Source organism: Sarcophilus harrisii, chromosome 1 (assembly GCF_902635505.1).
Source record: "Sarcophilus harrisii chromosome 1, mSarHar1.11, whole genome shotgun sequence".
Taxonomy (NCBI): domain Eukaryota; kingdom Metazoa; phylum Chordata; class Mammalia; order Dasyuromorphia; family Dasyuridae; genus Sarcophilus; species Sarcophilus harrisii.
Window position 1 is genome coordinate 305,999,595 of NC_045426.1, and position 144,179 is coordinate 306,143,773.

General features: G+C 34.2%; 1 pseudogene; it reads left to right on the top strand.

Annotated features, from left to right (window-relative positions):
- Nucleotides 1–10,496: 10,496 nt before the first annotated feature.
- LOC100920271 lies at nt 10,497–11,333 on the top strand (annotated as a pseudogene).
- Nucleotides 11,334–144,179: the final 132,846 nt, after the last annotated feature.

The window sequence follows — 144,179 nt, forward strand, 5'->3', positions numbered from 1 at the left end:
TTATCAGAGTCTCTTTGCAGTCCCAAACCATGGTATTTATCATGTCTTTTGTTGGGGGAGGGTCACCTTGCTCTCCTCTATCATGACTTTCCAAAATATTAAATCATCATTTTATACAAGGTCAATCTTCCTTTCTTTAGGTTTGAGGTAAAGGAAGTCAAAGTGAGGGTTATCAAAACTATTAAAATTACAGTAAATTCAGAAAGGATGCAAGTATAAATGTTTTAAAAATTCTGAAATGAAATGTATATTTTAAGGATCTTGAAAAATGGTGATTGTTTTCTTTTTGTCTTTGGGTCCTAAATTGGTCCTAAACATCTGATAACTTTTTGTTTTCTGTTTCAGATATGTGACTACATTGGAGACTGAGAGCAGCCAGTGAGAAAACTACCTTTAACTGTTTCAGATTATAACTTATTTTAGCATTTTGTCTAAAGAATTCCTTGGGTTTATTAGTGGTTAGAAGACTTCTCTTGTGCTATTTAATCAGTATTTGCCAGAAATGAGATTGAAATTAGAGCTTTCTAATTCTGAAAACAATCTTGCATCCACTATTCACTGCTCTTAACTCTTTTGGTAATAAGAGTTTCTTGAATTGAAGTTTGCTGGATTATATATTGGACTATATTGAAATAGACTGGTTGGATTGAATTGGACTGAAAATATTTTTTAAAAAGGAAATGACATTTCAATTAATTTTAAGTACATATAATAATCTGAATTAGTCCAATCGAGAAAATATTTGCTAGTAGTTTCTTTTTAAGGGATCTCTTTTTATGAAGTGATTAGAATAATTTGTGATATGTATGTATATGATCAGATGATAAGGTCATTTACTAGAGCTAAACTTTTGTTGAATTATTAAACAAATGACCAAACAAATGGAATAATGTGACAACAGTGTTTCCCAAATGCTTAGAAATTATTTCCTTAAGCAGTTCTAGCATCTTTTCTTCTTGTTTAAACTATTAATTTGCTTAATATGACCTTTTTCATAGATAGTAAAAATGCGCATTTCAGTGCAGCCCCCATCATCACAAATGTTGATTCAGTAGGGACTAGAATTAATTAGGTTTTACTGAAGACAGTTTTCAACTCATATCACAATTAATATCACTTGTCAAATATATTAGACACCATGACATTTACATATTCTTGATTGGATGGAACCCTTGATGGGTATTTATTTACATATTTTTTTTTTTAGCATTTCAGCTCCCTCTTATCCCCAAGCTTTTTCCCAGAGATAAAAGTTTTCTCTTTGTATTGGGTTCAGACTATCTTCCAGAGGGGAGAATATGAGTTGGTTTTCCCTTGATCAGGCTAGAATATTGTCCTTATTTACAGACTCTTCTTCTTCTAGGACATTTAATCATATTCTATTAAAGAAAAAAAAATCTTTGCGAAATTTAAATGATGGGAGAGGAGCCAAGAAGGTGGAGAAGGCACACATGACTTTCTAAGTTCTTCTCTTACCCTCTTTATCAATATTATATCGAGCCTCAAAAATAGTCTTGACTGCTACAATTCATAAAGATAAAAAGTATAACAACTCACCAGCCAAAGAAAATCTGCAGTCTCGCCAAAAAAGGTTTGTTCCGGGGCAAGGGGGGTCGATCAGCATAGACTGGGAGAGAAATTAGTTTCCAAGGACAGCCTCAAACCGGAAGTGAGAGCACAGATCTCAGCACAAGCTTGCAGCCCCAACCTGCAGTACAGGGCTTTTCCTTGGGGCAGTTGTGATCCTGCACAGCACGAGGACACAGCCCAGGTTAGCTTCTAATCTACGCAGTGGGGGGCTCTGGCTTGGAACCATGGAGTTTCCCAGGGCCGATTTGCATCGGGCAGAGACTTGGAGCAGAGACTTCTGGGCAGACTTCTGGTAGAATCGGCTATCAAAGGTCAGCTGCTAATACCCACAGCCCCACAAGAGGCCCTGGCCTGGGGCAGTGACACTTTCACCCCTTAGTCTCTAGCTTAGGGCAATCGCTAACCCACACAGCCCAACTGGGCACTTCAATACCTCGGTCAGTGCTGAATCCACTTCTGGTTGAGGGAAGGGAAAACTTTCACTCAGAGCACTACCATACCTCGGAGCTAGAAACCGGTTTACATCTCTCCTGTTCTGCAGAGGAAGTTGGTAACCCCCTTGCCTAGGAGGCATACCCTAAAGTCTTTAAAACATAAATAAAAAGAAGAAAAGAATGATCCCACAGCTTCTATGCAGAAAAAGAGCATCAGCAAACCTGAAGAGACTAATAGCAAACAGGCACCAGACATTACCCCAAAGGGGAGGGTCACCTGTTCCCTTTTATATGATGCTCTCATAGAAGAGACCATTAAAAGTCTCAAAAGAGAGTTAGAAGATAAATAGGGAAAGGAAAGAGAAGCCATACAAGAGAGCAACAACTTCGTGAAATACGAATTGGAAAAGATAAAAAATTCCCAGGAAGAGCAGGGAAACAAAATTTGTAATCGGGAAAAGTAAAAAATCCTCATGAAAGTAAGAATTGTGAATTGGAAAAAATAAAGAATTCACTAGAAAGTAGGATTTGTGAATTGGAAAAGGCAAAGAACTCACAAGAAAGTAGGATCTGTGAATTGGAAAAAGAAAATGATTCACTAAAAAAAAACATTAGTGAAATAGACAAAAATTCCATAGAGCAAAATAATTCATTTAAAAACTCAATTGGACATATACAGAAAGAAGTAAAAAAAGCTAATGAAGAAAATAATTCTTTAAAAATTAGAACTGAACAAATAGAAACTAATGATTCATTGAGACAGCAAGAATCAGTAAAGCAAAAACCAAAAAAAGAAAAAACGAAAAACCATGAATTATCTACTTGCAAAATGACAGACTTGAAAAATAGATCTAGGAGAGATAATCTGAGGATTATTGGACTTTCCGAAAACTATGATGAAAGAGCCTAGATACTATTTTTATAAGAAATCATCAAAAGAAAGTGCCAGATGTAATAGAATCAGAAGGTAAAATAGGCATTGAAAGAATTCTTCAACACCTTCTGAAAAGAGACCCTAAAATAAAACCCCCAAGAATATTGTGCCCAAATTTCAGAACTATCAGATTAAGGAAAAAATTTTACAAGTAGCCAAAAAAAAAAAAAAAAAAATTTAAATACCGAGGTGCCACAATAAGGATCACCCAAGATCTGGCTGCCTCCACATTAAAGGGCCAAAGGGCCTGGAATCTGATATTCTGAAAGGCAAAAGAACTTGGGATGCAGCCAAGAATAAACTATCCAGCTAAGCTGAGCATTTTCTTCCAGGGAAGAAGATGGACATTTAATGAAACAAATGAATTCCATTTGTTTCTAGGGAAAAAACCAGAACTAAACAAAATATTTGATGTCCAACTACAGGACTCAAGACATGCAGAAACGGTAAAAATAACTCTTGAGAATTGTATTTCTGTTGTGGATATACAAAAAGAATACATGTATAATTTGATTTTACTGATATAATATAAAAAAGGGAAGTAGATATGGAAAAGGGATGATGGAGAATAAGGTGGAAGGAGGGATAAAGGGGAAACCACATCCCATGAAGAGGCAAAGGAAACTTATTCATCTCAGGGGAATTTAGAGAGGGGAGGAACATTGTGTGAATCTTCCTCCCCATCAGAGTTGGCTCAAAGAGAAAATAATTGACATTTGTTTTGAGAAAATTCTCTCCACCATTAAAAGGGGAGAGGAAAGGGAAAGAAAAGAGAATAGGGAAAGAAGGGGAAAGATTCAAGGGAGAGGAGGATAAGAGGGTACATTGGATACAAGTGGCAATTAAGTTCCAAAAAGGAAAAGAGGGTTGGGGAGTCTGAAAAACTAAAGCATAATATGGGGTTATTAGGATGGAGGAAATACAGAATTAAAATTCTAACTCAATGTGAATGGATGAGCTCCCCCATAAAGAGGAGCAGATAGCAGACTGATAAAAGTCAGAACCCTACAATATGTTGTTTACAAAACCACATTAAAGCAGGAAGATACATACCAGAGTAAAGGTAAAAAAGACTGGAGCAAAAATCTACTATGCTAGGGTGAAGTCAAAAAGCAGGGTAGCATCAATTATCTCAAGACAGCAAAAGCAAAAATTGATCCAATTAAAAGAGATAAGGAAGGAAACTACATCCTGCTAAAGGGTAGTATAAACAATGAAGCAATATCAATATTAAACAATATACCAAGTGTGGAATCAACTTCTAAAGGAGAAGTTAAAAAGAGTTACAGAAGAAATAGACAAACAAAAACTGTATAGTGAGAGATCCTCAACTTGCACCTCAGGGAATTAGACAATCAAACCATAAAACAAATGAAAAGAAATTAAAGAAGTAAATAGAATATTAGAAAAATTAGGTATGTTGTATCTTTGGAGAAAATTGAATGGAGACAGAAAGGAATATACTTTCTTCTCAGCAGGTCATGGAACCTATTCAAAATTGACCATATATTGAACAAGACCTCAAAATTAAATGCAAAGAAAGCAGAAATAGTAAATGCTTTCTTCCAGATCATGATCAAAAAACTACATTCAACAAAAAAAGTTAGGGGTAAATAGACCAAAAAGTAATTGGAAACTAAACAGTCTCATCTTAAAGAATGATTGGGTGAAGCAGCAAATTACAGATACAATTAATAATTTCACTCAAGATAATGACAATGATGAGACATCATACCAAAATTTGTGGGATGCAGCCAAAGCGGTAATAAGAGGAAATTTTATATCCTTAGAGGCTTACTTGAATAAAACAAGAAAAGAAAAGATTAATGGAATTGGGCTTGCAACTAAAAAAACTAAAAAAAGACCAAATTAAAAACCCCCAATCAAATAGTAAATTTGAAATTCTAAAATTGAAAGGAGAAATTAAAAATATTGAAAGTAAAATACTATTGAACTAATTAATAAAACTAAGACTTGGTTCTATGAAAAAGCCAATAAAATAGATAAGCCTTTGGTAAATCTGATTAGAAAAAGGAGGGAGGAAAATGAAATTAGTAGTCTTAAAAATGAAAAGGGAGAACTTTCCACCAATGAAGAGGAAATTAGAGAAATAATAGGAGTTATTTTGCACAACTTTATGCCAATAAATTTGATAATCTAAGTGAAATGGATGACTACCCCAAAAATATAGACTTCCAGACTAACAGAGGAGAAGTAAATTCCTTGAATAGTCCATTTCAGAAAAGAAATAGAACAGGCAATTTGAAAACTCCTAAGAAAAATCCCAGGACCAGATGGTTACATGTGAATTTTACCAAACATTTAAAGAACAATTGCCCTATGCTATATAAATTATTTGATAAAATAGGGAATGAAGGAGTCCTACCAAATTCCTTCTATGACACAGACATGGTCTGATACCTAAACCAGGTAGGTTGAAAACAGAGAAAGAAAATTATAGACCAATTCTCCCTAATGAATATTGATGCTAAAATCTTAAATAAGATATTAGCAAAAAGACTACAGAAAATCATCCCCAGTATAATACACTATGATCAAGTAGGATTTATACCAGGAATGCAGGATTGGTTCAATATTAGTAAAACTATCAATATAATTGGCCATATTAATAACCAAATTAACAAAAACCTCATGATCATCTCAATAGATGCAGAAAAAGCATTTGACAAAATTCAACATCCATTCCTATTAAAAACACTTGAGCGTATAGGAATAAATGGACTTTTCCTTAAAATAATCAGCACCATCTATTTAAAACCATCAGTAAGCATCATATGTAATGGGGATAAACTGCAACCATTCCCAATAAGATCTGGAGTGAAACGAGGCTGCCCACTATCATCGTTACTATTGAATATTGTATTAGAAACACTAGCTTTGGCAATAGGAGCTGAGAAAGAGATTAAAGGAATAAGAATAGGCAATGAGGAAACCAAATTATCACTCTTTGCTGATGATATGATGGTATACTTAGAGAACCCCAGATATTCTACTAAAAAGTTATTAGAAATAATCCACTACTCTAGCAAAGTTGCTGGTTATAAAATAAACCCACATAAGTCATCAGCATTCTTATATATCACTAACAAAATCCAACAGTCAGAGTTACAAAAAGAAATTCCATTTAAAGTAACTACTGATGATATAAAATATTTAGGAATCTTATCTGCCAAGGGAAAATCAGAAACTTTATCAGCAAAATTACAGACCTCTTTTCACACAAATTAAGTCTGATCTAACCAATTGGGAAAATATTAAATGCTCTTGGATAGGGCGATCAAATATAATAAAGATGACAATATTACCTAAACTAATCTATTTATTTAGCGCTATACCAATCAGACTCCCCAAAAACTATTTTAATGACCTAGAAAAAATAACAACAAAATTCATGTGGAAAAACAAAAGTCAAGAATTTCAAGGAATTAATGAAAAAAAAAATCAAATGAAGGTGCCTTAGCTGTACCAGATCTAAAATTATATTATAGAGCAGCAGTTACCAAAACTATTTGGTATTGGCTAAGGAATAGATTAGTTCATCAGTGGAATAGGTTAGGTTCAAGGGACAAAACAGTCAACAACTATAGTCACCTAGTCTTTGACAAACCCAAAGACCCCAGCTTTTGGGATAAGAACTTACTGTTTGATAAAAATTGCTGGGAAAAGTGGAAACTAATATGGCAGAAACTAGGCATTGATCCACACTTAACACCGTACACCAAGATAAGGTCAAAATGGGTTCATGACCTAGGCATAAAGAATGAGATCATAAATAAATTGGACGAGCATAGGATAGTTTACCTCTCAGACCTGTGGAAGGGGAAGGAATTTATGACCAAAGAAGAACTAGAGATCATTACTGATCACAAAATAGAAAATTTTGACTATACCAAACTGAAAAGTTTTTGTACAAACAAAAGTAATGCAGACAAGTTTAGAAGGAAAGCAATAAACTGGGAAAATATTTTTACAGTCAAAGGTTCTGATGAAGGCCTCATTTCCAAAATAAATAGAGAATTAACTCTAATTTATAAACAATCAAGCCATTCTCCAATTGAAAAATGGTCAAAGGATATGAACAGACAATTCTCAGATGAAGAAATTGAAACTAGTCATATGAAAAGATGCTCCAAGTCATTATTAATCAGAGAAATGCAAATTAAGACAATTCTAAGATACCACTACACACCTGTCAGATTGGCTAAGATGACAGGAAAAAATAATGATGATTGTTGGAGGGGATGTGAGAAAACTGGGACATTGATGCATTGTTGGTGGAGTTGTGAACGAATCCAACCATTCTGGAGAGCAGTTTGGAACTATGCTCAAAAAGTTATCGAACTGTGCATACCCTTTGATCCAGCAGTGTTACTACTGGGATTATATCCCAAAGAGATCATAAAGAAGGGAAAGGGACCTGTATGTGCACGAATGTTTGTGGCAGCCCTCTTTGTAGTGGCTAGAAACTGGAAACTGAGTGGATGCCCATCATTTGGAGAATGGCTGAATAAGTTGTAGTATATGAATATTATGTATTATTGTTTTGTAAGAAATGACCAACAGGATGATTTCAGAAAGGCCTGGAGAGACTTGCATGAACTGATGCTGAGTGAAATGAGCAGGACCAGGAGATCATTATATACTTCAACAACAGTAATATAATGTGACCAGTTCTGATCGACCAGGCCATCCTCAGCAACGAGATCAACCAAATCATTTCCAATGGAGCAGTAATGAACTGAACCAGCTATGCCCAGACAAAGAACTCTGGGCGATGATTAAAAACCATTACATTGAATTCCCAATCCCTATATTTATGCACACCTGCATTTTGATTTCCTTCACAAGCTAATTGTACAATATTTCAGAGTCTGATTCTTTTTGTACAGCAAAATAATGTTTTGGTCATGTATACTTATTGTGTATCTAATTTATATTTTAATGTATTTAACATCTACTGGTCATCCTGCTATCTAGGGGAGGGGGTGGGGGTGTAAGAGGTGAAAAATTGGAACAAGAGGTTTGGCAATTGTTAATGCTGTAAAGTTACCCATGCATATATCCTGTAAATAAAAGGCTATTAAATTAAAAAAAAAAATAACCAGAAATGACCAACAGGATGATTTCAGAAAGCCCTGGAGAGACTTACACGAACTGATGCTGAGTGAAATGAGCAGGACCAGGAGATCATTATATACTTCAACATCAATACTATATGATGACCAGTTCTGATGGACCTGGCCATCCTCAGCAATGAGATCGACCAAATCATTTCCAATGGAGCAGTAATGAACTGAACCAGCTATGCTCAGAGAAAGAACTCTGGGAGATAACTAAAAACCATTACATTGAATTCCCAATCCCTATATTTTTGCCCACCTGCATTTTTTATTTCCTTCACAAGCTAATTGTACAATATTTCAGAGTCTGATTCTTTTTGTACAGCAAAATAACAGTTTGGTCATGTATACTTATTGTGTATCTAATTTATATTTTAATATATTTAACATCTACTGGTCATCCTGCCATCTGGGGGGTAAGAGGTGAAAAATTGGAATAAGAAGTTTGGCAGTTGTTAATGCTGTAAAGGTACCCATACATATAACCTGTAAATAAAAGGCTATTAAATAAAAAAAATTTAAATGATGGGACTAAATCATAAAATGGAGGGATTTTATTGCTGTAAAGTAAACGGAGGGTGTCATCAATTCTGCTGTGGGCCCCAGCTGGGAGGGGAGTGCCTCCACATCTGCCAACACTTTGCCAGCAATCAAGCGTTGCCTTAGGAGTTACCAAGGCATTACTAGACAAAGTGCTTTCCACTTCCACTTTGTGCCTGCCAGTTGCCTTTAGATTTCATGTACATGACTTTCCTCATTTCTAATTTTGAAAAAAAAAAATTTTCTCTCTTTTATTTTTATTATAGATTCTTACCTTGCACAAAAGTGATCATGACACAAGGGAGAAAATCATCCTTGAAGTTAATTCATCCTGAATTCAAGGTAGACTCTTTGACTCTCTGTCATTCTGGAGAAGTCACTTAACCTCTTAGTGTTCTAGGCCATTCTCCAGGGTTACACACTGTGGAGAAAATTCCTCTCTTTGCCACCACTATCCTCCCCCCTTCACCACCACTGCCCCGCCCCCCCACACTCATTGACAAAGGGCCTTATCTTACCTGAGAGTTACTCATGCTAAGGAAGTCATAAAAAAAAGTCTCTACCCTATCCTATACATGCATTACATATTACATACATATACACACACATATTTATATATATATATATATATATATATGCACACAGATACATGCATATATACCTTTATACATATTATCTGTTTCTATTTTAATTTGTGATGTTTTTGGTATAGCTGCTCAGTTGCCCAAAACATAACAAATGCTTAATAAATACATGTTGCCTTGTATAGGCCATCCCTTGTGAAGAATTTTCTCACTATCTCAGATGGGCATGTTCTCTGCAGTTACTAATATTAGAAAAGTTGCCTGTGACACTGATAAGTTAAGTAATATAACTGGAGTCCTGAGTTAGGATATGTTAAAAGGCAGAATTTGAATATAGATTACCCTGACTAAAAAACTAGTTTTCTATCCATTATACCATTCTAGTCTCTCATATAAAGACACACACACAGATATGTATATATTGTGTGTGCCTATATGTATACATGTAATATGTATATATTTATGTGTACATGTGTATGCATGAATGCTTAGTGCATATATACACTGCAGATGATCACCTATATATACATATATATATACATAAACTTATATAGGTATGTGTATAGGCATATGTATATACAGATGTATATACATATACATATTTAATATTTATATATTTATGTTCCCCAAATTCCCACAGTTATGAGCAGAATACTCTAGATCTTGGCAGCTCTAAGGAATTTTTTTTAATTACCTTGGAATGATTAAGTGAAACTTAGGATTGTTGAGTTTTTTAATCAATCCTACATAAGCTACATGAACAAAAGAGAATCAATAATACGTTTTCTCGTTCAACTTTTTAATTCTCAAAATAACTGCATCAAAAATTTCCCACAAGACTATAAATGAAATAAATTTTTTAAAAAATATTATTCTTCTCTTTAGATCGGTTTAATGAAAAGCATAATGAACATGTTTACCATTATCTCCAGATCATGAAGAATCAATTAAAGACTGTCTGTAAAAATGTCTTTGCTTAGTTTTTTCTCTATCCCAAAGAATGCAAATCATGGTTTATCGGATATGCATAAATAATTGGCTTTTCATAGTGCTCTGATTGAGGTGAAGAGTTGATTCAGGGTCAAGGCATTCATTTTCCAGAACCAGTGTCAGGAGGCCCTTTTTTCTTTTCTAGTGAAGTTCTGTTGAGCATTAAATGGTTGATCAATAAATACTTGTTGACTGATTGATCTATGTTTGAAGACAATTTCATTTAAAATACTTGGAGGGAATAATAGGGGTTGAGTTCTGGGGGACCTGCAGGCCTCTGGCAGGACAGTAATCCTTCAACCCAAATGGAGGGTGCCACTTACTACCTCCTTCCCCTAACTTGGTGCCCATTTTGAGAGCAAAAAATGAATGTTGAAGTTGCTCACACTGAGGTAAATATAAATACCAGGTAATAAGCAGTTGTGACATATGGCTGATATGCTTCTTTGGGAATTGGTTTGCTTCATATTGTCTTCAGCATATTGTCTCAACATTTCCTTCTTCAGTGTCTCTGTTGTTTGGATATTAATGGATATTATACGTACTCTGAGAATGTATTTTTATATTCAGTAAGAGGAATACCTTTTCAAACTCTTGACAAGGTGAAACCAGGCTGCTAATTCACTAAGGACAACTGAACTATGGAATAGAGTTTACTTCTTGAGAAAATTTGTCACAATTTTTCCAATAATTCTACATTTTCTGGCAAGTTTCTACACCAAGGATGATCCTACACAATTCTTCTTAAACACAGTTTCTCTCCTAAGTGTACTAATTCCTCCAAAACCACAACTGCATAATGTTCAGATCTTTGGTATTAATAAGTACTAACCTGAAAATGTGAAAATGAATCATTCTAACCAAATCCGTGGCTATTGCTTTTTGTGTAAGAAAGAAATGGGCAGTATGCTATGTCATTCAAATTGTAATGTGCAATGGGAAGTATTTACATCCAAAATTTCATATTTATTTACATACTATAAGGAAAAATAGATTTTTACAAGATGTCTATAAGTATATCTGCTAAATTTCTGCAGTTTTCCACTCACAAGGCCCCAGTCACAAGTAGTATAAGAAAAACTTTGTACATTTGCACAGGAGTCTTGAAGATAGGAATAGCTAGGTGGTTTTCTTTTTAATTTTCAATAGCTTTTTATTTACAAGTTATATGCATGGGCAATTTTACAGCATTAACAATTGCCAAACATTTTGTTCCAATTTTTCCCCTCCTTCCCCCACCCCCTCCCCTAGATGGCAGGATGACCAATACATGTTAGATATATTAAAGTATAAATTAAATACAAAATAAGTATATATGTCTAAACCGTTATTTTGCTGTACAAAAATAATTGAATCCTGAAATATTATACAATTAGCCTGTAAAAGAAATCAAACATGCAGGTGGGCAAAAGTATAGGCATTGGAAATTCAATGTAATGATTCTTAGTCATCTCCCAGAGTTCTTTCGCTGGGTGTAGCTGCTTCTCCATATATTTTGGAAATGAGGTATTTCTCAGAACCTTTGACTATAAAAATGTTTTCCCAGTTTATTGCTTCCCTTCTAATCTTGTCTGCATTAGTTTTGTTTGTATAAAAACTTTTCAATTAGACATAATCAAAATTTTCTATTTAGTGATCATTAATGATCTCTAGTTCTTTTGTCATAAAAGGAATAGCTAAATTGATAATAAAATGTTACTATGTAGGAAGAATTATCCAATCAATCACATTCAAGAACTTCAGTACATTTATATGTGGAGCAAAACTATCTTGTGTAAAGATCAAATATCCTATTCTTAAGACAACCATCTCTTTTTTATTTTACAAAAGTACTTTGTTCTTGCTGGCTCACTCTTTGTATCTAGATATGGTCATTTCTGGATCAGAGAATAGATATGTCCTGTATCTGATGTATTTTCAAGCCTCATTAAAAGGTGTCAGCTTCTAGTGACTTTTCAGCCATTGATTTGTGGCAAAGCAAAGTTCTACTTTTGCTGTTGTTGATTTATGTTTTTTAAAGGGCTGCTAATCATTTCTTGGGAAAAAAAAACTAATTTAATGCCAGACAGTCTAAAGCATAATGTATAATTGCCTGATTATCTAGTAGAACCATTTAAAGGTTAAATTGTCTTATCTGGAGAATAGTTAAATACTAAATATATAAGCAATAAATATAAGGAAATTGTCTAATAAAAACAATTTTCTCCAGCTGTGATACTTTGTAAAATAATAAATACTGCGTCTCTCTCTCTCTCTCTCTCTCTCTCTCTCTCTCTCTCTCTCCCTCTCTCTTTCTCTCTGCCTCTGCCTCTGTTTCTGTCTCTATCTCTTTGTAGCTTTGCAATAAAGGGTTATACTTTCCCTCTGTAGATCCTTTTCTCAAACTCCATTTTACCTATTAACTTTACTTTCAATATGGGTTCCAATTTAAGTGGTCAAGGAAGAGAACTTAAAGATATAATTTTAAGTCTGTTACTAGACTGTTCTTTGAATTAGGAGAACTGCAAATTCTGGCCCTAGCCGATGGACGTAATTCATCATTGAGGTTTCCACAAAACTTTCTGTTAATGATAATTAACTAAAACAAGTATCAGAAATAAGTCATTGAAAAGTTAAACATTCCAAAGTTCAATGATTTGGGGGAAATAAATTAAAGTTAATTATATAAAATAGTTTCAGACTACTTAAAGCTCAGTTTATCATAATAAAGCCATACTATCTTCAACTTTCACTTTGGGGAAAATAACTGTCTTGTATTGATAGCCTTGAGTATAGAAATTAATTGTGCAATTGTCTTTATATGTTTTGGGGTTTTGTCTGTATTTTGAAACACTAAGAGAAATGGGTATTTTTCTTCAATAGATTTTTTTAAAAATATAAATACATGTATTCAAAATATTTTTCTTCAGAACTAGAGATCATTGTGACATTGAAGTTTATACACAAAGGAAGCTAAATGAGGTTATCACATAAATAAATTATAACCACCTTCAGGTATGTGAGGGTCCTCAGCTAAAATAGGATTTTAATTCATACAAAAAGGTTGTGATTTATTTTTATTTATTCCATATGATAGATCTAGACACTAAATAGAATGAGATCCTTAAAGGCAAAAAATATTTGTGCTATTTTTTTTCTGCAGTTCCAAGACAGAAAGTATAAGAGGATAAACAAGTCACATTTTTTTAGAAATGGTCAGGGGGTTAGAACATGTAACTTTTATCCTTATGCATTAGGAGAAAATGATGAGGGTCGTCAGTAATGTCTTGCACACATTTAATCTTAAAATTTTTCACTGATGAACTAAACTAAGTTACCGCAAATGATTGGAAGTCATAAGGGTGTATATTTTGGCTTAATATAAAAAAATAATAATAATTACAGCTATTTAACACTAGAACAGGTCATCCCTAGATCTCCCCTACTAAGATTGTTTTCTATCTGAGATGCTGTAGAAGGAAGAAAACATTCATTTATTAAACTTCTACCATCTGCCAGGTAATTTGCTAAATACTTTTTGTTTATTTTTGTTTTGCTTTTTATTATTTTCATTTTCCCAATTACATGCAAAAATAGTTTACATATTTCCATGACTTATGTCAGGAAAAAAAGATCAGAACAAAAGGGGAAAACCACAAGAAAAAAAAATGAATATAGTATATGTAGATCTACATTCAGCCTCCATAGTTTTCTCTCCAGATGCAGATGAAATTTTCCTTCCAAAGTTTTTTTGGGGATTTCCTTGGATCACTGAACTGTTGAGAAAAACCCAAACTATCATAGCATAATTCTGTTGTTGCTGTGTACAGTGTTCTTCTTTTTTCACTCATCATCAGTTTATGTAAATCTTTTTAGGTCTTTCTAGAATCAGCCTGTTCATCATTTTTGACATAACTATAATATTGCATTACTTTCATGTACCACAACTTATTCAGCAATTCCTCGATTGATATGCTTCCACTCATTTTCAAATACCTTGCCACCACAAAAAAAAAAAACTGCTATGAGCCTTTTTGCTAATTAATTTACAAATATTCTCTCATGTGAGGATCCTAACAATCTTAAGAAATAAGTGCTATTATTATCCTTGTTTTAGCATTGAAGAAATTGAGGTAGAATGAAGTTGTGACTTATGAGGTTATAGAGCCATATAGAGGGTATAGAGTCCAAAGATGGATTTGAATTTAGGCCTTCCTGACTCCAGCCTTGTGCTTTATTCATTATACTATGAGATCACACTAGCTGACCTCTAAGATTCCATACAATTCTCTTTTATGTTTCTATGACCCTTTATTTTAATTTTCTAAAAACTAGTCCAAGAGTCTATTGGATAGCAAAGAAATATGTCTTCCAAAGGGAAAATTATGTGCACATCTGGAAATCTAAAATTATTCCTTCATAGGACATCTGGAAAGGATGCTCATTTTTACAATGTTGGTTTCCATCATTTTCTTGGCTATAAGTTTGTTTAAATGGTAGTTTGATTTTTATTACTCAGCAGGAGCCAAATTAGATTAAATCAAGTCTTTCACATTTTCAAAATTATTTCAAGTGTAACTTTCCCAACTATGCTTACTGCCACCTGCAACTCCACAGCCTGCCAAAATAGAAAATGGGTTTGTAGAAAGCAGTTTTTTTTCTTTATTGAATCTGTAACTTCAATGGATTAGGGGAATTCCTTATAAGAAAATATCTTTTTACCAAAGCTGAATAGCATCAATTCTATAGTTTATTGTCTAAGAAAATTGTATCAATTACTGAGAAGTTAAGTAGCTTCTCTTAGAATTATAAAATCACAGTATGTTAGATTGAAGATTTTTATCTAGGTCTCCTGACCTGATTCTCAATCCAAGAGAGCAGATTACTACTCAGAATAACCACTTCTATTGAATGTATAATTTTGAGGGTTGAGGGTCATGGGTGAATGAGCAGGGGAAGTAAAGAATATCACCAGTTAGCTGTGTGTGCTTCTGAGAAAATAAACTTCAGCTAATTTAGTGTTTCCTAATTTTAAACTATTCCTATTATTTCTTAAGATTAAAATGCTTCTGTGCTTATATCTAGAACTATGTCTCATAATGTCAGGAATGAGTAAACACATGAGCTCACTCTGACTACTCTAAACCACTTTGTAATGGATGATAATTCAAGTTGCTTATTAATTTAAAGGACAAGGCCTGGGAGAGACTTACATGATCTTATGCTGAATGAAATGAGCAGGACCAGGAGATCATAATATACTTCATTAATTAGTTCAATAGTTTTTTTACTTTCAATATTTTTAATTTCTCCTTTTAATTTTAGAATTTCCAATTTAGTATTTGATTGGGGGTTTTTAATTTGGTCTTTTTTTAGTTTTTTTAGTTGCAAGCCCAATTCATTAATCTTTTCTTTCTCTGTTTTATTCAAGTAAGCCTCTAAGGATATAAAATTCCCTCTTATTACCGCTTTGGCTGCATCCCACAAATTTTGGTATGATGTCTCATCATTGTCATTATCTTGAGTGAAATTATTAATTGTATCTATAATTTGCTGCTTCACCCAATCATTTTTTAAGATGAGATTGTTTAGTTTCCAATTACTTTTTGGTCTATTTCCCCCTAACTTTTTGTTGAATGTAGTTTTTATTGCATCATGATCTGAAAAGAAAGCATTTACTATTTCTGCTTTCTTGCATTTAATTTTGAGGTCTTTATGTCCTAATATATGGTCAATTTTTGAATAGGTTCCATGAACTGCTGAGAAGAAAGTATATTCCCTTCTATCTCCATTCAATTTTCTCCAAAGATCCAACATACCTAATTTTTCTAATATTCTATTTACTTCTTTAATTTCTTTCTTATTTGTTTTGTGGTTTGATTTGTCTAATTCTGAGAGTGCAAGGTTGAGATCTCCTACTATTACAGTTTTGTTGTCTATTTCTTCTTGCAACTCTCTTAACTTCTCCTTTAGGAAGTTGGATGCCATACCACTTGGTGCATATATGTTTAATATTGATATTGCTTCGTTGTTTATGCTACCCTTTAGCAGGATGTAGTTTCCTTCCTTATCTCTTTTAATTAGATCAATTTTTACTTTTGCTTGATCTGAGATAAGGATGGCTACCCCTGCTTTTTTGACTTCACCTGAAGCATAATAGATTTTGCTCCAGCCTTTTACCTTTACTCTATATGTATCCCCCTGCTTTAAATGTGTTTCTTGTAAACAACATATTGTAGGGTTCTGACTTTTGATCCAGTCTGCTATCTGCCTCCTCTTTATGGGGGAGTTCATCCCATTCACATTTACGGTTAGAATTACTAAATCTGTATTTCCTGCCATCCTAATAACCCCAGATTGTGCTTTACTTATTCTTGCCTCCCCCAACCCTCTTTCCCCCTTTTAAACTTATGTACCCCTCTTGTATCACGATACTTATCCTCTTTATAATCCCTCCCTCCCCCCCTTTGAGTCTTTCCCCCTTCCTTCCCTTATTACTCTTTTTCTTTTCCCTTTTCCTCTCCCCCGTTTTTAATGAGGCGAGAGAGAATTTTCTCTAAAACAAATGTCAATTATTTTTTCTTTGAGCCAACTCTGATGAGAGTAAGATTCACACAATGTTCCTCCCCCTCTCTAAATTCCCTCAGATATGATAAGTTTCCTTAGCCTCTTTGTGGGATGTGGTTTCCCTCTTTTTATCCCTCCTTCCCACCTTATTCTGCCATCATCCCTTTTCCATATCTACTTCCCTTTTTTATGTTATATCAGTACAATCAAATTATACATGTATTCTTTTTGTATATCCACAACAGAAATACAATTCTCAAGAGTTATTTTTACCTTTTCTGCATCTCTTGAGTTCTATGCTTGGAGATCAAATTTTTTGTTTAGTTCTGGTTTTTTCTTCAGAAACAAATGGAATTCATTTGTTTCATTAAATGTCCATCTTCTTCCCTGGAAGAAAATGCTCAGCTTAGCTGGGTAGTTTATTCTTGGCTGCATCTCAAGTTCTTGTGCCTTTCGGAATATCATATTCCAGGCCCTTCTTTCCTTTAATGTAGAGGCAGCCAGATCTTGGGTGATCCTTATTGTGGCACCTCGGTATTTAAATGGTTTTTTTTTGGCTGCTTGTAAAATTTTTTCCTTAATCTGATAGTTCTGAAATTTTGCCACAATATTCCTTGGGGTTTTTATTTTAGGGTTTCTTTCAGAAGGTGTTCGATGAATTCTTTCAATGCCTATTTTACCTTCTGATTCTATTACATCTGGGCAGTTCTCTTTGATGATTTCTTGTAAAATAGTATCTAGGCTCTTTTTTTCATCATAGTTTTCAGAAAGTCCAATAATCCTCAGATTATCTCTCCTAGATCTATTTTCCAAGTCTGTCGTTTTTGCAAGTAGATAATTCATGGTTTTTTCCAGTTTGTCATTTTTTTGTTTTTGCTTGACTGATTCTTGCTGTCTCAATGAATCATTAGTTTCTATTTGTTCAGTTCTAATTTTTAAAGAATTATTTTCTTCATTAGCTTTTTTTACTTCTTTCTGTATATGTCCAATTGAGTTTTTGAATGTATTGTTTTGGTCTGTGGAATTTTTTTCCATTTCACTAATTTTTTTTTTTTAGTGAATTATTTTCTTTTTCCAATTCACAGATCCTACTTTCTTGCGTGTTCTTTGTCTTTTCCAATTCACGGATCCTACTTTCTTGCGAGTTCTTTGTCTTTTCCAATTCACAAATCCTACTTTCTAGTGAATTCTTTATTTTTTCCAATTCACAATTCTTACTTTCCTGAGATTTTTTTACTTTCCAATTCGTATTTCAGGAAGTTGTTGCTCTCTTGTAAGGCTTCTCTTTCCTTTCCCCATTTATCTTCTAACTCTCTTTTGAGACTTTTAATGGTCTCTTCTATGAGAGCACATAATATACTTCAAAAACAATACTATATGATGATCAATTCTGATGGTCGTGGCCCTCTTCAACAATGAGATGAACCAAATCGGTTCCAATAGAGCAGTAATGAATTGAACCAGCTACATCCACCAAAAAAACTCTGGGAAATGAGTATGGAACCAGACATAGAATTTCCAATCCCTCTATTTTTGTCCGCCTGTATTTTTTATTTCCTTCACAGGTTAATTTTACACTATTTCAAAGTCCAATTCTTTTTGTGCAGCAAAATAACTGTATGGACATGTATACATATATTGTATTTAACATATACTTTAACATATTTAACATGTATTGGTATACCTGCCATCTGGGGAAGGGGGGAAGGAGGGGAAAATTGGAACAAAATGTTTTGCAATTGTCAGTGTTAAAAAATTACCCACACATATATCTTGTAAATAAAAAGCTATAATAATAAAAAAAATTAAAGTACATGCCCTGTTTAAATGGTGAGAATTCATTTTTCTGGAATAAAGGATGATAAGGCTCTAGGACAATGTTCCCTTGACAGCATCAGCTATTGATCAAGGATGAATTCTTTCTTGAATAGGTATCAAAATTTATTTTAAATTGCTCTAACTTTTTCCTTTTCTCTTTGTTTATTTCTAATTCTAATGATTTATTTGAAGACCTACAGTAACATTCTCCAAAGATTTACTTAGTCCAATTGCCTTTGGGGGTCCTAAATTATGCAGTGAACTATAGGTAACTATTATCTTTGTATATTCAAGCAGTTTATTATACAAACTTGATCAATTATTTTAATACAAGTTGACTGAAATGCTACTGGCACTAAGCAGTATACACTTCTACTATTACCTTGAAATGGTTTTACTCTGTTTTTTTTTTTTATTCCCTCCTTTCTTTTGTCATTGTCTCCATATCTCAATAAAATAGGAAGTCAGGGAGGCGGCGATTTTGTTATTGTTGTTGTTGTTTGTTTGTTTCCCCAAGCAACATTTAATACAAAGTTTTGCCTCAATAAGCATTTGTTGTCAAACTCTCCAACTGAATAGGAAATAAGTTGCTAGAGAGATGGAGTGGAGTAGTGGGAAAAGGATGGAATAAAGATAGCCTAAGTTCAAATCTTAGGGCAACTAAATAGCACATGGGATTGTGCTGAATCTAAAGTCAGGAAGACTCGTTATCCTGAGTTTAAATCTGACCTCAAATACTCAGTAACTGTGTCTCTCTGGGCAAGTTATGTTTGCCTCAGTTTCCTCATTTGTATAAATAAGCTGGAGAAGAAAAGGCTAACCACTCCAGTATATTTGCTTAGAAAACTCCAATGGGATCAAGAAAAGTCAGGCAGAACTGAAAAACTACTGAAAAAATTCAAATTCTACCTCTAGCACATAATAATTGTGTGATCATGGACAAATCATTTATCTTCTTATCTCATTTTCTTCATCTGTACAATGGGCATTATAATGTTTGTAGTACTTACCTTAAGTAGCTGATGTGAGAATCAAGTGATATACTGCATGTAAAGCAACTATAAATGCAGCAGCATCACAGACAATTCTCTCATGTGCCCCACACCCTTTGAAAAAGCACTTTAAATTTAAGATATTTTGTGAGTCCATATCCACTCTAAGCCTTAATTCACAAAGCTCCACTTAATACATTTGTTATTACACATGGGTCAGAATTAGTTCTCCACTTTCCAATAATGTCTTAATTGTAAAATCTAAGTCCTTTTAAAATCCTCATTCTTTTAGCGCTTCCTGATGTAACAATAACAATAACAACTAACATTTATATATTTAAGGTTTGTAAACCTGCTTTACAAACATGATCTTATTTGACACTTACAATGACCTTGGGATAGCTGCCATTTCTCTGTCTCTCTGTATAATGTTATTCTATCTCTGTCTGTCTGTCAGTATGTCTCTCTATTTTTATCTCTCTGTCTCTTTCTGTCTCTGCCTCTCCATCTAAATTTGTGTGCCTCTCTCTGTCTCTGTTTCAAACTCAATCCCTGTCTCTCTGTCTCCCTCTCTTTATCTCTGCCTCTCTACCTGTCTGCCTGTCTCTCTTATTTATTGAAATAGGCTTCACATACTCAGGTTGGTTATATGTTTTTCTCCACAAGGAAAGGTCTGACAATTACCATAATCTTATTCTCTAGGGACCAAACTCTTAAGGAACATTGAACAACCAGCTGGCTAATTAGAGCCAATAGACATTTAATCTCTTTTGAACTTAATTACTACTTGCATTAGGATATACATCCTTTTTCTGTTGTGCCACAGTTTCCTTTTAATGTTCTGCCTCAGTTTCCCTAAATTGTTCTGCCTCAATTCCTTGAATTATTCTGCCTCAATCCCCCTGATTTCAACCCCCTTCCTGACTATTAAGACTGGTATAATTTAGGGCTAGCCACTCTTGAGCCATAGATTGTAAATGTTTAATCTCAGATAAGGGGGGTTTCAAACATCCTGGCTCCTAAGTCTTCCTAAGTTATCAGAAATTATGATCCTCACCCCTCCCCAACCTGGAAGAACTGAATTTATGGTCCATTCCTGAAAATTCCTGCTCACCAATGTACAGACTCTACCCTTTACCTTTGTCTCCCCTGATCACATAGAGACCTATTAAAAATCACTGGAATCTCACATTCAATGCTGAATTCTTTGAGACAAAAGTCCAATTCAGCACTGGAGGACAAATAGATTCTTCTTTGCCCCCAGAAAATCTCTCTCTCTCAGAAATTCAAATAAAATATTAAAAACTAAGCTCTATCTTGCCTCAGTTTCTCCATCATTACAGTTCCAAACATCTATTTGATTTAGGATTAATAAAAATTCCCTAGCATTTTTATTAATTCCTGGTTAGCAATCTCTTTTTGCCACCCTTTCATTCATGTTAGTGGGCTCTGACAAACAACAAATTTTTTTATGAATCTTTGGCACCTTGACTTTCTTTAGCACATTGTCCCATCCTACCAACCATCACCCACACATTGTCATATAAATTAAGTATATGGGAAAGGCAAGGATAAAAACAAATGTTAAATGAGACCCCTTAAAAGTCTCATTTTCCACCTTAAACAAATCCTTTGATTTAAACCATTATCTTTCACAAACAAATATATCCAATGACAAATTTTCTAGGTTCTTAGACTCTGAATAAATGTGAGTTATTGTTATTAATCTTAAATGATATTAATTAGGAACTAAGTGGGATATTCTGATCATAAATTTTGGATATGGCTTAAAAATATCTTCATATGATTCAAGGTAGAAGTGAAAGTTATGAGGATTCCAAAGATAAAAGCAGGAAGCAGAGATATAGGCAGGGACTAAGTTCAGTCTGGAAACTGAATCTGAAAAAATTCCAAGAATAATTCAACAGTTTAGCTATCTTCAATAGGTGTTAATTCAGTGCCTATTGAAAGCAAAGCACTATGCCACACTCCAGAGAAACAAAGACAAAAGAGTAAATGTTGCTGCCTTCAAGGTGTCTACATTCTACTAGTATCATTGTTTGGTTCTCTCACCTATTTTTTCTTTCTCTCTTTTCCTCCTCTCTGCCCAGGTCCTTTTTTTTTAAGAATTCCTTCATTTTCTCAAATGTACTACCCATGCTCAGGATGTCTTATATCTGTGACATGTTTATCCTATGATGTTGTCAATATAAAATGAAACTTATCAGCCTAGAGCTGGTCTGCATGCAAATTGCCTCACAGAAAAGGAAGAAATAATATCTATTTTCTCTTACTTTATGTGTTGAACATGGTAATTGAATTGAGTCAATGGCAACCATACCAATGAATGCGTTAGCCTGGGAAGACTTCATTTTTAAAGAGATACTGTGACAAAGTCTGATTAAATTCCTCTATTTGGAGAGTGCTTTGAAGCAGACAAAGGTAAGAAGAATAAAGGATAACAAGTATTTTTCTGAAGATAATACTGAAATCAGAAAGCAAAGCAAGCAAATTTGGATGATATTCTAGGCCTGAAGTTAGGGAAACCTGGGTTTAAATCAGGCCTCACATACTTACTGCAGTCTCTTGAGATCTGAGCCACATCACTTAACCTCTATCTGTTTCAGTTTTCTTATCTATAAAAGTAAAGGTAAAAATGGCATCTACCTTGCAAGGTTGCTGTGAAAATCAAAAGAGATAGTATTTATAAAATGTTTAGCACAGTACCTGGCACATAATTATATTATGATTATGAAAGGTAGGGACTGCTACTGGAAGCAAAGGACATTAACATATCTTTAAATGACTAGGTGGTTCAATGTATAGAGCATTGGTTCTAGAGTCTAAAAGGCCTGAGTTCAAATTTGAACTCAGACGCTTACTACCTGTGTGATTTGCAGCAAATCAATTAATTTCCATTTGCCTAAAACACAGCTAGATGGCTCAATGGATAGAGAATTAGGCCTGGAATTAGGAAGACCTGAATTCAAGTCTCATCTCATATATTAGTCATGTCTGCTGTAATCTATTGGAGGAGGAATGACAAACCACCCCAGTTTCTTTGCTAAGAAAACCTATGAACAGTATGATCTATGGGGTCATGAACAGTCTGAAGTGCCTGAAAATCACTCTCTCATTCTGAAGCTACCTGTAGGAAACATATAAAAGAGGAGGATCCCAGAACTCCTGGCTGATGGTCTTAAGCAAGTAATCATTTTTGGGGGAAAAAAAGAGAAATAGATAAGATACCATTATGGCAGAACAATGTAATTATAGGGTTCTGAGTCATTTCCCCATGTGTTGATTTGTGTTCTTATGTTTTGTGTGTTTCTTCATTGTACGTAAAGATCTATGTTTGGAGGGCACTGTAGGGGTGGTTGATGATGACTCTGTGCCTGTTTCTGTTGAGGGCACCATTATCATCCCAGTCACTGAGATTTACAACATCAGAGTCATCTTCATCATTTTTTTCTTTAGCTCTTCCTCCCCATACATATCCAATCATCTACTAGATCTTCCTGATTCTACACACTTCTCTCAGTTCCATCTCTTTCTCTCTGCTCACATAATTGGAATCCTAGTATATCAACACTTGCCTGGACTATTGCAATAATTTGCTAATCAATTTTCCATATCTTCAGTCTCTCTTCTATTTCACCATTGACCTTCACGCAGCTGTGAAGTTGATATTCCTAAAGCATCGAACTGATTATTCTGCTCCCCTATTCTTTTATTTCCCAGCCAGCTGAACTCCTCTGGAATCCGCTATGTCCCACAAGCCTTTTTATCTTGGAAGAAATTCAGCCCTGGAACTCACATCACACCAGTTTCTTCTGCTCCTGGAACTCTTACCATGTGTAAGAGTTCCCTTTCATTGGATAAAGAGGATATCCAAACCAACCATCTCTTCATTTACCAATCAGTTGGACTCCTCTGAACTCCTCCATGTGCCCAAGCCTCTTTACCTTGGAAGAAATTCAGCCCTGGAACTCATACCACACCAGTGTTTTCTGCTGTTAGGGCCCTTGGTTCTCATAGAGAGCACCTCTATTTAAGAAAGGTGTTCAGGCCAATCACTTTTTCATTTCCTCTGTACTTCCCAGTCATGTCACCACACCTCCCCTATCTTACTTTTGTTCAGTTTCCTTCTTTAGGTTATCTTTCCCATTAAAATATAATTTCTTTAAGAGTATGATTTTTCTTTCTTTCTTTCTTTCTTTCTTTTCATCTTTCTCTTTCTTTCTTTCTTTCTTTCTTTCTTTCTTTCTTTCTTTCTTTCTTTCTTTCTTTTTTGTATCCCCAGACCTTAGCACAGTTCCTGGCACATAATAGACAATTAATAAATATTTATTGATTGAATATTTTTGACTCTACTCAAGAAGCTCCAGTAGTATGCAAAAGCCTTTAAAATAATATACAGATCCTCTGTTTGACATTTAGAGCCTTTACAATCTGACCTTAACCTGCCATTCCAGACTAATTTCTTTTAAGTTTTTTTTACATACTCTGCACTACAGTGAAACAAACTTCCTTGTGTTTCCTTTACAGAACATTCATTCCATCTCCATCTTCCTCCATACTGTTACAAAAGCTACTCCCACTTCCACTCCAAGCCTGTAAAATACTTTTTCCTCACTTTATCTTGGAGTCCTTAGCTTACTTCAAGGCTGAATTTAAGACCCATCTCCCCATAAGATTTATGTCTCAGATGTCCATACTTTCCACCCACCCCCAAATATTATTTTGTATTTACTCTAGGTATGCTTGTCATGTATGTTTTAGATCCCTATCTCTACCCAATTGTAGTACCCAATAGAATATAAAAACCTTGAGATCAGAGACAGTTTTATTTTGTCATTACATCTCTAATGTCTAACACAATGACTGGAACAGAGGAAGCACTTAAAGATAAAATTTTATTTTTGAATTAATAAACAGATTAAAATCACAATAAAAACAAGTCTTTTGAGTCTTTATTTTCTCAAAATACTAGCCTTGAGGACAATCCAGGAAAATTCTGCATCTTTCTCTCCTTCTTTCTTTAGCATTTTTTCCTGTTTTACTCATTGCATTTGCTTCTAGCATCCCTCATAGAAAATTTATAATAGGAAAATTAATGTCAGAATATAAGTTCCATAGATGATATTTTGCCTAAATCTTGTATCTCCTTAAGTACATAGTTCAATTCTTTGCTCATGATGTTGTAGATTTTTTTAAAAAGTATTTGCTAAATAGAATTATTTAAATTAAATTAAATAGAAATCCACTGGATTTAGGGAGAGGGAAGGGAAAAGGGATGCTAAGCTACAAATGGTAACCAATAATATTTCTTTGTTATTGCTTAGTTATTCAGTAATGTCCAACTCTTCATACCTCTATTTGTGGTTTTCCTGGCAAAGATACTGGAGAGTTTTTGCCATTTCCTTCTAAAGATCATATTTCAGATGAGGGACTGAGGCAAACAGGGCTAAATAACTTGCCCAGGGTCTGAGGCTAGATTTGAAGCAAGGAAAATAAGCCTTCCTGACTTCAGGCTCAGCACTCTATTCACTGTTTCACATACTTCTCCCCTTCCCCCTTCCCCCCTCCCCCCCTGCCCTGCAACAAACAAACAAATTGTACTACAGATAAGTAAAATATCAGACTTCCCTTCCACTCACTGTTCAACCTTCTTCATTTTCGGTAATATGGTTCTTAATTGTATGGGAAAAGTGTAGGCACTAGGTTCCGGAAAAACAAAGAGAGGGAAAATTTGTCTTGTTTCTATTTGCTTTTTTATTTAAATTTAAAGTTAAGAACCTTTGATAAAAAATTTAAAGACCAGTAAAAATCAAGAAATAAAATATGGTAGCATACTGATACTGGCCTACAAAGCGGAGGTTGGGAAACTTGAGTCTAACAGGCTAAGAAGCTAAAAAGGGAATGCATAGTCTGGAGATTGTCTGCAACTATCTATATAGGTATGGTTATCCTTCCTTCTCTAATGAGAATTTACCTATAGCCCTGAGGTCAGCCAAGATTAGCACTTACTTATAGGCCTCTAATGCTTTTTCTGGCTACATCTGCCTCTATGGGCCAGACCAAATTACATCTAGCACAACGTTCAAAAGAGACTGTAATGTAAAGAGTCTTTGCTCTAAGGTTAGAGTCAACTGAGAATACTCATAGGATCAAAGATATAGAGCTGCAAAAACTAGAGACCATCTAGTTCAAGTCTCTCATTTTACAAATGATGAAACTGAGGTCCAGGGAAAGAAGAGAATTTAACAAACCCATACAGGTCATTAAGAATAGAAGTCAAGTTCTCTGGCTTATAGTCTCTGCTTTTCTCACTGTTATATTTCCTTCACCTATCTAAGTTTGCTCAGGTATTTTCCCCTTTCCCCTACAATCCTTCTCCCCTCCAAGATAGAACAATAATTTTTTTTGTAAATATGTGCATTTTTGCCAGATACTTGCCTCTGATCTAGACTTATTTGCCCCTCCTTTTTTCTGGTATTCTTAGTATTTCAGTGACCTGTATTGGATTGATTAAGCAAGGTGATGATTGAGGAAGTGACAAGAGGAAAAGGAAAGGGCAAAAAAGGTGTGGCAGAGAAAATCACATGCACAATACTGTGCTTAACCAAAACATGGCTATAACTCTTTCCTAAACTTTCTTCCTGAAAAGTAGTTAATAACTTCTCTTATCCATTATTTTCTGGGTCAGATAAAATATCTTCCTTGCCTAACTTAGCAAGAATCTAGTCAATTAACTGACCCTAAATCCAAATACACAGGGGCTAAAAGACAACCCAGGATATTAACACCAATTACCCAGGTTTGAGACATAGTATCTATGAGCAATGCATGGAGCAAGAACTATAGTTTATCTGTTTCCTATATATTGAAGTTTAATGTGAAATAGAAACTTGATTGAAAGATGCTGCATTTTTAGCATCTTGGTCATGTTAGTCTCATAATGAGCCTCTTGCTTTAGGAAGAGACTTTGAGAGGTAATTGATATGCTTCATTTTATGCTATCCATTTCTGATGTTTCTTGATGTTACCATGGTTTCTCCAATTGAATTAAACTGTTTGACTTTTATTTTAGCATGAAGTTGAAATTATTTTTAATAGCTGGATATAAAATGGAAGTATCTCTTGTGGCAAGAGCTAGGTCAAAGAAAAATTTGTTGAACACAAACATAAATAGACCAGAGGTAAGGCAAATAGACTCAGTAAAATAGCAAAAACAGTTTATAGAGATCACATACCTCTGTTATGCTTTGAATATTATAGTATTTTACTAAGCAGCTTTTTAAAGTGTTTTCTTTTTACTACTATATCAATATTATGTTGAGAAACAGTTCTTTTTCATTTCTTTTTCCAGACCCATTACCATTATATGATATTATGATAATCCTATTTTGAATGATAGGATGGTATATAATTGAAGGAAGGAAATAATGGTACCAAGTTATTTTGATCTGAATCTCCATGTTGCTTTAATAACAATGTTTTTAATGTAAAACCTTTCTCAGAACTATGACTCAGAAGTGAAAAATCATTGAGATTTTTTAATTTCAAAGAAGTAAGCATTTATTTTTGAAAATGGATGATTTGTGATGAATCAGCAAGCTTTCTTCATTTGTTATTTTCCATTTCTACAAAGGAATGCCTTTTATTAACCTTTCCCTCTAGTATCAAATAAGTCCTTATTATCACCCTGCCAGCCTGCTCCCAATAACATATACATTTAAAAAAAAAGTTAAGGATATTTCCATCAATTAAAAAAAAAAGCAGGGAGAGGGGGTCAGCATGGAGAAAGCATCTACTAAAATCCAGCAATTTGCAATGTGTCATGAAGGATTTTATATCTTCCTATAGATAATTCTTATCATTTCAAAGTATCTTATCTCTTTCAAATCTGCCTGTCCCAGGAGTAGCCCTGGTGATCTTTGCTCCTTCTTCATCACCACTAAATCAACATCTCAAGAAAGCACAGAGGTAAAGAACCCAAGAACTAAAACTCTGAAAAGCCTGGATGACTGGCAGTCCAGATCTAGAAAACAGGCTTCTGACGGCCAGATTAAATGACTCTGGAGGCTTAGTGTGACTCACCAGCTCTGCTTTTGACAGCTATGTCACAGAAGAGCAATAGTAGTTACAAGGACTAATCACTGTGAGCTGATATTTTACAAATGATGCTAGAACAAGTACCATTTTTCTATTCCCAGTAGAAATAATAATAATAGTAGTACTTTGTACTCTTGAAGCCCCAGCTCCCCTCTGTTTGAGCTTCTCCAGCAAGTCAGTAATAGAAATCTGTCAAAGCAAATCATATTAATCCATATTAAGCTGCAAACTTCACAGAAGAGCAAAGGACAGAAACAATTGTTTGTGGGAGAATCCTGATGAGAGACATACAGAAAGAGGCAGAGAGATAGAGAAAAAGAGACAGGGAGATACAGAGACACAGAGAAAAATTTGTATGAAAACTCCTCTACTTGCCATGTTACCTGAGCTGTTGGGTATACATAAGGGGGAGAGAGAGGAAGCCATAATAATGTTGCCTGTTGTTCACACCTACACTAGACCCACACAGATTTACTTACACATTGTAGGGACTTTTAATGGTAATTCACCTCATATGACTTGCTTTATCACCATCCAGTTTGGGGAGGTGGAGAAAAAGCAGAATTTCTTGTTATCAGGCCTAGATATTAAGTTGTTTACCAAGTTAACAATGTAAAACAAAATATTTAATTGAGTAAAATTTATAAGGCATTGAAAACAATATTAGCATACATTTCTGAATGAATACACTGTCTTGCTTTTCCTCAGAGTAATTTGGGAAAAAGACTCCTCTAAACTCCTAACTCTGGCAATAAAAATAAGCTTTCATATGTTCTTTCTGCAGCTATAGGGTCCTTTTGAATAAGTTTCAGAACTAAACATTTTTTTTTCCCAATAGTATTTTATTTTTCTGAATATATATAGTCTTCAGTATTCATTTTTGTAAACTTTATGTTCCTAATTTTTCTCCCTTTCTTCCTTCCATCCCTCTCCCAAAACAGTAAATAATCTGATACAGGTTAAATATATACAATTATTTTAAGCATATTTTCATATTTGTCACCTTGTGCAACAAAAATCAAGTTTTAAAAGGGAAAAACATGAGAAAGAAAAAGAAAAGCAATCAAACAACAAAAAGAAAGTTAAAATACTAGGCTTCCATCCATATTCAATCTCCATAATTCTCCCTAAAGAGGAATATGGTAACAATACCTTAAAATCATTGTCAAGGAAATAGGTTCTTTTATCTCTCAGAAAACCTTTCTTGATTCCCCCAAGTGTTATTGCCCCCCTCCCTGACTTTATTGTGTTTAATATTTAATATCTATTATTTTTATATTTATTATGCATATGCACATATATACATATATATATGGAAGGCATATATATATACATATATATGCATATGTGTAACTACACACACAGTTGCTTTCACCATTAAAATGAATGCATCTTGTGAGAACTTATTTTACTCTTTGTTCTTGTATCTTAATGTCTAGTGTTTGGCCTGAATAAATACTTGCTGAAATTCTAAATTATCACCTCACACTCATTTAATATGATAGAAAATGACAAATAATGGAGATGATATGGGAAACCCCATATACTACTGTATTGTTGGTGTAGTTATAAACTGGAGAACATTATGGAAAACAATTCAGAACTATGCCCAAAGAGTTATAAAACTGTGCATACTGTTGATCCAGCAACACTAGTTTGCACCCCCAACAAAATCAAAGAAAAAAGAAAATAGTTCATTTGTACAAAGGTATTTATGTCATGGATTTTTATTGTGTTTTTTTATGATGGTAAAGAATTGGAAACCAAACATACTCATAAAGTAAGATATGACTAAACAAGTAATGGTATATAGATAGATGTGATGAAATATATTTATACTATAAAAAATGATGAAGAGAATGGTATAAAAAACCTGGAAACACTTATATGAACTAATGCAAAGTGAAATGAACAGATCTAGGAAAATATTATATACAATAACAGCAATATATAATTATTATTACATTGCTGTTACTGATCAGCAATTACGCAATTAACAAACAGTCATCTGTATTCATCCAGCTACCTCTTTTTATCTGCTTATCTAAATTATCAGTTCTAAATTTTCTCCCTTAAACCACTTCTTCATGCATCAATTAATAAGGTAAGAAGTATGATACTCATCATACATATAAATTTATTCTAAAAATTTCTAAATTAACTATGGCATAGGAGATAAAAAAGAAAAATGAAAAAATGAAAATGTTTCATTATGGATGGACTCAGAATTCATAAGTTTTCTCTCTGGAATTGGGTAGTATTTTTCATCATATGTTTTTTTGGAATTGTTTTGGATCATTATATTAGAGTACCCGAGTCTCTCTCCTATTTCTTGCCTTCTCAATCGTAGATCAGAAAAGCTATTCTCTAGTCCCTTGAATGCACTATAAATAACTTCATTTCTGAACAACAAAAAAGATGAAGAAACTACATAGAGATCAATTACACCACTTTTCTCTTTCAATTAAAAAAATGTGTTGTGTGTCTATACACATTACAATGACTTCATATGTACAAGTTGTAGAAACACATTATATAATACCTTTTGGATTGTATATACAATAGTCACAGATAGCTTTGTCATACCAGACTGGAGATTAAGAGAATTTGGATTTAAAATTCCTTATCAAATGTTTTTGACCGCTGTGATCTTTTTATTAAATTAGAAATACATATTTATATAATTATCTTGCTGCACAAGAAAAGATCAAATCAAACAGGAAAAAAAAGAAAGAAAATAAAATGAAAACAAACACCAACAGAGTTAAAATGCTATGTTGTGAACCATACTCAGTTCCCACAATCCTCTTTCTGGATGTCAGTGGCTCTCTTCATCACAACATCATTGGAACTGTTCTGAATCATCTCATTGTTGAAGAGAGCCATGTCCATCAGAATTGACCATCATATAATCTTCTTTTGGCTGTGAACAATGATCTGTGTACAATGATCTCCTGGTTTTATGCATTTTACTTAGTCTCAGTTCATGGAAGTCTCTCCAGGCTTCTCTGAAATCATCCTGCTGATCCAAATTCTTTCTCCTATTGATGGACATCCAGTCAGTTTCTAGTTTCTTGACACTTCAAAAAGAGCTGCCACAAATATTTTGCATAATTTCCTTCTTTAAAATCTCTTTGGGATATAAGCCCAGTAGAAAAATTGATGGATCAAAGGGGATGCACAGTTTGATGGCCCTTTGGGGGTAGTTCCAAATTGCTCTCTAAAATGGTGGATCAGTTCACAATTTTACCAAGAATGCATTAGTGTCCCAGTTTTTCCACATCCCCTTCAACATTCTTCATTATTTTTCCTGTCAACTTAGCCAATCTGAGAGATGTATAGTGGTACCTCAGAGTTGTCTTAATTTGTATTTCTTTGATCAATAGTGATTTAGAGCATTTTTTCATGACTAGAGATGGTTTCAATTTCTTCACCTGAAAATTATCTGTTCATATCCCTTGACCATTTGTCAATTGGAGAATGGCTTAACTTCTTATAAATTTGAGTCAATTCTCTATATATTTTAGAAATAAAGCTGATATCAGAACACTTGAATATAAAAATATTTTTGCAATGAATTACTTCTCTTCTAATTTTGTCTGCATTAGTTTTATTTGTACAAAAACTTTTTAACTTAATATAATAAAAATTATCTATTTGATGTTCAATAATGAGTTCCAGCTCTTCTTTGGTCACAGATTTTTTCCTTATCCAGAGATCTGAGAGGTAAACTATCCTATGTTCTTCTAATTTTCTTATAACATCACTCTTTATGTCTAAATCATAAACCCATTTTGACCTTATCTTGATATATGGTGTTAAGCATAGCTCAATGCCTAGTTTCTGATATTATAATACCCAATTTTTGCAGCAGTTTTTCTCAAAGAGTGAGTTTTTATCCCAAAATATGGGGTCTTTGGGTTTGTCAAACACTAGATTGCTATAGTCATTGAATATTTTGTTCTGTGATCCTGATCTATTCCATTGATCAACCACTAGTAGCCAATCAGGTTTTTTTCTTCTTTTTTTTCTTTTTCTTTTTTCTTTTTTCTTAGCTAGAAACAAATGGTTTTGATGACCGCTGCTTTATAATATAGTTTTAGGTCTGGCACAGCTAGGCCACCTTCATTGGCATTTTTAAAAAATTAATTCCCTTGGATTTCTTGACCTGTTGTTCTTCTAGATGAAGTTTGTTATTATTTTTTCTAGATCTGTAAAATAATTTCTTGTGAGTTTTATTGGTATGACACTGAATAAAAAGATTAATTTAGATATTATTGTCATTTTTATTATATTTCTTGGCCTAACCATGAGCACTTGATATTTTTCCAATTAATTAAATCTGACTTTATATGTGTGGAAAGGGTTTTGTAGTTGTGTTGCTATAGTTCCTGACTTTGCCTTGGCAGATAGACTCCCAAATATTTTATATAACCAACACTTATTTAAAATGGAATTTCTCTTTGTGTCTTTTGCTGCTGGACTTTGTTGATAAAATGTAAAAAATGCTGATGATTTGTTTGAATTTATTTTGTATCCTGCAACTTTACTAAAGTTATAGATTATTTCTAATAGTTTTTAGGTGATTCTCTAGATTTCTCAAAATATACCATCATATCATCTGCAAAGAATGATAATTTGATTTCCTTATTACCTACTCTAATTCTTTTAATCTCTTTTTTTTCTCATTGTCAAAGCAAGCATTTCTAATACAATATTGAAAAATAATGGTGATAGTGGGCAAACTTGTTTCTCTCCTGATTGTATTGGGAATGATTCTAGTTTATCTCCATTACATATGATGCATTCTAATGGTTTTAAATAGAAGCTACTGATTATTTTAAGGAAAAATCAATTTATTTCTATACTCTAGTGTTCTTAATAGGAATGGATGTAGGATTTTATCAAATGATTTTTCTGCATCTATTGAGATAATATGGTTTTTGTTAAGTTGATTATTGATACAGTCAATTATGCTAATAGCTTTCCTAATATTGAACCAGTGCTGCATTCCTGGTATAAATCCTACTTGGTCATGGTGTATTATCATGGTGACGACTTTCTGTAATCTCTTTGTTAATATTTCATTTAAGATTTTTGAATCAATATTCATTAGGGAAATTGGTCTATAATTTTCTTTCCCTATTTTCATCCTACCTGGTTTAGCTCTTTGTCATAAAAGGAATTTGGTAGGAGTCCTTCATTCCTTATTTTTTTCAATTAGAATTAATTGTTTTTTTAAATGTTTCATAGTATTCACATGTAAATCCATCTGATCCTGGAGATTTTTTTTCTTAAGGAGTTGATTAATAGCTTGTTCAATTTCTTTTTTTCTAAAATGGGACTATTTAAGTAATTTATTTCCTTTTCTGTTCATCTATACAATCTATATTTTTGTAGGTATTCCTCCATTTCACTTAGGTTATGAAATTTATTGGAATAAAGTTGGGCAAAATAACTTCTAATTATTGCTTGAATTTCCTCTTCATTGATGGAAAGTTCTCCTTTTTCAGTTTTTATACTAACAATTTGATTTTCCTCTTTCCTTTTTCTAATTAAATGAACTAAAGGTTTAATCTATTTTGTTTTTTTCATAAAACTAAACTTAATTTTATTTATCAATTCAATAGTTTTTTTTTAATTTTCTATTTTATTAATCTCCCCTTTTATTTTAGAATTTCAAACTTGGTATCTGATTAAGGGTTTTTAATTTGTACTTTTTTCTAGCTTTTTTAGTCATAATCCCAATTCATTGACCTTCTCTTAATTTTATGCAAGTAAGCATCTAAAGATATAAAGTTCTCCTTATTACACCTTTGACTGCATGCCACAAATTTTGATATGTTGTCTCATTATGGTCATTCTCTTGGATGAAATTATTGATTGTGTTTATGATTTGCTGTTTCACCCATTCATTCATTAGGATGAGATTATTTACTTTTTAATTACTTTTTGGTCAATTTTTGTAATGGTCTCTTGTTCAGTTTTCCTGGGGATCTCTGAGAATCTTGGAAGCAGCCTTTGTTTCAGTTCAATAATCACCATGAGAACAGCCATGTGTTAAAGTCCAAATCCTTTATTGCCTCCTTCCTGGGGCTGGGCAGCTTTCTGGAGAGCCTTTCAGACTAGCCTTGGTCTCAGTGGGAGAAGTGCAGGAGGCCAGGCCAGCTACTAGGAGCCTGACTGAAGGTGAAATGAATTTCTGTCTCCTTGGCTCCGAGAACTTCTAGTGCACTTGTCTTCTGTGGCTCTCAGTCCTTGCTTATGTGCTCCACACTGAGTATAAACCAATCATTATATCACTAGGAAACCATTATTTGTTGTAGGATTAAATCAATCATACTGAACCATACTAAACTAAATAACAATTGTCTCCTCAATTCCACTTAGTACCTTGTAAGCACCCTTGTTTCAAGTTCAGAGTTCTGGCTCATAACATATTTTCCCCTGGCCTTTTATTGAATGCAATTTTTATTGCATTATGAGCTGAAAAAATGCATTTACTATTTCTGTTTTTTCTGCATTTGATTTTGAGAATGTCCATCTTCCCTGAAAGAAAATGCTCAGTTTAGCAGGGTAAGTTATTCTTGGCTGCATTCCAAGTTCCTTTGCCTTTTGGAATATCAGTTTACTCTAATATATGGTCAGGTTTTGTATAGATTCCACAAATTGCTGAGAAGAATATGTACCCCCTTCTGTCTTTATTCAATTTTCTCCAAAGATCTAACATAACTAACTTTTCTAAAATTCTATTTATCTCCTTAATTTTCTTTCTTATTCATTTTGTGCTGAGCACTGTCATTCTAAGCAAATTAAACATCTTTAGGTCTTAGTTTCTTCATCTTTAAAATGAGAGTCTAACTCTAAATTTATATGCTATATCCTGTTCAAATTCCACCTTTGACATTTTTTGTTTGTTTATTTGTGTGTCCATATTTGTATTACTTATGATGACCTTTAGTGGGTCATTTAGCTTCCCTAGGCCTCAATTACCTTATGAGTGTATTAGACTGATCATTTGGCCCCAATGTCCTTTCCAGCTCTACATCTAGGTTCTAATGAACACTGACACATGACATGTGGGTTAAATCTGCATACAGCACATATGTCAAATGCAAGCTCAGGATATATAATTTCCCATATTAAGATTCCATATGGAAGTGACTTATCCAGAGTTACACAGAAGCTTTTTTTTTTTTTTTTTTTGAAGAATTAGTAAGAACTTCTGAAGGCAGAGCCAAGATGGTGGAGATGACACACATTTTCCCCTGACTTTCACCTACAACTCTCAGATTTATGAGCAAATCCAGCCTCTGAATTAGCTCTGGATGGGCAGAACCCACAAATATTGGGAGTGCAATAAATTACCAGCAGAAGATAATTTCAAAGATTTCCAGAAAAGGTCTGTTTCAATCAGAAAAAGGAGGGAGGCAGCCAAGTACAAGCAGTTCAGCACAAAAGCCAGCACAGAACAGCACAGAGTACCAGGGCAGTATAAACTCCCTGGGGTGGTGTAGACTCTGTATGGCAGAGAATCTATGAAGAGGAATCTACAGAGGCAGTGTTGACTACTCTGTCCTGACTACAAGCCAGTAGATCAGCTGAGAAGTTAGAAAACATGCAACTTAAACACAAAAGGTAAATAGTGAACCCTAAAATGCCAGAATCTCATGGACCTGGCCACCACCACCACCCAGTACCAGGAGTGAGTCAGCACTGACCCAATGCAGCCCCAACCACTGATAGAGGAAGCCACTGCTTGTAGAGGAAACTTGGAAAACCTCCACTGCTCTAAAAGGAGACCTTAACTTTTTTTTTCAAAAAATGAGTAAAAAAATCAAGAGAACTCTGATGATAGACAGCTTTTATGGTGAAAGAAAAGAACAGATATCAAATACTGAGGAGACTAAAGGTATATTGTCTCCAGATGAAGCCGCAAAAGGAGATATAAATTGGTCCCCATCATGCAAGTCTCTCCTAGAAGAAATTTAAAAGGATTTTAAAGGAGAGCTAGAAGAAAAATGGAGGGAAAACTTTGCAAGAGGGTTTCGAAAAGTCATAAAAAGTGCTCATTAAAAGATAAGATTTGATAAAATGGGAAAAGAAAACAACTCCCAGAAATTTATTATAATAATTTCAAAGGAATTAATGAAGAGAAAAGCAAATGAAGGTGGCCTAGATGTGCCAGATCTAAAACTATATTATAAAACAGTGGTCATCAAAACTATTTGGTACTGACTAAGAAATAGAGAAGTTGATCAGTAGAACAGGTTAGGTTTACTGAATAAAATAGTCAATGATTATACCAATGTAGTATTTGACAAACCTAAAGGTCACACCTTTTTGGATAAGAATTCACTATTTGACAAAAACTTCTGAAAAAATTGGAAACCAGTATGGCAGAAAGTAGGCATAGACACACACCTAACACCATATACCAAGATAAGTTTGAAATGGGTTCATGATCTAAACATAAAAATGATATTATAAACAAATTAGAAAAACATAGGATAGTTTACCTCAGATTTCTGGAGGAGCAAGGAATTTGTGACCAAAGAATTAAAGACCATTATAGATCACAAAATAGATAATTTTGATTATATTAAGTTAAAAAAGTTTTGTACAAAAAAAAAACTAATGCAGACAAGATTAGAAAGGAAGCAATAAACTGGGAAAACACTTTTATATCCCAAGGATCTGATAAAGGCCTCACTTCTGAAATATATAGAGAATTCACTCAAATTTATAAGAATTCAAGCCATTCTCCAATTGATAAAAGGTCAAAAGATATGAACAGACAATTTTCAGATGATGAAATTAAAACCATTTCTAATCACATGAACAATACTCTAAGTTACTATTGACCAGAGAAATGCAAATTAAGACAACTTTAAGACACCACTATATACCTGTGAGTTTTGCTAAGATGGCAGGAAAAAATAATGACGAATGTTGGAGGGGATGTGGGAAAACTAGGACACTGATATGTTATTGATGGAAAGATTGAATAGATCCAGGCATTCTGGAGCACGATTATAACTATGCTCAAAAAGTTATCAAATTGTGCATACCCTTTGATCCAGCGGTGTTTTTATTGGCCTTATATCCTAAAGAGATCTTAAAGGAGGTAATGGGACCCACATGTGCAAAAATGTTTGTGTCAATCTTTTTGTAGTGGCAAGAAACTGGAAACTGAGTGGATGCCCATCAATTGGAGAATGGTTTACTAAATCATGGTATATGAATACTATTGAATACTATTGTTCTGTAAGAAATGACCAGCAGGGTGATTTCAGAGAGGCTTTAAGAGGTCTACATGAACTGATGCTAAGTGAACTGAGTAAAACCAGAAGATCATTATTTACAGCAACAACAAGACTATATGATGATCAGTTCTGATTAATGTGGCTCTCTTCAACAATGAGAGGATTCAAATCAATTCCAGAGAGAGAGTCATGGGAACAGAATATGGACCACAAAATAGCATTATCACTCTCTCTGTTGTTATTTGCTTGCATTTTGTTTTCTTTCTGTTTTTTCTTTTCCTTCCTTCTTGATCTGATTTTTCTTGTGCCACAAAATAACTGTACAAATATGTGTACATATGTTGAATTTAACATGTATTTCAACATATTTAACATGCATTGGATTCCCTGCCAGCTAGAGGAGGGAGTGGGGAGAAGGCAGGGAAAATTTGGAACAAAAGATTTTGCAAAGTCAATGTTGGAAAAAGTATCTATGCATATGCTTTGTAAATAAATAAATTAATAATTTGAAAATAAACCTGAATGGATGCCCATAATTTGGAGAATGGCTGAATAAATTATGTTAAATGTTAAATAATAAATTCTGCCTCTACCACTGAATGCGAGCCCTTTAAGGTTAGGAACTGTGTCTTCTTTCCAATTCTCCAATATCTAACAGAGCCCAGAATAGAATTTGCTGTTATTGAGTTGTTTCATTCATGGCAGAATTTTTTTTTATCCCATTCAGGGCTTTCTTGGCAATCACTGCAGTTTGCCATTTCCTTCTCTATCTACAGCTCATCTTATAGATGAGGAGTAAGGCAAAAAGGGTTAAATGACTTGCCAAGAGTCATGCAGCTAGTAATTATGTAAGGCCAGATTTGAGCTCAGGAAGATGAGTTTTTCTGACTTCAGATCTGGCTCTATCCATTCAACTACTTAGTTGAATCTGGAATATAATAGATGCTAATAAATTCTTGTTTATGTATAAATTGATTGATTAATTTATTGATAAAAGTTTTGAGGGAAGAGCTAAAAGTACTAGGTATGGAGAGTTTCCAAAAGGAGCATCTAGGGATATCAAATAAATAATTTTCAGCTCAACACATTTTTCTGAAGACTGATTTCATGGTTTTTTGGTCATTAAAGAGAGAGTATTTTTGTCTATATCTTTCCCTGTTGGCTAGTGCTGAGGTTAAGGGAGAGTAGCCATTTCTGGTTATTTATTCATTCTGAGTCATGGTGACTCAGAGGGAGGAGAAGACTTCAGACTAGATGCTTAACTCTAAATAGTATGCCTTTTAGAGTTTTTGTGGAGCATTTGTAATGAAGAACATAGAGGAGTGAGAAGGCAGTCCTCCTGATACTGGAGTTAAAGGACTAAGGTTCAAATCCTATCCCTGATGCTTAAAGTATGATTTACTGGATGTTAGATTCCTCATTGATAAAATATGGTAGTTGGCTAAGATGACCTTTGAAGTTCTTCCCAATTTTATTTATTGACGATTCTGTGATTGTGTGAAAGAAGACAGGGCCTGGCTACTTTGAGAGTAAATAATATATCACAATCAGAGATATGCATAAGGCATGGGCGAATTTTGCTGACCCATTCTGGAACAGTCATTAACATAAGATCAGAGATTCAGAATTTAAATGTACCTTGGAGGCTGCCTGATCCAACCCCTTTATTTCACAGATGGATTGGTTAATGAATGATCATTTATCATATTCTATACTTAAGATACCCAGGTAACTATTCTATTTAACTTTATATCTCTCCCAGGAAGGAGATAGACCTTTATCTGAAGTCTGCTTAGAAGTAGTTAGACTTCCTTATGAGGTTTTATTGCGTGGGATCCAAAGGCATAATTTTTTCTTCCTCACATCTGACTTTATAATGTTGTAGACATGTATTTCTCAATTACAAGTTGGCTGATTTGGTAGCAAGAGAACCAGGTCTTATCCACGTCCACACTTCACTCCGCAGCCTGGACACTGCCATCCCAATAGTAGGAAAAGAGCAGGCTGTTATTACCCCAGATTTTTACTATATTCCTCTCTCTGTTCTCTGCAGTTGCCTCCATTCTCATCCTAGCAATCTGATGGAACGATGTCTCTTCTCCCATTACTGATTTCCAGTTCTCTCCCTCTGGTCCTATGCCAGAAATAATGGACAGTACTGCTGTTCTCTAACATTCTTAAGCCTCATGTAGGGGTTGATGGAGTTTCCAAGGCAGAAGTTCCCGAATGGATAAGCATATCTCCCTGCAAACACCCAGAAGGGCTTTCATTTAACAGCAGTGCTTACATAACCTTGTACAATTAAACTACACAGGAAGTTTTGTTGACTGTGCTTAGAAAAGGAATGCAAACTGATATTAGCTTTGCAGCCTTAACTAATTGCCCTCAAGTTCTCTTTGAAAAATACCAAGTCCCCATTGGCTGGATGTCTACATCAAACAACCCAAAAATAAAAATGAGCAGCAGGGGTCCTCTGTGTATTCCCTCCAAGGTGCTCATTTGGGAGATTTGCCAAATACTTGACTACAAGAACTGTGGCAGTTAGAGCACAGTAGCTTTCAGAAGTACTGAAATTTGTGCATATGACCAGTTAAGCCCTGCAAAGTGCATTTGTTGAAACTTCAGTTTCAATTCCTTATTTAATTAGCATTGAAGTTCTTTACTCAGTTAACTTAGTCAAGCTAATGAGCACTAGCTATCAGTGAGTATCTATATATTCTCAGAAGCAAAGGAGAAAATGAATACTTCCCTCTTGCCTCATCTCATTACCCAGAACCACCCTTTCTCCCCCTTCCTCTACCAGATGGAGAGAGACATTCTCCATGAATACAATCAAGATTTGATCTCCACTGTCCACCACAAGAAGCCCTGTCTTTCATCATATTCTCAAGTGGACATTTGCATCTATCTTATTGATTCTACTCTTTTTTCCCATTAAATGTCTTTATGGCATCTCTAGATCACAGGGCTGCCTTCAGATAATAAAAGTAGCAAATTCTTATCCTTTTAAAACAACTTTCTAAAGAGTGAGCAGCTGGGAAATCTAGTAAAGGGCCCACAAATACGGTTCTTTTCTGAGAGGGCTCAGTGGTAAAAGCATAATAGAAAGAAGGATGTGTCTTTTTTGTGTATATGTATGCTATTTATATAATTATATTTATATTATACATATTTTTGAATTTTTTTCAACTTCATGTAAAATCAATATTTAACATTATTATTTTTTTAATTTTGATATCCAAAATCTCTCCTTCACTCCCTCCCCTGTCCTTCAATGAGAAGGCAAGAAATTTTATGTAGATTATAAAGCATTAAATTTTTAAGAGGTTTCGGACAAGATGGTAAATGTTCCAAATTTTGAGTTTTAAATTCTAATTGTTGGTATGTATTCTCTTTTTTCTTCATACTAAACCAAGCCATGTTTATTCTTGTATCTTCCTGAGACCTAAATCAGTGTGTTCTACATAAGTGAACTTTAAAAATATTTTCTTGACTGAATATTCTTTCAATTCAACAAGCATTAGTCAAAATCCTCCTATTATGCTATCAGTGCTCTGTACACTGTACCATATTGCTACTTGCCAGGCATTATGCCAAGTGCTGGCTATACAATAAACAAAAAGGAAACAATGTGACCTAAAGATGTTCATATTCTGTTTTCTCACGGCAAAAGTAAGAGATACTTAAAGTCATATATATTATACACATATTACTTCATATAATATATATCTGCACATAAATTCAAAGTAATCTGTTATTTCACTGATTTCAAAAGTTTTCTTCAGTGGTGCAGAAAGCAACCTATCTATGCTTTCCCAATTGATAGAATTTTTCATTTCTACACTGGGGCTCCATCACATATGCTAGAATCATTCTTGACTGTCTCCTGATATCTCAAATCAATGCAGGATTCTACCTCTCTATCTATCATTCTGACTTGTCATTTGATCAGTACATATTCTCTTTTTATCCTGCAATTGCTTGCTGTTAACTTTCCTTCCTGTTCTTCAGAATTTCTCATTTGTTGTATGCCTCTATTTGCTCAAATCTATCATGCGCCTTTAAATAATTTTTTTGGGATATTCAAGTCTAAATCTTTGGAAATGACAGAATTCCATGTAACTGCATTATATCAAATCAGTAAAATGGTAGAATTGAAAAAATGCATCATTCCTTTCAATAAAAGCTTGAAGATAGGACAATAGCTTTGCAACTGCCCAAGAGCAACGCAACTCTTTTGCTCCTTTTCAACTCTGAACCCACTTTATTATATATCTGTACTCCTCTGTCCCATATACATCAACCAATTCTATAAGGGTTATGCCCAAATATAGGTCTAAATATGAGTAATAGGCAGTTTTCATATACTTAGTTTTCCCTGTGTGAATGGACAGGTGGAACTCCTTTGAATGATTACAGAATTCTCCTAGCAGATTATGCATATCATGGGTTCTGATGTAATCAGCACAATGTCATCCACAAAGTGGTATGACAAAGATCTGGTATCTTGGTATCAGTATTTTGTACCTTCTATAGGTATTTTAAATAGAATTTTCCTTTCTATCTCTCCTTGTTAGGTTTTATTATTATTAAATAGAAATATCGATGTTTTGTGCATTTATTTTCTATCCTGTGTTTGCTAACATTGCTTGGTTAATTTTAAATTTACTCTAACAATTTCTTTAAGTATACTATTACACTAGCATATCATCTACTAGAGTAATAATTTTGTTTCTTCTTTACCTATCTTTATTATCTCAAGTTGTTTTTTCTTTTCTTGTGTTATAGCCATATCTAGCATTGCTAATACTAAGTTAATTAGGAATGGTGAAAATGAATATACTTCTTTCATAAATGATCTTATTGGGAGGTACTCTAATTTATCCCTATTACACACAATCCTAGCTCTTCATTTAGATTTATATTATTTTCAGGAAAGTTCTACTTATTTCTAAATTTTCTAGTGGTTTTTAATAGAAAAAAATGTTGAACTATATCAAGGTTTTTTCTGCATCTATTATGTTTTATTGTTTTTATTATTAATATGAAAAGTTTACAATTATCCAAATAATAAAACCAACTCCAACCTGGTCATAGTATATATATATATATATATATATATATATATATATATATGTGTGTGATATGGTTTTTTTTTTCTCACTCTCTTACTAATGATAGTTCAAGAATATCAATGTTTAGGAACTCAATCCTAATCACCAAGTTTTCTTTTTTTTCTGTTTTATTCTTCCTGGTTTATATAATATACTCCTTTGTGCTCAAGAGAAGGAATTTGGTAGAATTCTGTCTTTTACCATCTTTTCAACTTGTGCAATATTTGAATCAATTGCTTTTTGAACATTTGATAACTTTTATTTTTTTAATCCATATGTTTCACTCCCTCCCTCCCCCATCCCTTTTGAGGAGTTCCTTGGTGGGTTGTTCAATTTTTTTTCTTCAAAATTAGCATATTAAATTTTCTTTTTTTTTTTTTCACTGATTTGGATATTTTGAATTTTGTAAATATTAATTCATTGCATTCAGGCTGTTGCTTTTCTTGACATATAGTTGGAAAAAATTGTTTTTAATAATATTTTATTTCTTCTTCATTAATTGTAAACTCTTTGCATTTCCAGTGTTTCCAATGCTTTTCTCCTTTTTTCAAATTTAAATTAACTAATAGGTTTTTTTGTTTTTTTAAAAAACACACAGCTTCTAGTTTTATTTAATAACTCTTTTCTAAATTTTCAATCTTGTTAATCTTTTTTATTGATTTTCAAGATTTCTAGTTTGGTCTTTATTTGGCATTTTTAAATTTGTTGGCTTTCTTGTGAATTTTTTTCTACTTTCACTTCAATTCATTAATCTGTTCTTTCTAGTGTTATATTTAATTAAAATATTTATATATATGTTATATATATAATTATATATAATTAAATTTAATTTAAAAATTTAGACATGCAAATTTTGTCTTAAAGACTGGCTTTTCTGTATCCCAAAAATTTTAATATGTTGTTTCACTATTGCTTAGGTTTTATAGCATTCTTTTGATTTTTAATATATTTTGAATGGCAAGTCAATATAATTCTTATTGAATTGTGATTCACTAGAGAAAGTACATAATATTTTGTTTTTCTGCAATTATGACTTTTTATGTCATAATGTATACTTAACTTTTTTGTAAATTGTATGTATACACTTGAGATATCTGTATCCTCATTTCTATCTTCTTTCAATAATCTCTAAAGATACATCATATCTAAAAAAAATTAATTCTATCCAGGTCCTTAATTTCTATTCTTATGAATTTGTTCTTTGTGTATGTTAAAATTAGAATATTATCAGAGAAAGTTGATGCAAAAAATTTCCCATTTAACAATTTCCCTTTTAATTTTAGTGGTGAATATATATCCACAAACATACACTATCTTTCTGGCTTTTCTGATTGTTTAAAAAATCATTTAGCAAACTTATTTATGATGTTTATTAACACTTAGCATGGAACCTTAAATGATCTTGATGTGTGAATACACATTGTGAAAAAAAAAAACCTTTAGAGTCATGTTTTGTTTTATATTGAATGCTTTGTTGTAATTAACAAGCTATAAGCACAATGAAATATCACATTCTTTCAATTAATTGTTAAGTGATTTATTACTGAAAATCACTTTTGAAAAATCTATTTTGTTCCTACTAACATGCTAATAGAGAATGTTCTTAATTAGATGACTTTCATAAAGATTTTTATAGAAGGGACAGTAGACATATGTCAGTAGTTCCTCTTTATCACTTTCTGTATTAATAAGGTCCATGATTTTTACTACATCTTAGGTATATATCACAAATACATTGTATACCAGCTTCTTAATGCTCTCTTAATTATATCTCTTCTAGAAAAGAACAAGATACTTGTTCCAGCTTTCTTTCTCTCCCTGTCTTAATTCTTTTTAAGTACCACTTATACTTCCTCTAAAAATAAATATTACTGTAATATTTGGGTCCAAGTGTGAAACAGACCATTAAAATCATTTTTGTAAAATTTTCCCATTTTGTCTTTGCTTTATAATATCTTTAGTCTGATAATTTACAGTGAAAATTTGATTAGTTGGATATCATATCCAGTTTTCTTTAAACAGGTTTGATTCTCCACTGGTTGTCTCATGGATGATGATGATACCTCTTTTAACTGGGCATAATTCTTCTCATAATGAGTGTTGTATACACGTGTGTGTGTGTGTGTGTGTGTGTGTGTGTGTGTGTGGTGTGTGTGTATCTGAGTGGTGTATCTGATTGGTGACTCATAAAAATTTCCTTAAGTTCTGTGGTTCCTCATACCCAGAAGCTCCTTGCCTGAAAGAGTTTTAGCTAACAGTTGTTATAGGCAATTCTTATTCTGAAGCCTGAGGCCCAAAACTCAAGACTCAGATATCTCCTAAGCAAGCAGTGCTATCCCACTCACATGGTTTAATCTTTTACTTGAGCCCAAAAAATTCTTGGATTACTCTGAAGATTCATCATAGATTATTAAAATGCTGAGAGATTTGCTAACACTTCCTTTGAATCTCATGCACTGCAGGATTGCCACAAATAGGATCCTACTCTCCAACATACTCTTGGGACCATAGTTCTTGATCTTAGTGAGAAAACACAAAACATAAAGGAAAAGAAATGTGGGTCACTCCCAACTATGGGAGTAATATCCTTTAGAACCTGTAGGCTTACTTGTTAAGTGCTCTGCAAAGGCAGTTAATATTCACTGCCAGTATGTTAGATAAACTCAGTCAGCTGAGACAGCCACATATATAGACCATATTTGGAACAGGTCGTTTCCATGTTATAAGCCTTTGATGATCATAGTTCCTGATGTGAGGTATATAGAAAGGTACTACTTTTCTCTGTTCTCCTAATGCACAGAGGGGCTCTATTAGCAGTACCATCACCATGACATTTGATACATACAGCTGCAGTCATGTAAGTGTTCTACTTAGCTCTTTGAGAAGTAACATTCCTTTACCTGTTCATTCAAAACTAAAATTATGGAAAGGTCAGTAATTTGAAGAAGTAAATGTGAAAGATTGTCTTTTTTCTGACATCTCCACAATATGAGGAGAACTTGGGATGTATTCTGGCAATGGCACTTTTTTTTTTAACCTCATTGAAATCATTTAATCTATCTTAGTCTCAGTTTCCTCCATTATAAAATGAGGATAATGATTTTTGCCCTACTTACACTTTAGGGATCTTGTAAGGACAGTACTTTAGAAAATTTGAACCATAATATGAAGTGACTTATTGTTCCCAGACAATATCTATGCCTCCCTCCCCAACCTGACTTCCACCACCACAAATAAGAAAAAGCACAACAAAGTTTTGTCCGTTTTTATTTTTATTCTTCTTGTATCCAAATGCTTTGAAGTATCCAGCAGGAACAGACTTTGAAGATGCTCCTAATTTGCCTCATGGAGCCTTGGGGTCCTATGAAATGTACTTTACAAAAACAACAACTTTGAAAGTGTCAAGAATGAACTCTCCTTTCAGCTTTATTACCCTGTGATCACTTGTAATGTGAAAGTTGTTCACACTTGTCATCAGACTGCATCAAGGGGAAAAACAAAATAATTACACAACTAGACTTTAATCATGTTAATCTGAGACTACTACTGGGATGTAAGTATCTGCTACACAAGTTCTCTTTGCAAAATATTTTTGAAATGATTTTGGCTGATCAGTTTATTGAGGTGACTTGGGTATGCCATTATGAAAGTGAGAGGATCAGGCAAAGAGCATAATTTCAGGGACTGACAAGAGAATCTGGTTATAACTTTTATGATGAGGTTATATTTCTGGCTAAGAATTGTGCTTATATGAAAAGGCATCCTTGCTTTGTCTTGGGATAAAATGCAGCTCTAAATTTGGAACTATGCCCAAAGGGCTATCAAAATGTGCATATCCTTTGATCCAGCAGTGTTTCTGCTGGGCTCATATCCCAAAGAGATTTTAAAGGAGGAGAAAAGGACCCACATGTGCAAAAATGTTTGTGACAGTCCTTTTTGTAGTACCAAGAAACTCGAGACCGTGTAGATGCCTTTCAGTTGGAGAATGCCTGAATAATTTATGATATATGAATGTTATAGAATATTATTGTTCTATAAGAAACAATCAGCAGGATGAATTCAGAGAGGCCTGTGGGAACTGAGTATGGATCACAACATAGCATTTTCATTCTTTTTGTTATTTGCTTACATTTTATTTTCTTTGTCATTTTTTCCCTTTGTGATCTTATTTTTCTTGTGTTGCAAGATAAATGTATGCATGTATTGGATTTAACATATATTTTTAGCATGTTTAACATATATTGGCTTACTTACTGTCTGGGGAAGGGGGAAATTGGAACACTAGGTTTTGCAAGAGTCAACGTTGAAAAATTGTCCATGCATATCTTTTGAAAATTAAAAGCTTTAATAAAAAATAAAATGTAGTTCTAGCCTATCATCTAGTATAGTAATACTATGTTTGTATGGAGAACAGTTACCAAAATAATAGTCAAAAACCTATGTAATTTATTCTGGGATTCTGAAAATTTGTTCTGAAAGGGAAAGGCAAGGAAATTTTTATTCTTCACATGTGTATGCTAAAAAGTTAAAAGTCAGGAATATTGAATAAATCTAATTTGGTAACAAGGGAAGAGCCTGGGACCAACTAGCCTTCCAGCAAACAACTTCAAATCTACCTCCACAAAGCAGAGAGGTAGAGCACTGAGACAGAATGTTGTATAAATTACATTGTCAGGTGTAGACACTGTATCAGTTGTTTTTGCTCAATAGCTTTTCTTTGCTGCAAAGGTAGGTTCAAGATTTAGAGAAACTGGTTTAGAAGGACTTTTCAGAAATGATTATGACAAAATATATTTAAATTTTAAAACAAAAAAGCCCTTTCATTAGTGACAATTAGTGATAAAGTGTTTTATCAAGGAAAAAAAGGATGTTTAGGGGACAAGTAATATATCTCAGGAAGATTCCCATCAAAATAAACATTTGAAAACACATGCTTTGGAGTCAAGATGGCAGAAAAGGCACATGTGACTTTCTAAGCTCTTCTCTTACCCTCTCTATCAATATTATATCGAGCCTCAAAAATAGTCTTGACTGCTACAATTCGTAAAGATAAGAAGTATAACAACTCACCGGCCAAAGAAAATCTGCAGTCTCTCCAAAAAAGGTTTGTTCCGGGGCCAGGGGGGAGATCAGCGTAGACTGGGAGAGAAATTAGGTTCCAAGGAGAGCCTCAAACCGAAAGTGAAAGCACAGATCTCAGCACAAGCTCGCAGCCCCAATGGGGCTTTCCTTGGGGCAGTTGTGATCCTGCACAGCAGGAGGACACAGCCCGGGTTAGCCTCCAATCTGCGCAGTGGGGGGCTCAGCTTGGGGCCATAGAGCTTTCCCAGGGTTGATTTGTCAGGCAGAGACGCTGGGGCAGAGTTCCGGGCAGAGTTCGGTAGAATCGGCGGTCTGTGGTCAGCTGCTAATACTCACAGTCCCACAAGAGGCTCTGGCCTGGGGCAGTGACACTTTCACCCCTTAGTCTCTAGCCTAGGGCAATCGCTAACCCACACAGCCCAACTGGGCACTTCAATAGCTCGGCCAGTGCTGAATCCACCTCCTGTTGGGGGAAGGGAAAACTCTCACTCAGAGCACTCCCATACCTCGGAGCCGGAAATCGGTTTACATCTCTCCTGTTCTGCAGAGGAAGCTGGTAACCCCCTTGCCTAGGAGACATACCCTAAAGGCTTTAAAACATGAATAAAAAGATGAAAAGAATGATCGACAGCTTCTATGCAGAAAAAGAGCAGGTCAGCAAACCTGAAGAGACAGCAAATAGCAAAAATGCATCAGACTGTCATCCTTTACATGATGCTGTCATAGAAGAGACCATTAAAAGTCTCAAAAGAGAGTTAGAAGATAAATGGGGAAAGGAAAGAAAAGCCTTACAAGAGAGCAACAACTTCCTGAAATACGAATTGGAAAAGATAAAAAATTCCCAGGAAGTGCAGGGAAACAAAATTTGTGAATTGGAAAAAATAAAAAAATCTCAGGAAAGTAAGAATTGTGAGTTGGAAAAAATAAAGAATTCACTAGAAAGTAGGATTTGTGAATTGGAAAAGACAAAGAACATTCAAGAAAGTAGGATCTGTGAATTGGAAAAAGAAAATAATTCACTAAAAAAAAAAAAAATTAGTGAAATGGAAAAAAATTCCACAGACCAAAACAATACATTTAAAAACTCAATTGGACATATACAGAAAGAAGTAAAAAAAGCTAATGAAGAAAATAATTCTTTAAAAATTAGAACTGAACAAATAAAAACTAATGATTCATTGAGACACCAAGAATCAGTCAAGCAAAAACAAAAAAATGACAACCTGGAAAAAACCATGAATTATCTACTTGCAAAAACAACAGACTTGGAAAATAGATCTAGGAGAGATAATCTGAGGATTATTGGACTTTCCGAAAACTATGATGAAAAAAAGAGCCTAGATACTATTTTACAAGAAATCATCAAAGAGAACTCCCCAGATGTAATAGAATCAGAAGGTAAAATAGGCATTGAAAGAATTCATCGAACACCTTCTGAACGAAACCCTAAAATAAAGACCCCAAGGAACATTGTGGCCAAATTTCAGAACTATCAGATTAAGGAAAAAATTTTACAAGCAGCCAAAATAAACCAATTTAAATACCGAGGTGCCACAATAAGGATCACCCAAGATCTGGCTGCCTCCACATTAAAGGAGCGAAGGGCCTGGAATCTGATATTCTGAAAGGCAAAAGAATTTGGGATGCAGCCAAGAATAAACTACCCAGCTAAGCTGAGCATTTTCTTCCAGGGAAGAAGATGGACATTTAATGAAACAAATGAATTCCATTTGTTTCTAAGGAGAAAACCAGAACTAAACAAAAAAATTGATCTCCAACCATAGAACTCAAGAGATGCAGAAAAGGTAAAAATAACTCTTGAGAATTGTATTTCTGTTGTGGATATACAAAAAGAATACATGTATAATTTGATTTTACTGATATAACATAAAAAAGGGAAGTAGATATGAGAAAGGGATGATGGCAGAATAAGGTGGGAAGGAGGGATAAAAAGAGGGAAATCACATCCCACAAAGAGGCAAAGGAAACTTATCATATCTGAGGGAATTTAGAGAGGGGGAGGAACATTGTGTGAATCTTCCTCTCATCAGAGTTGGCTCAAAGAGAAAATAATTGACATTTGTTTTAGAGAAAATTCTCTCTTGCCTCATTAAAAATGGGGGAGAGGAAAAGGGAAAAGAAAAAGAGTAATAAGGGAAGGAAGGGGAAAAGATTCAAAGGGGGGGAGAGAGGGATTCTAAAGAGGGTAAGCATTGTGATACAAGTGGGGTACATAAGTTCAAAAAGGGGAAAGAGGGTTGGGGGAGGCAAGAAAAAGTAAAAACACATGCTTTGAAAATATATATAAAAGAATTGCATATGTTTAATATATATTGGCTCACTTGCTGTCTAGGGGAGAGTGTGGGATAAAGAGAGGGAGACAAATTTGGAATACAAGGTTTTGTAAGGTCGAATGACAAAAACTATTTTTACATGTATTTTAAAAATAAAAAGCATATATAGAGAGAAGGTAGAAGAAAAAAAAAAACTACGCTTAAAGTTATTAGCATCAATTATGTTTACCAGTCCTGCAAATACTGAATATTGATATGGGTAAAGGCATGGAAAGCATGCTTAGAAAATATGTAGATGAGGAAAACATTTAGAAAAAATTACTAATATGTGAGAAAATCAAAATTCAAAATTATCTCAACACACCAAAGCTCTGGGATTTAACACCAACTAAGTGAAATTAAACAGTAATAAAAGTGAAGTTCCACATTGGGATGCAGGGATGTAATTAAATGCATAAGTATGTAATGAGAGAAATGTGAGTTGACAGCAATTCACATTAAAAAAGACCTGGGTCTTTTAATTAATTTAATGATAATATGTGATATGATTGTTTTGTTTTGTTTCACTTTTTTAAAATCTGAACAAACTCAGACTACACATACATATAAATAACATCAATTAATAATAAATATAAATAAAATCAATATATAAGTAATGCAAATAATTTAAGACTAGAAGAGGTCTTATAGATCACATAATACAACTTTTTTATTTTGTAGATGAAGAAACTAAGGCCTCAATGGGATAAAGATAATTAGCATCCTAGATCTTGTAATATGATCTTATATAAGAGTATAGGAGATCAGGAGGTAGAAGGGTTTTCAAAGATCATCTAGCCCAACACTGTCTACTTATAAATAAGGAGACTATAGCCCAAAAGGTTTAAGTGAGGCTGGTAGGTGACAATGACAAGAGATGTCCCAAATACTTACTAGCTGTGTGACCCTGGGCAAGTCACTTAACTTATTTCTGTCTCAATTTCCTCATCTATAAAATAGAAAGATAATAACATAGTTATATATGTATATGTATAACTATAAAATGGTAACATGATAACTTATATAACATTTATTGTTTCCTTCCTTCCTTCCTTCCCTCCTTCCTTCCTCCCTTCTTTTTGTTTTCCTTCTTCCTTCCCTCTGTCCAGTGATTTGTCCATGATAGCAATTACCAGAACTAGGATTCAAGCTCAGGACTTCTAACTCCAAATACAATGTTCTTTTCATTACACCAATGTTGCCTCTATTGTGTCACTGTACTTGATGCTGCTCAGGTGATATCAAATTCACTTTTAAATTCTGGGGGGGGCACATTCTGAGAAAGACATTGACAAATTAAAATATCTCCAACATGTCCAAAAGAGGGTAGCTATGATGTGGAAGAATCTTGGAACTGTGTTATGTGAATGTGATGGGGTTTGTTGAATGCCTAGATCATCCAAGACGAAGTTACTCATGGGAAAAAAGGTGGGGGACCTTATACATGGAGACAGAATATGAAAGTTTTATTCATATTTATGAAGGAGACAAATGAATAGGAGACTGCTATTCCAGAGTGTAGACCCAGGACAGTTATAAAAGCATAATTTTATGGACTAGTACATGAGGTAGTGAGCTTCCTACCATTGGAATAAAAACAAAAATAACAATAAAATAATAAATAATCAGAATTTATATGGTGCCTTAAGATTTACATGGTTTATTAATCTTACTCTGGAAGGTACGTGATATCACTATCCTCATTTTGCAGATGTAGAAACTCTGACAAAGAAAGACTAAATAACTTGCACAGAGTTACACAGCTAGTAAATATATGAAGCAGAATTTGAACTCTCCAAGTTCCACATTTTACCCATTATACCACTTCACTGATCACTGAAAATATTAGGACAGAAGCTGAATCATTATCTGTTGGAAATGTAGTAGAAAATAATCCAAAATTGGAAAGAAATCAAGACTGGGTTTTCTCTAAGCTCCATTTACCTTTGCCTTAATTTGGTGAAATTTGTTGTTTGTTTTTCAATGACATTAAATAAATGAAATATCATTGCAATATTTTTAAATATAGTCACTTGACATATTTTATTTCTATTTTCTTATAATGGTTTTCTATTTCTAACATATGGAATGTCATCAACTTTTCTCAGGAGAGAAAATTATTTGCACAAGCATCTTTCCCGGATTGTTTTTCCTTCTCATCAGCTTATCTTGGAAATTTTTATTTCCTTCAAACTTCAACTCAAGTGTAACTTCAAAAAGATCTGTTTCCCGATTCCCTGGGTTTTTAGTTCTCTCTCTACTAAAAGTTCATTGTGAAAAAAATTGCATTTATTTTTTGCTTATCCTTGTTCATGCTATTTTCTTCTATTAGAATATAAGCTCCAGTTTCTTTGTTGTTGTCGTCCTTTACATTTACATTTTTCATAGCCATTTTAGACATTGTTTTTGTAGTTCTGCTTGTTTCAATTTTCATCACTTCATATTGATTTTCTTGGCTTCTCTGTTTTTATTATGTTCAATATTTCCTACCACACAGTAATTTTCTTGCACACTCACATATACTATTTTTTTAAATTGTCACTTGTCAATGGCCACCTACTATATTTTTGGTTCTTTGAAAATCTTGGTGAGTAGAGCTTTGTTTGGAAAATCACAGGATTGTTGACTTACAGGCATAGTAGTTATGTGATTGTAATTTCTGAGCCAGAAAGGAAAGTGATAACTGAAAATAAACAGGAATGCCCTACCAAGAAAGAAAATGGCCAGTGTGTAATGCAAAGATTGACTTAGGTAGCTCAGATATCATGAGCCATGGAATACTCTCACCAAATATGATATGATGAGCACTGATTTTGGTAATTCCAGAGCTTTAAGAGTTGAGCCCCAATAACTTAATTTCTGGCCTGACAATGGAAGGGTAGCAGGCAAGGTGATGACCAAGAGAAAATATTTCTGATATCAACATTAAAAACAATAATAAAATATAGTGCAATTTATAAAAGATTGGATTCACATGGGTGTTTAAAAAAAAGCATGACTAATTAGTAAAGCAAAGTACAAATGTGATATTCCAAATTTTCTAAGTGTATTAGAATCCTTCAACATATCTAAATTAAAATTTTGCTCAAATCCCACCACTTTCCTAACTAGTACATTCTTCTCTGACCATCTCTTTCTCAGAACTCTTAGAATTATACATTAATTATAATACCGTCATGTATTCCTTTTGATTCATAATCCAGATTTTAACTTCTTGAAGCTAAGGACTTTGTTGTATACTTGTAATGATATTGTACTCTCTTCTTCCTCTGCCTCCTCATATTAGCTTATGTTATTTTTATTGCATCTTTTCCATTCTGGATAGCTTACAAAGATATATATCAGGGATTTGATTAGCTATAGATGATGAACTATCTGTGGATCTCTTGTCAATTTGTGGTTGAATGAGGTCTAATCATCTTTTCTGTGTTACTTACAAGATGGAACTGGAGTTCAGTATAAATAGGATGAAAACCATGTGCTGCCTTTTGAAAAAAATGCACTATGGTAAGTCACACAATGTGTCAAAGAAATGATAAATTGTTCCTTCTCAGTCAGCATGGAGATGAACAGTGTATGACACTGAACAGGAGTTCTCAGAAAGGAATGTAATGTTCAACAATATTTTATCAAAGCTTCCTTTTTTAACTCAAAACACAAATTTTGTTGACAATAGAAGTCTAAAAGGAATTAATTAGGTAACTTCACAAACAGTCAAAACTCATAAATTTATCAATGTCAAGACTCATTTTCTCTTGTCAGATCTGAAGAATGGTTGTCAAGACACATGAGCAAGGAAAATTTAAGGGAAACAGACACTGTGCTTCATATTTGAGCCATTGGTCTGAAAGTAGATTGTAATCTGAGAATAAAGACATAGCTTTGAAAAATTGAAGGAGAGATCACCATGATAAGTCCACAAACACAGTCCCAATGTAGAATGGTAAAGAAAAAGAACATTACAGATTTATCCCTTCTCAATTGTCTATCATTTTCCCTAGAACTAGCATTCTTCCATCTCTGTCTGTATGAAAACAGGAGTGATAGCAAAGCAACATGAATGAATGAATGAATGAAAAGTTGTCACATACTAAATGCTTGCAATATGCAAAGTTTTATGGCAAGAGAGCTGAGAATATAAGTAAAAAAGCAAAGATAGTCCTTGGACATAAGGAACTTAAATTCTAGTAGGGAGATACAACATAAAGGAGAAATGGTAGAGTTAGTTTGGCTATGATTTAAAAATTGGAAAGGGTGGGTAGGGGAGCAAGAATTCTTATTCAGAATTACTTCTTATTTTCCACTGAATATAGGTGTAATTACTTTTTCAAGACCATAGGTACAATCAGGTAGAGTTTTAAAATATTTGATTATTTTCATTGATATTTTATAGCACATATATTTCCAGATATGCTTTCCCCTACTCAGGAAGCCATTCCTTCTATAAAACTTTTTTAAAAAGAGAAAATAGTTTCTCAAGCTTTGCCAACACATAGAACATGTCTAATATTACATGTGATATTACTTGTTTATAGTTACCCAACTCTGCAGAGAAAGAGGAATTTCTTTTTTTCCCTAACTTTTCTCTGATTTCAATATTGATTACATGGCTTTCAACTCTTTTATTTTGCAATTTCAAGTTACATTGTTGCAATTATTTTATGTTTAATTTTCTTAATTCTACTTCACTCTTGATCTGTTGATGTAAATCTTCCCATGTGTCTATAAATGCTTCACATCCATTGTTGCCTATAATACAATAATATCACATCATTTTCATGTACCACAATTCATTTATCTATTCTGGAATGAATCTCTTTTTATTTCCAGTTCTTTTCTACCACTAAAAAAGTGCTTTTGAGGCAGCTAGATGACACAGTGGATAGAGTGCCAGCCCTGAAGGAAGAAAGATCTGAGTTCAAATCCAGTCTCAGACACTTGACACTTCCTAGCTGTGTGACCCTGGGCAAGTCACTTACCCCCAATTGTCTCAGCAAAATAAATAAATAAATAAATTCCTACTATGAACATTTTAGCATGTATGGGATCTCTCTTTCTATCTTAAACTTACTGGAATATATTTGCCCAACAATTGAATTTCTGTATCAAAAATAATTCATTTTAATTAGTTTTTTAAAGCACAATTTCAAATTGTTTTCTAGACTAACTACCAATTTGTTGTTACAATAATAGTGAATTTGGGGAGAAAAGGTAACATTTACTAAATGCTCACTTTTCTGAACTTAAAGAATCCTCTATTGGATAAACAAATTCTTTCAAGTTTACTAATTTCCCTTCAAATAACACTGCACATTTACCAGACCACAAACATATCTTATTAGTCTGTCTTCATTGTAAAAGATCTATGAATAATTATAAATAGCATAGGACTGTGGAAAGAAAAACTGAATCCAAATTCTTTCTTTTTGACTCATTAGCTCTATGACTTTACACAAATCTTGCGGTCTCAATTTCCTTATTTGTACAAATAAGGGTTAAGGCACAAGGTTGTTATTTAAAAAAAACAAATTTCATAATTTTGAATAAATTTAACAACATTTTGTTTAAATAAATGAAATAAATATCCATTACTAATTGTATGACACAAAATACAACTTGCATCATTCAAATGAATAAATAATGTTTTACTCAACTTTATTATCCCATGGGAATATTAAGCCTGGAGAAGAGTCAAGGAGACTTGACAGCTGTCTTCAAGAATTTGAAGAAAGAATAGAACTTTGTAGAAGATATAGACATTTCATCTTAAAGTGGAGAAATAGGAGCAATAGATGGATATTGCAAAGAGACAAGTGTAAACTTCCTGTAAGGAAAATGTTTCTAAACAATTAGATCTGACCATAAGTATGATGGACTCCCTCAAGAAATAGTACATCCCCCCCTTAGTGAAGGTATCTAAGTAGAAATGGAATAACCATTTAAATGTTGGGTATTTTGTTGAAGTGATTCTTTATAAGGTATTGTTTGGGCTAAATGGCTTGTGGAGGAGGAAGAAATTTGTGACTAAAGACGAACTAGAGACCATTATTGATCACAAAATAGAAAATTTTGATTATATCAAATTAAAAAGCTTCTGTACAAACAAAACTAATGTAAACAAGATTAGAAGGGAAGCAACAAACTGGGAAAACATCTTCACAGTTAAAGGTTCTGATAAAGGCCTCATTTCCAAAATATATAGAGAATTGATTCTAATTTATAAGAAACCAAGCCATTCTCCAATTGATAAATGGTCAAAGGATATGAACAGACAATTTTCATATGATTCAATTGAAATTATTACCACTCATCTGAAAGAGTGTTCCTTTCAACTCTGAAATTTAGTGACACTGTAAATCACATTTTAAATATTCACCCAAGTAAAAGCTAATGAGGTAAAAGTAAAAAAGTTAGATTATTATAGCCAACAGACCAAATTGTACACTTACGGTCTTCCTCTCTTCTAGAAGGTTATAGGCTTTGTAGGTACAGTATATATTTGTTGAGGGAAATTTTCATGCATATAAACATATGGAAGGGACTGTTCTGCCCTAAAGGCATTTTTGTCTGCAACCTCAAACATTTATAATCCTAATCCTCTTGTCAGAAAGAAGGATATTGTAGAATCTTTATGAAATTTGACCAAATTCTCTGAAACATGAAATAAATATTAGAAACATCACTGATAAAGGTCCTGTTTGTAGTTCTTTCATAAATAGATTCATAGATAGATAAATGGTAGAATAAAAGATAATAAATATTGAGATGTTTTTATTTTATTTTATTTTATTTTTATTATAGTAACTTTTTATTGACAGAATCCATGCCAGGATAATTTTTTACAACATTATCCCTTGCACTCACTTCTGTTCTGATTTTTCTCTCCCACCCTCCACCCCCTCCCCTAGATGGCAAGCAGTCCTATACATGTTAAATAAATTACAGTATATCCTAGATAAAATATATGTGTGCAGATCCAAACAGTTTTCTTGTTGCACAGGGAGAATTGGATTCAGAAGTTAAAAATAACCCGGGAAGAGAAACAAAAATGCAAACAGTTTACATTCATTTCCCAGTGTTTTTTTCTTTGGGTGTAGCTGCTTCTGTCTATCATTGATCAATTGAAACTGAATTAGGTCTCTTTTTCAAAGAAATCCACTTCCATCAGATTACATCTTCATACAGTATCATTGTTGAAGTGTATAATGATCTCTTGGTTCTCTCATTTCATTAGCATCAGTTCAATGTAATTCTCTCCAAGCCTCTCTGTATTCATCCGTGGTCATTTCTTACAGAGCAATAATTTCCATAACATTCATATACCACAGTTTCCAACCATTCTCCAATTGATGGGCATCCTCAGTTTCAGCTTCTACCGCTACAAACAGGGCTGCCACAAACATTTTGGCACATATTGGTCCCTTTCCCTTCTTTAGTATCTCCTTGGGTATAAGCCCAGTAGAAACACTGCTGGATCAAAGGGTATGCACAATTTATTAACTTTTGGCATAACTCCAAGATTGCTCTCAGAATGGTTGGATTCATTCACAGCTCCACCAACAATGTATCAGTGTCCCAGTTTTCCCATCCGCTCCGACAATCATCTTATTTTTCCTGTCATCTTAGCCAATCGCAGGTGTGTAGTGGTATCTCAGAGTTGTCTTAATTTGCATTTCTCTGATTAATAATGATTTGGAACACTCTTTCAGATGAGTGGTAATAATTTCAATTGAATCATATGAAAATTGTCTGTTCATATCCTTTGACCATTTATCAATTGGAGAATGGCTTGGTTTCTTATAAATTAGAATCAATTCTCTATATATTTTGGAAATGAGGCCTTTATCAGAACCTTTAACTGTGAAGACGTTTTCCCAGTTTGTTGCTTCCCTTCTAATCTTGTTTACATTAGTTTTGTTTGTACAGAAGCTTTTTTAATTTGATATAATCAAAATTTTCTATTTTGTGATCAATAATGGTCTCTAGTTCGTCTTTAGTCACAAATTTCTTCCTCCTCCACAAGTCGAGATAAACTATCCTATGTTCCTCCAATTTGTTTTATAATCTTTGCTCTTTGTGTCTAAATCATGGACCCATTTTGATCTTATCTTGGTATACGGTGTTAAGTGTGGGTCCATGCCTAATTTCTGCCATAATAATTTCCAGTTATCCCAGCAGTTTTTGTCAAATAATGAATTCTTATCCCAAAAGTTAGGATCTTTGGGTTTGTCAAACACTAAATTGCTGTAGTTGACTATTCTGTCTTGTGAACCTAACCTGTTCCACTGATCAACTAATCTATTTCTTAGCCAATACCAAATGGTTTTGGTGACTGCTGCTTTATAATATAGTTTTAGATCAGGTAAGCTAGGCCACCTTCATTTGATTTTTTCACTAATTCTTTTGAGATTCTTGACCTTTTATTATTCCATATGAATTTTTTGTTATTTTTTCTAGATCATTAAAATATTTTCTTGGAAGTCTGATTAGTATAGCACTAAATAAATAAATTAGTTTAGGAGTATTGTCATCTTATTATATTTTCGACCTATCCAGGAGCATTAATATTTTCAATTGTTTTAAATCTGCTTTATTTGTGTGGAAAGTTTTTGTAATTTTGCTCATATAATTCCTGACTTTCCTTTGGTAGATAGATTCCCAAATTTTATGCTGTTGACAGTTATTCTGGCTGGAATTTCTCTTTGTATAAACACTGTTGGATTTTTGTTGGTGATGTATAAAAATGCTGAGGATTTATGGGGATTTATTTTATAACCTGCAACTTTGCTAAAGTTATGGATTATTTCTAATAGCTTTTTTGTAGAATCTCTAGGGTTCTCTAAGTATACCATCATATCATCTGCAAAGAGTGATAGTTTGGTTTCCTCACTGCCTATTCTGTTTCCTTTAACCTCTTTCTCGACTCTTATTGCCGAGGCTAGTGTTTCTAATACAATATTGAATAATAATGGTGACAGTGGGCAACCTTGCTTCACTCCAGATCTTACTGGGAAAGATTCCAGTTTTTCCCCATTGCATATGATGCTTACTCATCAGTAAGTTTTAAATATATGCTCCTGACTATTCTAAGAAAAAGTCCATTTATTCCTATACTCTAAAGTGTTTTTATTATGAATGGATGTTGGATTTTATCAAATGCTTTTTCTGCATCTATTGAGATGATCATATGGATTTTGTTAGTTTGCTTATTGATATAGTCAATTATGCTAATAGTTTACCTAATATTGAACCAGCCCTGCATTCTTGGTATAAATCCTACTTGGTCATAGTGTATTATCCTAGGAATGATTTTCTGTAATCTTTTTGCTAATATTTTAGTTAAGATTTTAGCATTGATATTCATTAGGGAGATTGGTCTATAATTTTCTTTCTCTGTTTTCAGCCTACCTGGTTTAGGTATCAGTACCATGTCTGTGTTGTAAAAGGCGTTTGGTAGGACTCCTTCATTCCTATTTTTTCAAATAGTTTATATAGCATTGGGTTAATTGTTCTTTAAATGTTTGGTAGAATTCACATGTAAATCCATCTGGTCCTGGGATTTTTCTTAGGGAGTTGGTTAATAGCTTGTTCTATTTCTTTTTCTAAGATGGGACTGTTTAGGGTTTTCTTCTTCCTCTGTTAATCTGGGCAAACTATATTTTTGAAGGTATTCTTCCATTTTCATTTAAGTTGTCAATTTATTGCCATAAAGTTGGGCAAAAGTAATTCCTAATTATTGCTCTAATTTCCTCTTCATTAGTGGCGAGTTCTCCTTTTCATTTTTAAGACTAACAATTTGATTTTTCCTCTTTCCTTTTTTTAATCAGATTTACTAAGGGTTTGTCTATTTTGTTGGTTTTCATAGAACCAACTCTTAGTTTTATTAATTAATTCAATAGTTTTTTTACTTTCAATTTTATTGATCTCTCCTTTTATTTTTAGAATTTCAAGTTTAGTGTTTTACTGGGGCTTTTTAATTTGTTCCTTTTCTAGCATTTTTAGTTGCAAGCCCAATTCGTTGACCTTTTCTTTCTCTATTTTATGCAAGTAAGCCTATAGAGATATGAAATTTCCCTTATTACCGCTTTGGCTGCATCCCACACATTTTGGTATGATTGTCATTTTCTTGGGTGAAGTTATTAATTATGTCTATGATTTGCTGTTTCACCCCAATCCATTCTTTATATGAAGATTATTTAGTTTCCAATTATTTTTTGGTCTACTTTCCCCTGGCTTTGTTGGTGTAATTTTATTTGCATTGTGGTCTGAAAAGGATGCATTTACTATTTCTGCCTTACTGCATTTGACTTTGAGGTTTTTATGTCCTAATACATGATCTATTTTTGTATAAGTTCCATGAACTGCTGAAAAGAAAGTGTACTCCTTTCTGTCTCCATTTCGTTTTCTCCAGAGTTCTATCATTTCTAACTTTTCTAATATTCTATTTTCCTCTTTGACTTCTTTCTTATTTATTTTGTGGTTTGGTTATCTTAATTCTGAGATTGCAAGGTTAGGATCTCCCACTATTATAGTTTTGCTGTCTATTTCTTCTTGCAGCTCTCTTAATTTCTCTTTTAAAAATTTAGATGCTATACCACTTGGTGCATATATGTTTAATATTGATATTCCTTCATTATTTATGCTACCCTTTAGCAAGATATAGTGTCCTTCCTTATCTCTTTTAATTAGATCAATTTTTGTTTTTGCTTGATCTGAGATCAGGATGGCTTTACCCTCTTTTTGACTTCACCTGAAGCATAGTAATTTTGCTCCATCCTTTTTACCTTTATTCTGCATGTATCTCCCTGCTTCAGGTGTGTTTCCTGTAAACAACATATTGTAGGATTCTGGCTTTTAATCCATTCTGCTAATCACTTCCTCTTTATGGGAGTTTACCCCGTTCACATTTATGGTTAAAATTACCAATTCTGTTTACTTGCCATCTTGTTAACCCCTATTTTGCTTTTCTCCTTCTTTCCTTTACCCCTTCCCAGTTTAAACTTGTGGTCCACTTGGCTTCTCACAGCCCTCCCTTTTAATTCCTCCTCCCCACCTTAGGTTTCCTCCCCTACCTTACTTCTTTCCTCACAGTTTTGTATTCCCTTCTGCTTATCTTATTCCTTCCCTTTTACTTTTCCTTCTCACTTTTCAATGAGATGGGAGAATTTCCCATCATTGAATATGTCTAAAATTTTTTCTCTTAAAGTCAATTGTTATGGCAGCAAAATACCCTATATTCATCCCCTCCATTCTTTCTCCAGATATAATAAGTTTCCTTTGCCTCTTTGTGAGATATAGTACCCCACTTTACCCTTTTTTCTGATACAATGTCCTTTCCACCTCTAATTTCTAGAACAAGTATACATGTATTTTTATAACATCTTTACAGCAGAAAATAGTTTCCCAAGATTTCTTTTTACCTTTTTAATTTCTTGAGTTCTATATTTGCAGATCAAACTTCTTGTTAAGTTCTGGTTTTCACCAAAATATGAAATTCACTTATTTCATTGAATAACCATCTTCTTTCCTGGAAAAGATGCTCATTCTAGCTGGGTAAGTTATTTTTTGGTTGCATACCGGTTCCTTAGCCTTTTGGAATATCATATTCCAGGCCCTTGATCTTTTAATGTGGATGCTGCTAGATCTTGGGTGATCTTTTGTGGCTCCTTATATTTAATTAGGTTTTCTAGCGCTTGGATTTTTTCCTTTGTTTGATGGTTCTGGCATTTGGCCACTATATTTCTTGGTGTTTTGATTTTAGGATCCCTTTCAGTGGGTGATCGATGAATCCTTTCAATGTCTATTTTACCCTCTGTTTCTATGACTTCTGGGCAGTTTTCTTTGATAATTTCCTGGAAAATAGTGTCCAGCCTCTTTTTTTCATCGTATTTTTCTGGGAGTCCAATAATTCTCATATTGTCTCTCCTAGACCTGTTTCCCAGGTCTTGTTTTCCCCAGAAGGTATTTCACATTTTTCTGCATTGTTTGTTTTTTTTGGTTTTGCTTGACTGATTCTTCTTGTCTCTTTGAGTCATTCAGTTCATTTGTTCTATTCTGATTTCAATAAGTGTTTTCTTCACTCACTGTTTTATATCTTTTCTAATTGTCAATTTGTTCTATGGACTGTTTTTCCATTTTGCCAATTTTAGTCTTTTGGCTATTTCTGTTTCCAGTTCACTAATCCTATTTTTCAAGGTTTGTTTCTTTATCCACTCTGTCTTTAAATGGTGGAATGACTTCTCAGACTCTCTTGAAGCCTCCCTCTCCTTTTCCCATTTTTCTTCTAGCTCTCTTGTGAGAGCCTTTTATTCTTATGAGATTCATCTGTGTGAGGACAGATGATCTCCTCTAATAGGGTTCACCTGGGGACAGTCTGTTTTTAGTCTCCTCAGGGTTTAGAGTCTTCTCTGTCCAAATAAAAGCTGTCAATTGTTGGTCCTTTCACTTTTGCTCATTTTGTCAGAGAAGAATCAGAGACAAACTAGCAAAGAAAAAAAAAGGGAAAAAACCCCAAATGGAATCTGCCTTTTTGGGAGAGGAGCTGGGTGGCGTTACCGAGCTTCCTCTACAGACTGTGGGGGCAGCAGCGAGACACTAGCAGGATTGTGCTGTGCCTGCGCTCTGAGACTCTGAGAGCGTGCTGAGATGCTGTGGGGGAGGGGTGGCCGGTCCCAAGGAACTCCAGCTGTTTGGGGTTGTATTCTTCACCCCCCGTGTTTTAGCCTCTGCTGGGCTGAACTTGCTGCCAGGGCAAAGTATCCAATCCTGTAGCGAAGCTCTTCCCACAGAGACAGCTGAGATCACACCCCAACCCCCTTTGGTCTGCTCAGCTGTGAGCTGCCTGCCGAGCTCCTGCTGCCGCTGCCCTCAGCCTGTGCCTGATGTAAAACCGTCCCGCCCTTGAGCAAAAACAGACCTTTCCTGGTGAATCTCAAGGATGTCTTCTATTGGTAACTATTTGTGGGTTTTTTTAAAGTCAGGCATTAATTCAGAGGCTTGTAATGAGATGGATTCTGAGAGAAAATGCGGAGCTTACACAGCCTCCTCGCCGCCATCTTGGCTGGAAGTCAAATATTGAGATGTTAACAAATAAGAGGTGAAAGGAGAAAAGGAAAAAGAAAAATAGAAAGAAAAAGAAGAAAAAGACAGAGAGAGAGACAGAGAGAAAATGAGAAGGAGAAAGATGCAGAGAGACAGAGAGTTATCTTTAAATCTGTGCTTGGCACACTTTAAATGTATGGTAAACACTAGAAATACAAATACAGAAGTTAGTCTATATAGCTTGAAAGAACTTACATTATATTGGGTATAAACAACACATGAAGGAAAGGTGGGAAAAAAGTCATTTGTAAGGTAATGTCAAAGTAAGCCAAAAAAAAAAAAAAAACTGAACCTTCAGAGTTGGTGTTCTGTAAAAATACTCAGCAAAATGACCTTTCCTACTCTACTTCTTTTGTCCTCTATATTTTCACTCTGAAGAAAAATAAAATATTTAAATTTACACCTACTTGTGAAATTCAAATCTTTGATGACCTACAGGCACAAAACAAACTCAAGAAAAAGAGTTGATAATAATCTAACATGTCTGAATGACAGATGTATCAGAGGAAGTTGCGTCTACCCATTCATTCCATTCTTCTGGATATTTGCACAATCTGCACAGTTATCCTAAAGGAAAACAAGAGGGATGAGGAATAGAAAGACATCAAGATATCTTTTTGGAAGTCCAAAAGTGTTGTTTTGTTGCAGTGGGAAAGATGGAGGAAAATGTCTACAAGCTCAATATGAGCTTACCAAAGTGAAAAACCAAGGTCTCTTTGTTTTGTTTTATTTTCAAAACATATAAGGGGCAAAGCCAAGAAGGTGCAGAGGACACACACATCTATCTAAGCTCTCCTTTACCCTCAGACTACTTTTTATGAAACAGCCTCAGAATTAGTGCTTGACTGTCAAAACCCACTAATATTGGGAGTACAAAACATTACCAACAGAAGATAATTTTGAAATTCACAAGAAAACGTCTGTTTTTGCTCATGGGCAGGGACAGGTTGGCCAGAAGCAACATCAGGCAAGTAGGCAGTGAGAGCAGGGGAAACAGCTCATGCTGAGCAGATCAGAGAGGGAAGGGGGGTGGTCTCAGATGGTGGAAAATTTGTGGGGAGAACTTTACCACAGTTTTGGCTGCTCTGCTCTGGCAGCAAGCCAGTAAATCAGTGGAGAAGTTATAACCACAAGGGGTAAAGACTATAACCCCAAAACTCTAGATACTCTCTGGATCTGGCCACTCCCACCCAGCCCCACGGACAGACTTAGCATGATCTCAGCAAGCAATCACAATCTGATCACAGCGCAGACATTGAATGCAGCACAGATGCTGACCACAGTGTAGATGCTAATCCCAGAACAGCCATTGCTGTTCCACTGGTACTTCACTGCTACTTCCTGTTGTCTGTGGAGGAATCTTGATAACACCATACTGCCCCAAAAGCAGGCTGCAGTTTTTTTTTTCAAAATGAGTAAAAAGGCAAAATGGGTACTATTAGCTTCTATACTGACAGAGAGCAGACTTCAGATCCTGAGGATACTAAAAGTAGATTGTCTCCAGATGAAGCCCCAAATGATGATATAACTAGGTCCCCATCACACAAGGCTGTCAAGAAGAAATTCAAAAGACTCTTTAAAAAGAGCTAGAAGAAAATGGGGAAAGGAAAGGGAAGCTTTGCAAGAGGGTCTGGATAAGTCATGTTGCTCATTAAAAGATAAAGTGGATAAAGAAATCAACTCCCTGAAAAACAGAATTAGTGAATTGGAAAAAGAAAATAGCTCCCTAAAAAAATAAAATTGGTGAAATGGGAAAAAAATTCCATATAAAAAAACAACTCATTTAAAAATACAATTGTACAATTACAAAAAGAAATAAAAAAGTAAATAAAGAAAATAATTCATTAAAAATCAGGATTAAACAAATGGAAACGAATAACTTGGGGAGATACCAAGAATCAGTTAAGCAAAACCAAAAAAAAAAATGAAAAAATAGAAAAAATGTTAAATACTTACTTGGGAAAACAATAGACCTCAAAAACAGATTTAAGAGAGATAATCTAAGGGTTATTGGACTTCCTGAAAATCATGATTAAAAAAAAGAACCTAGATACAATTTTTAGAAAACTGCCCAGAGGTTATAGAAAGAGAAGGTAAAATAGACATTGAAAGAATTCATTGATCACCTACTGAAAGAAATCCCAAAATCAAAACTCCAAGAAATACTGTGGCTAAATTCCAGAACTATCAGACCAAGGAAAATACTACAAGCAGCTAGGAAAAAGCAATTCAAATACAGAGGAGCCACAATAAGGATTACTCAGGATCTAGCAGTGTACACATTAAAGGATCAAAGGGCCTAGAATCTGATATTCTGAATGGCTAAGTAACTTGGTATGCAGCCAAGAATAACTTATCCAGCCAAACTGAGCATTCTGTTTCCAAGGAAGAAGATGGATATTCAATGAAATATGTGAATTCCATCTAATTCTGATGAAAAAAAACAGTACTAAACAAAAAATTTGTCCTCCAAATATAAGACTCAAGAGAAACATAAAAAGGTGAAAAGAAATCTTGGGAATTATATTTGTGTTATAAGTATACACAAAGAGTGCATGTACAATTAGACTTTACTGTTATAATATAAAAAAGAATCTAGAGGTGGAAAGGAAATTGTACCCAAAAAAAGGAAAAGTAGAGGTCCTATATCTCTCAAAGAGGCAAAGAAAACCTATTATATCTGAGGGAAAGAAGGAAGAGGGATGAACATAGTGTGAATCTTATTCTCATTAGAATTGGCTCAAAGAGAAAATATTAACATATTCGATTTACAGAGAAACTTTTCCCACCTCATTGAAAAGTGTGAGGGTAAAACAAGAAGGAAAGAAGTAGGCCAAATAGAAAGGAATACAGAAAGGTTTAAGAAAAAGGGAGGGACTCAGTGGGGGAAGGGATCCTAAAGAGGGAGGGCTGCATGAGAAAAGTGGTACTCACAAGTTTAATCCTGGGGAGGGGGGTAAGGGGAAAGGAGAGAGAAAAGCATAATTTGAGGTTAACAAGATGGCAGGAAATACAGTACTAATAATTTTAACTACAAATGTGAATGGGATAAATTCCCCAATAAAGCAGAGACAGATAGCAAACTGAATTAAAAGTCACAATCCTACAATATGCTGTTTACAGAAAACACACTTGAAGCAAGGCAATACAAACAGAATAAAAGTAAAAGGCTGTAGCAGAATCTACTATGCTTCAGGTGAGGTAAAAAAAAAAAAAAAGCAGGGCTAGCCATTCTGATCTCAGATCAAGCAAAAGCGAAAGCTGATCTAATTAAAAAAGATATGGAAGGGCACTATATTTTGCTAAAGAGTAGCATAATGAAGCAAAATCAATATTAAACATATATGCACCAAGTGGTATAACATCTAAATACCTAAAGGAGAAGTTAAGAGAGTTGCAAGAAGAAATACAGAGCAAAACTATAATAGTGGGAGATCTCAGTCTTGCACTCTAAGAACTAAATAAATCAAATCACAAAATAAATAAGAAAGACATGTGAATTCTACCAAACACTTAAAGAACAATTAACTCCAATGATATATAAACTATTTGAAAAAATAGGGATTGAAGGAGTCCTACCAAATTCCTTTTATGACACAGACATGGTAATGATACCTAAATCAGGTAGGCTGAAAACAGAGAAAGAAGACCAATCTCCCTCATGAACATTGATGCAAAAATCTTAAATAAAATACTAGCAAAAAGATTACAGAAAATCATCCCCAGGATAATACACATGACCAAGTAGGATTTATACCAGGAATGCAGTACTGGTTCAATATTAGGAAAACTATTAACATAATTGACTATATCAATAACCAAATTAACAAAAACCATATGATCATCTTTATAGATGCAGAAAAAGCATTTGACAAAATTCAACACTCATTCCAACTAAAAACACTAGAGAATATAGGAATAAATGAACTTTTTCTTAAAATAGTCAGTAGCATCTATTTAAAACCATCAGTAAGTATCTTATGTAATGATGATAAACTGGAACCATTCCCAATATAATCAGGAGTGAAAAAAAGTTGCCCACTATCACCATTACTATTCAATAATATATTAGAAATGCTATCTTCAGCAATAAGAGATGAAAAAGAGAGTAAAAGAATTAGAGTAGGTAATGAGAAAACCAAATTATCATTCTTTGCAGATGATATGATGGTATACTTAGAAAACCCAGGGATTCTACTAAAAGGCTATTAGAAATAACCTACAACTTTAGCAAAGTTGAAGGATACAAAATTAATCCACATAAATCCTGAGCATTGTTATACTTCACTAACAAAATCCAACAGCAAAAGATACAAAGAGAAATTCCATTTAAAATAACTGTCAATAGTATAAAATATTTGGGAATCTATCTGCCAACGGAAAGTCAGGAATTATATGAGCAAAACTACAAAATACTTTCCACACAAATAAAGTCAGATCTAAACAATTAGAAAAATATCAAGTGCTCTTGGATAGGCCAAGTGAATATAATAAAGATGACAATAATACTTAAACTAATCTATTTATTTAGTGCTATAACAATCAGACTCCCAAGAAACTATTTTAATGACCTAGAAAAAATAACAACAAAATTCATCTGGAAGCACAAAAGGTCAAGAATTTCAAGGGAACTAACCAAAAAAAAAATCAAATGCAGGTGGCTTAGCTGTACCTGATCTAAAATTATATTATAAAGCAGTGGTCACCAAAACCATTGGTATTGGCTAAGAAATAGACTAGTTGATCAGTGGAATAGGTTAGGTTCACAAGCCAAAATAGTCAATAACTATAGCCATCTAGTGTTTGAGAAACCCAAAGACCCCAACTTTGGGGATAAGAATTCACTATTTGACAAAAACTGCTGGGAAAATTGGAAATTAGTTTGGCTGAAACTACACATGGACCCACACTTAACACCATACACCAAGATGAGATCAAAATGGGTTCATGATTTAGGTATAATGAATGAGATTATAAATAAAATATCAGCACATAGGATAGTTTACCTCTCAGATTTGTGGAGGAGGAAGGAATTTGTGACCAAAGAAGAACTAGAGATCATTATTGATCACAAAATAGAAAACTTTGATTATATCAAGTTAAAAACCTTTGAACAAGCAAACCTAAGGATCAGATTAGACAAGATTAGAAGGGAAGCAATAAGTTCTGATAAAGGCCTCATTTCCAAAATATATAGAAAATTGACTCTAATTTATAAGAAATCAAAGCATTCTCCAATTGACAAATGGTAAAAGGATATGAATAGACAATTTTCAGATGATGAAATTGAAACTATTTCTACTCATATGAAAGGGTGTTCCAAACCATTATTGATCAGAGAAATACAATTAAGACAACTCTGAGATACCACTACACACCTGTCACATTGGCTAAGATGACAGGAAAAGATAATAAAGAATGTTGGAGAGGATGTGGGAAAACTGGGACACTGATGCATTGTTGGTGGAGTTGTGAACAGATCCAATTCTTCTGGAGAGCAATTTGGAACTATACCCAAAAAGTTAGCAAACTGTGCATATCCTTTGATCCAGAAGTGTTACTACTGGGCTTATATCCCAAAAAAAGATCTTAAAGAAGGGAAAGGAACCCACATGTACAAAAATATTTGTGGCAGCCCTTTTCATACTGACTAGAAACTGGAAATTGAATGGATGCCCATCAATTTTAGAATGGCTGAGTAAATTATGGTATATGAATGTTATGGAATATTGTTGTTCTGTAAGAAATGACCAGCAGAATGAATACAGGATTGGAGATACTTACATGAACTGATGCTAAGTGAAATGAGCAGAACCTGGAAATCATTATACATTTCAACAACAGCACTATATGAGGATCAATTCTGATGGAAGTGGCTATCTTCAGCAATAAGAGGATCCAATTCAATTCCATTTGATCAGTGATGAACAGAACTAGCTACACCCAGCAAAAGAATACTGGGAAATGAGTGTGAACCACAACATAGCATTTACACTCTTTCTGTTGTTGTTTGCTTGCTTTTTTGTTTTTCTTCCCAGGTTATTTTTACCTTTCTAAATCTGATTTTTCTTGTGCAACAAGAGAACTGTATAAATATGTACACATATATTGTATTTAGATATACATTAACATGTTTAACATGTATGAGACTGTCTGCCATGTAGGGGAAGGGGTAGAGGGAAGAAAAGGAAAAGTTGGATCAGAAGTGTTTTCAAGGGTCATTACTGAAAAATTACCCATGCATATGTTCTGTCAATAAAAAGCTACAATAAAAAATAAAAAGAAAACATATAAAAGGACAATTTTTCAACACTGACAATTGAAAACATTGTGTTCCAATTCCCCCCCTTTTTCTACCCTCTACCCTAGATGGCAAGTAATCTGATATATGTTAAACATGTTAGAAATATATGTTAACATATTTAACATGTATTGGTCAACCTGCCATCTGGGGGAAGGAGTGGGGGGAAGGAGTGGAAAAGTTGGAACAAAAGTACTTGCAACTGTCAATGCTGAAAAATTACCTATGCATATATTGTGTAAATAAAAAGCTATAATAATAAAAAAGAAATATATGTTAATTCCAACATATGCATATGTATTTATACAATGAATTGCTACACAAGAAAAGAGCAAATCAAACAGGAAAAAATGAGAAGGAAAATATAAAATTCAAGCAAACAACAACAAAAAGAGTAAAAATGCTATATTGTGAACCATACTTAGTTCTGACAGTGTCGACAATTCTCTTCATCACAAGATCATTGGAACTGTTCTGAATCATCTCTTTGTTGAAGAGAGCCATGTCCATCAGAATTGATCATCATATAATCTTGTTGTTGTCATATGCAATGATCTCCTGGTTCTGCTCATTTCACTTAACATCAGTTCATATAAGTCTCTCCAGGCCTCTCTGAAATCATCCTGCTGATAATTTCTTACAAAGCAATAATATTCCATAACTTTCATGTACCATAATTTATTTAGCCATTCTCCAATTGATGGGCATCCATTCAGTTTCTAGTTTCTTGCTACTTCAAAAAGGGATGCTACAAATATTTTTGTTTGTGGGTCCCTTTTTCTTCTTTAAAATCACTTTGGGATATATGTCCAGTAAAAACACTGATGGATCAAAGGATAGGCATACTTTGATAACCCTTTGGGCATTAGTTCCAAATTGCTCTCCAGAATGGTTAGATCCATTCACAACTCCACCAACAATATATTAGTGTCCCAATTTTCCCACATTCCCTATCTGATAGATGTGCAGTGGTACTTCAGAGTTTATTAATTTGTGTTTCTTTGATTAACAGTGATTTAGAGCACTTTTACATATGACTAGAAATGGTTTCAATTTTTTTTATCTGAAAATTGTCTGTTCATATTCTTTGACCATTTATCAATTGGATAATGGCTTAAATTCTTATAAATTTGAGTCAGTTCACTATATTTTTAGAAATGAGGACTTTATCAGAACCCTTGAGTATAAAAATGTTTTCCCAATGAATTGCTTCCCTTCTAATCTTGTCTGCATTAGTTTTGTTTTTGTACAAAAACTTTTTAACCTTAATAATCAAAATTTTCTATTCTGTGTTCAATTATGATCTCCTGTTGTCCTTTGGTCATAAATTCCTTGCTTCCTGCAGATTTGAGAGATAAAATATCCTATGTTCTTCTAAATTGCTTATAATATCACGCTTTATGTCTAAATCATGAACTCATTTCAACCTTATCTTGGTATATGGTAAGGAATGCTTTGTCACAACAAAAAAGTTCTATAAACATGTGAGCTGTGGTCAACAGTAGGTAGAGAAAGCGAAGGAAGTAAGTTAAGGCAGTTTGTAAAGGGTCTGTAAAGTTAGACTAATTTGTTTGGATTTCATCTTATGGACAGTGGCAACCATTGAAGTGTTCTGAACATGGAACTGATGTTTGAATACTAGAGGTAGAGACACCAGTCTGTAATACATAGGCTTCTTTATCTGTCAGGTATTTTCCTTGATATCCTCTGATATTTTTTAGTTTCAGGGATGTCTAGTTCTCTCTTGGTAGTAAGTGAGTCCTATTCCTGGAGAGATTCATCCTTCAGTCATACATACAGTGTGCTCTCAGAGCAGTGCCTCAACCCCAACCTTATTCACAGCAAGCACTGCTACTATGATTCATACTCTTCCACTTTTACTTTTGGATTTTCAGCTTCTCTAAAAATGAAATGAGAATCTCAAGAGATGCAAAAGAAGGAGTTGGTGATAGGTTTTTAATACAATCCTCAAAAACACTTTATATTTTGAAGCACAGTGCAAGCACTCACAATTCATTATGCTATTATGAAATAATATGGAATTATAAATGACAAACAATCTGTGGCAGTTACAGAATTTTGCCAAATATTTTCTGAACACTGAATAGCCATCTCATTAGAACTGGAGATTGCATTAGGTTTACCCTATTTTCTAAAGTTGACAACTAATTAGTTGCACTTTTAATAACTTTTATATGATACAACCCAGATAAGGTTGGAGTTAAGGCTTTATTGACCTCTGTTATTGTCAACATCTTCCTTTCTTCTATTAAAAATATCTCTCACAATAAAACAAGAATTAATCATGGATTCATTGGAAATGGAGTGTAAATGGACCTTAGAGATTTTTCTTTCACAAGGTTTCTTGAATCCTTTCTATGTCATAGAAGAGTGATGAACTTAATCCAAAAGACCCATTCTCATTCTGGGATTAATATTTTCAAATGTATAAATAAAACAAATTATATTGAAATACATTTATCAATGTATTTTTAAACCCAAGGTCACAGATTATAGGCTAAGCATCCCCAGTTCAATCTAGTCCAAATTTTTCAAAAACCATGCTCTTTCTACCACACAATTATTTGATTTATTAGACCGTCTAAATGTCCTACTTAAGGACTATGAAGTGAATGAGACATTTGGAGTCAGTAAAAATTGAATTCAAATTCCACCAGAGGAATCTGTAGTGCCACAGTAGATAAAATATTCTGCCTGAAGACATAGAATATTTGGCCTAAAGTCAAGAAGACCCGAGTTCAAATCCAGATTCAAATACTTAATAATTATATAACCATAGGCAAATCATTTAAATTTTGTTGCATCTTCTGGGAATTTCTTATACCAGTGAAATCACAGGTTCTCCTGATTAAATTGCAAATTCTTTAACTTTTCCAAGGTTTCAAGCATAGTAAATGTCAGTGCTGATATTCAAATCGAGATCCTCTAACCCATGTTCAACAGAACTTCCACTCTGCTACACTTCTTTATATAGTACAGCCTAAAGGCTTAAATTGAATTCTGTAAAAAAACAAAAAAACAAACAGAGAGAGAGAGAGAGAGAGAGAGAGAGAGAGAGAGAGAGAGCTGGAATTTGACTGTTGGAGGAATCAAGTGTTTCCATGCTTTTTCTTTCATTCTTGAAAAAGAAAACTCATTTATTTAAAAAGGAGGGGATAGGGAGTGAAGCTCAACAATTCATGGAGTCATACAACAGGATAAATATTTTATTAACATTTTCTACACAGTCCTTTACCCTTGGCAGAGAAAGTTCTTATCAAAACATGAATTAAAGTAGTAAGTTATATTTGGCATCAGTTGAATGCCCACATAACTGTTAAATGTAGTGTAAGGAGAAAAACAAATATGAGGCAAAACTAGACACTTCGATTTCACATTGTTTCTAACATAGGAAATCAAAGGGTCATAGATTTCAAGATTAAAGAGAACATAGAATCTATTATCTTAAAGATAACGAAACAGAGGTATACAGAGTTTAAATGACTTGACTAAGTTCACAAAATTAATAAGTAGCTGAGACTAGATTTGAACTCAAAACTCCAGTTCAAGTACTTGGAAATTTCTCTGAGCTTTACTTTCCTCTTCTGAAAAAGGGGATAATAATACCTATATCCCAGAACTATTACTGTTCATTATTTAGTCATGTCTGACTCTTCATCATCTCATTTACAATTTTCTTAAAATAGATATTAGGCTGATTTACCATTTCCTCATTTTATAGATAAGGAAACTGAAGCAAACATGTTTAAGTGACTTGCCCAGGGTCACACAACTAGTAAGTATTTGAGGCCTAGAACTATCAACTATACCACTTAGCTGCTAGTTTTTGTTTATATTTCTTAAAATACAGCTCTGAAAAAATAGGTTTTGATAAAGCCAATTGGGATTCAAGTGTAGTTACTTGATTATACATTTAAAACCAGGACAGTCTGGCTCTCACTGATTAGCCAGTAGTAGGTCTCAGTCCAAGTCTTACTTGCTTCGTCTTTGTATTTTAATGCTCAGAGTGAGTATAAGTAGCAATTATTTCTGTTCTGGCCAGAAACTCTGAGAGTCCTCCCCTCCCACACTGATTCTTTTAGGAAGGCAAACTAGGTCATTTTGGTCTCAATTCTTATCTAGCCTTTAATTACTGGATGGGTTGCCTCAGACAAAATGAAACGTGATAAAGATCTTAGCTTAAAAAGGCATAGGTCTCCCTCTTTATCTGGGACCATTGGCAGGTGTCCTGACCTACATTTTGCCACTAGACATCAATGTTTCTGGAAGAGAGTGTGAAGCTGATGACTTCATACATCTCTGTCTCACTTGAATCCAATTGATTTGCAAATCAAGACATCACTCTGCTAATATCATTGGTCCTTTTTGAGAATGAAGGATAACAAACCACTCATCTTAAAAAATTGAAAATAATGATGATGATGGGGATGATGGATTAATTTGATTTTACTCCAATCTCTACACATTCATAGCTTCCATTGATTCACTACCTAATCACTTCTCAACCTTTTACAACTTGCCTTTCTACCCTTCATTATTGTACTTAATATTTTCTTTGAATGGCCACAAATATTCTCAAGTGATAAATCAAAAACTTTTCAGTCCTTGTAACATTGACTTGATAAAGGCTTTTGACACTATTGACCATCTCTCACTCCCTTTCTGGATGCCCTTGTCCATTGGCATCCATGACATTATTCTCTTCTAGTTTTCCTCATTGAATACAATATAATAGGAAATATATTAGATGACCTGTATTTGAAGTCCAGCACTACCAATTACTATCTGTGTTTCCTTGAGTAAAGCTGAAGTACACTTCGCCTCTCTGGGCTACAATTTTTTTAAAACAAATTGAAGAAGTTAGACTAGAATTCTTCTAAGAGTTCCTTCCAATTCTAATTTTATTATTCTAACATCTTCCTTGACAACTCTTTCTCTGCCTCCTTTACTGAGTTAACTTTCATCTTCTACTACTTTACTATGGCTACCCCATCCTTCAAGGATCTCTCCAAGGTTCTATTTTCCCTCCTTTTTACACCTCCTTTCTTGATGATTGCATCAATTCCAATTGTTTAATTATCATCTTTATTCAGACAACTTCCAAATTTCTACATTTAACTCAACTTTCTTAAGTTAACACTCTTGCAATACCAACTGTACTTACATCTCTCCCCATTGGTATTTTAAGCTCAATATATCCAAATGATATTTTTATTAACCTTCCCTATACCCACTTACCCTCCTATTTTCTTTAGAGAGTGCCACTAATCCTCATAGTCAACAAGTTTCTTTACCTCAGAATTATTTATCATAGACTTTTTTCCTCTCTACCACCTTATATCTAATAATAGCCAAATGACATTGATCCTACTTAAATAACAGTTCTCAGATCAATCTTCTTCTACATACTCACATGGCATCCATCTTACAAGTGCTCATTTGGGATAATATAATGACTTCATCATTGTTTACACCACTTCCAGTTTTTTCCCTATTCTCCAAAGAGTTGACAAAATATTCCATCTAAGGAACAGGTCTCATTACATCATTTTTGTGATAAAAAAAATCTCAGGGCCTTTGAGTTAAAATGCAAACTCTTCAGTCTGGAATTAAGGTCCTCTTATAATTTTGTTCCAGATTTCTACTTTAATTCCCCATTATTTTCCTTCACAAATTTCTATGTTCCAATCAAAATGGATTACTAATTGCTGCCTGAGATCACTATTCAATCTTTTGCCTCCATAGGCTTTCACAAACTTTTTTCAATCCAGCAATGAACTTCCTCTTTATTTCTATCTCTCAGAATCTTTATCTTCTTTCAAGGTTCAACTTAAATATCACTCTATGAAGCTTTCCCTGATCCTCTCAGCTATGATTATTTTCTATAATGAGACTTTCTCAGCTCCAACATTCATCAAATGTTATATTTGACTGCTAGGGCCATCTAACTGCTCAAGTGGATACATAGGAAAGTTTAATGGCATATCTTTTCTAGTAGTGATAGTAAAACATATGTTGCAAGAAGTAGAAAGATTGGTGGGGGAGAGAAATTATGGAGAGTATATGAGAGGTGGAAAGATGATTCAGAGTAAAGTCAGCATGTCATTCAAAGTAGTCTAACATATTGGCCACACATACGATATTCACAAGTGACATTTGAGACCTAAGAATTCAAATTCTGGACCAGAAATCTACCAGTCCCCATAGCAAAGGATCTTAATAGATTTATATGTTCCTTGTTAAATAAATAGATACTAATCGGTTGTGAATGACTTTGCTTTTCTTAGCAATGCAATGCTCCAAGACAACTCTGAAGGACTTGGAATGAAAAATGCTATCCTATCCTTACCCAGAGAAAGAACTAATTGTTTCTGAATAGAAATTGAAGCATATTTTTAGCTTAATTTTTCTTGATGGGTTTTTTATGGGGGGTGAAGGAGGTCTATGTTTTTCCCCCCACAGCATGACTTTTGAAAAATGTTTTACATAACTTCCTATGTACTTTCTCAATGTGGGATGGGGGAAGTGAGAAAAGGTGGACCTCAAGGTTTTAAAAAGAAATGTCAAAATGTTTTTCATGTAACTGGGAAAAATAAAATATTTTTTCAAAGAAAAGAAAAGAATCTTTGGATTGAAAAAAGCCAAGTGATTTACAAAAATAGTGTATTGCTATTGGTAAAATAAATAAAGAATAGATCGTGTAACAATTCATGTGCTTAGTAGATTAGATTTTCACATTCATCAAATGTTTGATAATTTCTTCTATAGTATAGTATATATATTGAATAGTACCAATTAAATCTCTTGGTTAAGCAAAATTGTATGTCAATTTTGTGGAATGCAGCCTTAGAAGAACTTTCTATATGATGTCAAGATGATTCCAAAAGTACTGCCATCTAATAAATTTGGGAAAACAGAGAATCATTTGAGACATGACTTTCATCCTTTCCATCAGGCTCGTTAAGACTAATTGCATTGTATTATACTCATCTATATTAATATCTGTTTATCTATCTGTCATCTATCTATCTATTCCTTATACTCCCAGAAGAATATAAATGCCCTTAAGGAAAAGATAAATTCTTTTCTCCCCTTTATATTGATAGTTTCTGTTATAATAATTGATTGAGCAATGATTAATAAGCATATAGATTAAGCAATTAATAAAATATGTTGAATAAAATATTTCATTGAAAGATCTTTTCTTAGAAACTAAATTTCTCTAGTTACTTGGCCTAGCTATTATGCATATCTCCCTTGAGGGACATCCTAGACATTTAGGGATTTGTATAGAGACAAATTGCATTACTTGAATTTATAATCGTAGCTGCCAATTAGACTTAGATTTGTTATCTACAGAATAATGCAAGCATAATTCAAACTTTAAGAATAAGCAATATTTCTCTGTCCTAAGGGAGAATCAGAAGGAGAAAGAAGAGTCGGGTAAGTTTCAGATAATTTCCTGCAGCCATTTTTTTTTTGCAGGGATGGAGAAGGATATCATGGAAGGGGAATGAGGAGGAATGGGAAATACATATAAACTACTCTTCTGCCCTGGAAGTTTTCCATGTAGTAAGAATTTTATTTTTCTAAACAGTATGAAAGTTTATTTAAATGAGTTGCTTAGGATATTATGGAATACAATATTATAAATTAAAATTCTCTGCAGATTATAAACTCCTTTAGGGCAAGAATTTTGAAAAATGTGTCATCTTTGTATTCTTGGTGCCTGGTATGTTTAATTAATGTTTATTGACTTAAATTGGGTTCCTAAAACAAGATTCCTAGAAAAGCTTCTTGTCCTTTGTGAATTGAAAAAGAAATATTTTTTTAAGAGAAGAGTCTTCTCATTTAATAAAGAGTTACTAGGCAATATTTTTATGCAATTCCATTCATTAATTACCTATTAGTGTAATATATCTTTCAGGGATCTAGGAAGAAAAAGATTTTTTTAAAGTCTTTATTCTCAATGAGCTTACTTTCTATTGGGAGTATACAACAACATAACAAGAAAGTAGATAAAAGGCAAATGAAAAATGATACAAAATAATTTTGAGAAAAATGTATGAATAACTGGAGGGAGGAAATAAGGATAGCTGACAATAGTGTATTTGGAAGGGAGTGGTGGGATTCAACAAGATACAAATGAAGACAAAGACATTACCAAATTAGAACAAATAGCAAGTCTTTGTTTCAACATAGTATGTGAGATCAGGATATCAATGTCCAGTATAGGGAAAGATAATCTCTTTTATCAATGCCAGAGGTAAAGCCTGAGGGATATGTTATGAAGCAAAACCCCTATTTGCAGTGCTGGTGTCAGAGATGAGGAGAGCAATTTTGTCATAAAGACATGTTTTTTTCATTCAGCCTTCCCTTTTATTATTCCCTCAGTCAAACGATTTGAAAATCATGCATGGTTGCCAAATAACTAGCCTTGGGCAATGGCTCACAATTTTTAGAAAAGAATTGTCATGGCTGGAAGATACAGAACCCCCAGAAAAAACCCCAATCCAGAAAGTATAAGAAAAGAGAAAATAAAGTGCAAAAAGCAAATTTTATTGAGAGGAGCTCTTTATACAAAGATACGATGAGAAAAAATAGATAAATATGGAACAACCCACTAAATTCTGGATGGAGTAGGACACCTAATGTAGGAAAAGAAAAGTGGATTTTTACAGGGTTTTTTATCCAAGTATCCCAGGAACAAGTGTTGGAGGAGGTAGATCTCAATCAAGGGAGCTTGGACCTTGAGTATGGGTCAAATGACTACTACTGATGTATAGTTGAGGGAATACAAGGGGGGAAATGATAGCTAGTTGATCAAAGTCTATGGTGGTGGCAAAAGGAATTGAGGACATTACTTCTGGTTTATTCTAACAATGTTTCTCAGGATTCTTTTTTTTTTTTTTTTTTGCAGTTTCCAGAAGTTTCTTCATTTATGGGATTGGGGAGGCTACTGTAATCCTTACAAAATATAAAAATCAGAGAAGGGAAAAATCATTAGGGAGCTTCTGTTTTTCAGAAAAGATTCATGTAACAGATATAACGAGGTAGAGTTCGAAGGATGAATAGAAATTGAAGAATAATGAGGAAAGATTAGTTCATCTGCAGATGGGCAAATTACTCTTGCAAAGGCTGAGAGGCAAGATATACAGGGAATAACCAGCAAGACAGTTTGACTGCAATGACAGAAAGAAAGGGTAAATGACATGAAAGGTAAATGGAAGATAGATTGGGATAGCTTTAAATGTTTGACATATATTATCTCAATTGATCTTCAAAAAATCCAGGAAATTTTGTGTTATAGTTCTTAGTCTCATTTGCTTGCTTAGAAAAACAATGGTGTAGTGGACAAAGTTGACCAAAAGCTAGGAAGACTGTCCTCTGATACACACTGATATACACACATCATTTAATCTTTCAGTACTCTTGACAACTTATCAAGATTATAAATTTCAAAGAAAGTATTGAATTGCATTCATAAAAAAGGTTTCATTTTTAGGTGTTCCCCTTATCAAATGAATCAAAGTTCAGCTGGTCACTATCTCCATTTGACTTTGGAGCTCACGGGGAAGTCAAGAGACCTACTCATGATTACTCAGTGGCAGAAGTGGAATTCAACTTCTAATTTCTTCTATCTCTAAGTTCATGCCACATAACCATTTCATGCCTAGATTGGGATTCAGGTTCTTAACTTAAAGATTTCTAAAGTTGCAGGGGGTATATGAACTTGAAGGGGAAAATGCTGTTGTAGTTCAATATAATTGGTTTCCTTTGTTCCTATGTATTTTACTTGATGCATTTAAAAATATATTTGTTAGGAGGGATCCTTAGGCTTCCCCAGAATCCTAAAAGGGGTTCATTATGCAAAAAAAAACTTTTAAGAACCCCCTTAAGCTATAAGATCTCTTCGAAGAGCTAACATTTTAAGACAGAGCTTCCCATTTTTAAAGAACTTTCTGAAGAACTTATTTCAGTTCACAGACTTATTTTTTTGATTTCTTTTTCTCCTAACTTTCTTTTCTCCCTAGATTCCTAATTTAATGATTCAGAATAATATGCATATATAGATTATAAGAAAAATAAAATCTCATGTAATCATTTGGAACCATTAGGTAAATGCCCTAGAACTCCTACAGAGTAATAAATGATTCCAAAGTGTTTACCAATCTCAAGAAAATAGTCTTTTATTTTTATGAATACAAATGAAGGAGGGTCCTTCAATAATTACCTTCAAAGAAACTCTAGCATCTGTAATCACTGTAAGATTCTTTCTGCTCAAGCATTGATATTCTCACCTAAATTCACTTCATTAGTTTTAATTATCCTTGCCATATGCTGGAAAGTCTTTAGAGCTATTTTAGAAATAAAGTTAGCAGACTTAGAGGTTTGGCAACTTTCTCCAAGGTGGTTGGTCTTTCTTATGGAATGAGGACAAAGGCAATATCAACCTCTCCATTTCTGAACTGAGCATGATATATTTATCATTTGGTGAAACCAAGGCCTTCACCTTCTGGCCTATGCTTGCCTTTGTAGAAAAATCTTCCATATGAATATACTGAATTATAAAACCTACTTTCATCTCCATCCAGGGAAGTCTAATTGTTTTCCCCTAAATACATCAAATATCCTCCTCCTTTCATTTTTTTTTCAGTTTATCTCAGGGTCTCTATTTTGAGGAGAGATCCAGGCCAGCCAACTTTTATTTCTACCTTCTAACTTTCTACAATTTGCTATCAGGTTTCAGCTGACTTCTCCCCTTGAAACTTTTCTCAGCTCTTGACATTGTCTCACTGTGGACCATCCCTCTTCCACATTAGCCTCTTTTTTAATAATCATAAGTTCCTCCTGGGATCCTTTTTACAGATGAACCCAGACTACTGGTTGTTCATTTCCTTTCCTTCCTGTCTCTTTTTTTGACTTTCTCTATTCAGCATTATGTTTAGTCTTTAACATAATTCCTGACAAACGTAACAAATGTAAAACTGAGTAAATAAGTGTTACCTTATCTGACTTTTACCCAATATTTTATGCACATCATTTCTCTTATGTAAAACTCTTCCCCATTCTATGATTATTTTTGCCCATCTTTCAAAGCCCAGTTCAAGCCTGACTTGGTTTATAAAACTTTCCCTGAATAACAAAACAAAATAAAACAAACAAACAACAACAAACAAACAAATAACAAAACAAAACAAAAAAAAAAACCCAGTAACCCAGTAGTCCATTTGGGTTTCCTTGTCTCCTATATGAGTAATTGAGTAATTTAACAATTAGCATAAATTGGCTTAATTTTTTATTTTTTTTTCTGTTTGTGTCTCTTCCCTAAATAATTTCTAAGTTCCATGGAGATACCATTTCTTTGAATTATACACATAGCTTTGTTCTTGTTTACTAATTTTTCAGGCATATCTGACTCTTCATGACCCTATATGAGATTTTCTTGGCAAAGAAATTGGAGTAGTTTGTCATTTCCTTCTTTAATTCATTTTGCAGATGAGGAAATTGAGGCAAACAGGGTTAAGTGACTTGTCTGATACCACACAGTTTCTAAGTATCTGAGGTTGAATTTGAACTCAGGAAAATGAGTCTTGATCTATCTATTGCATCACCAGCTGCCCATCAGTACAGAATCTTAGTACTGGGTTAAGAATGCTTTAGGTACTTTTTAAGTGTTCTCATCTTGAACTTAGCAAGCAGTAAATTAGTCTGTCCTAGGGAATAAAGGCAACATCATGTAGGATAAAGAGCACTGAACATTCAGAAAAATTGGGTTTAATTTCAGATCTTCTGCTTGCTCCCTGTGTAATTTAGGGAAGGTCACTTCATTTCCCTGAGTCCCACTTTCCTCATCTGTAAAGCAAAGAAGTTCAACTAGATGAACTCTATGGTTACTTGTTGCTCAACAGGGTTATGGTCTTTTGATTTCCTTTATTTTAGAAGTAATTTTTGAGTCTCTGAGACTTGTGGAAAATGCATGATGCACTTGACCTGTACCTATAATTGACTAAAGGAATAGAAACAAAGTTAATCTTTTCACAGTCTTCCATCTTGCTTTCCTCCTCACACTTTTAAATGCAACCAAATTACCGGCTCGGTGTTCTCTTCAAATGGTGCTCCATCTTCTGTCTCTACCTTTTTACCATCTGCACTCCATAACTGAAAGAGAAAGCCTTCCCTTCTCACTTCAGAATCTGAGATTTCTGTGAAGATTCAATTAAAGTGACACTTTCTAAATGCAGCCTTCCCTGATCCCTCTCAAAACTACCTTGTTTATATTGATTTTCATGTTTTTGCCCTTGTTGAAATACAAGTTCCTTGAAGGCAGAGACTGTTTTGCTTTTGTCTTTGTATCTTTAATCTTTAGTATAGTACCTAGCACAAAATGGGCACTGTGATATGTAAAATGTTTGAGAGCTAGTTTCTAGATAATTAATAATTTGATTAATAATACTAGCATTTTATTAACAAAAGAGATGAGAAGCACTTTCAAATGCCCCAAACCCCTCTTGGAACCTATTTAATTCTTATATGTCCTTGGAAGGGTAGTTGTTTCTGAGGTTAGCAATCAAATTTTATTAGTTAACAAGTAATGAGAGAATGAATATTATAATGAGGTGTGGACTCATTTTAATAAGGATCTTGGGATGACATGGACTACCCAAGTCTTGGTCAAAAAGATTCATCAATTTCCATATCATCTATCTGACAAAAAGGAGATTCCAGTTTTTCCAGATTTGTCTGAGTAAACACAATGAGCAGGAATCCACCCATTCACCTAAACTTACAATTTCTTTTACTGTCTATAATTAGATTTTAGTCTGGGCAAGTCATTGCCTAAGATTTCCCACCTTAGATGATTTCTGGATAAGGAAATAAAAGAGGAGGAAAACCATGGTACTAATTCAATAATTAGAATCATTTCCTTCAAGCACTTAAGAAATGCTTGCTGATTGATGAATGATTAGTTGATTGACTAAAAGTGTGTATTAGTGGGGAACAGGAATCTTGCAGAGAAGAAGGATGCTTCCAACCTAAAAATTATATTCCTGAGTCCTGAAACTCCTCTGTCTCTGTCTTTCTGTTTCTGTGTCTGTCTCTTGTCTGTCTGTCTGTCTCTGTCTCCCTCATTTTACACATGAAGACATTAAGGTTCAGAGAGGTTGTGACAAGTCCAAGGTCAAATAGCTACTTAGTTACTGAGTCAGGATCTGAACCAAGACTCCTGATTCCAATCCAAAAAACTTTTTTTCTATTATGTTTATATTCATGGAGTTAAAGTATAAAAAGATAATGGTTAGAATCTAAATACATCACCTAGAATTGCAACATTTATAGCTTTGTGCATTTAATAAAAAAGCTATATTTTATTCTCTAAAAAGTATCAATCATAAAAATATCATGTAGAGAGGCATGGAGAGATGGATGTTGGATAGAAGGAAAAACAAAACAAAACTATTTTCATGCCTGGATTCTGAGATAGGAAGGAAATGTTATGTTAACACAACATAAGAGACAATAAGAAGGTCACTCCATGTCCCAGAAATCAAGCAATGATAGTAACTTGTTATAGTTCCCATCAAAGCTAAGAAGGATTAGTGGAATCTTGACAATTCTGTTTTCCAAGAGATAAGACTGGTGAGACAATTTTAGAGAACTTTGCACTTGACATTGTGGAAATATTAGGGTAAAAATTCCATGATTTCCAAACAAATAAGAGTTGTCTTTGTGATACCTTTATTATCCAAAGGAGACAGCTGGAAGATTATCAATTATTATGATAGTAGCAAAGATCATAAAGGTAATAGAGAATCAAGGTCTTGGTTCAATCATCTGAGGGCTTAGAATAAAACAATCTCAAAGATGCCAGAAGTCACCTTTACTTTCATTTTCTGAAAGAAATGAAGTGAGATAAGGACCTTGCTCCTTTCAGGGAGTCATCTACACTCTGCACACTTCCTTTTAGATTCATTCATATATTCTTCTTGGCTGGGTACTCAGAAGGTCTTCAGAAGACCCCAAGGGCCTGAGGCAAGAGACATAAGCACTCTCCTCAGTACTTTATCTATCCTTCTCTTTCTCTTCTTTCTGATTCTCTGTTCCTCAGTTAATCATTAGTAATACCATAAGCTGTAGCTCTGCCATTGAGTCACTGAGCAAAATACAAGTTGGAACAGGAAGTTTTCAGAGAGAGGAGGCGGGCAGGCAGTCTTTAGAACAAAAATGTGCAGCACATTGAAATCCCTGACAGGAGCAGCAATCAGTCAAATCACAGAAGGAAAGCCTACACACACACACACACACACACACACACACACACACACACACACATACACACACACGCCTTTCTCTCCCAGGAAACTGTCAACTAATTAATATTAGTCAGAACCACCCTCTAAGGACTTGGGAAACACAACTTGGTTCTGGTCTCTGAGTCATTCACTTAGTGTGAACCATCTGAACCTTCTGGGGCCTACAGGACTAGATGGAGAAATTCACAGGTTATATATTTATATATATACTGTCTCATATGGAGGCAGTCAGAAAGAGAATGTGTATTCCACAATCCTTCAGGGCTCTAGATAGAAGAGGACATGAGGGGAATAGACCAGATTTCCAAATGACATTGATCCAATTGGTCAGTTGAGCCAAATATCTAGAGAACTTAGCATAATAGGATTTCTCCTCTCACATGGAAAGTGCACCATAAAGATATGGCTTATACCCTTTAAAAAATGCATTGAGCAAATGACAAATGTGCAAGGTTTGTTTCCTGCTCCCCTAAGATCTTAATGTATAAGAGGGACTGTTTTTTTTTTTTTTAAGGAGCAAGAAGGGAGATGTCAGAGGGGAGAGTGGGAATCAGATGGCTATGAAATTTCTCAAAGATCATTCAGACCTTTCATTCTAAATCCGAGAAAGCTGAGACTTAGAAAGGTCAAGGGACTTTGACCAAAGTTACCCAGAAAGTCAGTGCAGAGCTTAGAATCCAGTAAAATGTTCTTTCTGCTGCCCTTCTGTCTCAAGGAACATTTCAAGCCCCCATTGTGAGAGGATGCATGGACAGCAATAATTAGGGCAAAGCAAAACAGGTGAAGATCTCATTAATAATTCTGTCTCAGTAGAACAGGAGAATAAAGGATTTATAGCCAGTCTGAAAGATTGATTTCAGTTTCCCTCTCCTTTTGCCCTCCCTCAAAAGCAATGCCTGAGGAAGATGTTCTGTGCCAAGAAATAGCTAACTTGTAGAAAGTCACTACTGAGAGGAAAGATGATCAATGTCAGCAGTGTTGATTCGAAAGTGTCTTGGATACTTAAAGATAATGACTAGGACAGGGGGTTCCCTTATGCCACCTACCCCATAAAAATATACCAAATCTGTTATTAAGATCACAAAATAGCCTGTAATTAAAGAAGTTCTTTCACCTTCTGGACCAAATCCATGACTAAAATATGTCTCTAGTACATCAGAGATTTTCTACCAATCTACACTTTCTTGTGCCCAGAAACATCAATAAATTCCTGAACTGCTAAACTAAGTTACAAAGATGACTTGTCACCAAGATTAGAATTTTTCAGAAGTCCTAACCTTATTCAGACTTGCCTAAAACAGGTCAGGCAGTGTGAGGTCAGCCTGGCACCCCTGCTGCAGTTAATAGCTATGAACCACCTGCAGAGAATTGACTTTCTGGCTCCTGCCATGCTTTTGCTAATTGTAATATGCCCTCTCTGAGTTGCATCCATTAAACTAGGGAAGAGTAAAGCCAGCTTCTATCCATGGAACAGCAGGCTATTCTGTTGTTTTGTGAACATGCTTTTCTATGCTGGAGGCTGAGATTCTGTGTGAAATATGCTCCCTACCAAATTGTTTTTTCTTGATCAAGAGTTTGATTTCTGACTCTGGCTTGTTTGAATCTGCTTCTTAACTAATGAGGCAGCTCAATGGTGCAGTGATTAAGGTCCTGGGCCTCGAGTACTGATTAAGAAGACCTGAGTTTAAATATGGCCTCTTACTATCTATGACACTTAACCTTTATTTGCCTCAATTTCTTCAAGTATAAAATGGAAACAATATCATTATTTACATCATGTAAAGATCAAATGAAATAATATTAATGCAGCACTTAACATAATGCCCAGTAAGTTGTAGGTACTACATAAACTTCATTATCCTATCTCTCTCTTCTAGTGTCTCTCTGTCTCTGTCTCTCTGTCTCTGTCTCTGTCTCTGTCTCTCTCTCTCTCTCCCTGCTTCTCTCTAATTCAGGGGTCCTCAAACTTTTTAAATAGGGGGCCAGTTCACTGTCCCTCAGACTGTTGGAGGGCCAGACTATAGTAAAAACAAAAACTTTGTTTTGTGGGTCTTTAAATAAAGAAACTTCATACATTAATGAGATCTTCACCTGTTTTGCTTTGCCCTAATTATTGCTGTCCATGCATCCTCTCACATTGGAGGCTTAAAATGTTCCTTGAGACAGAAGGGCAGCAGAAAGAACAATTGACTGGATTCCAAGCTCTGAACTGACTTTCTGGGTAACTTTGGTCAAAGTCCCTTGACCTTTCTAAGTCTCAGCTTTCTCGGATGTATGGGTGAGAGGGATAAACGTCCTCAGCTGCTGCATCTGGCCTGCGGGCTGTAGCTGAGGACCCCTGCAATCCTTCCTACATGCTGCCTCCTTTAGAACTTTACAACTTTGTTTATTGTATTTAACTATTGTTTCTTGATGATATTCTATGCTATTCAAAAGTTGCAAAATTTCACTCACCTATTTAGTTTTTCCATTTGCCTTGAGGCAGCATGACTGGTGGATAGAGTAGCCTGGGAATTCTGGCTCAACTTTTTATATAGATCCAATTCTGGCCTATGTTATATACCGTTGAGCATGTTTCTTAACCCCTTCAGAGTACAGATAGCCAGGGTTTCTTAGTATAAAGCTCTCCTATGCTTGATGGGGAAAATCACAGATCTATAATAATTGATCTTGACTCCTAGTTGTTTTTCTCTTTGTCCAGTCCAGACTTACTGCAATCCAAATCTTAACCCTGATAGATAGGGAGGATCCACAAATCTCAGTCCATCTTTGTGGACTTCCTGCCATGATAAAGAGAGCCAAGCATTGGTGACGGTTGATTATAAGTATGTATGCTGATGAAGCACTTATAAGGAAAACAACATTATAAAATGGTCTTTATTAATTATAAAGATGAATACTGTGAAATGGTCTGATATATTTAAATATATACTATTCAAAGTTATAGTTATGTAAAATACAGTGACTGATTTCAGTCCATTGGAAATATGTAGTGCAAATTTGAATAAAGCAACAACTCTCATGGTAATGGGAGCCTAATTGTACAGCCATTTTCTATGAGCTGCCTAAAAGAGAAAGAGAATTTTACACTAATGTCATATAAGGACAGAAGTTTTTCTTCTCCTCTGCCATTCTTTTCCTATTCCTCGGCCTGTTGATTTTGTATGCAGCTTATAACAAAAAAAGCTTACAAGTGGTTTTACATCCTCATCTACTAAGGCTAACTAATATGTCATCAAGGTGCCATAAAATCTTTCCTTTTAAGTCACATTTTTCCTCAAAATCTCCAACTTCTGAAAATTCCTATCAAAAATTCCATGGATCCTGCCAAACATTTCCAGATACCACACACATACATATTTGATCTACATATAAACATATAGGTATTCATGTCCTCTTTGAATATTTTTGAAGGAACAAAGTGAAATATAGTCAAGAAATAGAATAGTGACTGAGCTTGCATTTTCACTGATCTAAGGAACTACAGAATGAAGAAAGATCCTCTGTCAATGCAGGTCAGCACATTCTCTTCGACTTATAGTCTTAGAAACTTGCCTAGAAAACTGAAAGTCTAAGAGATTTGCCCAGAGAACTGAAACTCTAAGTGATTTTCCCAGTGTCTCATAGCCAGCATCCATCAAAGACAAAACCTGAACTCAAGATTCCTTGATTCCAAAACTTAGCGAGGAGAATTTCTTAGGAGTTAAATGGGGCCTTTGTAATGTAAGCATATGAGAAAACTTAGAGCATAAGATTAAATGAATGAATTAAAAGAGGTCTAAGAGATCATTTATTCTCACTCCTTCTTATCACAAAGGAGGTGAGTCTTAGAGAGATGAAACGATGTAGTAACATTGCTATTGGCTAAACCAAGATTAAAATCCATGTTTCCTAACTATTTAATATCCTTCCTATTAATAAGATCATTTGTTTGCTACTGGGGTGTATACAGAGATGAATATCAAATGAGGAAGAAAATGATAGAAATTTGGTGAGAAACTTAAAAACCTGGTCTTTATTCATGTGGACAGGCAAAAGATTTGAGGCTAGCTTTCTGCAGAAACTGTCCTCATGCAGCAATAAGTGACAAGAGCAATCAGAGCCAGAAGAATGCCACAGATAGAGTCTAAAACTTGTGCAAGATGAAGGTTGGGGTGCATTTTTGCCTACAGTAATGTGCTCTAGGAACAGTAAATGAAACCATTACATTAATGGTTCAATAGTAAAATATACAACTAGCATTGGGCTTGTTTGAGTAATTTCATTAATTCCACTATCGTTCTAATTGAACTTCTACTTTATTAAATCAAAAAGGATGGAGGGGGAGCTAGAAGCATTCTATGGATCAGTTCACCATCACTAACTTGTATAATCTCCCTAAATAGAAGAGTTCTGTACATGCTTGCAAAATGCCAATCAACTTTTGAGTATTTTATTTTTAGGGAAACAAGAAATTCAGTGTAGTTATCCTAGTCATGTTCCTAAAATCATACTAATTACAGGTCTTTAGCGTTCATCTATCTTCTTCCTACTGGATTTGAAAAAGACACAAAATTTCTAGCAGCATCCACAGGCCTTCCTGGGTTGGAAACTTTAGGATGATAGTAAAAGAGCAATACTAAAACCAGGGGACTTGAGAAAAAGCATCACAGTCTGATCCTTGGATGCCATCAGGTTTCTCTAACAGTGTACAAGTTCCCTCTCCAGGAAATTCCAAAACCATGCAATTCAAAAAAAGCATTTTAGGCACAACAATGTGCTGAGCCTTGAGAGTTTCTTCCTTCCCTTCCTCCCACTTTCTCTTCCTTTTTCCTTCCTTCCTTTTTCCTTCCTTTCTCTTCCCTTCCTTCCTTTTTTCTTCTCTTCTTCCATTCTTCCCTTACTTCTTTCTTTTTTTCCTTTCTTCCTTCCCTCTTTTCCTTATTCCTTCCTTCCTTTCTTTTTTACTTCCTTCCTCTATTTCTTCCTTTTTCTTTCCTTTATTTCTTCTGCTCTTTTTTCTCCCTTTCCTTGCTCTTTCTCTCTATTTTTCTTTCTTCCTTTCTTTCCTTCTTCCCTTCCTTCCTTCATTTCTTCCCTCTTTCCTTCTTTCCTTCCTTTTTCCTCCTTATCTTCCTTCCTTCTTTCCTTCTTCCTTCTTCTTCCCTTCCTTCCTTCATTCCTTCATTCATTCATTTGTTCCTTCCTTCTTTCTTTCCTTCCTTCCCTCCTACTTCCTTCTTTTCTTCCTTTCTTCTTTTTAATTTCTGGGGAAGGAGCTAAATTTATTGGTATAAAGAGTTCCCCAATAAAGAATCTTCCCAAAATTGACTTGTAGATGGTCAACTGTTTTGCAACTTCTGTTTTTAGAGTTGCTTAAGTGCCCTGAGAATTTCTGTGGCTTGCCCAGAGCCACATAGTTTGTGAGACTTGAATTCTGGTCTTCCTGATTACCACATTGGGTTTCTGGACATACAAAGAAAAAAGTGAAGCTTATGGTGAAATAAACATGTATGTAGACAAATGAATATGAAGTTTTTACAAAATAAATGCTTTACCTCCCTCCCCAAGACTGATCTTATCTCATCCTGACTGGAAATGGAGGAACTACTCAAGACTGATCTCATTACTGATTGTCAAAGAAACATTAATCTGCTCTATTTCCAGTCTGAGCCATTTTGCTTCTCCTCGAGCAGTCTGATGACACTTCATATCCCACAACTTACCATATTGATACCAGGTGACTTATTGTGTACTGACCATCAGCTTTACCTCCACTACATCTCAGAGCTCAAATGATTCACCAACTTCCACCTCAGCTAACCCAATAGCAGAGACTATAGGATCATATCAGAAAACCTGGCTAAAATAATTTTTGAAAAGCCAATGGAACATGAACTCCTGAGACAATTGGGAAAAGATTTAGGAGACATCTCTTGAGTCAAGTCTAAGAACCCAAAGGATTCTGAAAGGTTGAAGTGGGAATGAGTAAAATTCCAGAGAGGAATGAAAGCTGATTTGTGCTGCCCTTAGTAAACTATATATATTAAATTTTGGCTAAAATGTACATTGTATCAAAATGAAGTCAAAGAGAAAGTCCAGCAAAAATCAAATATTAGGACTCATAGGTGTTATTATCAATGAAATTAAATGACAGATTATCCAGTGTATAGCCTCATTCCAATAACTGTTCAGCAAACATGACCAGTCATATTAGATATTCTTATTAGGGTTATACCTAAAAGTTCAGAAGATCAAGTAAGTCAAAACACCTGAGCAAGAACTAGTGCCTATCTCTGGTAGAGATAACAAAATAGAGATCAGAGTTGGAACTTTATATTTGGTCCAGAAAAAATGAGTCCAAAATCCAAGCTCAATATTTCCCCTTGTGTTTATGTTGCTTCCATCTTTCCAGTTATCCATGTTTAAAATCCCAGAGAGAATGGTCTTTGGTGCCTTCCTACCCATGTAGGCTAAGAGATACTGTGGCTCAAAAGGGAAAGGAATAAGTATTACATACCATCCACTGTCTGCTAATCACTGTACTAAATGTTTTACAAATATTGTCTTATTTGATCTTCATGACAATCCTGTGAGGTAGGTGCTATTATTATCACTGTTTTCCAGTCAAGGAAATGAAAACCAAAGGGTAAACGAGAGAATGGCAAAGGAAAAGGTCACAATTAATTTTATCAAAAAAGACAGTTTCAGAAAGGCTTTTATTCAGAAAAAAATGCACACTACCAAGACCTTTTACACTGTTACTAATAAAGAAAGGGGGGAAAGTCTGAATAACATTCATGGCTTCTTCCTACATTCCTTGGTTACAGTGAGGGTCAATACCTCACCCCTCCCAGGACAGACAAAGAAGTAGCTCATGCTTTGCTGCAGTTACATACATATTTATCACATTAAAATATGATACTTCCCTTGTCCAGTCTGGCAAATGGAACTCATATTTTCTTCTACATCATCTCATCTTACTCCTGTTCTGTATGATACATCACGATTAATTTGTTTGATAAATGAAAGGAGGTTGAAGATATGTCAGGTTGCACTGACGTTTACATTGTAGATGTCTTTATAAATCATCTCCCCTCATCCTAGGAAAATGCCAGGTTAATTCGTTTGTGCCCCTGATGCAGATGGTGAAGATGAGGACACATTTTTGATTGGCTAAAAGGTTTGGGTTAGACAGACTGTGTGTTGTCAAAGAGGCAAAATTAATGAACCTTTTACATATAGCACAGTAAAACAATACAATTAATTTGTGTGACTGCTTCATTCCATGGGATGCCATCTGGTAATCTTTCCCGAAGAAGAAAAATATTGAATTGTTCTGACAATGTGTAACAGGAAAAGTGTAACCCAAGACCTCCCAACTATGTTCAACTAGCCTTTCATATCGTCTTACCCTATCCTCAGTCCTTCTCAACTCCACCCCATTCCAAGTCCACCCCAGCCATCAGAGATGACACTAATGACTTTAAACTTCTGGCATATCAAAGAGAAATTTTTTTAGGTCAATTTACTAGAAAACCCTGGTTAAACCTTCATGTGAAACATGGAAACTGAACAAGAACATCCAAGACCTCCTATGAAACCTTACATTCTAATCTTCTGGGGTCTCTTGGAAGTCTCAACAGAAAACACTTTGTAAAAATTGGAGGAAAAACCAAGCACCAGAATGAATGCTCCAGTCAGCAGCATGGTAGAGTGAAGGAAGCACTGAACCTGGGTTCCAATCCTCGCCCTACCATTTCGGGTGACATTAGCAAATCACATAATTTTTATGCATCTTAATTTAGGCTTTTGTGAAAGAGGATTGGACTAGAAATCAGTCTTGTCAAATTCAAATAGAAATGGATCCTTCCTTGCTGATAGTATATTAACTTAAAATCACAAGTTAACATTATTTACATTACATTATATTAATCTAGTTCTTTTGCTGATGGCATGTACTTATGGGATGTTGAGTTTAACAACTCTGGATGACCTCTAAGGTATCTTCTAGTTGTCAGCCTCTGATCCTATACTTTTTTCTTTTCTCTAAGCCCAATGTGACATTAGTCATGGACTCTATAGTCAGAAAGCCTATAAATGGATTTGGTCTATGCATAAATCAAAGTGTCAACTTAATATTCTCTGTTCAAATTAAAGAGAGGGTACTACCTAGGCAGAACTACACATCTCAGAATCAGAATCCCTAAGGTATCTTCCTGCTCTAAAATTTTAAAGATTAATTCAACTTCTTGATATTGGAAGCTATTATTAGTCCCCATGAGATTTCATCTAGCACTTTCTTTTGTAATTCTCTAATATGTTTATCATATAATATACACTATTATATATACATAAATGTATACACTGTATATAATATATAAACACTATATGTAATAATCACTGTTGTGCATATATTATATGATAAACATATTAGAGAATTACAAAAGAAAGTAATAGTGTATATTACAGATTCTTGCATTGATGCTTTATTCCTGGGCTAAATTGCAATCTCCTTGAAGGGAGAGACTATGTCACATTCAAGTTATTTTTGTTTCTCTTCTAGTGCCTAAGATAATGCTTTACACCCAGTAGATACTTGTTATATATTCATAATATCTAAATGTTAGGCAATAGCAAATAGGTGCTGAGTATATCAAGGGCTAGTTACATTTAAGATAAAGCAGCAAAACTACAAAATAAGTGACTACTGAACTGTCCAAACCCTGAGGAATTTTAAAGTTCCTGGACTTCTTTGCAATTGTTCTATCACTTTAAAAAAAAGTTAAGGTAAACACCAAGCGATATAAATCCAAAAGAAGCAGCACAAAGTAGTAGACAGAGAGCTAGCCTAAGGATCAAGAAGATCAAGTCTCATCTCTGACACATGCTGGTTGTGTGACCCTGGCCAAGTTACTTAAGTTCTTAGTATCTAGGCATCTCTTTTAGAAGAGAACTTGCAAAAGGCTGATCTGCATTGATAAGGGTAATTCCTTATTCTAGAGCTCCCTATTTTGATGAATATACAGGACTAATCAAGTCAACAAATTCTTTGTAAACCCCTACAATGTGCCTGCCACTCCTATTAAGTGCAAGGATAGAAAAAAGGCAAAAATAAACAAAAAAAATAAGCAGAAACAAACAACAAAACCAATTTGCACTCAAGGAGCTTGGTTTAATGGGGAAGAAACATGCATATAACTTTGTACACACACATATAAACATAGAATAAATTGGCAATAACACAAAAGGAAGGTTTGAAACTAAGAACTGGAAAAGGCTTTCTTTCTCTCCTCCTCCCTTGGTTCTTCCTCTTTCTCCTCCTCTTCCTTCTCCTCTTCATCCTCCTCCTCTTCCTCTTCCTTCTCCTTCTTTTTCAGGTTAAGTGACCTGCCCAGGGTCACATAGCTAGAAAGTGTTAAGTGTCTGAGGGCATATTTGAACTCAGATCTTCCTGGCTCCAAGATCAGTGCTCTATCTACTACTAGGTAAAACTTCTTGCACAAACTAGGATTTTGGCTGGGATTTGAAAGAAGCCAGAATAGCCAAGAGGTGTAGATGAGGATGAAGAAAATATCAGGCATGGAGGACAAATAGATTTAGGTGATGGCATGTCCCATTCAAATCAGTATGAACAGTTTGCAAAGTAGGTGGAGGGTAATTAGGGAGTTTATATTTAAACAGTGAGATTGCAGATTATTTATTGAAGTGAGAGGGTGAGAAAGACATGCTTAGACACAGGATCATGCATTAGAAAAATCAGTTGGGGGAAGGGGTGGGGGGAAAGAGGGGAAAAGTTGGAACAGAAGGTTTTGCAAGGGTCAATGCTGAAAAAATTACCCACGCATATATCTTTGTAAACAAAAAGATATAATAATAATAAAAAGGGGGAAAAAAAAGAAAAATCAGTTGGACAGTTGAATAGAGGATGGACTGAAGAGGAAATGGACAAGGCAGGGATATCAGTCAAAATACACATGTAGACACATGTATAATATGTATTATGTATGTGTATGTATATGTAATTAGTTGGCATAATGGATAGAATGTTAGCTCTGGAATATAAAGGACCAGAAGATCTGAGTTCAAATTTAACCTCAGACAAGTACTCACTGTGTCACTCATGCAAGTCACTTAATCACTATCTTCCTCAATTTCTTTCATTATAAAATGGGCATAATAATTCTACCTACTTCTCAAGGTTGTTGGATACAATGAGATAATATTTTAAAAGTATTTTGCAAACCTTAAAGTGCTATGTAAATACTAGCTATTATTATGATTATTATGTAGCTCAATTTTGAAATTGTTTTTTCCCCTAACTCCATCAACACACTAAATTACAAATCAATTTAAACAGGTGGGGAGGACTGGCACAGCATGAACATCAGCTAGCCACAGTACACCTTTTATTTTACTTACATGCCTGCAGGAAAGGAACATAAGAAGTGGGATTCTGCAGAAAAGGATTAATATCCCAGCCATGTACTAAGGCGTTCTTATATTGTTCAAAGTAGCCCTGACTTCAAGGAAATAGTATTTAATAGGATGTGTATCGATGTCTTGGGAACTATTTCTCAGCAAACAAATGAAGTATTTGCTGACAAATAGGCAAGCAAGAATCTGTGACTAATGGGAAGAATCTACTGCCATTAAATTTCAATCATCTATCTGGAAAAGGTGAAAAATGGTCTTTCCTGTGATTTGTTCAATAAAAAGATATCTTACTTCCTGGAATCTATGTTTAAAAAAGAAGAACCTTTCCCTCAAATCAAAGTTGTGTCTTGGGATAGAGCAAATGTTGACTATGTGATATCAATAGCTTAATTTGAGGGGATAGAGCTCACTTCTATTCAAGATTCAATTCAACAAGTGTTTATTGAGTCTCTACTATGTGCAAAGTACTTTGCTAGGTTCTGGAGAAAAAGAAATAAATACACAAGGATCCTTGCCCTTAAGAGCATTACTTTACACACATGTATACACATAAATAAATATAAAATATATACAAAATGATGTAAAATAATTTCAAGAACAATAAAATGCTAATGAGCAGTGAAGTACAGAAGTCAGTTCAGGAAAAGTAGTACGTGAGCTGTGTCTATAAAAATAATAAAAGCTTTACATAGCATTTTTAGGTTTGTAAACAACAATCCTTGGGAATAACTGCTCTTATTATCCCCATTTTGCAGTTCATGAAAATGAGGCAGAAACCAAGTCACTTGCTTTAAGGTCAAAATTCTAGTAAATATCTGAATCTGGATTTGAACTCGGGACTTCCTGACTCCAGGGCCAACATTCTTTGTATCTGTGCCATCTAGCTGCCTCTAGGGATTCCAAGAAGAAAAGAAGAGGAAGTATCTTCCAAATGTAAAGGATGCTCCTCAAATCTCAAGAAATGAGAACCATTCCAATTGTCCCCTTAAAAATGAATGCAGTTGATGTGATATTGAGATGTGAAGAAGCTTGTGCCTTTGGTAGTGGACAGAGAAGAAGGAATTTAACATTATGTGCTGTGTGCTGGACTCTGCATTAGACTGTGCAATAGATTGTAATCTTCGTGTAGTTAAGAAAGTTTAAATTCAAAAACTTGCAAGTGACAACTTCTCCCAAGATCTATTTCCTCATCTACAAAATGAGGATAGTAGATTTATTTTCTAGCTCTAAAACTCTTAGATCCTATGAAAATGTTAGTTTCAACATTAGACCTGTATCTTCACACTGACTGAAGTAGAGGGAATAAGCACTTATATGTTCCTACTATATGACAGGCACACGGCTAAGCATTATGTAATTGTCACTTCCTTTGATTCTCAACCCTGGGAAATAGGCGCTATTTTTCTAGTTTTACAGTTGAGGAAACTGAGGCAAGGGTTATATGTTAAATGTTTTGTCCAGCATCTCATAGCTTCTAAATGATTGATCCAGATTTGAATCAGGTATTCCTTTCTCTAGACCCAATACTCTACCTACTATTATACCACCTAATGTAACCATCTAGTTGAACCTATTAGTTTTACAGATGGAGAAATTGAGGTACAAAGATAAAAAAAAATAAATGCCCAGGATCACACAGGCAGTAAAATAACTAACATATGTTTCACCCCTACTCCCTGACTCCAAGCCCAACATTCCCCTGCTCTATGCTATCTTTTTGTATATCTGCAAGAAGAATTATATCTGGGTTCTCATCTACCCCGTGAGATTGCAGAAAGCCTTCAGTCAACCCCTTTAGTATCCAGATCCTGCTTCTCATTTGCTGGAGTAAAAATTATCTCAGTTGGAGTTCTCCTGCATGGGTTTGCTAGTCTGCCTCACCCAAATCAGAATATTAAACCTTCCTGTTGGGAATTAGATGGTCCCCACCAGTGCCATGGTTCTCCTAGCTCAGCTAAGTTGCTTGCTCCCTTGTTCTTTCTGCTTTGTTTCTTCCTTATTAAAGCTTTCTGAAGTTTGCTGATCAAGTCCTTTGGCTTTAATGATTAAGGGGTATAATTCACTTTGTTTCTACATATTACCTGCTGTCAGGAGTTTTCCTGGATCTCTTTTTATTTTTTATAGATTATGGGAAGGCAGTTCCCTCACGTGGGCTCACTCTGATGTTTTTCATGCTAATGAAATCCAAAAACTTGCAAGATGGCACTTTTCACCCATCCTCAGTATTACCTAATGAGGGCAGGGACTTAGGGAAATCAGCAACCCATTCTCTGAGTCACTTCTCCTTTTTGTCCTTTGGCAGAAGTCTACTTGTTGTGACTTTATGAGGAGCAGAACCCTTACAAAGCAAGATTTAGGAAATGGAAGTATTGTAATGAAGAAGGGGGAAAATATAATCTTCAAGGAGACCAGTAGACCACTTTTTAGGTTCCAAATCTGACAATAAGACTTGCTTTGTGACCATAGTAATTTCACTTAGTGTCTCTGAATCTATTTATTTATCTGTATTACTTTTCACCTGAAAATAATTATTATTATTCAGAATATTAGAATTATTTTTTCTTACCCCAAATCTAGTTACTCCATTTCATCTTCCACTCAGCTACCAAAATCATATTCCTAAACTGTCACAGATAGAACCAGGTCACTCTTCCAGTCAATAAATTCGAATGCATCCCAATTACATCTAGTATCAAACATATTCCTCTATTTGGTATTCAAGCATTTTGCTACCCAGTCTTCTTTTCCAGACTTATTAGACTTTGCTTCTCTTCACTTACCCTATGATCCAATCAAAGGGGTCCACTTGCTATTCTTTAAATATGGCTTCTACCTCCTATCTTGATGTCTTTCAAAGGCTGATCATGAAGCCTAAAATGCCCTCCCTTCTTTACCACCATCTCTTAGAATATTTTTTTTCCTTCAAAGCACAGTTCAAACTCTCTTTTTCACGAGGCTCCTACTGATATGCTTAACTCCATAGCTGATAACTTTCCTTCATCTTTAAAAAAAAAATCTGGATTCCCTTCCATGTTGAATGAATGCAGAAAGTCTTTAGTAAATTTTTCAGCATCATAAAATTGAAAAAAATGTAGTCAAAAAGCTATAAAGAATTGTAGATACCATTACCTCCTACAAACAGGGAAACTGAGATCCAAAGAGCAAGTCAACCAAAAGGAATTTCCCATATTTACTAAAATATTCATAACCATTTTCTGTAGTAGCAAAGAACTAGGTGAAAAAAGTGGGTACCCCTTGTCTAGGGAATAGCTAAGTAAATTGTGATATATGAAATATGATAAAATATTATTGTGTTGTGAGAAATGATGATTATGAAGAATTCAAAGAAGCATGGGAATACTTCTATGAACTACTGCAAAATAAAGCCAAAAGAACTAATAAAACAGTATACATGTTAGCTACAACAATGTAAATAGAGAAAAAAATGAACAGCATAATAACTAGGCTTATCCTTGAAGATAAGAAAATGCAATTTCTTCCTTTCTTTGCAGAGGTGGGGGGCTATGGGTGTTACATACACTGTCATACTTAGTCACTGTGGTGGTTAGTTTTACTTAAGTACCTTATTTTTCCTCTCTTTACTTTTTATTTTTTTTAATGAGATGACTTGCTAGGTAAAGATAGAGGAAGAATATATTTGGTAATGAAAGTTGTGTAGAAACAATCATCAACAACAATTTTAAAATTAAAAAAAAAATCAAAGTAATTCAGAGGCAGCTTTGTGGGCTCTTCTAACATATTCTTCCAGAGTCATTTGCCTTAGGCTAAGTACATTTAGTAAGTAAAAAAAAAAATCAAGAGTTTTATTCCTATGATGAGGAAGACTTAAAATATTTTCAAGGCTCTGGAAAGAAGAAACCAAAAAATGATCAAATAAAGAAAGGAAGTAAGAAAGGAAGGAAAGAAGAAAAAAAGGAAGGAAGGAAGGAAGGAAGGAAGAAAGGGAGGAAGGAAGGAAGGAAGGAAAGAAGGAAGGAAGGAAAGAAGGAAGGCAGGCAAAGAAAAATCAATTGTTAAGCACTTATTAAATGCCAGGCATTTTACAAATATTGTGTCATTCAAACCTCATAATAACTCTTGGATGTAGGTAATATTATTATCTCTATTTTATATTGGTGAAAACTGATGCCTGGGGCAATCTCTTTCCCAAAGTCACAAACTAGTAAATGTATGAAACCAGATATCATCTTAGGTCTTTCTGATTACAGACCTACTGTGCTATCAGTACTTACTAGCTGTCTTCTAGTAGCAGTTGCATATGATGTAGAATCCATGAAAAATATGATTACAAAGAGAGGTAAGTCAGTCATTCAGTAAGAGTAAAGGATAAAAAAAAATAAGTACTCATATTTTGTATTAGTATCTGCAAAATGCTAAAACAAATAAATAAATCCTTGATTTCTGTATTTAAAAGAACTCCAAAATGGTAGATAGATCTTTGTAAAAGAGCATAGAGGAGAATGTGAACTAAAATAAGTACCTACATCAATGAGATGATTGATCTGTTAAGATATCGAAGAGATGGTAATAAATACAGTCAATATAAGTATAAGACATGAGAGCTGGACCATGTTTTTCTTTGTATACATGTCCTTTTGCTATGATTCCAATTTACTTTCTTGTGTACAGGCTCCAAGTCCAAACTTCTACACCCTTTGTCCTTGTAACACTCTGTGAAACAGCAAGCCATCTTTATTACTAGAAAAATTTCAGTTTCTTCCCCCAATGCCTTTTCTCTATGCTGCAAGGCTTTTTTTAAATCTTGATCCAGGTTTCTATGAAAACTCCTACATTATAAATACTAGAAGTTTCATTTACTCATTCGTGATCATTGTATCTTTCCTCAATACAACATTAAATTAATTTGGAATATAGATTTGGAATATAAATCTAGAGATCATTTGAAGAATCTCAGAACTCTATATGCTTTCCATCCAAAAAAGTCTAATCAATTCTTTTTAAAATATAATTGCTGCTTTACTTGGATACTGCTTTTTGTTTCCCCTTTGATTTTTTTTTTTGCTTCTAAATATTCTCCTAACTAACTGAATCATGGCTGGATTTCCCCCAACATGCCACTTTTCAGATTACCTTAGTGCCCCAGAGAACATATAAGATGTGATATTAAAACTGCAAAGTAATGCTTTCCTATTGATGTTTTGAAGTATGGCCACCACACATCATAAAGAATGCTCACAAGAGTCTCCTGAAATATTTATAAATTGCTGTTATTTCTGTGGTTTACCACTTGGCCCAGGTATGATTTATCCTTGCACAACTATTCAATGGTGCAATATAAATCATGGGAATGGAAGAGAAAACCAACACACCCATGTTCATTGAATCACCCATAATGAAATGTGAAGCTGGAACATAAATCTTTCCAATGCACTTGTCACATGCTATAAGCTATGTTGATGGCTTTTTCAGAAACATGCTCCTTCAAGTGCACACCTCTGATTACCACAAACCATAATTGCTAATTAATAACTTGTTCTTTCTTCAGGCTCTGAGATTGCTGTGTTCTGTCCACGCTTGTTTTTGTGATGACTTCATGCAAGTCTATGATCACACTAGAACATTTGATGACACCTCTCCATTTAGTGATGATTATTTTCCTCACTGCCAGTTATTTAAGGCTAGAGATAAAGATTGAACTTGGTTTGTTTGTTTTTTTATAAGAACCTCTTAAATAAGAAATTTCTATCTAAAAATGCAGATTCCTTCTCTACAACTTACTGTTTTAGAGAGCTGCATAAAGCACAGAGAGATTTTAAATGATTTGCCCAGGGTAATATAGATAATATGTACCAGCAGTAGGATAGGAATCCAGATATTCCTGACTCTTAGAACAGTTCTCTAGCTATTAAGAAATAAACTGTTTCTTCCCACTTACATTTTAAAAATGTTTATAAATCAATAAGAATTTTTAAATGTCTAATATGTGCCATACACTGCACTAAACAGTAGACTGCCAAAGGCAGAAGTGAAACTGTTTGCATTTAGTGAAAGGGTTTTCATTCTATCAGTGGAAACAAACATCTAACAACCTACCTATCTACGTATCTATCATTCTGTTAGTCTGTCTCTCTCTTTCTGTCTGTCTGTCTGTTTGTCACTGTCTCTACTCTCCCCTCTGTCTTTCTCTGTATCTCTGTCTCTCTTTCTGTTCCTCTCTTTCTTAAAATTCATTCATTTGTTTCTAGCTAATTAGTTAATTTTCTATCTAAGATCCCTTGCATATAAAGTATATAGTACACTTTAATAGATAATACATAAATAGGAAAGTAAATACAGGGCAGATTGGATTAGGAAAAAGATGAGTCAGAGAGTCAAACAGAGTGCAGTGATAGGTACAGATACAATTTTGGGACATAACTTAGATCAAAGAAATAAGGAGACTGTTATAAGAGATGTGAAATAAAAAAACAATACAACTGTTTAAATATAAATGGTGAGTATGAGGATAACAAAAAGATTGAAAACCTGATATAACTCCTTTAGAAGTGGAGAGAGCTGGCAGTTCTAAACCACATTCTCATCTGAAGTGGTCAAAGGAGTCAATAACACATATACATGCATTCAGAAATATATTTCACATTGGGGACAATACTGAAAGAAAAGAAAAATGGAGATAAAATGGGATAAATCGCAATTCATGAAGAGGCAAAAATGACCTATTACAATTGAGGGAAAGAAGGGAGGTGGATGAGCATTGTGTGAACCTTATTCTCAATGGATTTGGCTCAAAGAGAATATCAGACATATTTAACTTCAGGGAGAAACTTATCTCTCCCTATAGGGAAGTAGGAAAGGAAAGGGGAAGACTAATAGAAGGAAGAATAGAAGTAGAAGGGGAAAGGGATAAGAAAGGGGGAGGGGCTGTAAAATAGGAGAGCTATTTGAGAGAGGTGGTAGTCAGAAACAAAACACTGGGGAGGAAGGAAAGGGGGAAAGGAAAGGAAAAATGGTGGAAAAATACAGAGTTAGTAATTTTATTTTTTAAGTTAAAATAGATTTAATCAAAAGTGAAAAAAAAGAGAAGCTTCAATATTATTCAACAATGTTTTATACATTTTAAAATACCTAGTTAGTATAAAATTCTTGAGTGTATACCTGCTAAAACAGACAAACTATATGAATATAAACATAAAACTCCTTTTAGACAAATAAATTCAGATCGAAATAATAACCGTAAGATTTATTGTTCATGGGTAAAGTCAATATAACTTTGTTTTTTTTTATAGTGATTATTCCATTTTTATTTTTTATTAAAGTTTTTTATTTTCTAAACATATGCAAGAATGATTTCTCAACACTGATTCTTGCCAAACCTTGTGTTCCAATCTACCCTTTATACCCATCTTCTCCCCCAGATGGCAAGTAAACCAATATATGTCAAACATGGTAAAAAATATATATAAATCAAATATAGGCATACATATTTATAAAATTACTTTGCTGCACAAGAAAAATAAGATCAAAAAGGAAAAACACTGATAAAGAAAATAAAATTCAAGCAAACAACAATTGCATTATTTTGTTAATTTCCTTGAAATTCTTCAGTTTTTATTTTTGCAGATGGACTTTGTTATTTTTTCTAGCTCTGCCAAGTAATTTCTGGAAGTTTTATTGATATGGCACTAAATTAATTAATTAATTTTAATTTAATATTTAATAATTTAAATTTAATATTGTCACCCATCAGCACTTGATATTTTTCCAATTGATTAGATCTGACTTTATTTGTATGGAAAGTGTTTTGTAATTCTGTTCATGTGTTTTCCTTGGCATATAGATTGCCAAATATTTTATATTATTTACAATTATTTTAAATGGAATTTCTCTTTGTATCTCTTGCTGCTTGACTTTGTTGGTAACATGTAGAAATGCTCATGATTTCTGTGCATTTATTTTGTATCCTGCAACTTTGCTAAAGTTGTAAATTGTTTTTAGTAGTTTTTCTAGTCAATTCTCTAGGATTATCTAAGTATACCATCATATCATCTGCAAAGAGATATAATTTGGTTTCCTCATTATCTATTCTAATTCCTTTAATTTCTTTTTCTTCTCTTATTGTTAAAGCTAACATTTCATATACAATATGGAACAGTAATGGTGATTGTGAGCAACCTTGTTTCACCCCTGATTTTATTGGGCATGGTTCTAGTTTATCCCAATTACATATGATGCTTGCTGATTTTTAATAGATGCTACTGATGATTTTAAGGAAAACTCTATTTATTCCTATATAAATTCCTACAGGAATTTCCCCTGGCTTTATATTGCATGTAATTTTTATTGCACCCTGATCTAAAAAAATGCAGTTACTATTTATACCTTTCTATACTTGATTTTGATCAGTGGAATAGATTAGGTTCAAAAGACACAAGAATCAATGACTATAATAATCTAGTGTTTAATAAACCCAAAGATCCCAGGTTATAGGATAAGAATTCACTATTTAACAAAAAATTTAAAAAATAAAAAATAAAATTTAACAAAAAATGTTGGAAAAATTGGAAATTAGTATGGCAGAAACTAGGCATTGACGTATATATCTCACACTTCTACTAAGAAAAGGTGGAAAAGGCTTCATGTTTTAGACATAAAGGGTGATATTATAAGTAAATCAGAAGAACAAAGGATAGTCTACTTCTCATATCTGTGGAGCAGGAAGGAAATTTTGGCCAAAGAAGAACTATTGTACATTATGGAATGCAAATTTGACAATTTTGATTATATTATGTTAAAAAGTTTTTGTACAAACAAAATCATGCAGACAAGTTTAGAAGAGAAGTAATAAACTGGAAAAAAATTACATTCAAGAGTTCTAATAAAGGCCTCATTTCTAAAATATAGAGAGAATTGACTCAAATTTATAAGAATTCAAGCCATTTTTCAATTGATAAATTATCAGAAGAAATAAACAGTCAATTGTCAGATGAAGAAATTAAAACCATTTATATTCTTATGAAAAAGTGCTCTAAATCATTATTTCAGAGAAACGCAAATTAAGATAACTCTGAGGTACTCCTATATACTTCTCAGATTAGCTAAGATGACAAGAAAAGATAATGTGAATGTTGCAAGGAATGTGGAAAAGGTGGGACACTAATACATTGTTGGTGGAGTTGTGAACTGATCCAACCATTCTGGAGAGCAATTTGGAACTATGACCAAAAATCTATTAAATTGTGCATTCCCTTTGATCCAGCAGTGTCTCTACTGGGCCTGTATCCCCATGAGATCATAAAAAGGGGAAAAGGACCCACATGTACAAGAATATTTAAAGCAGCCCTTTTAGTAGGGGGAAAAACATGGAAACTGAATGGATTATCATCAATTAGAGAATGGCTGAATAAGTGATGGTATATGAATGTTATGGAATATTATTGTTTTATAAGAAATGATCAGCAGAATGATTTCAGAGAGTCCTGGAGAGAATTCCATGAACTGAAGCTAAATGAAATGAATAGAACCTGGAGAATATCATGCACAGCAATAGCAAAATTATATAATGAACAATTCTGATCAATGTGGCTCTTTTCAACTTTGAGGTGATTGAAGCCAATTCTAATGGTCTTGTGATGAAAAGACTCATCTGAACTCAAAGAGAAGACTATGGTGATTAAGTGTGGATAACAACATAGTATTTTCACTTTTTTGTTTTTTGCTTTCATTTTATTTTCTTTCTCATTTTTTCCCTTTTTGATCTGATATTTCTTGTGCACCATGTTAATTGTGAAAATATGTATAGAAGAATTGTACATTTTTATCATATATTGCATTGCTTACCATTTAGGGGAAGAGATAGGGGGAAGGGAGGGAAAAAATTTGGAACACAAGGTTTTTCAAAGGCGAATGTTGAAAATCATCTCTACTGTTCAGTTCTGCACACATATATTGGATCTAGGATATACTGTAACCTATTTAACACGTATAGGACTGCTTGCCACCTGGGGGAGGGGGTGGAGGGAGGGAGGGAAAAAATTGGAACAGAAGTGAGTGCAAGGGATAATGTTGTAAAAAATTACCCTGGCGTGCGTTCTGTCAATAAAAAGTTTAAAAAAAAAAAGAAAGAAAGAAAGAAAGAAAGAAAATTATCTCTGCATATGTTTTTTACAAAGCTTTTTAATTTCAAAACAGATGCAACAAGAGAACTATGGATCTACACACATATATTGTATCTAGGATATACTTTAACATATTTAACATGTATAAGACTGCCTGCCATCTAGGGGAGGGGGTAAAGAGAGGAAAGGGAAAAGTTGGAGCAGAAGTGAGTGCAAGGGACAGTGTTGTAAAAAAGAAATTACCTATGCATATGGTCTATCAAGAAAAAGCTATAATTTTAAAAAAAGAATATTTCACATCAATTTATAGTCCTACCATCAAAACCAAAAACCAAAAACATATGCACACATAATTTGACAACATTGACTCTTCCATAGTCTTGTGTTTCAGATTTTCTCCTTCTATCCCCACCCCTTCCCCTAGAGGGCAAGCAATTCAATACATGTTAAACGTGTTTAAATATATTTTAAATCCAACATGTATAAACATATTTATTCAATTCTCTTGCTGAACAAGAGAAATCAGATTTTTAAAAAGTAAATGAGTAAGAAAACAAAATGGAAGAGAACAACAACATAAAGAGTGAGAATGTTATGTTGTGATCCACATTCAGTTCCTCCAGTCCTCTCTCTGGATGTAGATATCTCTTCATTACAATATCATTGGAACTGGCATCAATCAACTCATTGTTGTAAAGAGTCATGTTTGTCAGAATTGATCATCTTATAATATTGATGTTGTTGTGTACAATAATCTCCTAGTTCTGCTCATTTCACTTAGCATCAGTTCATGTAAGTCTTTCCAGGTCTCTCTAAAATTATCCTCCTGATCATTTTTTATAAAAGAATAATATTCCATAACATTCATAAACCATAACTTATTCAGCCATTCTCCATCTGATGGACGTCTACTCAGTTTCCAGTTTTTTGCCACTACAAAAAGGGCTGCCATAAACATTTTTGCACATATGGGTCCCTTTCTTTCCTTTAAGATTTCTTTAAGATATAGATATAAAAATAAAAAAAATGCAATGTCATCCGCAAATTGGATCATATATAATATACAAGCTGCAAGGAATTTCTTTTTAAATTTTGATTCAGTGTTAAATATACAAATAGCAGTTGAAAACAACATGGTGAGCATACATTTCCTTGGTTTGTTTTTTTCCCCTTATATTAAAGATGAAAAAGTTTATCAAAAGGCTTCATTTCCAAAATATATAGAGAATTAACTCTAATTTATAAGAAATCAAGCCATTCTCCAAATGATAAATGGTCAAAGGATATGAACAGACAATTCTCAGATGAAGAAATTGAAACTATTTCTAGCTATATGAAAAGACGCTCCAAGTCATTATCAGAGAAATGCAAATTAAGAAAACTCTGAGATACCACTACACACCTGTCAGACTGGCTAGAATGACGGGGAAAGATAATGAGGAATGTTGGAGGGGATGTGGGAAAACAGGGACACTAATACATTGTTGGTGGAATTGTGAACACATCCAGCCATTCTGGAGAGCAATTTGGAACTATGCTCAAAAAGTTATAAAACTGTGCATACCCTTTGATCCAGCAGTGTTACTACTGGGCTTATATCCCAAAGAGATCATAAAGAAGGGAAAGGGATCTGTATGTGCACGAATGTTTGTAGCAACCCTCTTTGTAGTGGCCAGAAACTGGAAACTGAGTAGATGCCCATCAATTGGAGAATGGCTGAATAAATTGTGGTATATGAATATTATGGAATATTATTGTTCTGTAAGAAATGACCAACAGGATGATTTCAGAAAGGCCTGGAGAGACTTACACGAACTGATGCTGAGTGAAATGAGCAGGACCAGGAGATCATTATATACTTCAACAACAATACTATATGATGACCAATTCTGATGGACCTGGCCATCCTCAGCAATGAGATGAACCAAACCAGTTCCAGTGGAGTAATAATGAACTGAATCAACTACGCCCAATAAAAGAACTCTGGGAGATGACTAAGAACCATTACAATGAATTCCCAATCCCTATATTTTTGCCTGCCAGCATTTTGGATTTCCTTCACAGGCTAATTGTACAATATTTCAGAGTCTGATTCTTTTTATACAGCAAAATAACAGTTTGGTCATGTATACTTATTGTGTATCTAATTTATACTTTAATATATTTAACATCTAGTGGTCATCCTGCCATCTAGGGGAGGGTGTGGGGGGAAGGAGGAGAAAAATTGGAACAAAAGGTTTGGCAATTGTCAATGCTGTAAAATTACCCATACATATAACTTGTAAATAAAAGGCTATTAATAAATAAATAAAGAAAAAAGAAAAAAAGAAAAAGTTTATCAAGATTATTTTTGTCATTCCTTTTCCCATAAAATCATGTATTATGTTAACATGTGCATGAAAGATAACATGTTGGAGAGCAGTCTTTAAGGGTTTGTGTTTTGTTCTTACTTCATATATACAAATGAATATATAACCTAGAAGGGCATTTCCCCTGGCTGCCATAATTCTCTGCTTAACAAGATGAATCCTGGATATTTCCTAGTCACTTTTGGTTTCTTTATTATCGATTAATAAAGTTGAAAACTCCTTAGGAATTATAATAGTTAGGTAGGCCAAGATAGTGGAGAAGGCACACATGACTTTCTAAGCTCCTCTCATCCTCTCATAACCAACTATTAAATTTAGCCTCAAAAATAGCATTTGACTGGTAAAACCCATGAAGATTAGAAGCACAACTCACCAGCCAAAGATAATCTGGAAGATCACCAGGAAAGGTTTGTCCTGAGGGACCATGAACAGACCAGTGTAAGCAGGGAGAGACTAGCATCCTGAGCAGACCAGGGGTGGGGGTGATCTCTGTGGCTAGAGAAGTTATAGAGACTACTCTGCTATAGGTTAACTGCTCTATCTTGATTACAAATCAGCAAATCAGCAGAGAAAGCCTAAAACAGAGGGTACTCTAAAAAACGCCAGAATCTAACAAGATCTGGCTGTAACCACTCAAAACCGGAAGTGACTCAGGCAGACCTGGAACACAGCCCTGCAGCCACATCCTGCAGTATGGGGCTTTTGCAGGGGCAGTTACAAATCTGCACAGCAAGGGGACACAGCCCAAGGCAGCCTCTAATCTGCACAGTGTGGGGCTCAGCCTGGGGCAATAGAACTTTCTCAACTCAATTGTGCTTCCCTGAGTGGGGATAGTTCTGGTCTCTGCAGGGCTATTTACTGCTCAGCATCTAATACCCACAGCCCCAGGGTGGGATTTGGCTTGGAGTAGTGAAACTTTCACTGCTCATCGTCTAGCCCCAGGGCACTCATTAACCCGCATAGTGGGATTCTTTACAGGGCACTTCTGCAGCTCAGCCCTGCAGGCCTGAGTTACTTCCTGGTGGGAAACTCTTTCCCAGAGCACTTCACTGCTGTACATCACTGCTCTTTGTAGCCATTTGGCAGAACAGCTACCCCCATACACCTATTCCTGTTCTGCAGAGGAAGCTGGCAACCTCCTGGCCCTGAAGGCAGACACAACAGGCTTTAAAAAATGACTAAAAAAATCAAAAAGATTATCGATAGCTTCTATACAGAAAGAGAGCAGCTTTTTAACCCCAAGGAAACTAATAGCAGACAGTCTCCAGACAATTGTTGGTCCCCAACACAAAAGGCTCTCCTAGAAGAGACTATTAAAAACCTTAAAAGAGAACTACAGGAAAAATGGGGAAAGGAAAGAGAAGCTATGTAAGAGAGCAACAACTTCCTGAAATGTGAATTGGAAAAGGTAAAAAATTCCCAACAAGTCCAGGGAAACAGAATTTGTCAATTGGAAAAAGAAAATAACTCACTAAAAAAAATAAAATAGTGATATGGGGAAAAAATTCCATAGAGCAAAACAATTCATTTAAAAACTCAATTGGACATATATAAAAAGAATATACATATTCTTTATATATATATAAATATATATTATTTTTATATATTATTATATATAATAATAATATAATAAAATAATAAATATAAATTATATAATATATATATATAAAAAGAAATAAAAAAAAGCTATTGAGGAAAATAACTCACTAAAAATCAGAACTGAACAAATAGAAATGACTAATTCATTGAGACATCAAGTGTCAGTCAAGCAAAACTAAAAAATTGAAAGATTGGGAAAAAATGTCAAATATGTACTTGGAAAAACAACAAACCTAGAAAATAAGACTAGGAGAGATAACCTGAGGATCGTTGGAGTACCCAAAAATTTTGATGAAAAAAAAGAGCCTAGATACTATTTTACAGGAAATCATAAAAGAGAACTGCCCAGAAGTAATAGAACCGGAAGGTAAAATAGGCATGGAAAGAATTCATCGAACACCTTCTGAAAAAGATCCTAAAATAAAAACTCCAAGGAATATTGTGGTAAATTTCAGAATTTTCAGACTAAAGAAAAAATATTACAAGCAGCCAGGAAAAAACAATTCAAATACCGAGGTGCCACAATAAGGGTCACTCAAGATCTGGCTGGCTCAACATTAAAAGATGGAAGGGCTTGGAATCTGAAGAACTTGGATTGCAGCCAAGAATAAACTACCCAGCTAAGCTGAGCATTTTTCTCCATGGAAGAACATGGACATTTAATGAAACAGAGGAATTCCATTTGTTTCTAAGGAAAAAATCAGATTTAAACAAAAAATTTGATCTCCAACAACAGGACTCAAGACAAGTAGAAAAAAGTAAAAGGAACTCTTGAGAACTGTATTTCTGTTGTGGATATACATAAAAACCACTTGTATAATTTGATTTTACTGATATAACATAAAAAGGGAAGTAGAAATGGAAAGGGAATAGTGTCAGAAAAGGGGAAAAGGGGAGATAAAAAGAGGGAAACTGCATCCCCACGATGAGACAAAGGAAACCTATCATATCTGAGGGAACTTAGAGAAGGGGAGGAACATTGTGTGAATCTTACTCTCATCAGAGTTTGCTCAAAGAGGAAATAATTGACATATTTGTTTTACAGAGAATCTTCTCTCACCTCATTAAAAAGTGGGAGAGGAAAAGGAAAAAGGAAAAAGAGTAATAAGAGAAGGATACAAGAAAGGGGAAGGGATTCAAAGGGAGGTGGGAGGGATCCTAAAGAGGGAGAGCTGTGTGACGCAAGTGGGACCCATAAGTTTAATACTAGGAAAGGGGGTAAGGGAAACAAAAAAGAAAAGCATAATCTGAGGATATTAGGATGGCAGGAAATACAGAATTAGTAATTTTAACTGTAAATGTGAATGGGATGAACTCTCCCATAAAGCAGAGGCAGATACCAGACTGGATCAAAAGCCACAACTCTACAATATGTTGTTTACAGGAAACACACTTAAAGCAGGGAGATACATACAGAGTAAAGGTAAAAGGCTGGAGCAATATCTATTATGCTTCAAAAAAAAAAAAAAAAAAAAAAAAAAAAAAAAAAAAAAAAAAAGCATGGGTAGCTATCCTTATCTCAGATCAAGCAAAAGCAAAAATTGATCTAATCAAAAGAGATAAGGAAGGAAACTATATCTTGCTAAAGGGTAGCATAGACAATGAAGTAATATCAATACCAAACATATATGCACCAGGTGGTATAGCATCTAACTTCTTAAAGGAGCAGTTAAAAGTTGCAAGAAGAAATAGACAGCAAAACTATAATAGTAGGAGATCTCAATCTTGCACACTCAGAATTAGATAAATCAAACCACAATACAAATAAGAAAGAAATTAAAGAGGTAAATAGAATATTAGAAAAATTAGATATGATAGATCTTTGGAGAAAACTGAATGGTGACAGAAAGGATTATACTTTCTTCTCAGCAGTTCATGGAACCTATACAAAAATTGACCATATATTAGGACATAAAGACCTCAACATTAAATGCAAGAAGGCAGAAATAGTAAATGCTTTCTTTTCAGATCAGGATGCAATAAAAAACTACATTCAACAAAAAGTTAGGGATAAATAGACCAAAAAAATAATTGGAAACTAAATAATCTCATCTTAAAGAATGATTGGGCGAAACAGCAAATTATAGTTACAATTAATAATTTCACTCAAGATAATGACAATGATGAGACATCATACCAAAATTTGTGGGATGCAGCCAAAGCAGTAATAAGGGGAAATTTTATATCTTTAGAGGCTTACTTGAATAAAATAGAGAAAGAGAAGATCAATGAACTGTGCTTGCAACTTAAAAAGCTAGAAAAAGACCAAATTAAAAATTCCCAATCAAATACTAAGCTTGAAATTCTAAAATTAAAAGGAGAAATTAGTAATATTGAAAGTAAAAAAAAAATATTGAATTAATAAATAAAACTAAGAGTTGGGTTTAGGAAAAAACCCAATAAAATAGATAAACCTTTGGTAAATCTGATTAGAAAAAGGAAAGAGGAAATCAAATTATTAGTCTTAAAAATAAAAAGGGGGAACTTTCCACCAATGAAGAAGAAATTAGAGCAATAATAAGGAGTTACTTTGCCCAACTTTATGCCAATAAATTTGATAATCTAAGTGAAATGTATAACTACCTCCAAAAATATAGGCTTCCAATTGCTTAAATAGTACCATTTCAGAAAAAGAAATAGAACACACTATTAATCAACTCCCTAAGAAAAAATCCCCAGGAACCGATGGATTTACATGTGATTTCTACCAAACATTTAAAGAACAATTAGCCCCAATGCTATATAAGCTATTTGAAAAAATAGGGAATGAAGGAGTCCTACCAAATTCGTTTTATGACACAGACATGGTACTGATATCTAAATCAGGTAGGTTGAAAACAGAGAAAGAAAATTATAGAGATTGGTCTGAATATCAATGAACATTGATGCTAAAATCTTAAATAAAATATTAGCAAAAAGATTAAAGAAAATCATGCCCAGGATAATACACTATGACAAAGCAGGATTTATACCAGGAATTCAGGGCTGGTTCAATATTAGGAAAAGTATTAGCATAATTGACTATATCAATAACCAAATTAACAAAAACCATATGATCATCTCAATAGATGCAGAAAAAGCATTTGATAAAATCCAACATCCATTCCTAATAAAAACACTTGAGAGGATAGGAATAAATGGACTTTTCCTTAAAATAGTCAGGAGCATATATTTAAAACCGTCAGTAAGCATCATATGCAATGGGGAAAAACTGGAACCTTTCCCAGTAAGATCAGGAGTGAAATAAGGTTGCCCACTATCACCATTATTATTCAATATTGTATTAGAAATGCTAGCCTCAGTAATAAGAGTCGAGAAAGAGATTAAAGGAATTGGAGTACGTAATGAGGAAATCAAATTATCACTCTTTGCAGATGATATGATGGTATACTTAGAGAACCCCAGAGATTCTACTAAAAAACTATTAGAAATAATTCATAACTTTAACAAAGTTGCAGGATACAACATAAAGCCACATAAATCCTCAGCATTTTTATATATCACCAACAAAATCCAACAGCAAGAGATACAAAGAGAAATTCCATTCAAAATAACTGTCGAGAGCATAAAATATTTGGGAATCTATCAACCAAAGATAAGTCAGGAATCATATGAGCAAAATTACAAAAAAAAAAAAAACTTTCCACACAAATAAAGTCAGATTTAAATAACTGGAAAATTATTAAGTGCTCTTGGATAGGCCAAGCGAAGGTATTAAAGATGACAATACTCCTTAAACTAATCTATTTATTTAGTGCTATACCAATCAGACTCCCAAGAAAATATTTTAATGACTTAGAAAAATAATAACAAAATTCATATGGAAGAACAAAATGTCAAGAATTTCAAGGGAATTAATGGAAAAAAAAATCAAATGAAGGCAGCCTAGCTGTACTTGATCTAAAACTATATTATGAATCAGCGGCCATCAAAACCATTTGGCTAAGAAATAGATAAATTGATCAGTGGAATAGGTTAGGTTCACAGGACAAAATAATCAATAACTATAGCAATATAGTATTTGACAAACCCAAAGATCCCAACTTTTGGAATAAGAATTCACTATTTGATTAAAAAAAAAAAAAACTCCTGGGAAAGCTAGAAATTAGTATGGCAGAAACTAGGAATGGATCCACACTTAATACCATATACCAAGATGAGATCAAAATGGATCCATAATTTAGGCATAAAGAACAAGATTATAAATAAATTAGAGCAACATAGGATAGTTTACCTCTCAGACTTGTGGAGAAGGAAGGAAGTTGTGACCAAAGAAGAATTATAGATCATTATTGATTACAAAATAGAAAATTTTGATTATATCAAATTAAAAAGCCTTAAACAAACAAAACTAATGCAAACAAGATTAGAAGGGAAGCAACAAACTGGGAAAACATTTTTAGAGTTAAAGGTTCTGATAAAAGCCTCATTTCCAAAATATGTAGAGAATTGACTCTAATTTATAAGAAATCAAGCCAATTGATTCCAATTGATAAATGGTCAAACGATATGAACAGACAATTTTCAGATAATGAAATTGAAAGTATTTCTACTCATATGAAAGGGTGTTTCAAATTGCTATTGCTCAGAGAAATGCAAATTAAGACAACTCTGAGATACCACTACATACCCATCAGATTGGCTAAGATGACAGGAAAAAATAATGATGAATGTTGGAGGGGCTGCAGGAAAACGGGGACACTGATAGATTATTGGTGGAGTTGTGAATGAATCCAACCATTCTGGAGAGCAATCTGAAATTGTGCCCAAAAAGTTATCAAACTGTGCATACCCTTTGATCCAGCAGTGCTACTACTGGGCTTATACCCCAAAGAGATACTACAGAAGGGAAAGGGACCTGTATGTGCCAAAATGTTTGTGGCAGCTCTGTTCGTAGTGGCTAGAAACTGGAAAATGAATGGATGCCCACCAATTGGAGAATGGTTGGGTAAATTATAGTATATGAATGTTATGGAATATTATTGTTCTGTAAGAAATGACCAGCAGGATGAACACAGAGAGTCTTGGAATGACTTACATGAACTGATGCTGAGTGAAATAAGCAGAACCAGGAGACCATTATACACTTCAACAACAATATTGTATGAGGACGTATTCTGAGGAAATGGATATCTTTGACAAAGAGAAGATCTAATTCAGCTCCAATTGATCAATGATAGACAGAATCAGCTACACTCAGGGAAGGAACTCTGGAAAATGAATGTGGACTACTTGCATTTTTTCCCCAGGTTATTTTTAACCTTCTAAATCCAATTCTTCTTGTGCAATAAGAGAACTGTACAGTTCTGCACACATATATTGTATCTAGGATATACTATAACATATTTAACATGTATAAGACTGCCTGCCATCTAGGGAGAGGGGGTAGAGGGAGGGAAGGGAAAAGTCAGAACAGAAGTGAGTGCAAGGGACAATGTTGTAAAAAGTTACCCATGCATATGTTCTGTCAATAAAAAGTTATAAAAAACAAATAAAGTTAGCATTTTTCCCATTTAGGGATGTAAACACTTGAGCCCTTTAAATAATATATATATTTCCCCCTATTTACCTTTCTTTACTTTTCTTGTGTCCTCTGTTTGTAGATTAAATTTTCTGTTTAGTTCTGGTTTTTTTTTTTCAATATTAATGATTCAAAGTTTCTTACATCATTGAAGATCTATCAACTCCCCTGAAAGATGATGCTCAGTCTCTCTGAGTTAATTCTTAGTTGTAATTCCAAGTCCTTTGCCTTCTGGAATATGGTACTCTAGGCCCTCTGATTCTATATTGCCCAGATCCTGGGTAATCCTGACTGTTGTTCCTTAATATTTAAATTGTTTTTGTCTGGCAGCTTGCAGTGTTTTTCCTTGAGGTTGTATTTCTGGAATTTTACCACAAATATTCCTTGGGGTTCTCTTTCCAGAGGTGTTTGATAGATTCTTGGTTTCTCATAGAATCATTAGCTTCCATTTGCATTGTTCTGATTTTTAATATATGATTTTCTTCAGTTAGTTTTTGTATCTCTTTTTCTGTTTGGTTAATTCTATTTTTGAAGATATAGCTTTCTTCAGTGGATTTTTTTTTCATTTGGCTAATTGTATTTTTTAATGAATTGTCTTTCTTTTCTGAGCTGTTGATTTTTTCTTGCAAACCTCTCATTTCTTTTCTCTTTTCTTTCTTCCATGTCTCTTATTTGCCTCTTAAAGTCTTTCATAAGCACTTCTAAGAAGTTTCTTTGGGATTGAGACCAATTCATATCACTATTTAAGATTTTCTTTGTGGATATATTGTCCATATTTGAGGTGGTGTTTTGGTCTCTCCTGTCACCATAGTAGCTTTCTGTGGTCAATGTTCTTTTCTATTTCTTGCTAATTTTGTTTCCTTTTCTTTTGGTATTTCGTCTTTTTAACTTTTATGGTTGAGCTCTTCTCCTGGGAAAAGCTTCCTATGGCTGACCACCCCTTTCACCTTAGTGACACTGATCTTTCTTGAAGTATTCCAATCTATCTTGAGCTGGAGAATGGTTCCATTCCTTCAAAATATTCAAAGGTTTGGTTTCACCTAGTTTTCACAGGAAACTGGGAGAGATTGAGCAGCTTCCTGGCTTCACTCTTCCATCTTGCCTCCACCCAGAGATATGGGTTCTTAGATTATTAGTGGCAATCAACAGAAAACAATGTAATAACATGATTGCCTCATCTGGCCCTTGTCTGTTTCTAGACAACTGATCTAAGAATTTTTTTAAATAAAGTTTTATTGTATTTAGAAATTTAAAACTATTGTTAACTTTCTCCAGCCAAAGTTTCCCAACCCTTCATCCAGTTGCTTCTTAAATTTCCCATTTTAATCACAAATGATTTTAAAATTCTGTACATTTTGTAACCACTCAAACAACCCAGAAAGGAATACCTGCCTATTATGTTTGAAAATTCAAGATTTTCATGGTTTGATTACTAGACAATTGGATGGATGGATATTTTCCACACTGGTTTTTTCATGGTTAAAATAATTTGTTTTCGTTGTATGGGATATCTGTTATCCACAGTTAGTTTGAAGTTTTAATTTAGCAATTAAACTTCATTGGTTGTTGAAAGTAAGGACAGTGGTCAGGAACTTTACTACAAGAATTTTAAAAAGTCAAATCAGATACACAAAGCAATAATGCTATGATTTATGACTTAGATACTCACTCAGGACATAGAAGCTTGAAATTTGGAAATTATGTATTTTCAAATATTAAAGTCCTTATGTCATGAATTGATGATTAAAAGAATTTGTTAAAGGTCATTGCCTAGTCTCTTCATTTTTAAAGATCATAAACCAGAGCCCCAAAGACATTAAGTGACTTGCCCAAGATTATATAGATAAGTATGTAGCAGAATCAATATTTAAAACCCATTCTTCTCATTTCAAATTCAGAGATCTTTCCATTTTCTCTTGTTTCTATCTGAAGTGCCATTATTGAGTTCTAAATGTGGAACCCTGGAACAGCATCCCAATCTCTCACCTTAATTATGAATCTGTCCAGATATTCCCAAAGGACTAGATAACTCTAAATTAATTAGTGATTTCACTAAAATAAAAGAAAGCATTCAATTTTTGCATTTAGTGATTTTCTTGAATTTGTGTAAGAGAATGACAACAGTCAACTGCAATTGCACAAAATTTCAAATCATCAATTTTTTAAAGTCAATGGTAGGCTAAAATACTTAATTACAGTACCGGTATGTGCAAAGTCAGGCAGACTGGTTAATCTGCCTTGGCCTCAATTTTCACATCTGTAAAATTTAAATTGAGTTAAAAGATCTCAAAGTTATATCTTATGAATTTTATCTATCTAAGAAATTCCACACTGATATAAAATCAAGGCCAGTATGAGTCAATCATGAAACTTCAAGTTGTATCAGTTTGATATGGCTCAAGCTGTTAAAGATTATATTAATGTTTGCTTATATTTTTATAGAAAACAGAAAAATAATCCTCCTTAATGTGACAATCAATTAATTTTTTTAAAAAATTCAAATGCATCATTTATTATCCTTTTAAAATGTATATATAGAGAGAGATAATATAATATGATAATAATATATAATATAATATAATATAAAAAAGAAACAAGATGGAAGGGGGATTGTAACAGAAAAAAGTGGGAAAGTGGAGAAAATATGAGGGAAATTACATCTCAGGAAGAGGCAAAGAAAACATATTATAATTGAGGGAAAGAAGGGAGGGTGATGAATATTGTGTGAATCTTACTCTCATCAGATTTGGCCCAAAGAAAGAATATTAGATATAATTGGTTTTACTGAGAAATATCTCTCATCTTATACAAAAGTGGGAGGGGAAAGGGAAAAAAGGAAGGGGTAGGCTAAATAGAAGGGAAAAGAGAAAAAACAAGGGAAAGGTTTTCTAATGGGGAGGACTGCTTGATGCAAGTAGTGCTCATAAGTAAAATACTGGGGAGGAGGCAAAGGAGAAAAGGAAAGATAAAAGTATAATTTGGGATTCATAAAATGGCTGGAAATACAGAATCAGTAGTTCTAACTGTAAATGTGAATGGAGTAAACTCTCTCACAAAGCAGAAGTGGATAGCAGACTGAATTTAAAAAGTCAGAATCCTACATATTGTAGGGTTTACAAGAAACATTTAAAGCAGAGTGATACATATAGAGAAAAGGTAAAAGGCTGGAGTAGAATCTATAATGCTTCAGGTGAAGTAAAAAAAAAAAAAATTAGGGATCGCTATCCTGATTTCAGATCAAGCAAAAGCAAAAATAGATTGGATTAAAAGATATAAGGAAGGAAAATATATCTTGCTAAAGGGTACCATAGATAATGAAGCAGTATCAATATTAAACATATATGCACCAAGTGGTGTAGCATCTAAATTCCTAAAGGAGAAATTAAGAGACTCACAAAAACAAATAGATAGCAAAGCTATAATAGTGAGAGATCTCAACCTTGCTCTCTCAGAACTAGAAAAATCAAACCACAAAATAAATAAGAAAGAAGTTAGAGAGGTAAATAAAATACTAAAAAAAACTAGATATGATAGATCTTTGGAGAAAATTGAATGGAAACAGAAAAGAGTATACTTTCTTCTTGGCAGTTCATAGAACTTATAATTGATCATATATTAGGACATAAAGACCTAAAAATCAAATGGAGAAAGGCAGAAATAGTAAATGCATTTTTTTCAGATTACAATGCACTAAAAATTACATTCAAGAAAGGGCCAGGGAAAAATAGACCAAAAAGAAATTGGAAACTAAATAATCTCATCCTAAAGAATGAGTGAATGAAACAGCAAATCATAGACACAATTAATAATTTCATCCAAGAGAATGACAATAATGAAACAATATACCAAAATTTGTGGAATGCAGTCAAAGTGGCAACAAGGGGAAATGTTATATCTCTAGAGGCTTACTTGCATAAAATATAGAAAGAGAAGATCAATAAATTGGGCTTACAACTAAAAAATCTAAAAAAAGAACAAATTAAAAACCCCCAATCAAAGACAAAACTTAAAATTCTAAAAAGAAAAGGAGGTATCAATAAAATTGAAACTAAAAAAACTATTGAATTAATAAATAAAACTAAGAGTTGGTTTTATGAAAAAAACCCAACAAAATAGATAAACCTTTAGTGAATTTGATTAGAAAAAGGAAAGAGGAAAATCATATTGTTAGTCTTAAAAATTAAAAGGGAGAACTATCCACCAATGAACAGGAAACTAGAGCAATTATCAGGAGTTACTTTGCCCAACTTTATGCCAATAAATTTGACAACCTAAGTGAAATGGAGGAATAAGAATACCTATAAAAATAAAGATTACCCAGATTAACAGAAGAGGAAATAAATTATTTAAATAGTCCCATTTTAGAAAAAGAAATAGAACAAGCTATTAATCAACTCCCTAAGAAAAAAGTCCCAGGATCAGATGGATTTGCATGTTCTACCAAACATTTAAAAAACAACTAACTCCAATAATATATGAAATATTTGAAAAAATAGGGAACGAAGGACTCCCACTAAATTCCTTTTATGACACAGACATGGTACTGATACCTAAACTAGGTAGGACAACAACAGAGAAAAAAAAAATTATAGACCAATCTCCCTAATAAATATTGATGCAAAAATCTTAAATAAAATATTAGCAAAGAGATTACAGATAATCATCCCCAGGATAATACACCATGACCAAGTAGGATTTATACCAGGAATGCAAGGCTGGTTCAATATTAGGAAAACTATTAGCATAATTCACTATATCATAACCAAATTATCAAAAACCATATGATTATCTCAGTGGATGCAGAAAAAAATATTTGATAAAATTGAACACCCATACCTATCAAAAGCACTAGAGAGTATAGAAATAAGTGGCCTTTTCCTTAAAATAGTCAGTAGCATCTATTTATTTATTTTTTTTATTTAATAGCCTTTTATTTACAGGATTTATACATGGGTAACTTTACAGCATTACCAATTGCCAAACCTCTTGTTCCAATTTTTCACCTCTTACCGCCCCCCCACCCCCTCCCCTAGATGGCAGGATGACCAGTAGATGTTAAATATATTAAAATATAACTTAGATACACAATAAGTATACATGACCAAAACATTATTTTGCTGTACAAAAAGAATCAGACTCTGAATTATTGTACAATTAGCTTGTGAAGGAAATCAAAAAATGCAGGTGTGCATAAATATAGGGATTGGGAATTCAATGTAATGGTTTTTAGTCATCTCCCAGAGTTCTTTTTCTGGGTATAGCTAGTTCAGTTCATTACTGCTCCATTAGAAATGATTTGGTTGATCTCGTTGCTGAGGATGGCCTGATCCATCAGAACTGGTCATCATCTAGTATTGTTGTAGAAGTATATAATGATCTCCTGGTCCTGCTCATTTCACTCAGCATCAGTTCGTGTAAGTCTCTCCAGGCCTTTCTGAAATCATCCTGTTGGTCATTTCTTACAGAACAGTAATATTCCATAATTTTCATATACCACAATTTATTCAGCCATTCTCCAACTGATGGACATCCATTCAGTTTCCAGTTTCTAGCCACTACAAAAAGGGCTGCCACAAACATTCGTGCACATACAGGTCCCTTTCCCTTCTTTATAATCTCTTTGGGATATAATCCCAGTAGTAACACTGCTGGATCAAAGGGTATGCACAGTTTGATAACTTTTTGAGCATAGTTCCAAACTACTCTCCAAAATGGTTGGATTCGTTCACAACTCCACCAACAATGCATCAATGTCCCAGTTTTCCCGCATCCCCTCCAACAATCATCATTATTTTTTCCTGTCATCTTAGCCAATCTGACAGGTGTGTAGTGGTATCTTAGAGTTGTCTTAATTTGCATTTCTCTGATTAATAATGACTTGGAGCATCTTTTCATATGACTAGAAATAGTTTCAATTTCTTCATCTGAGAATTGTCTGTTCATATCCTTTGACCATTTTTCAATTGGAGAATGGCTTGATTTTTTATAAATTAGAGTTAATTCTCTATATATTTTGGAGATGAGGCCTTTATCAGAACCTTTGACTGTAAAAATATTTTCCCAGTTTATTGCTTCCCTTCTAATCTTGTCTGCATTAGTTTTGTTTGTACAAAAACTTTTCAGTTTGGTATAATCGAAATTTTCTATTTTGTGATCAGTAATGATCTCTAGTTCTGCTTTGGTCATAAAGACCTTCCCCTTCCACAGGTCTGAGAGGTAAACTATCCTATGTTCCTCTAATTTATTAATAATTTCATTCTTTATGCCTAGGTCATGAATCCATTTTGACCTTATCTTGGTGTACGGCGTTAAGTAGCATCTATTTAAAACCATCAGCAAGCATCAGCAGCAAGCAAGTAATGGGGATAAACTAGAACCATTCCCAATAAGATCAGGGGTGAAACAAAGTTGCCCCCTACCATCAATGCTATTCAATATTGTTTTAGAAATGCTAGCCTTGGCAATAAAGGAAGAAAAAGAGATGAAAGGAATTAGAGTAGATAATAAGAAAACCAAATTATCACTCTTTGCAGATGATATGATGGCATATGCGGAGAACCCTAGAGAATCAACTAAAAAGCTATTAGAAATAATCTACAACTTTATCAAAGTTGCAGGATACAAAATAAATCCACATGAATTATCAGCATTTTTATATATCACTAACAAAATCCAACAACAAGAGATACAAAGAGAAATTCCATTTAAAATAACTGTTGATAGTATAAAATATTTGGGAATCTATCTGCCAAGGGAAAGTCAGGAACTATATAAGCAAAACTACAAAACACTTTCTGCACAAATAAAATCAGATCTAAACAATTGGGAAAATATTAAGTGCTTTTAGATAGATCAAGTAAATATAATGAAGATGACAATACTATCTACACTAATCTATTTATTTAGTGCTATGCCAATCAAACTCCCAAGAAACTATTTTACTGAACTAGAAAGAATAACCATAAAATTCATCTGGAAGAACAAAAGGTCAACAATTTCAAAGGAATTAATGAAGAGAAATGCAAATGAAGGTGGCCTAGCTGTACCAGATATAACACTATATTATAAAGCAGAGGTCATCCAAACCATTTGATACTGGCTAAGAAATAGAGTAGTTGATCTGTGGAAGAGGTTAGGTTTATGGAACAAAATAGTCAATGACTATAGCAATGTAGTATTTGATAAACTGAAAAGCCCCACCTTTTGGAATAAGAATTCACTATTTGACAAAAACTGCTGGGAAAATTGGACTAGTATGGTAGAAAGTAGGCATAGACTCACACCTAACACCGTCTACCAAGAAAGGTCAAAATGGGTTCATGATCTAGACATAAAGAATGATACTACAAACAAATTAGAAGAGCATAGGATAGTTTACTTCTCAGATTTGTGGAAGAGGAAGGAATATCCATGCATATGCTCTGTAAATAAAAAACTTTAATTAATAAAAAAGAATTATCTTATCAGTAACACAATCCTTATCTCTAGTAACAGCTTTCTCCCTTTTTCTTTCTTTTTTCTTTCTACTATTCATTCTTTCTTTTTTAATTCCTCTTTTTTCTTTTTTTCAGAGTCTCCCAATTGCACAAAAGTTAATTGCATAGGGAATTCATAGGCCAAATTCCACTACAAGTCAGTGTAGAAACTTTGATCTGGTCCACTTTTCTGACTTAGGAAAATTTACTCCACATTGTTCTGCCTGGTGACCCTACCCTTCCAGGAGCTCAGCATACATATGTCAAATTTAATTAAGACAATTGATTAGCTTTAGATTTAAAGAAGTTTACAACACATGAACATAAGTCTTCCACCAGCCCCAGCTTTTGTAGAAATTGGATTATGAAGTATCCATAAAGACTAGTATCATGCCCACATTTCCTTCTTTGCTTAACTAATAAGAAGCTAGTACTGCTCTTTTCTTTTCTTCACACCAATCCATCAAACATAAAAATTATCTAAAGAATTACATTCTTTCTCTCATCCCCCATCAACATTCCTGGATACTATGCACAACTTCGGAGTATTAGTTGTGCTTTTGTTGCACTTCTATTGGCATTAAATAGTTGTAATGATGTACTAATTTAATTCATTAATGTTTGATTAAGTGTCTAACATGTTTAAGATGCTGTGTGAGGCAGAAAATATAAAGATAAAATCACAAGTCCTTGCATTCCATGATCTTACATTCCAAAAGAGGGGTAAAAGATTACAACATAAATACAAATATAAATAATGTGGAGAACACTGAAACAAAGAATAGTACTAACAACAGAGAGATTCAGAAAAATTTCACAGAAAAGATGGCACCTAACTTGAGTGTTGCAGGAAGACTAAGATTCTGATTGATTAAGATAAAATTCCGGGGATAAAATTTTTTTAACAAATTATAGGAATAAATAAAAGACTGAAATGGAGCATGTTTAAGAAAAAGTTAGTTTTTGAAGAAATTTGCATAAAATAAGATTTGGAAGAGTCCAGATTTTAGGGGAGGTTAAATTCTAAGCTGAGAGAATTGTATTTTCCCAGAGGAAATGAGGAGTCACTGAAGGTTTTTTAAAGCTGGAAATGTCATGATATTATTCAGAAAAATATTATTTTGGTAGCTGCATGAAACATGAATTGGATAAATGAAGAAATAAATTAGGAAGCCAATTTAAGAGGTTATTATAATAGGGTTAGTTAAAGGAAATAAGGGTTTGAACCAGGATAATGGTTATGTGAGTGGAAAAATGAAATAGACATTAGAGATGCTTTATAGGTGGGATTCACAAATTTTGGCACTTTATTAAATGTTACAGAAGAAAATGAAAAAGAGTCAAGAATATCTCTGAATTCAAAAACCTAGGAAACTAAATGAATGGTGGTATTATCAAGAGAAACAGAAAAAGTTTGGAGAAGTGAATTTAGGGAGTAAAGATCATCTGTTTCATTTTAGACACATTGAATTTGAGATAGAATATCCTCCCAAAATATTTTACCATGTTGTTGATATGGAATTGAAGTTCTGATGAGATATATGAACTGCACAATATATAATTTCGGAGATATCTGTATAGTGATGAAATTTGAATAAATGGGATTATTTGAGGCAAGAGACAGAGATAGACAGATAAGAAGAGATGGTGAGAGAGATGGAAAGGGATGGAAGAGATATATAGAGAGAAACAAAGAGAGAGAGAGAAAAAAGAGAAAGAGAGACAGGGAGGAGAAGAGAGAAGAGGGAAAAAAGAGAAGAGGATGGGAGAGAGGAGGAGAAAAGGAGGAGAGAGGAAAGAAAAGAAGAGAAGAAGAGAGATCCAAGACAGAGTACCAGGGAAGGTGCTCTTTTTAAGAGGATTATAAGAGGATAGAAATGGATAGTGTTCTAACAAAGAAAGATAATAGCAAGATTAAAGGAGAGTTATTTTACAGAAGACAACAGAAAAGAAAATACGCAGGATGGAATGATCAATAGGATCAAAAGCTGCAGAGAGGTCAAGGGGGCAGAGGAATGAGAAATCATCATTGGATTTAGCTGTGAAGGGATCAATAGTCACCTTGGCAACAATCATTCAGTAGAATCAAGGGATCTGAAGCCAGATTGCAAAAATTTGTTGAAAAGTGAGTGGGTGGTAAGTAAATGTTGAGGGTGTGGAGGCAGTAAGTGTAAATGATTATTTCTAAGGGGTTGGCAGTAAAGGGAGGAGGAATCTACAGAATAATGTTTTAATAATCTGACAAGGGCAAATGGGTTTTTTTAAAAGGATGTGGTTAGCTTGAATATATTTATAGGCAGCAGGAAAGGAGCAGTGAACAGAGGGAGAATAGAAGATATGAGATGTAGATGGATCAATGGAATAAGCTTCAAGAGGAAACAATAGATAATGAAATTGAGAACATCTGAATAAAGCCTGGTGAAACAAACCTCTTATTTTTAATTTTTTTTACTTAAATCTATTTTTCCTTCCCTCTTTCATTGGAAGAAAAAAATAAAACAAAATTGTTATCCCAAATATGCATAGTCAAGCAAAAAAAAAAAATCCACATTGGCCAAGTCCTAAAAACTTGTATCTTATCCTCAATGTTATGTCCATCTGGCAGGATGATAGATATCATTCTTTGTGATCAGTCTTCTGAAATTATAATTGTTCAATGTGTTGCTCAGAGTCCTTAAGTCTTTTGAAGTTGCTTATATTTATAATGACATTATAAATGTCATTATTGTATGAACTGTTCTCTTGGTTGCATTCACTTCATTCCTTCTCCCTTTATATAAATCTTTTGAAGGTCTGAAAGCATCCCTCTTATCATTTCTAACTTCATAATAGAATTCCATTACTTCTTGATATCATAATTTGTCCATCTATCTATGTTCAGAAATTAGAAAATGAAAGAAGACAGAGAAGTTTTGAGAAATGGGAAAGAGAGAGGTAAGAAAGCTTATGGTGGATGTTCCCAATTTTCTGAATAAAGTAAGAAGAAACATCATGTGAAGGATAAGGTGGAGATGGGTGGCTTGGGGCTTTGAGAAGAGAAATTTGAAAAGCCACTGAGGTGATAGATAGTCAATACAAAAGCAAAAGTTTTGCTGTGAGTAATGAGAACAAAAGTGAGATTAGACAACATGAAGGTGTAATTGAAAACCTGGTAGAATAACTTTTTTCCAGGATTATTCAGCAGCTTAGCAGTATTAACAGAGAAGAAAGATGTTTGTTTACTCCAGAGTTGACTATTTCTAGGACATTAAGAGAAGATAACAGAGAATGCAATGTATGGACATATATGTGTATATATATTTGGAATAAATAACTATAGACTCAAAACTTCATAGGTAGGAAAAAAAAACTGAGGTGAGAGCTATAGACTAGTAAAATAAGTAAAGACAGAGAATTTAGATATTAAGATCAGAAAATAGGTTAGAAAGAGTAAGGCAAAAGAAATAAAAGGACACAAATATATTCCTAAAATAATTTCAAAATTAAAAATTGGTGTCAATAAGAACAAATCTTGTCCCTGGAGCAAAGATCATAAATACCAGAGCTAGTTAATATGAAATCAATCCTCAAACTATTGTGGGGTAGAAGGCAGATTGAGAGATACCCATTTGGAATATGCCCACCAAAGTAAAGAAATATTCATTGTATGTTAGCTTCTTAGGTTTACTAATTACTCTTATCAAGGAGGTGCTAAACTCAGTTGTTTGTGTACTGCTGAAACACTGAGAGTGCTGTCAATGCCCTCCAAATTTCTGAACACTGAGACAAAGTCCCAATTAACTCAATTTAATTAAGTTTCCAGTGTTGCCATCTAAAGTATGTTCATCTTTGTGTAAAGGTGGAATGAAGAGAATAATCAAGGAGTTTTAGGGATATGATCAATTGGGTGGTCAAAATGTTAAAAAAAAAAAAAGACAAGTATATTATAGTCTTCAAATATTGGAGGAGGAGTTAGATTGGAGATTAAAGTTATTTATGAGCTACTAAGTTATTTGTGAGAAGAGAGAATAACTTGAACACTGGTGGATGACAGCAACAAGGATCTGGACAGAGTGAAATAGAAGAATGGAGTTAACTTCAAAGGATATTTGCTGAGTAATGATAATAGAAGCTGAAATCTATAAACAGTAACAGATATGCAATTTTTCTCCTTTTGGGAAATGTTAAAGATAAGAAAATGAAGGTAAGTTTATTAATGAAAGGTTATTTTCCAGAGGGCATAACAGGAAAATAAAATGGAAGAAAAGGAGACTTAGAAAGGATGGGAATGCATTAAATGAGGACAAAAATTCTTGGAGAAGTAGCAGAAAAGCATTTTAGATTTTAGATATGGAAACTCAAAGAATATGAAATGTGATTTTGCTAGTCATAGCAGTAGGGAAGAGGATTAGTTAGGTGGTGGTTGTTCAGTAGTTTCAGTCACGTGTGTTTTGATGATCACATTTGGGATTTTCTTGGCAAAGATAGTATAGTAATTTGCCTTTTCCTTCTCAAGCTTGTTTTACAGGTGAACAAACTGAGGCAAACAGGTGCAAGTGACTTTCCCAGGATCAGATAGTTAGGAAGTGTTTGAGGCCAGATTTAAATTCCTGAAGATGAGCCTTCCCAATTCCAAGCCCAGTGCTCTATCACAGCTGCCCAGTGTCAAATAGTTTAACTGGTAATAACTTTGTCCTATAGGATCCTGTGATAATGGGAAGTTACTCTGGTCCATCATGGAATATAGTTGTCCTATATGAAGTCCTGAACCTGAAGAAACTAGGTGTCATTTTCTGAGGCCTCAGGCTTTCTAGCATATGTGAAGTTTGGAATTTGGCCTTTATAATATGGACTCACTCTAGGGATCTGAGCATTGGCCTAATGTATTCAAGTGATCTGTCTCACCTTTGCAGCCTCAATACTGCAATACTAGTTTTCTACTGAACATTTCAAATCGGATGTCCTGGATATGTCTCAAACCCCAATGTGTCCAAAATGGAATGCATTATCTTTGTCCAAAAAAAACTTTACCTCTGCCCATCTTCCCTGTTTCTGTCAAAGGTGCTATTAGCCTTCTCAGCTCCCAAATTCCTGATGCCAGTATTTGCCTGGATTTCATATTCTTACTAACCCTACACCTTCAAATAGCTGGCAGATTTTGCAATTTCTACCATATTTTTCACATCTAACCCTTTCTTTCTGCCCATGTAGTTGCTATCTTAATTCATGCCCTCATCATCTCTTGCCTAACTTATGCTAGTAGACTCCTAATTGACCTCCATTCCTCAAGTCTCATACAGTTCCAATCCATTCATTGCACTGCTGCCAAAGTAATTTTCTTTAGGCTTATAGCAGTCCATGTGACTATCCTACTCAATCAACTACAATGACTTGCCATTGCTTCTGGCATAAGATATTAAGTCTTCTGTTTAGTTTTTACAGACCTTCATAACCTGTCCCCAATCTATCTTTCTGGCTTCACTGGATATTAATACCCCTCTCACATGCTGCAGATTTAACCATCCTGGCCTTTTCTCTGTTTTTCATATATGAAATACCTGTCTTCTTTCTCATATCTATAATGCTTTTCCTTTTTCTTGCCAAGCAACTAAAGTCCCCACTCCCTTAAAATGCAGCTCAAGGATATTTACAATGATTGCATACATATAACTTTTGTCAGATTGTTTGCTATCTTGGAAAAGTGGGACATAAGAGGGAAAGGGAGAAAAAATTAGAACTCAGTCTTACGAAAATAAATGTTGAAAACCATCTTTACATGTAATTGGAAAAATAAAATGCTATTCAGAAATAAAGTGAAATGCACAAAAGAGAATAAAGAAGTTCAGAAGGAAAGAGATGAATAAAACAATTTTGAAAATTAAAATAAATGGAGCTCAAGCACCATCTTCTACATGAAGCCTTTACTGATTCCCTTTAACTTTGAGTGATCTTACCATGTATTTAACTACTTTGTATGCATTTATATTTATTTACTTGATATTTCTGGCACATATATTTATATGTTCATTTCAAATCTCCTGCATTAGAATATAAGCACTTTATGATTTAATAGATTGTTCTGCCTTGTTCTTTAGTAGCTAGCAGAGAACTTTGTATGCAATAAGTACTTAATAAATGTTTACTGAGTGATAGCTTGATTAGAGCTATATTTTAAGATTAATCTGTAAGTGATCTGTAATTCATTGGAGCAGGAAGAAACTGGAGACAATGAGATTAGATAGGTAGTAAATCAAATCCTTTGCATATGAAGTATTGAGTTATAGGTAGGGTAGTGGCAATATGAATGAACCGAAAGGCAAGATTTACGGGTAGCCTAAATGTCTCATTGAAATTTTAAACTTTAGCTCAAAATTGAACAGAGACTTTTGGGACAAACTGTATATTTTTCACATAGCGTGGAGGTTGAACTGACAGGACATGATAACTAACATGGGTGGGGCAAGGGAGAAGAGTCAATAATGACTCCAAGGTCATTTAGGTGACAAATGACATAGCCTTCTTTTGTTTCTCTGCACTCACCCCCAAATCCTGGGTCATATAAAATAAAAAGTTCAACAGAACATACTGAAATTTCAGATTGCAGAAAAAGAGAAAATACAATGATGGTTATGATAAGAGCTTATATTTGCATATTGTTTAATAATCATAAAATAATTTACAGATATTAATAAAATGATGCTGAATTCTCACCTTTTTTAGCATAAGAAACTAAAGAATATAGGAAAATTCATTCAAAAACAAATATTCCAGTATAGGAAAGGACAATAAATATATGAGAAAATTATTCAAATGTCCCCATTTGTCTTTACCTCTATCATTGGCTTTATGTATTATTTTCCTTTCTAATGGCTTTAGCTCTCCAACATCCCAAGCCCATTCATTTCACCTTGATACTTGCATCATCTATTGGGTAACCTGAAATCTGCCAGCCCATTATTGTTCCCCCAGGCTGATTTCTCTGAATCATATCCAATTGCTGATGATCGCCAGAAATACTTCTTTCCATCTTTTAATCACAAGTATTTGAAACATTTTTGATTAATGTTTAATATGCATCAATCTAGAGCAAGACCTAGATGGCTTATAACTATTTGTAACACCTTATATAACATTCCTGGATCATACATAACACTTTTTTTGGGTCTAAACAGTTACCACTTAAAAGCAGCATATTTTCTTGTCTAATGAAAGGATGGTATTGTATAGTGAAAATAATAATAGCTTGAAGGTCTGGAGACTAAATAGAGTCCCAACTATGGCACTAAATAACTGAAGATGTATTTTTTTTCTTTCACTTAGTTTATTTATTTTTAATATACATTGCTTTATGAATCATGTTGGGAGAAAAAAATCAAAACAACAGGGAAAAACTATGAGAGAGGAAAAAAAGAAGAAAAAAGATGTGAGCCTATATGTTGATTTACATTCAATCTCCATAATTCTTTTTCTGGATGTCAATGGCATTTTCTGTCCAAAATCTATTGGAATTGCTTTGGATCCAAGCACTGAACAGAACCAAGTCTTTTATAGATGATCATTGTACATTTTTGTTGTTATTGTGTACAATGTATTCCTGGTTCTGCTTGTTTTGTTCAGCAGCAGTTCATGTAAATCTTTCCAGACCTTTCTAAAATCAGCTTGTTCATCATTTTTATAGAACAATAATATTCCATTATCTTCATATACCATAACTCCCTAGTTGATGAGCATCTACTAATTTTCCAGCTTTTTGCAACCACAAAAAGAGCTGATTCAAACATTTTTGGACATGTGGGTCCTTTTCCCTTCTTTAAAATTTCTTTGATATACAGATCCTGTAGTGACACTGCTGATTCAAAGGGTTATGCACAGTTTGATAGAACCTTTGGGTATAGTTCCAGATTACTTTCCTTTCTATTTCAAACAACTATCTACAAATAAGATCTCTACAGAATAAATAGAAATTATCAGTAAAGGGAAGGCTCTAGCAGTATGGGGAATTAGGCAAGACTCGTGTAAAAGGTAGGATTTTAGCTGATACTTGAAGGAAACCAAAAAAGAGAGGCAGTAGAAAAGAAGAGAGAGAAAAACATAGGCATGGAAATCAGCCTACAAAAGTTCCTGGAGCATGAAGGTACAGTGTCTTGTGTAAGAAATAAAAAGAAACAAAAAAAAAAAAAAAAAAAAACCCAGACTCTTCATGCACAGATATCTCTGACAAGAATTTTATGCTTTAAAAGTATTAGATATTGTGAGTATTAATTTTTTAAGTATTTCTTAAGCACTATGCTAGGTACTGAGAATACAATTAAAATCAAAACAATCCCTGCTCTTAAGGATCTCACATTCTAATAGAAGAAAACAATGCATATAGTAAATTCAGCTGCAGGGCAGATAGAAAGGTCCAGTAATCCACCAGAAATAGCAAAGTAGAGGGTAATATATCTTCTTTAGTGTCATTTTGGTGTTTCAGTAAAACCATAGCTGATTTGGTGTAGAACTATTTGACAGTGTCAAGGACTTTAAGAACTTGTTTGTTTGGGTTATCAGCAGCTGTGATACCACAAGGAAGATAAGATAAGAAATAAACACTGGATCACACAATTATTGATTTAAAGCTAAAAGGGAATGTAGTTGTCATCTAATCTAAATCATTCATTTCAGATGAGAAAACTGAGTCCCAGAAAAGTAAAATGACTTAATTAAGATTATAGAGTAGCAGAGCTCTTTCCTACTGTAAGAGTCGGCCTCTCTGATCAAATAACAAAATGTTTAGTATATATGATGAGTCTCTAAATGGGGAAAGGCAGAAACTAATATGGTAAGAAAAGGAAACAACAGCCTCAAACAAACATGTTTTTATTTTTTCTCCTTTATATAAAGGAAATCTGTATATTTTGAAGATGAAAATGGAGACAATGTAAAATGAAAGACTAGAGAAGCCAAAGATAGGAGGAATGATTTAGTAGGTGATGGAATATAAGCACAAAATAACTTTAATTCTTCTGAATATAGCATTAGAAATGATTCAAGTATTGTCTGTGCCCTGAAACTCCTTCTCTGATTTCTAAAGTCATGATTATCATTAGAATGGTATAACAGAAAGAGTATTGAACAATGAACTGGATGTTAAAGGTCCTAAGTGAATTCTGGCTCTGCTACTTAATACCTGAGTGGTGGTGACATTATGTAGGTCATGTCACCTCTATTGACCCTGATTTTCTCATCTGCAAAATCCAGGAATTGGACTAAAATATCTTAAGTCTTTTTCAAAACTAATTTCTATGAACCTACTGAGAAATGTTCAGCTCACATCTTTAGGAAAGTTTTGTGTTCTGGGCCAGAACACTGAAACAAGGATTCTTACAAGATGTCAAGTCAGTGGAATTGAAGAGACAATGGTTATCTAGTTTTAGCATGGTGCTTAATAGTTCTCTAAGTTTAGTATGATTGATTTAATCTTGCAACAAATAATGCTTTCCTGGTGATATAATGATTGATTTATACTCAGTGTAGAGCATATAAAATGGGAGCCTCAGCTAGACTCATTGAGAGCTAGGGAAGACAAGTAGACTGGAGGCTGAAGCACAAGCCCTTGAACTCAGATTCATTCATCCCATCTCACACCCTGTGGTGGCAGGCTCTCCTCCTTTGCCTCTCCACTGAAACCAGGACTCTGGAAGGTCTCACCAGGCGAAGGAAACAATAAAGACTTTTGGACTTTAACACTTGGCTATTCTTGTAGGGATTGCTGAAAGGAAGGCTGCTCAGTTTCTGGGTCTCTCCAGAAAACGACCAAAAACATTACAGTTTTGTTGTCTAATTTCTTAGTATAATATCTTTTGTGATAATTTAGAGTTTTTTGTTTGTTTGTTTGTTTGTTTTGTTTTGTTCAATTTAAACTTAAACCAACATGTTCAGACTTATTTCCTGGAAATATGGATGGGGGATAGTTGAAAGAACATTGGAATCATAGGTTAGCATCTCAAATGTTCGAATTTTGAATGACATCTTTGAGCTTCATAATCATTGACTAATTGCCTTTCAAAACCTCTCAAAAGTCCAGGCTTTTTTATCTGTTAAAAAGGAACAAATATCTCTCTGCTCCCAAATTCAAAGGATTGTGAAGCTGAAAAGAGATCATAACCAATAACGAAATTGTGGAAATTGTCAAGTGCTATACACATGCACTATTATAAACAGGAAAAATTTGGCCAGAGAAAGAGGAAAGTAATTAAAGAAAGTTACCCAGGAGTCTGATTAGACCACCACACATCTAATTTCTAATAACAATAAATGTTAATTCCTTTATCCAGTAATCTCCTGTTATTCCCTCTGACCTTGTTTCTTATTCCTCCTAACCCTCTTCTTCTTTACTTTAGACTCCAATCTCTGTATCCTTAAACAGTTTCAAAAGGTTGTGTTCTGGGCTTTATTTCCTCCTATCCTCAATACTTTAGTAAAATTGATGATAGTAAAGGCAACTCTGCACTACTCCATTATTGATTGTATTTCTCTCTTGTCCTATCACCAGTCTTATCTTCTTAAACTCCAAATGCTGAATTACTACCATAACATTCTGTTAAGTGAACTTGGAAAAAGTCACATAAGCATATTAACTAGATCCATTACCATTTTATATTATTTAATATCAGCTGATCTCTCCCTATAGCATGACAATCATTTTTATTCCTCCCATCTGATGTTATATCCAACTCGACAAAATGATTGTTGCATACTTTCTCTTCTCTCCCAATGTGTAGGGATTTGTTCGTGCTTTACCAAGAAAATCAAGGCCATTTTCCAAGAGTTCTTTCTTGTCCCTCTCTCCTTATCTCACAAGCTTTGACATCACTCTACATCATTTCCTCCTTTAATCTCTGAAGAAGTCATTGCCCTTTTCCTTATCAAGGCCAACCTCCTTATGTATATACTGGATCTGAATCTACAGATTGCTTGCATTATAATTCTTCCTCTCCTGTCTTCAATCTCTCCTTTCTTCTAGTTCTTTCTATGCTTTCTATAAATGTACCCAAAACTTCCTAACATTAAAAAAAATTCATTAGATCTCATATCTTTTCCTAACTATGGCTCTGTATCTCTTTTCTTATTCTCAGATAAATTCTTGATAGAACCCATATACCCAATTAGCCTACACATCTAAACCTCTATGACATCTATGATAATCCCTTTCCCTCTATTCATACAGTCATTATGCTAGTTAAGGCTCTTATTAAATTATTTGTCTAGACCTTAGAAATAGCATTCTATCTAGTCCCCTTGCTTCCAGCTTTACCTCATTGCAGTCCAATCTCCCCACAGACAACAATGTTATTTTTCTAAAGCAGAAATCTAGCCTTGTTTCATCTTCCTACTCACTAAATACCAAAGGCTCTTAATTACCACTAATATTAAATACAACTCCTCTTTGGGACATTTAAAGTTCTTCTCTACATATCCCTTCTCTACCATTCCAGGCATTTTACATATTACCTCTCGCTACACTTTCTATAATATGTACGTGCTGCCCTACTTACTATTCCTCACACATTATGTTTCATTGCCCCTTCTTGCCTTTGAAAAGATTGTCCCCCAATGCCTGGAATGTTTTTCCTTTTATAGTGGCACCTCTTGTTTCCTTCAAAACTCACTTCAAATGCCACCTTCTATATGAAGTCTTCCCTAATGACCCTTAGCAGCTACTGCTTATGGCTCAAAAATGACCTTGTATTGACTTAGGGACTTTTACAAGTGAATGCTATTATGTACATGTTATTTCTCCTCAAAAAAAGTAAGTTCTATGAAGGCAGGAGTCCTTCTACTTTTTTGTACCTCTAGGGCCTGACACAACTCCTGTAGAATAATGGGTACTTAATAAATGATTGTCAGTTGATTGACCAATTTCACCAAAGCAGAAAGTAACCCTCCTTCAGTGTCTGGGGGGGAGGAAGAAAGGAACAGTTCTGCAACTTTACATGCAAATAGAACGAGGTTGTTACTTTCTATTGATGAAGGAGAGGAAAGAGGAAGAGGAAGCTGCACACAGATGAAACAGGCCCAACAATCTGAGGAACTAGGATGGGGTGGGGGGGGTTTGCACAAATTATGGGAGGATTTTTTATCTCTAAATAGCTGGCAAAATATTTACTATTACCCTAAAGTGAAAACAAAACAAAAAAAAGATCAGGGAATATCAACATTAGATGGGAATTTATCATTCTTCTGACCCTTCCATTTTTCAGATGAAGAGACCAAGAGACAGAGCGGTCCTATGCCTTGCGTATCAGTCCAAAATCATGCAAATTATTCTTGAAATGCTGACAGTAAAACTCAGATCTCCTGACTTCTGACCCATTGTTTTTTCCCATCGCAGAATTTATCTTCTTCTGCCTTTTCTCCTGAGATTTAGGTGAGGCGAAGGGGAGAATATCTCATTAATGTTTCAGGCTAATCATAACAAAAGGCTATATATCAAAAGAGCATTTGAAAATATTTATGAAGTATAAAAGACCTGCATATTCTATGAGGATGTAACTGACCCATCTGTAAGCAATTCCAATTTTCTAACCTATTATTTTGATACTGTGAAATATTACTTCAATACTGAACTTAACGTCTAAAGGGCATTTGGGAGGGGTTGAGGGAGTGACTGTGTAAGGGAATGGTTGCAAATGCCAAATTCTAATCTCTAGATATACTTTATTGAATGTTAGAGATCTATCATTTTGCAGATGAGGAAACTGACAACAAGAGCAGAGAAGTCTTTTTTTTAATTATAACTTTTATTGACAAAATGTATGTATGGCCAATTTTTCAACATTAATCCTTGCAAAAACTTCTGTTCCAACTTTTCCCTCCTTCTCTCCACCCTCTCCCCTAGATGACAGGTAGTCCCATACATGTTAAATATGTTAAAATATATGTTAAATAGAATATATGTATACATGTTTATACAATTATCTTGCTATACAAGAAAAATTGGATTTAGAAAAAAGGTAAAAATAATCTGGAAAGAAAAACAAAAATGCAAGCAAACAACAAAAAGAGTGTAAATTCTATGTTGTGGTCCACACTCATTTCCTGTAGAGGGCTGAAACTCTTGAGTCGTTGAGGTTGGTTCAAGCACTTAGGGCTAATTACTGATTGGACAATACTCTATGGTCATATGCTTGGAAAAATGGTTCTTCCCACTATCCTTCGTCTGGGGTACTAGCGCAGTCGTCACAATTTCCCAGTGTTGTTTGCTGGATGTAGTTGGTTCTGTTCATCCCTGATCAGTTGGAACTGTTTTGGATACTTCATTGTTTTGAAGAGAGCCACTTTCATTAGAATTGATCCTTATATAGTATTGTTGTTGAAGTGTATAATGACCTCCTGGTTCTGCTCATTTCACTTAGAAACAGTTCATGTAAGTCTCTCCAAGCCTCTCTGTGTTCATCCTGCTGGTCATTTCTTATAGAACAATAATATTCCATAACATTCATATACCACAATTTATTCAGCCATTCTCCAAATGATGGCATCCATTCAATTTCCAGTTTCTAGCCACTACGAAAAGGGATGCCTTTTTGCATATACGGGTCCCTTTCCCTCCTTTAAGATCTCTTTGGGATATAAGCCCAGTAGTAACACTGCTGGATCAAAGGCTATGCACAGTTTGACAACTTTTTGAATATAATTCCAAATGGCTCTCCAGAATGTTTGGACATTCCAAGCAATCTATCAGTGTCCCAGTTTCCCCACATCCCCTCCAACATTCATCATTATCTTTTCCTGTCATCTTAGCCAATCTGAGAGAGTGTATCTAAGAGATACAACTCTGTAACTCAGAGTTGTCTTAATTTGCATGTCTCTGATCAATCATGATTTGGAACACCTTTTCATATGGGTAGAAATAATTTCAATTTCATCATCTGAAAATGGTCTGTTCATATCCCTTGACCATTTATCAACTGGAGAATGGCTTGATTTCTTATAAATCTGAGTCAATTCTCTAAATATTTTAGAAATGAGGCCTTTATCAGAACCTAACAAGAGCAGAGAAGTCTTGTGGGAAAATAATGGAGTGAAAAGTAAAAGCTAAAAGCAGCAACTGTCACCCCCAATACACAAAAACAGAAAGAAAAAAAATGTGCCATATAAAACAATTAAACAATAATCAAAAGAGGTGAAAAAGAAAAAATTTCCACAGAGCAGTCTCCACAAAAATTTTGAACACATACAAAGAAAAAGGCTCCTCTATTAACATCTCATTTCACTTGCCCCCTTGCCAACTTTGAGCTCTAGGTTGCTCTGTTCCCATTCTGGGACTTCGTGCAGCCATTCTAGTCCTTTTCTGAGGTTCTGGTTTTAATTGATGAAGAATGGTTAATTTCTTTTAATTATAATAATTACATATATTGCATGTACCAATATATATGCAAATATATAGTTTGTATATGTGGTGGGGGAAAAGAAAGAAAGAGAGAGAGAAACAGAGAGAGAAAGAGAGAGAAAGAAAGAAAGAGAAAAAAATAAAAATGAAAAGATATAGCTCTAGCAAGTAAGAGTAATCAGCCCAGAGTTCCTATTCAGACACTTACACTGGAAATGAGCTCTATAAGAAGTTAAGGATTCTAGCAGGTAGAAATGAAATGAAAAGGCTCTCATTTGAGGCATGGGGAACAAAGGCATTTTGCTAACCACTGGAGATGTAAAGTCAGTTGCTGACCATCAGAGTATTGAGGAAAAACATTCTGGGTAAATAGAGAAAAAATTCAGCACATACAATTTAAAAAAAATAAATATAAAGCAAAATCTTATGCAGAGAAAGTACTAGAGCAAGAATTTCCACTGATTTGTCCTTCTTTCCTTTAGAAAGGTAAAATTATCACCTAGTCAAATCAAGATTGCTCTGGTTTAGGCAATCAATCATTCAATCACCTGACATTTGTTAAGTTGTTGTTCATACTTTATAGTTGAAGAAGGCCAATGACTTCATAATGTTGGGGTCAAGGCACAATATGCTTGATTGTTGCTGATTAATCCATATGAGCTCAGAAATGTCCTACCATGGGTTGGACAAACAAATAGCCTGTTTCTTGCTTTGCTCAAAGAAATACAACCCTTTCTTTGATGTGGACATGCCATTCTGGATAAACCTGTGGCAGCATCTCCCATATCTCACAACTGATACTTCATTTTTCAGAGACACTTTGAGAGTATCTTTATACCACTTCTTTTGACTTCTGTGTGATCATTTTCCTTGTGTCAATTGTCCATAAAACAGTCTTTTAGGTAAACATATGTTTACCTTTGAACTGCATGGCCATCATCATCCTTTGGTGAGTATCCTGCTATCTGAAGATAGAAATTAAAAAAAAAAAAGAAATAAAAAAAATAGCCTTTACTCTCTAAGGACTTATAATTTAGTCAGCAGATATAAAATATACACACATATATATGTGTATTTAAAATAAATACAATGTAGTGTTGAGGAGAAGGGGGTCAGTCAATAGATGGAGCATCAGGAAGGGATTCATATGTAAGGCAATGCCTGATTTGAAATTCAAAAGAACACATTCTGAGAGGCAGAGATGAGAAGGCAGTAAGTATATTAATGACATGGAGGACTAGGCAGTGAAAAGGAGTAAAGATTAAAGATGAAGTATCATTACAAGTAAGAGCAAGAAGCTCTGTTTGGCTGGACCACAAAGGATGTGAAGAGGAGTGACATATAAAGCTAGAAATGGAGGTGCTGGTTGTAAAGAACATTCAAAGAGAAGCAGAGTAGCTTATATTTTATCTTACATGTAAGAGCTACTTAAACTTGAGTGAAAAAATCAGACCTGTGCTAGAAGAACTATGTAGCAGCTATGTACAAGATTGATAGAAATCATATATATATATGATAATTCTTATGATTAAAATAAGAATAATTCTGTTGTAACTAAAATCCAAATCTTATAAAAAATAAGAATGTCACAAGAATCCCTAAAGTGATTAAGAAAGTCTAATAAAAGAGGTGAAGAAAGAGATAAGAGTAAAATATAATGTTTAGAATAGATGCTGAAAACTAACAAATCAGCCTACATTTTGGGGGGAAAAAAGATTTGAAGAAATTGCATTGGAAACAGAGATAATGAAACTTTGACCTGATATTGGAAGTCAGTGGAAAAAAACAGATTTAAAGTATAAACAATATATTTTTGTACATTTCAGAAGATTGTCTATTATAACTGTGGTATAGGGAAAGAATATTAGACCAGGAGTTATGACACCAGGATTTTAGTTTAATTTCTAATTAGCTGCTTGACCTTAAGCAAGGTACATAATCTTTTTTGCAATTGGTTCATCTGTATAATGAAGATGTTTATGCTGTCCTCTGTTGTGCTGTGAATCAAATAAAATAATCCATATGAAAGAGAGTTGAGCCATATACAAGTAGATGAACACTATCATCAACATCATCTTTATTAATATGTACAAATTCTATTTCTCTTAATAGCCTCCAGAAAGAAATATTTTTAACAGGGCAATCTGAGCCCCTGTAAACACACCAGTTCTCATTTTAAGCCTAGAAATCACTTTATCAGATTAACCTGAAGCTGGAGGTGAGAAGATAGCTTCTAAAACTTTGGCAGCCCCAGGTGCATGCCTAACACTGTCTCCTTAAAGATAAGGGCCAGCTGCCACTTTCTGAGAGCCCCCGAAGGACTCCCAGCAAGAGAGAATTGAGCCCAAGAGAATGTGACTTTATAATAGCTGAATTGCTTCTCCTTAATCTTCTTCAAGCCCTTATGAGGGAACAGCAGTTTTGTTCTAGGGACTGACATCCCTATGCTGTTTCAGAAATAATTGCATTCCAGCAGAATTGACTTCAATCCATGCCCCCTGAAGATCCAGGAAAAGCTGGCCCTATCACTTATTCTAATCTATAGAACAGTTGGCAGTATGTTCAATAGAAAACAATCTATATTTATTCCTAATGCTGCTCAGATCCAAGCAAGCACTGTCTCTTGCTAGAACTCTCAGTTCCAGTTTAATCAGTAATTTGCTGCTGGGAAACAAGGCAGAAATTATTCAGGATCTGGTGGGCATGTGACAAGGGTGCTCTCATGGACAGGGGGAGGTACTCTGGCCTGATCTACTAGCTGCCAAGGAGTCTCATCATTTGTCCTTTAATCTTATATCATTTTTTTAAACACCAGAATTCTCTTGTAAATGGTACAGGTACTCTTTTGTTGCAAATAAGCATTTGTTCTGAAGTTTGGACTCTTATAATTGACTAGTCCCTTGAGCCCTAACAAGTTGAATGAGGATGAAGGGCATAATGCTTAGAAAGAACTTTCTGATGATCCCCTCTATTTGGATTGTCTCTGAAGTTTTAGACCTCAACCTCTATTGTTTCCCTTCTTCAAAAATGCCCTTATTCTGTATTCCTTTCTCTATAAGATGTCTGAAAACATGATGGCCTAATTTGAACTAAATTTTTTTGTGGCTAACAATGACTTAGAGTGTGGGATGGTCATGTAATACAGGAAAAAAGTGCAGGAATGGGAGTTGGAAGAGAGTCTATTCCCAGCCTCTACAGCTAAATTGTTATGTGACTTTAAGCAAATCATTGCACTTCTGTGACCTTACATTTTGCTCATTTGCAAAATGAGGAAGAGAGAGGTAAAGGGTGCTTTAAAGAATCTTCTTCAGTGGATGCTATGCAATGTGCTTGAATTTTAATTTCACCTAACTAAAGGTACAAAACATTGAGGTGGGGAGGTGGATACAGGTGTCCCAGGCTTAAAGAGCCCTCTTTGGAGCTAGACCTGAATAAAAACGGACTAGATGAGTCTCATCCAAGAAAAAAATGTCAGCCTAGACCAAAGTGACAGTTACAAAAGGCAGTCCATATTACCAATCTAATATTCAAAATAGTACACACTGTACATCCATATACAGAGGTAATGGGATATTTTGATTCTATTTTTTGGTATTCTATATAAATAATGAAATATAGTTTAAAAGGTGATACAGTTGGGGGAAAAAACCTTTCTAAGGGCATTTTGGATGAACCAGGTTGCCTACACACACACCTCCCACCACCAACTTGGTGATTAAACTGGTTTTACAACATGAACTGGAGGAAATTCTTAAACTTTATCTTTCTCTTGTCCACAGGAGTTACACGCTGCACATTTTCAAACTTTTTTAATGTATCAATCAATTGTGCTGATTTTGTCCCTGAATTAAAAATTATATATTTGTTATATGGAATGGTTCTCTGGGAGAGGGAGATAAGGGATACCTAGAATAACTAAAATGATTTCAAAAACAGATGGCATCAATAAAAATTTGTATGTATATATATATATATATATGTCTTTGTGTGTGTGTGTACATATATATAACACACATACGTGTGTGTGTTGTATAATGTTTATAAATATAAAAATAATGCTCCAAACAACTCTCCAATACTATCAATTACAGAGAATGTGTGACCTGCTCTGGTAGTAGGAATTTCCTCAACTAGGATTCACATACATTAAAGAAATCACAGCATTAAACTTTATCCTTTATATGATAAAAGAACTCAAATAGGATGAGGTACCTGATGTGGGTGTGAGCGTATATGTGTTTAAAGAAGCTAAGGATTCCATGGGACAAACTGGAAGAGAAAGTGCTTTAAGCAAAAGAATAGATGTAGGAAGATGAAATGTTGTGTACAGGGAGCAATTAAAAAGCTTATCTGACTAGAACAGAGAGTGCACAAAGAATACTAACATGACATAAAGCTAGAAATATAGGTGGGAACCAGAATGGGTAGGGTTTTAAATGACAATCTTTATATTTTACCATGAACACAGACTTAACCTAGTCAGCTATGTGACGTGGAGGCTATAGTGAATATAACTTAGAGATGAGTCAGGAGGCTCATTTCCATGTAGAGTTGCAGCTTTAAAACAAATCATAGCTTTAATGTTAGAAAAGCTCTTTAAGATTATCTAGGCCAAATTTCAGGTTATATAGGGTGGAGCTAGGTGTGATACGTGAGGACAAAAGCTGGGAGGGGAGATTGAAGCTATGTGCGTTGCGTGAGAGAAAAGGTATGGGAGGGGGCTGCAGGAGGGAACAGATGTTCGGGAGGAGAAGGAAGGACATCCTGTGGTTATTGTTCTTATCTGAGTTTCCAGGGTCGTTTACGCCCTGAGACATCTCTGTGGCTGACACAATACCATAGATATGTGTTCTGAGGTGCGGGGGTCGTTCCGCTTTCCTGGCCATTTGGCCGCCATCTGTTGCTTGATGCAAGGTCTGCAGTCTGGTAATTTTCCATGACTATGGTCCGGTCACCAACAGGCCCACATGTGCAAAAAAGTTTGTGGCAGCCCTTTTCGTAATGGCAAGAAACTGGAAACTGATTGATGCCCTTCAGTTGGAGAATGGATGAATAAGTTATAGTATATGAATGTTACGGAATATTATTGTTCTATAAGAAATGATCAGCAGGATGATTTCAGAGAAGCTTGGAAAGAATTACATGAACTGCTAATTGAAACAAGCAGAACCAGGAGATCATTGTACATGACAACAGCAAGATTATACAATGATCAATTCTGGTGAACATGACTCTTCTCAATAATGAGATGATAGAGGCTACTTCCAATGATCTTGTGATGACAAGAGCCATCTACACCCAAAGAGAGGACTGTGGGAATTGAATGTGGATCACCATGTAGCACTTTCTCTTCTTTTTGTTGTTGTTTGCTTGAATTTTATATTCTTTCTCAATTTTTTCCTTTTTGATCTGATTTTTCTTGTGCAGCAAGATAATTGTATAAATATGTGTGCCTATATTGAATTTACATATATTTTTGCTATGTTTAACCTATATTGGAACCTATAGATAACCTATATACTTGTTATCTAGGGAAGGGAGTGGGGGGAAGAAAGGAAAAAAAATGGAGCATAAGGTTTTGCAAGGCTCAACGTTGAAAAATTATTCTTTCATATATTTTGAAAATAAAAAAAAACTTCAAAAATTGCCCCTGTCTAAGGGCAGGGAAAAAGGAAAAAATTACATAACAACTTTATCATATATTTAAGACAAATAACACATTGTATATAATAAATTTGTAATTTCAAAAGCAATCATCTTTTTTAATGTTTTTTTTATTTTATAAATTAAAAATAAAATATTTTTTAAAAAGTTACTGAAACCAAAAATTGAAAATTATTGATATAAGGATCTCCTAGACAAGAAACTCCCTCTACTGATATAAATCTCACCTGCTCAACAATTGACTTTTCAAGAAGTTAGAGCCTTAAAAAGTTAATTAACTTCTCCAGGATCATTCATACAACCTGTGTTAGAACCAGAACTTGAATTTGGTTATTCTATCTCCAAAGGCCAGCTCTTTATCCCTCCTAATGTGCTGCCTCAACTTTTGAATAAACTTGAAATAGGAGTTTTTAACTTTTTGATTTTAATCACATAGACCCCTTTGATATTTTATGAGCACTACACCGAAAAAAACAATGTCTCCTATTATTTCTTGAGAATCCATTCCTGGAGATTTAAGTATGTCTTCTCTCATGCAAATCCCTCAGTTCTAAATCTATGATTATATGGGATGATGGTATTTCTCCTCAGCAGGAAACCATGAGTGTACCTAAATGGTTGTCTAGAGAATCTTTAGAAATTATCTCTATGCTTCTTTTTTCTTTCTACATTTGTAAATTTTTTTTAATTTAGTTAGTGTCATATAACTATGGACAAATTGACTCCCTAGTGTTAGCAGCATAGTGTGGTAGAGAGTGAAGGATTTGGAGTCAGTGCACATTCTTTCACCTCTTTCCTCCCAGTAATAGACAGCAGTAAAGACTACTCAAAGCTCTCCTTACCCAACCAATCTGTCTAGCAACAAGTGATAATATACAGAAAGATCTACTGATTCTTCTTAGCATAGTTGTGAAATCTGTCCTTTCACCTCTCTACTTTCTTTTTCGAATTCAGACACCTCTTTGAAAAAGAGCCCAACTTAGCTTGTGGTTAATAATCACATTCTAATTTTCTATCTATAATCAAGTAAATTGCATTTGTCCTATAATCACAGAGCAATTCAGTTCTTTGTATTCCCCTAATGATTTACCTAAAAATTCTTAGACCTGCTATCTAGTCACTACAGTATTCTACTTTGTCACATTCAAATAAGCAAGTCAGACAACTTCAGTATCTGCTTCTGTTAGAATTCTGAGTAGTTTTGTGCCACAGATAATTAAACTATCAAACCTGACAACTAAGCAAGTACTTTTCTCAGAGGCAAATTTATATCTTAGACAAGTGAACTGTCAAAGGTTATTCTCTTAAAAGTTCAATCCCTTATAGGCACACACACATTCACACAATTATGAGATAAATGCAAATTTATTTGATTACACATGAAAGAAAATATGGTTGACTTCCTTGATAAAATAAATGCAAACTTATTTAGTTCAAGGTCTCTCAGTTTTATCTCTGTATTGCCAGGGTATGCCTGACACATACAAGACTCTTATTAAATGCTTGTTGATTGACCCTTCATGTATGGTTCTGAACCTGATTTATTGTCTGTTTTCAAGGGTTATCCAAAATTTATGTACATTAGGATGGGCTAATAACATGGCTTTTCCATTATCTGCACAGAAAACAGTTTGCATCCATGTATATTTTTGTTTTTGTTTTCTGTAGAGAATATGCCTACTTTTTGGGGGGTTTCTGAATCTCATTGAAGAGGCCCTGAAATATTCTGGGGCCTCATCACAATGTCATCTTCAAACAGTAATATTTGAAGGGCTTTATTATCTATTCAGTTCAGTTTCATCAATTTTTCCCAGTTGTGTCCAAGTCTTTGTGACCCCTATTTTTTTGTTTTTGTTTTTTGGCAAAGATTGGTTTTCCATTTATTTCTCCATCTCATTTTACAGATAAGGAAACTGAGGAAAACATTTAAGTGATTTTCCCAGCATCCCTCAGCTAATAAGTATTTGATGCTGAATTTTAACTCAGATTTTCTTGTCTTCAGGACCAGCACTCACTCCACTATACCATTTACCTGCCTCTTATTATTATTAACTATGTAAATTGTAAATAAATATTAAGTAATAATAGTTGCTATTTACATAAGCTGTTTTATTTTATTGTCCCATTTTACAGATGAGGAAACTAAAGTTGACAAATATCAAATGACTTGTGTAGGATCACACAAGTAGGAGGTGAAGGTAAGCTACCAAGGCTAGATTTGAACTCAACCCATCAATTTACAAATATTTATCAAAACATACTTTATTTTGCATTGTGCTAAGTACTAAGGATACAAAGAAAAGCTAAAGACAGTCCTGATTCTCAGAAATGTCAGTATTTAATGGAGGTAACAACATAATGAGAACTTAATTCAAATAAGCTATATTCAGGATAGATCAAAAATAATCAATGAAGGGCAGGAACTAACCTGACCCTTATCTAGCTCATTCTCTCTACTTTGCCATCCAGTGGTCCAATTCCTATTTAAGTTTTTTGTTTTATTTTTATGCCTTTGTTGGCACTGATAATTAGAGGATTCTTGAATAGATTGGGATGGTTGCATTTATGAAGGGATATTATGATTTTTGAGATGCTTAAAGATGATAGAGAACAGTTTGAAAGCACTACAATAATATATCCCTAGAATCAGGAATGTCTGACTCCAGGCGCAGCTAGATGGCACCATAATTCACAGAGTGCCAGGTCTGGAGTCAGAAAGATTCATTTTTCTGAGTTCAAATCCATCCTCAGACACTTAGGGTGATCCTAGGCAAGCCATTCAACCCTATTTGTTTCAGTTTCCTTATCTATAAAATAAGCTGGAGAAGAAAATGGTGAATTGTTCTAGTTTGCCAAGAAAACTCCAAATGGTCTCATGATAAATGAGACATAACTGAAATAACTGAACAAAAACAACAGAGTCAGGGATAATTATGCACCAGAATTGAGAAAAAGCAAAGTTTGTTTTTGGTGTTTTGCTCTCCACCCCCCTCATTTCACCCCTATTTTCTCCAAGTAACAATATTTCCACTTTCTGGGGATGAAAATCTGAGAAAGCAATATACATATGAGCTTATAAAATCATGTATCCAGAGCAAAAAGACACCCACAAAGGTCATCTAATCCTATCCCCTCAAGTTATACTCAAGGTGCAGCAAATGAAGGAACTGAGGTCCGCCCAGAAAGATTGTTATTTGCCCAAGAACATATAGGTGAATGGTATAGCCAAGATTTTAATTTAAGCTTTCTGACTCCAAATCCTTCACTCTCTACCACACTATGCTGCTAAAACTAGGGAGTCAATTTGTCCATAGTTATATGACACTAACTAAATTAAAAAAAAAAAATTTACAAATGTAGAAAGAAAAAAGAAGCATAGAGATAATTTCTAAAGATTCTCTAGGCAACCATTTAGGTATTTTATCAAGCTTTCTACTGAAAAAATTTAATTAAAGGTTAATTTCA